Source organism: Hippichthys cyanospilos, chromosome 8, assembly GCF_059441005.1.
Source record: "Hippichthys cyanospilos isolate Australia breed blue-spotted pipefish chromosome 8, RoL_Hcya_1.0, whole genome shotgun sequence".
NCBI lineage: Eukaryota > Metazoa > Chordata > Actinopteri > Syngnathiformes > Syngnathidae > Hippichthys > Hippichthys cyanospilos.
Window position 1 is genome coordinate 1,774,462 of NC_142376.1, and position 125,539 is coordinate 1,900,000.

At 43.6% G+C, this 125,539-nt stretch overlaps 8 protein-coding genes and 1 long non-coding RNA gene across 20 annotated transcripts in view; 5 read left to right on the top strand and 4 right to left on the bottom strand.

Moving 5' to 3' along the window:
- Positions 1-9,854, top strand: part of LOC148419797 (equilibrative nucleoside transporter 1-like) — a 19,931-nt gene extending 10,077 nt beyond the window's left edge. For 3 of the 6 annotated variants that reach the window (XM_088421863.1, XM_088421860.1, XM_088421861.1), the window contains exons 2-12: positions 2,309-2,411; positions 2,922-3,003; positions 3,561-3,742; positions 4,354-4,493; positions 5,939-6,073; positions 6,666-6,763; positions 6,855-7,082; positions 7,150-7,258; positions 7,944-8,029; positions 8,159-8,358; positions 9,279-9,854. In XM_088421863.1, coding sequence (XP_088277989.1) covers positions 2,383-2,411; positions 2,922-3,003; positions 3,561-3,742; positions 4,354-4,493; positions 5,939-6,073; positions 6,666-6,763; positions 6,855-7,082; positions 7,150-7,258; positions 7,944-8,029; positions 8,159-8,358; positions 9,279-9,390 — 1,401 coding nt within the window. In that variant the 5' untranslated portion in view covers positions 2,309-2,382 and the 3' untranslated portion in view covers positions 9,391-9,854. Of the gene's footprint in view, positions 1-1,948; positions 2,105-2,308; positions 2,412-2,921; positions 3,004-3,459; positions 3,743-4,353; positions 4,494-5,938; positions 6,074-6,665; positions 6,764-6,854; positions 7,083-7,149; positions 7,259-7,943; positions 8,030-8,158; positions 8,359-9,278 lie in introns of those variants that run through there. The other 3 variants (XM_088421864.1, XM_088421859.1, XM_088421865.1) reach the window with 3 other exon arrangements.
- A 1,076-nt stretch (positions 9,855-10,930) lies between these two features.
- On the bottom strand, positions 10,931-23,860 carry LOC148419798 (atlastin-2-like). Of its 2 annotated transcripts, none has more exons than XM_088421856.1 (14): positions 23,628-23,852; positions 19,364-19,506; positions 19,090-19,299; positions 17,856-17,990; positions 17,676-17,780; positions 17,553-17,603; positions 17,431-17,487; positions 17,239-17,331; positions 16,838-16,976; positions 16,644-16,771; positions 16,504-16,560; positions 16,336-16,407; positions 15,382-15,813; positions 10,931-13,130 (listed from the first exon to the last, which is right to left on the bottom strand). In XM_088421856.1, the coding sequence occupies exons 1-14, from the start codon at positions 23,698-23,700 to the stop codon at positions 12,948-12,950; spliced, it is 1,878 nt and encodes a 625-aa protein (XP_088277982.1). In that variant the 5' UTR covers positions 23,701-23,852; the 3' UTR covers positions 10,931-12,947. The 2 variants fall into 2 exon arrangements, with proteins under 2 accessions (XP_088277982.1, XP_088277983.1); XM_088421857.1 differs by lacking the exon at positions 10,931-13,130 and adding an exon at positions 13,795-14,489 and having other exon boundaries at positions 23,628-23,860.
- LOC148419799 (uncharacterized) lies at positions 18,813-54,652 on the top strand. The gene is made up of 4 exons (XR_015866430.1): positions 18,813-19,304; positions 19,398-19,528; positions 37,275-37,455; positions 54,026-54,652. It is a non-coding gene; the product is annotated as an uncharacterized LOC148419799 (long non-coding RNA).
- A 7,166-nt stretch (positions 54,653-61,818) lies between these two features.
- olig3 (oligodendrocyte transcription factor 3) lies at positions 61,819-63,119 on the bottom strand. The gene has a single exon (XM_088421794.1). It carries the CDS (start codon positions 63,047-63,049, stop codon positions 62,189-62,191), a length of 861 nt encoding a protein of 286 aa, XP_088277920.1. The 5' UTR covers positions 63,050-63,119; the 3' UTR covers positions 61,819-62,188.
- Positions 63,120-80,847: 17,728 nt separating this feature from the next.
- Positions 80,848-86,719, bottom strand: LOC148419801 (uncharacterized). Its single transcript, XM_088421645.1, has 2 exons — positions 86,596-86,719; positions 80,848-82,207 (listed from the first exon to the last, which is right to left on the bottom strand). The coding sequence occupies exon 2, from the start codon at positions 82,159-82,161 to the stop codon at positions 81,409-81,411; it is 753 nt and encodes a 250-aa protein (XP_088277771.1). The 5' UTR covers positions 82,162-82,207; positions 86,596-86,719; the 3' UTR covers positions 80,848-81,408.
- Positions 86,720-87,960: 1,241 nt separating this feature from the next.
- Positions 87,961-94,467, top strand: LOC148419802 (uncharacterized). Its single transcript, XM_088420978.1, has 7 exons — positions 87,961-88,174; positions 90,858-90,987; positions 91,110-91,291; positions 91,368-91,555; positions 92,346-92,505; positions 92,577-92,692; positions 92,762-94,467. The coding sequence occupies exons 1-7, from the start codon at positions 88,108-88,110 to the stop codon at positions 93,101-93,103; spliced, it is 1,185 nt and encodes a 394-aa protein (XP_088277104.1). The 5' UTR covers positions 87,961-88,107; the 3' UTR covers positions 93,104-94,467.
- Positions 94,468-94,910: 443 nt separating this feature from the next.
- On the top strand, positions 94,911-98,494 carry LOC148419803 (interleukin-22 receptor subunit alpha-2-like). Of its 3 annotated transcripts, none has more exons than XM_088420980.1 (6): positions 94,911-95,492; positions 95,929-96,019; positions 96,099-96,213; positions 96,551-96,732; positions 96,800-96,957; positions 97,598-98,494. In XM_088420980.1, the coding sequence occupies exons 1-6, from the start codon at positions 95,490-95,492 to the stop codon at positions 97,745-97,747; spliced, it is 699 nt and encodes a 232-aa protein (XP_088277106.1). In that variant the 5' UTR covers positions 94,911-95,489; the 3' UTR covers positions 97,748-98,494. The 3 variants fall into 3 exon arrangements, with proteins under 3 accessions (XP_088277106.1, XP_088277107.1, XP_088277108.1); XM_088420982.1 differs by having other exon boundaries at positions 95,425-95,432; XM_088420981.1 differs by having other exon boundaries at positions 94,911-96,019; positions 96,078-96,213.
- Positions 98,386-105,538, bottom strand: cog2 (component of oligomeric golgi complex 2). Of its 3 annotated transcripts, XM_088420964.1 has the most exons (18): positions 104,618-105,536; positions 104,311-104,472; positions 103,990-104,055; positions 103,850-103,930; positions 103,675-103,778; positions 102,961-103,069; positions 102,705-102,884; positions 102,502-102,626; positions 101,734-101,860; positions 101,521-101,660; positions 100,638-100,699; positions 100,003-100,154; positions 99,752-99,937; positions 99,610-99,682; positions 99,406-99,548; positions 99,102-99,241; positions 98,838-99,024; positions 98,501-98,761 (listed from the first exon to the last, which is right to left on the bottom strand). In XM_088420964.1, exons 1-18 carry the CDS (start codon positions 104,672-104,674, stop codon positions 98,663-98,665), a joined length of 2,193 nt encoding a protein of 730 aa, XP_088277090.1. In that variant the 5' UTR covers positions 104,675-105,536; the 3' UTR covers positions 98,501-98,662. The 3 variants fall into 3 exon arrangements, with proteins under 3 accessions (XP_088277087.1, XP_088277089.1, XP_088277090.1); XM_088420961.1 differs by having other exon boundaries at positions 98,386-99,024; positions 104,618-105,538; XM_088420963.1 differs by having other exon boundaries at positions 98,388-98,761; positions 99,406-99,682; positions 104,618-105,537.
- A 46-nt stretch (positions 105,539-105,584) lies between these two features.
- Positions 105,585-117,948, top strand: pgbd5 (piggyBac transposable element derived 5). Of its 2 annotated transcripts, XM_088420970.1 has the most exons (8): positions 105,585-106,183; positions 110,184-110,614; positions 111,883-112,017; positions 113,315-113,495; positions 114,153-114,350; positions 114,708-114,813; positions 115,176-115,367; positions 116,274-117,948. In XM_088420970.1, the coding sequence occupies exons 1-8, from the start codon at positions 105,796-105,798 to the stop codon at positions 116,359-116,361; spliced, it is 1,719 nt and encodes a 572-aa protein (XP_088277096.1). In that variant the 5' UTR covers positions 105,585-105,795; the 3' UTR covers positions 116,362-117,948. The 2 variants fall into 2 exon arrangements, with proteins under 2 accessions (XP_088277096.1, XP_088277097.1); XM_088420971.1 differs by having other exon boundaries at positions 105,586-106,183; positions 115,176-117,948.
- The last annotated feature ends 7,591 nt before the right edge of the window (positions 117,949-125,539 follow it).

A 125,539-nucleotide genomic window follows, 5' to 3' on the forward strand; every position in this document is an offset into this window, starting at 1 on the left:
AACAGAATGAGTACTTCATGCGCTTCTATAATCACCTGGAAGATCGAGAAGAGGAACAAAACATGTTGAAGCTAAACAAATGAACACTCAAAGTAAAGAGTGGACTTTTCTACAAAAATGGAAGTTATGTCAATGGTCGAATTATGAAAAGATGACGGCGATGCTTCGTGCAAGTTCTTTCTATTATTTTAATACATTTTACTGTGATATTTGTCAATATCAGTTGTGTTTTTGCTCTCATCTTGCAAATGCAGTTAGAACCTTAACTTACTTAGTACTTTTTACTGCGTAAATTTTGGGATTCCAAACATTTCTGTTGGGACCCATAACTCTTTAGATTCGCGAGTACCAGGGATCCAACACTTTCCAGAGGTAAATTGAGCACTGATGTAGGCAGCGAATGGTGTCAAAAGTAGGATGTTTTCGTGTTAACTGTGACGCACAAATGAATCAATCTCTTTGCGTGATGGATTGACTGTCCTTTTAGCTAGGTCATTATAAATGTCAATACCATTAAACCTGCACGCACTTTATAAAAAGGACTGACCTTTTGTCCAACAGTTGTTGGACACCGGACTTTCAAAGAATACGCAACGCTATCACTGTTCTTCGCATGCACTTGGCGCTATTTTTCAAACTGGAACGTTGTCCGATTTTGGACGTTAGCGATTGTGATTTCGCATGCCCGCTCCGCAGACTCCCAAGCGTGTGTGCTGCATTTCAACAGCGAGGCGACCGATGCCAGCTGGCCGCCATTTAATGACACGTTGGCCTAAAAGAGGGACGCTTAGCGGGGTTCTAGGCCGCGCTGTGAAGTTATGTCGCTTAAAAGAAGAGATATGTTGTTGTACCCGCCGGATCTCGGTTCGGGCTAACCCGCAATGTCGCGGAAGCGCGGCTCGCATGCTAGTGGGACTCCTCTCAAGCGACAGAATCATGTTGCTAAATATTTCTCACTGTTTTGTGTGTGTGTGGAATTCACACTGAAGTTTGTTGGCGTTAGATGCATTTCAGCACATACAAATTCATTGTTATTGTTCAACATATTATATGCACTCAATACAACAGTTTGATTAAGGCAGCATTTCCACTTTAAATACTTTCACTGCCGATCCGGTTAAAGTGGACGTCTGCAGCCGTCAATGGCAGTCACTGAGTCAAAACAATTAAACTGTTAAATGCTAAGTGTCGCAGCAGACGAGCCGGAAATAAAACAGCTGATACATGATCTAACTTTGGGAGTTGTTGAATAAAATACGATTATTCAAATAGATGCAGATTTTATAATTACTAGTCGATTCTTTTATCAATTTTGACAACTCTAGCTTCATCAATTACTAAAAATAACCGGGCGAGCTCTCGATTAATTATTGAACTTACAATATTTGGTGATTGATATTTTGTGATCTGTTAATAAATAATTCCACATGATAACCCGATTATTTTACTAATTTTGACAGATTACTAGATTTTTTTTTTAAATAGATGTCAAATAATTTGATAAACACTTGTCAATTATTCTATTAGTTGTGACAGCTCTAGGTTCATCGGTTAGCAAAAATAACGACGCAACTTGATAGCGGGTTAGCTGTCGATTAATTGTTGCACGCAATATTCGGTTATTGGCCGGCCATCTTTTTGATCTTTGTGTCATTGCAGGCGTTCTCCATTGACTGGAATTCTCTGGCATGAAGGGTATTTTATTGAGGAGATACTGAGAAAATTGTGTGTGTGTGGAGGGGGGCTTGAAGGTGACACACCCGCTTGAAATGTGCTGCTTAATGGAGGGAGAAATTGAAAAGAGACGGCGTGGAAAATGGCCGCCAATCTGATGTTGGTGGCTGGTCTCCTGCCAGGCAGGAACATCAAAATGAGGATGAGGAAAAGGAGGTGTCTGGATCTCTTTAGTGGAGGTGGGAGGGGAAAGAAGAAGGGCGTGTTGGAAAAAATAAAAAAGCCAACAGTAGTGCGTCCACCCTTTGACAATAAAGCATCGCGACCCTTTGCTCTAAAAGTGAGAACTCTTTGTTTTTTTTTGTTGTTGTTTTTTTTGGAGTGGGATTTACAGCAAGCCTTTATTTGTGAATCTGCATGCAGTGGTTGGGTAAGTCTGCCATATTGCGGCATTTCTTTGACCGGTTCATCAAATCACCGCATTGTGTTTGTTCCCTCTTTGACCAATTTGAACTTTGGCCGCTTGTTCAAATATTTAGTAGTTTTGAGCAAGAGCACATCTCTGGCCGCTGATGATAAAACACAAACGTTTACTGTTTACTGCCGCGCATTTACCGTTATCTTTGCTTTTCAGAGCCGCTGCACCTTCTTGATCACAACCCCTGACTAGTCCGGTATTGTGGCACAAAAAAACAAAAAAAAACAACTATGACCGCCATGAATTCACCCAGAGACAAGTAAGTCAAAAGCTGTTTTTTTTTTAACGATAGTTTTTGCTTCTCAATGTGTGCTGAAATAGTTAGCACAAATGATTGACCATTTTTTATTGTGTAACTCTTATGAGTCCAGTGTCAAACTAGATGATGAACTTGCAATCAAAGGCATCAAACAGATTGGCACTGTACTCCAGTTTAGTGTCAAAAGATCAATCTTCCTCGAATGGTGTGGAATTAAAAAAAAAAAAAAAAAATCATCTTTAAGTTACAGTTTATAGGGCGCACCCATACTTTTGGCCTGCATTTTGGGGGGGGGGAAATGTGTCTTAAATTTGAGGAATGAAGGTAATTCGATGAATTTGTCATCTTAGAAATAAAAGATTCGAAAATGAGCTAAATTGCGTAATCAGTGTTTTGCAAAAGTGGCAAAAATGCTGGAGAAGTGCCTGAAATTTGTTTTATTTTAAGTATACATACTTTGGGATTTACATGTTGCTCAATACTAATCAATATGACTTATTTGTTTATCAGATACAATGCAGTATGGCTCATCTTTTTCATCCTGGGCTTGGGAACCCTTCTGCCGTGGAACTTCTTCATGACGGCCACAATGGTATGGCAAAAGTCACGGACTGATGACACACACACACACACATACGGTGACTCGTTGGTGTGTTCATCTTGAGGTGGCGGATTCATTTGTACATATATAAATGATGGTTATATTGTTTTAAAAAAAGCAACTCGGCGACTATAATTCATTTAGCGCAGCGCCATCTAGTGGATGCATGGTGCAAGCCCAGCCACGGCTGTAACTTCTATTCTATGTGCCTTATACTGCGGTGCGCCCTATATGTGAAAATAGTTTTAAGATTTAAGCCAATTCTTTGAAGGGTCGCCTTGTAATCCGATGCGCCTTAGTTTGTGAATACATGAATAAACGTTGAAAACAAAGTGCCCGTAACAAGTTTAGTAGTGTTGACTTTTTTTTGCAGCTGTTGCATGTCAGATTACATTCTCCTGCTGTACTAACATGCGTTTCTAATTTCCTTTCCCGCGCTGCCATTAGCCTGCTTTTCCAGTCACATCTTACGCAATCGTTGGCCGCGTCACTAATTAGAGGAACCACCTGTGATCGTCTGAAGCGAGCAATGTGTCTTTCCTCGCCAGTACTTCACCAGCAGATTAAAGGACCCGCCCAGCGAGCTCCTCACCAATCAGACGGTCAACGGCACGCTGGACGGCGGCGACAACCGCAACGTCCTGGAGTCCAAGTTCAACAACGTGATGACATTGTGCGCCATGGTCCCGTTGCTCATCTTCACCTGCCTCAACTCCTTCATCCACCAGAGGTGACCCACATCTTGGCGAGGCGGACAAAAGTCTTGGGTCACCACCGGCACCCGTTTTGTAAAAGGAAACATTTTTGCGCCATTAGTGAAGTGACTTGCGTATGGAATGTTTGCTTTAATTTTGGTCGGAGTCCTAGGAATGTTGTTTGTGTTCACACCGACCCCTCTTCCATGCTGTGGTCTAGCCGAATGTAGAAATCTGTGGTTTTCAACCACTTTGTTGAAGCGCCGTAAATGTTCCGCGAGATTTAGACTGGTGTGCCTTTTTGGAAACAATGTGCTGTTGCTCGTGTGTTGAAACCTAATCGTGTCATAATTACTCTTCGTCAATAGGAGGCAGCACAGTACTTTGAGAGATCTTAAAGCAGCTAGTTCTGACCCGCAAATGGGTTTAATCTGCCGATTTTGAAGAAAAATGAGCAGAATTTTCTTAATAAATGAAAAAATGTTTTATGATTAATTGTAATGTTAATGTTTTAGGGTTAGTCGTGATGTTGTGCTGGTTTTATTTTGGGCTGGTGGTTTGCCTTGAGATTCTTCAAAAAAAAAAAGTGTGCCTTGGATCAAAACAGGTTGAAGAACACTGATATAAATGTTGACTTTTGTTGCAGGATCCCTCAGAAGCTGCGCATCTCGGGCAGCCTGGCGGTCATCCTTGTGGTCTTCCTGCTGACCGCCTTGCTGGTCAAGGTGGACGTGGCCCCTCTGCCCTTCTTCAGCCTCACCATGATCAAGATCATCTTCATCAACTGTGAGTCACTAGACAAGACGAGTGTGAAGTCTTGTGTGAGTTTAGGGGCATTACGGTAAATGCAGCGCCTCCTGCTGTCTGGAGCTATAGCAGACATGGCGACATCTGGATGAGTGCCACCCTCATGTAATATTTAATGTTATCTAGACCTATCATTATGTTTAAAATATACTGCAGTCCCCGCGGGTTGGTATCCTGCACGTTTTCAAACCCTCTCTCTCAACAACACCTGATTCAAATGATTGGGATCGTTTTCGAGCTCCCGCAAAGCTTGCCAAAAGCTAATCATGACGGTGAATGCTGTCAATAGTCAGAATTCTGTAATAAACCAGTCAACGCTCTCACTCCTAAGTTAATTCAACTAAATAGTCCGAATTCGCACTTCAGCGACCTTAACCCCAATTCTCACTTGAGTGAGAATTCTAAGTTGTGTTCAAGTTGTGCAACTGCTAGCGATCTGGCGCTGTGTTTTGTACTCTTGTTTCCCAGTAATTCTTCGAATAAGCTCATTAAAATCAAATCAATCATTCACATTTGTTATTACAAGATGTTCAAATAAAAGCCATCGCTCCAGTAGCAAATGAGTACATTTAGACTTCGACAATCTTTTCAACATAATAAGAGTTGTTTGTAAAAGTGCATTTTCACTTTATTTATCCACAGATAGCCTTTCCACTTCCTCGTTTCCATGCCGCAAATAATGATTTCCACATGGTCTGAGGCCGTGTGAAAACAACCAGTTCAGCATCACTGGGTTCCTTGCACAGTATGCGATCTCACGCCGAGTGTTTGTTTTTAAGGAGCAGCAGGAGGAAAGCAAGCTGCGGCTCCGCTATGTTTGATTTTCGAGGAAACTGTGGCCTTAGGCTTTCATATCAACGTTTGTGCATTTTTAACCATCTTGGGATTTACCGTCTTTTCCGCAGTAACGGATTTTAAGGCGCACCTTCAGTGAATGGCCTATTTTAAAATGGTCTTCGTATATAGGCCGCACCGCACTATAAGGCGCATATAATAGATTAGATGGATAGAATAGGTTGTACCACATTATTTTTACGAAAAGAAGCGAGCAGACCGAACCAACGTCTGAATCCATCTGTGTTCACAAACAGGGGCATTAAAATGAGATTTATTCTGTGTTAAGAATCCTTCGAGCGCTCCAGTTTGTATTGTTTACGCTGTATTTCCCGTTTACGTTCTCCGTTCGTTATATAGCTCTTAGCAGTGTTCGTGTTAACAATGGTTGTAACCATCTTGGTTTCCAGAAAAGAACTAGCTGACTGACCCTATATTTGAGTCTAGTTTTCCTCACACTCAGAGGGAATTCATACAACATTGTGTAAAGAATTTCAATTGTTTTGGAGTGGATTTCGATCGCCATCGGCTATGAAGTGTTTTGACGACCCCGGATGGTAACATCACATTCTCTTGACGTCTGCCCCCAGCTTTCGGGGCCATTCTGCAAGGCAGCCTGTTCGGACTGGCGGGGATCCTTCCCGCTTCCTACACCACGCCCATCATGAGCGGCCAGGGTCTGGCTGGGACCTTCGCCGCCTTCGCCATGATCTGCGCCCTGGCCTGTACGACGCAGCTAAACACTACACGACCACGCCGTTTAACCAAACGCAGCAGAGATACCGCTAAGCTAACTGATTAGGCCGTGTCGTTTTGTGAACAAATTTGTGATATTGGTGCTGTGTTTTTGTTTGTTTTGTTCTTTAACTCATCCGGCATGCTCCTCAAAAACATTTTTCACGTCTTCACGCTGTCACTCGTACTCTTGGAAGTACTTTCTTGCGTGACTGCTTGACAACACTTAGGCGCTGCAGCAGCATGGACTTCATGTTTGTCATCCGTACGTCAGCACAAAGCGCTTTCGGTCGATAGTCCAAACAGGCAAAAACATCCTTTATTTGGCACACGTTTTTTTTTTTAAGGCCTTAACAGGCATGGATTTTCTGAATTTTACAGAAATTTAGGAGGACGTTAGAATTTAAGCATGGGCTGTTACGGACGCTTTCGGCCATTTTGTCTGTTTAGACTCGGCCGAAAGTAACTGCTGTACCCAGTAAAGAGTTAAGTCATTTGCCATACAGATGACATACAGGAAGTGTATGATAGTGGTTCCAAAATGTGTCAAAGTGGATTGTGACGGAGATTTTTTTTTTCCAGCCGGCTCAGCCCTGCGGGACAGCGCCTTTGGCTACTTTATCACGGCCTGCTTCGTTATTCTCATTGCCATCGTCTCCTACCTCACTCTGCCCAGGATGGTAAGGCCTCATACTCGTATCCCCCCCCACCCCCCCACCCCCCGCTCCTTGAAGTATGTACCATTATATCTGCTGTTATTGTCGTCATCAGGAGTTTTTCCGGTACCACATGGAGAGCAGCAGGTCCAAGTTGTCAGCCGATGACGAGAACAGGCTGGACCTTCTCAAAAAAGGTACTGTCCTCTTAATTCACAAGGCCATGCGTATTCATGAGAGCGAGGCGTTCACTTGTTCCACAGAGAAGGCAGAGAATTCTCCGGCGGTTGTGACGGATGACGACGACAAAGCGGGAGTGTCTGTTATGAAAATATTCCGCAAGGTACAAAAAACAAAAACCCTTTTATTATTTGATATGCTATAATAATGAATGATTTTTGTGGCCGAAGATCTGGGTGATGGCTCTGTCCGTGTGCTTCATCTTCACCGTCACCATCGGGACCTTTCCGGCCGTCACCGTGGAGGTCAAGTCCACGGTGGCCGACGGGGGCAACTGGGGTGAGTCCACGTCGTCTGCTTTCAAAAGTGGCGCCCTCGCGAACGTGTTCGACTGACTGCGCCGCCACCTGAATAGAATACATTGTTGTCATTGTACAGCTGGAAATTGGGAGTGGTACATTTTGAATACCATAATTCCCCAAATAAAGGGGTCCTGTGTATAGGACGCACCCTTAATTTTAGGGGTCAAATTCTGCTATTTTCTATGATATTCGTGTATAAGTCGCAACACTTTGGCAACTATGTAAAAAGTATAGCAAAACAGAATAAATCTCGTCATATTTTCTTGTGTTCATATCCGTAATTTATATATTTGTCGCACGTTAAGTGTGTTTCAGATTTCCCACATTGTGAGCGGTCAGCGAACGCCTCGCCAGTGTCAACTTGAATGCGCTGGGAGCAATAGTTTTTTCCGTTTGACTTTTGTCAACAAGCGATAGTGGCTGCTGAACTAATCACCCTGGCAGCAACGTTAGCGGTTAGCGTTAGCTCCGGGCAATTAGTTAAATGAATTTGATTACCAAATTGAACTGAAAATTTTGGTCAGGTATGGGCCACAGGTTGTAACATCAGATATCTACGCAGAAAGGCGGTACATGTACATTTTTTGTTGTGTTTGTTTTGTTTACAAACTGAGAGGTTACATGTTAAGGGGATTTTTTTTTTCTTTCTTCCCCCACACCAGAAACATACTTCATCCCCGTGTCGTGTTTCCTCCTCTTCAACCTGATGGACTGGGCCGGCCGCAGTCTGACGGCCGTCTGCATGTGGGTCGGTATTCAACTTTTATTAAATTGACTATGCACACTCAAAATATATATTATTTTTTTTGGGGGGGGGCAACTCCATCCCGGATTATTCAAGACTTAGAGAAAAGAATAAATGTATGTTTTTTTGCAGCCCGGCAAGGACAGCCGATGGCTGCCGGCCCTGGTGGTCGCGCGGCTGGTGTTCGTGCCGCTCTTCATGCTGTGCAACGTGCAGCCGCGCCACTACCTGCCCGTGCTCTTCTCCCACGACGCCTGGTACATCGTCTTCATGGTGCTCTTCGCCTTCTCCAACGGCTACCTGGCCAGTCTCTGCATGTGCTTCGGACCCAAGTGAGTTGCCGCCGTCCGTGTAAGAGGGCAGCAGAGTAAATCATCGTCTCTGCGTGCCCTGTGATTGGCTGGCAACCATTCTAGGGTGTCGCTCGCCTAGTGCCTGAAGTCAACTGGGATAGGCACCAGCAAGCCTGTGACCCTTCTGAGGATAAGCGGCTAGAAAAAAATGGATGGATGGATGAATAGTATTATTTACTTGGGCGTGGTTAATGGTTACAAATTACATTTATTTGGGGGGAATTTTTGTCTATTATTATTGTCTATTAGGGACAGGATGCACAGTGGGATGCATTGTAAATAAAATGAGTCAATTTCATACATTAAAACAGGATTTTAAGAAAATATTACTTAAATCATATAGCAAATTTTTAATGTTATTAATTTGGGGGGGATGTTTTTTCAGTTTTGTTATCAAAGGGATAATACACTTATTTGACCATTTTGAGCAGTAATCTGATGTTATGCTTAATTAATTTGATCACTAAGGTATTATTCATGTCCAATACCTTGACAAGCGGATTAAATATGATATCGTATGTGTGGACGAGAATGCACATTGAGCTGTATACAGGATTAAAAAAAAGTATTAACATATATGGTGCATTTTCACAAAAGCACTTATGTCACGGAGATTAGTTCCAAGTGGATGAAAATAAGAGATTACTTGAAGATGTGCACCATTTAAAAACAAATATGCCAAAATTCTCCAGTCGGATTTCAACTCGGCAACATTCAAGTTGCTGTTTCCATTTCGTAACAACCTCCATCTATTATGTATCATTTCAAAGGGAATTAAGTGACTTTGAAAACAGCAATAACTCAGTTTTCATTTTTCAGACGTAAATTAGATTTTTGTGAAAAAGCATCACATGTATTGCAGCGTTTTGATGTGCTTCTAAAAGGAACGTTGTGCGCAGGAAAGTGTCGCAGCACGAGGCGGAGACGGCGGGCGCCGTCATGGCCTTCTTCCTGTCCCTGGGCTTGGCGCTGGGGGCCGCCATCTCCTTCGCCTTTCGCGCCATCATCTAAAAATGGCCGCCGCCATGTACACAAAGCAAAACACACGTCGGCGTGTGACGCCTCGATGAAGCGGACGAGACTGCTTGCTTGTTGCTGGTAACCCTCAACATGGACATTGAAGTTTTTTTCCTGTTGAGACTGAGTTTTTGCATGAGAAGAGCCTCTTTTACAACTTAATGATTTGATGTGTTTTTATCAGGGAGCCTCTTTTCATGCCGTCGTCGTTTTCCTTATTTTTAGGCCTGTTATATATATATATTCCTTTGCACCAAAAAGTCTTGTACAAAGATGTAAATTAAGGCCAATGCAGTCAAAAAAATATTTTTGTAGGCCTAAAAAAATTAAAAAGAAGTGATGCCATGAGAATGAAGTAGTAATACAGTATTTCAAGTCATGAGAATAAGCTGGTAGTATTGGAAGAAGGAAGCTGTGCTTTAAAGCAGTGTTTTTAATTCTGATTTTTTTTTTTTTTTTTACAAGAAAACATTTTTTTTATACGATGACATTCTTAATTTGCTGTAAAAATAGGGTACCAAGTTAAGACGTTAGAGCTTTTTTTCTCATCTGATATGACCACAAAACAAAAATTGGATCAAGTATATTGCTTTATCATAAGTATTCATTCTCAATATTTTAGAGTTGTTAAAAGCACTAACGAAAGTTGGAATTTTTTTACTTTTCATGAAAAATTTCTTTAGCATTTATTGCAATAGTTCAAGTTTAACTGCTTTTTGTCATTAATTATTCCTCATATTCATTTTAAACACATTTTTTTAATATGTAGGAAATGTTTGAACTGTTTGGAAAAAAAAAAAATTCCGCCATATTTTTTTTCTCATGAGATTATAAAGTCAAAATTGTGGACCATTATGGGAAAAGTATGAATTTAACGTGCATTTTTTTTACATTATAACTATTATTTGAAGTGTTTACGATTTTTTCTCAGATGTTACTAGAAAAAATAGCTAGTACAAATATTTTACGGCGTTAGGCTTGTAAAATAACTTGCCAAATAAAGCTTGTAAAATGTTGACTTTTTGTAACATTGGTCACTTCCATATTCTAACTTTTCTTCTCATGACTTAAATCATTTTTTTGTTATAAGAACGTAAAACTTTTGATTATGTAGTGTTTTTTTTATTTTTCATCTCCACGCTCTCGAGATTGTCCGTTAAGTTCTTTTCAGGTGGCCTTGTTACTCATGTGCAAAATGCCCAACCAAGTATTAAAAAAAAGAAGTCTGACTCCGTTCTAATTATCCTGCTGCCATTTTCTTTTTGTACATTTTTACAAACTCGTCGAGTTTATTTTTCTATCGTTGTAAATGGTATAGATCGTTATTTTTATTGGCGTGCCTTTCTGCTTTTTTGTACTCCATTCTAGTACATTTGATCTGAAAGCACAGGCTGTGTATAAGTGAACAAAGTACAATTAAAAAAACAAAACAAAACCTTTGGCTCCCTCCTGTGGTCATTTTTGGTTCAGCAACTAAGCATGCCTAAGCCGGGCGCCTCCTAAAGAAAAAAAAAAAAAAGACCAGAGTCGAAAATGGTTCTTATGATTTATTGTCAAGATAAAACACTTTATTCAAAAATAAATTAGCATAAATGTGTTTTTAAAAAGGTGGACAGGCATCACACTTCCGCCTCACTCAGCCAATCACACGATGTGGCGTCCTCGTCTGAACACCTGCTTCAACTTCTACAGCAGCAACACGACACGACGACGGACAGGTAAACTAAAGTTGGAGTCAAAACGAAAACAAGCTCGATTCGCTAGAAAACTTATTCAAAGTTTATTTAAATATCCAACATGCAGGCTCGATGTGTAACAAAGAAAAAAAAACTGGCGCTTGAGGTGATTCAACGAGGCTGCTACTAGCTTATTGGCTCCTGAGAATCGAACGAGTGCGACCGTTAAAGGGCAAATCACATTTCGAGTCTTGACAATTCTAACCAAAAAAAAGTGTGGATTTGTCCAGTAAAAAACAGCGCGAGCTTTACCGAGTAGCAAGATTTAAAATGTTAATTGCTAACAACCTGCTTGAACATTCTCAGTTAAGACCCGATTAAAAAAAAAAATGCCAAAGCTTCACGTCTTGTTAGCTAGCTGCTAATTTACCGCTTCTTAATGGCAAAGTAGCAGCTTGAGAAATAGTCTCAAAACCGTCAGCCTAGAGGTGTCCAAACTGCGGCCCGGGGGGCATTTGCGGCATAAACTAAAGAATGTTTGATGGTAGACCGCCTCATTACCTTTAACAGAAAGCATTGTACCAGTTATGTAATTACACTTTACCAAGTCCAAGTTAAAAAAAATATATATTGTTTAACTCGCTTGCTAATTAGCTTCAACATGTCAAAAATGTCAAAAAGAACGTTATGTGGTTTCCATTGAATAGATGTAAGCCAAAGCTGCAAATGTTTTTAACGGGCGGATGCGAGCAGCTAACTTGCACTATTTACGCTAATGTCCAGTTTCTAAATTGTATACAAATGGCTACTCTGCATGAACCGTATTTTTGAACATAAACAGTCTTAAAACCTTTAACCTGTTGTTTTGAGAACGTTAAAACCTGAAATGAGCTGCAACATGTCTTAAATGTCAACCGGTGCAAAATACGTTAGTTCTATTGTGAAATACGATAGCTATAAGCCAAAGCCTTAAATGGTTTTATCGCACGTGGAAATTAGCAGCTAATCAGAACAAATTACGCTAATTTTAAGTTTGTCATTGCAAATAGCTTACATACATTTGACTACTGTGGCTGAACTGCATTTTTGAATAGAAAATTGTCAAAACTCTTCATTTTGACCGGGGGAGAAAAATAAGCTTGAAAAGTTTTAAAACTTACTTGATAATAAGCTTTAACATTTCAACCAGGCTGTTTCTGCAGTGAAATATATGAGTAAAAGCAAAGTCATGCCTTTTAGTCAGCAAGCTAAGCCAAAGTATTTAACATGCGGTCGTTAAATAATTAAAAAAAGGCCCAAATTTGCAAGAAAAAACAAGGGGCGGAGCCTATTTAGCCTGGAAGCTAAAAGGTAGCTATAGCATTAAACTTACTAGTCACTTACAATGGGCATCAAATCAAAAATGTCAAGTCAGGAAGCAAATTAAGCATTTCTACTTGTCCAATTTGTTGCATCACGTGCCAAGTCGCCGAGGGCAGAATTGAAATTGCTTCTACAGCTAGCTTAGCTCCTCCCAGCGCCATGCAGGATGGGACAACAAACCACCTAATTTGGCTGCCGACTCCAAAACATAGCTAGCTGGCCCTTACGTTTTTTTTTTCCTTTATAGATGCCACAAGGTTACAAACGCGAAACGGTGCGACGCCGTCGTTTTCCTTAACGCTTGCCCTCCGTGTTGATTCCTGAAGAACTCGTCGGGAGTAGTTGTGCTTTCAAGGCAACGCGTTTGCGTCCACGGTCGAGAGGATGATGATGATGATGATGATGGAAAAACGGTTTTGTTTTTGGCAAAAGGCCACCGCAAGCTTTGGTGTTGATCTACTCGTCACAGTTTTGAAGCACACGAGGAAGAGTGATGACGGTGAGGGAAGTGCATCAGTGCGTCTTTAACTTGGCGTTCTGCTGCTGCTGCTGCGAAGGGTGGGACGAGGACGACGAAGAGGAGGAGGAGGAGGAGGAGCCGGCGCCGCCGGGTTCCGTCAGGCTGGCTTTGAGCGAGTTGACCACAGTCTGCCGCACGTTGTCTTCCATGTAGTGTTCGCTGAGCGGCTTGAGAACCTGCAACACGGTAAAAACACACGTGGTCCAAAAACGCCGCAATCACAAAGTAAAAAGTGCCCGCAGCAAAAGAAAATGTCCACTTCATAATGGCTTCTAAATACATTTTTTAGATTTACATTTATTTTTATTGGACTAACAATTGCATTTTTTTAGTTTGCGCCTAGATACAAAACTATTTTTTAAAACCCAAACAGATTCTGTAGAATTTCTTTTTCTATGAAAAGTACATACATTTTGAGACATTTTTATTATTTTAAAATGCTAATATACTTGAAAACTAAACTGGATATAGGTTTAAGTTTAAAACCAATTTCAAAAGATAATTGTGAAGATGTTGAAAATGATAAGTATATAGTACTTTAAAATATTAAGACTATTCTTTAGGAAGTTAACATTTTTAAAGTCACCTATTTCTTACAAAAACACCAGTACTTTTTTTTTTTTTATATATACAAGTATCCAAAGTAATTTTATGTAAACACAGTATATTTGAGACATGAGATTTCCGATTTTTATCTATAAACAATACTTATATTTACACTTTGGGCAATTTCTTGCTGTTTTTATGATTTATACATTTGTTTTTTAATAAACATGCTGCATTTAAAACAAATTTCGATAAAATAAGTGAAGAAATAAGGGCAAATAAAGAAAGTAAAAATATTGACAGACTACTTTTATTTTCAACTAGATTTCAAATACTTAGTAACCTCTTGCATTAAAAAAATACCAACTTGTACCTCCATACATCACTAAAAACTACATTTTAAACAAAATACTTACATTATTTCAAACTTTGATTTCACCTATGTATGTTTTTAAATACAATACGATTATAAAAAAAAATCAATACACTGATTTTTTTGTAAATATCAATTTGCCTACATCAATTTCAAAATATTTTGTATACATTTTTTTTCTGCTAAAATAGTATAAATGTGGACATGGGCTTTGGGAAACTGGGAGGGAAAAAAAATGAAGTCAAACGTAAAATTAGAGAAAACCAAAATAGAAGAATCATTGGGCATGCATCACATCAAAACACTTTCAAAAGTATAAAACTGAATCCAACTGATAAGCCGTTGAAAACACAAGACAGTGTAGGAAGAAAACCAATAGGAACCGTGAGATCCTGCCGTGGGCGTGGCCACACAATCCAACGTGAACAAAGTGCTAAAAGCGTGCACGCGACAACGTGCGGTCTTAGCGGCTCTTCCTTTGGCGGTAGTTGTTGTTGGGGGGCGCGAGCGCCGACGCCGAGCCCGGCGCCGGCGCTCCCAGCGCCAGGAGGGCGGCGGGCCACGTCGCCGGCCACCCCACGCCCCTCATCGCGCGTTTGCAAAGTTTGGAAAACACCTGAGGAGCACAGCGGGGAGGAAGAGGAGCAGTTACCCAACAGACCCACTCCAAAGATCCAAAAGGAATGTTAGAGGGGGAGAAAAAAAACAGGAAGTGAAGGCCCGATGAGGAAGAGAAAAGTCGCGGGCAGTCTAACATTTGCTTCTCTAAGGGCCGATATTTAATTCGCATTCATATTTTTTCCCCTAGTAAACTATATCGTGTCGTAGTATGTAGACGTAGTTCTTTGAAAGTTTTGAATTTCCGTCACGCTAGTTCCTCTGAGCTCATGTATGGGTTTTTCATTAATATGTTAGCATTAAGCTAGCTGACTTTGTGGACCAAAGTCCACAAACTTTGGACCAGGATAGGGGTAATTGGAACAGAGGCTGGTATCATTATCTGTCACCTTCCTGTGGGGCCGCAAAGACTCGAGAAGCGTTAACTGCCGATCGGCGCACTGCATGTTGTAAAAACAAAAACGTTTGTGCTCAAAAAGAGACACACACCTGTTGAGACTCCATACTAGTTATGAGATCATTGGGCTTAGGGAAGAAAGGAACCATTTTCATATACTTTATGTACAAAATCCAGCAGGGGGCCAATCCTATGCAGAATTCACCCATAGCGGATGTATTCCTGTGCCAATTAATCGCATAAAAAAGGTGTAAAGTTAATCAAATCGGACACACACGGCACGGCGTTTCAAATCCGCTTTTATAATTCAGAAACGCCTTACAATGCTTAGGGGCTACTTTATGGCGAAATTATTTCACACGTCGAAGGAAGGTCGAGAGCATCTCGCCGCAGGAACGGAAACGAAACGGCAATAGGCTTTTTCCTCACATGCGCGATGGGACGTCAAGGAAAACCGAAGCGGCGGCTAAGGCGGGCGCGTTCGGAAACTGACCTGTTCCCACAGCGTCTCGGCCAGCAGGTCGATCATGGTCCCCACCTCGCGGTACTCGCCCGAGTACTTGACGTAGGCCCAGACGCACAGCGCCAGGAGCGCCATTCCCATCAGCATGTTGGCCAGCGCCGCCAGCGCGCTCAGGCCCACGAAACCGGTCACGCCCGACACCACGTAGGCCACGAACATGACGGCGAAGAGCGTGGCGGGCGTGCGCGCCGCGTAGAAGATGTTCTTGCCGTCGTTGTGCTTGCAGAAGTTGGCGAAGGACTCGTCCAGCTCCGCCTCCAGCTGGCTCTGGTAGCGCTGGCAGAACTCGTCGCCGCCCATCTTCTTGACCGAGCGGAAGTAGCGCACCGAGTGCTCGCGGAATTCGTCGTGGCAGCGCTCCAGGTCGGCGGGGGCGATGTAGGGCTTGTCGCCGCCGCATACCTGAAATTCCCCACACGTCTCGGGTCACTCTTTGCTACTCGGGCCCGACGTTCTGCAAATTCCGGTTTGGGACGTGGAATGCGATTTTCAAAAACATTTACTTCAGTCTGATTGGTAGATAAGTCACCAGTCGCTAAGGTGATTATACTTCATTTAGCTAAAATAATTCATCTTAAAATCATTAATTACTTTAATATTCAAGTTTCTAAAGTAATCAGTCACAATGGCACTTAATTATAGTGAAGGGAAAATCGATGCGATACTAAAGTAATCACTAAGGTAATTGACTACTCGAGTAGTTAATTACCGAAAGTAATGCATTACTTAAATGATGAATTATTGAATACCAGCCTTTTTAGACCGTCCTTCCGCCAAACACTTCAAAAGAATGTAAAAAGCAACTGGGATCGAATGTCTAGAATCCAAAACGTTCCAAATGTGTCTTTGGGATTGAATGAGTTATATTGTTGCTAAGCAAGTCGAGTTATCATTTGCATGGAATTCCTCTGCTGCGAGGCCCACCTGCTCCATGTTCTTGCTGTACAAGTCTTTGGCTCCTGCAACTGCTGTCAGGTTATTGGCTTCTGCTGTCGCCTGGGAAACGGTAAACAAACAAAAAAATCTTATTGCGATTGGCAATCTTTATGGGGCGGCGCAACAATTGAGGGTAAAAAAAAGTGCTGGGCGAACCTGCAGCATGGACTTTGGGTGAGGCAGCTCTTCACCTTGGTAGATCTTGATGTACGCCTTAAGAATGTCACAGGGTTCATGTAAGCCACGGGAGACCGAAAAGTTGGGATGTTCGCGTATAAAATATTTTAAAAAGCTACCTTGAAGTACTCCACCAGGTCTCGACACGTGACCTTGTTGCCGCCGATCTCCTTCACCACCAGTCGTTCGGGGGCCAGCAGCAGCGGCACCAGCCGCGACAGCTCCCGCTTGAAATCCCCGTCGATGTCTGAAACGCACAAAACGCTCTCTGGTGTACCGGCACACGACAGGATGTCTATTCTCCCGGCTTTACCTCTTAGCCGGCCATCGAAGTTGGGGTTGGTGGACACCTTGAGGCCCGGGTGAGGCAACAGGAAGCAGCTGATGTTGGAGAAGCACGAGTGGATGTGCTTGCGGACATTCTGCAGCTCCTCGTGCTGGTTCTGTTTCACCTGTGGGAGAGGAAGGCGTCACCCAAATGCCATATTTAAGCGGGGCAAACGCATGGCAAAAATCAGGCAAAAGTGTAATAGTAAAAAAAAGAAAAAGCAACTGCTTTTTTAGCGAAGATTTTGGCACTTGGATATCCTACTGAAAACTCGAATTAAAAAAAAAAAACAGTACTGTATTTTTGCCTTGCATATTACCAATGAAAAATGTTCTTTGACAGAAGCGATCAAATCTTTGCTCCCTGAACTTAAATGCACCTCTCACCTGAAGTCGCTTCTCCAGGAAAGCGTTGCCTCCCTGCAGGCCGTAGTCGTGCTCATAGGGGAAACTCCAATCCCGGATGAGGAACATGAGGGACTAAACAAGAAGGTCAACATCAGTTGAACAACAGCAGCTTTGCAAAGGTTTGGAGACACCTGGAATGAGGCGTATACAAAACGTGTTTGTGACCAGCACCTGAAAAGGTTTCAAGTAGATCTCTTCCAAGGCGAGGCGGCCGTATTCTGTGAAGAGCTGCACGAGCGGAAAAACAAATGAAAATAAACTGTAGAATGAAAAGATTGAGGCAAAACACCAACCTGAAGATGCTGCAGATCATCTTCCTGAATGTTTTGTGAGAGATTGTACACCTGAGTAGAAATACAACATGTTGATGAGGTTCCTTTTTTTTTTTGGTATGTTTTTTTTAGGACAAACCAAACCTGCACAGAGCTGGTCATTGTGCTGAGTGCAAACACGGTGGCGCAGTCCTTGATGGTGGATTGGCTGTCGAAGGCTCCCTGCGTGTCCACCAGGAGGACGGCGACCTAAAATAGCCACAAAGTCAACACCGCCCTCCCAGCAAAGGCGAGCGTACGTCCGTCTCCGGACTTCCGGACTACCTGACTGCCGTCCGGCCTGTCCACCACGAAAACCTCGCTCCAGACTTGAATCCCCGTGGTCTCCCTCTCGCAACCCCCTCTCCAGGTGAAGCCGGTCAGAGGATCGTTTTCCCCGCCGATCCATTGCGTATTTTGCTGTAGGTGCGAGGGAGTGAGGACGGGGGCGAACAAAAACTTTGCGCACGCGATGAGGCCGGGAGCTAGTGTGTTTAAACAAGCCGCCAGAGCAAATAAGTCATTTGCAAGGCAAATGGCGTGTGAACATCGATTCACACGCGCGATCTCGTGATTGGGACAAACTCTTTTTGCGGCTTAATTTGACATCAGTAATTCCACTTGAACGTTGTTGAAGTTGAGATTTGAACCCAGAAACTCAGAGCTAAAGATTAGGGCCAGTGAAGGGAAAAACAAAAAAAACCTTGTCAGGATTCAGCAAGAATTTTAACAAATCATAATTCTGGCTTTAAACTGAGCATAACATCGGTACTCTCGCTTTAAATTCATAACTTACTTTTGACAATTCTGACTTCTTTCAAAGCTGAATTCTCCAACTAGTCAGATTTCTGACAAGATGAGAGTTCTCGCTTTAGTCAGAATTCTCAGTTTAAAGTCATAATTTTTACAAGTCTTTGCAGTAAAATTCAAACTAGTCCGAATCCTGATAAGCGTTTTCTCACAATTGTGACACTTAAAGTGTTGAGGGGGAAAAAAGGCAAAATTCTGACTTCAACTTGAGAATTCTGTGAAGTCAGAGTTCTGATTATAAATTCAGATTTCTGACTTTAAAGTGAGTTTTGGTCTGACGTTTGTAAGCTGATCCATGTGACATCCCTGTGATGTCATTTTCAGTAGACAGCGAGAAAAATTCCCACCCGTTGCGATGGATTTGGCTGCTTCATTCATGTTCTACATATGCAATATTAATCCGAAAACTATGCTTAGTGGATCGGAGCAAATTTTTGACTTGACTTCCTCTTCCAGGCCGTATTTTCAAGTGACTAAAAATTGTAAACTCTTCCCATGACAAATCTGGAAGAACTTGTTACACTCCATGACTCGTCCTCACATAGCTGAGAGAATCTCACATTCCAAATCACGCGTTTGTTACGATGTGTGTGGACCACCGCGTGGCCGAAAGGCGATCCTGCTGGCCGCGCTCGTAACGTATCGCGTTCCGTTATTCGTGTCAACAAACATCACCAAAGCGCTTGGCCGAAGCCGTGACACGTCTCACCTGATTGTACATGTAGCGCAGCATGAAGTCCAGCAGGAAGGACTTGCCCTTGCGGAAAGCACCGGCCACGGACACCACCACCACGTCCAGGTCCCGCACGTGCTCCTGCAGCAGGATCCTCTCCAGCGCGGCGGCGTCCAGCTCGAAGCTGTGCTCGTCGTCGTTGGCCAGCAGGATCTGCACGGGACGGGCCTTCGCCTCCCGTTTCTCCTGAAGTGAGCAAATATCAAATATGACATCCTGAAGGTCCGGTTCGCGCACGCTGACGCCTAACCCGTAATTCGTCGTCTTCCTCGGCCGACGCCCAGTCCGAGTTCATGTTCTCCGGAAGCAAGTCGTCATCCAGGGCCTCGGGTCTGGCCGGAACAGGTCTATTACTGCGTCGAACGATGGGGACATCTTGGACTCTGCTTGAGCCTTTACCGCAAGGAAAAAAAAAGTAAGGCTATCAGCCCAATGGCTACATTTTATTCTTTTATTTCACAATGGTGCAAGGTTCTAGGTCTGTGGTTTTCAAATAGGCGTACGCGAAGGCAGTTCAGGGAGTAGTGAGATGTTAGCGAGGTTCTCGCAGGTAGCGGCGGATTTGATTTCATGCTTTTTCATGCAGTGGCAGCAACTGGAGTTATCAATAAGAGGCTGGAGAAAGGGCAAGACTGAGTCAAAACCATCTTTTGCAAAAGAGGGGGAGGCCAACAAGGTCTTGAGGCGATCTCGGGCTCTCCTCTTCGTTTTATCACAAAGATTACAAAGAAGGCGGATACAAGATCCGCAATAATACCAATTGTTTATATCTGTGTGTGTGAGCACACGTGCCAATAGGTGTGCAAGCAATGTGTTTTTATATAACATATACCAATATATACAATTATTCCATCAAAATACATCCCTCATAACCTCACAGTTCATCATAATCAATTATGGCATAAATCAGCTATACGCTATAAGCAATAATAATATAACACATGGTATAAAATTGCAAAATTACAGTACTTTGCATTCCTTCATCGTATATCGAATAATACTGTTGTTGTTATGAGGGGAGGGGAGGGAGCGAGACAAGGTTGCGAGGCAATGTACTTGTTCACGTAAACGCCTCTGCTCTTGGAATTTTGGCTCCAATGGACAAGTCAAGCCTTCTTGTCCTTTTCATAATGCGTCAAATACCGCTGAAATAATGAACCGTGCAGCCTCGTTGACAGCAAAGGGGTGGCGCTTGACTAAAGTACATTTTTGCGATGTTCTGTGCACTCTGAAAACTGATGCATACTATATTGAATTAGACTTTGTAAGCCTTTGTAAATTACATATTACTTATTTCACATTTGAATTCATATTATTCAAGAAAAAAAAAACCGTCTGTTTACATTTATGCGGTTATAAGTCGACCCCTCCCCAATATGGGCGTTGAAAATAAGGGGAAATACGACACTTTTTTTTGTTTTACAAAGAAAACGGAAAAAATAGTTCACACTGTCGAAAAACGTTTGAGAAGGTTGAGAAGCACTGATCTAGGTCAAGCTCAAAAATAGCCTCGCACTCCACCTCACACAGGACACAAGAGCAAAAATTACAAGGAGGTTTTCTGCAAACCCATTCCGATGATTAGCCATTCAAATGCGCGCTCTCACAGCACGGCGCTCATACGGATTAACGTTGAGTGGCCCATCCACTCACCGCCGCTCATCCCGACTTTTGAATAATTGAAATCCTTCAGAGAACGACTGAGTCCCAAAGCGTAAAGCTTCCATCTCTCCGCTTGTAATTCTTCATTATTGAAGAGTCGCCCGAGCCCGCGTTTATGCTACGCTAATTCCACGATAACGCTAGCTCGCGCGCATTCATCTCGGGAGGGCAGGTTAAAATTAGCCACCTTGCTCCTTATCGTTTGCTGAGCAGATGTTAACTGGGCCGCTTTTCCAAGCGTGCGCACGCTAAAAAAGGTCAGCGCGCCGGGATGGGTACGCCGGTCACGCATCACTTTCTTTAACCATAGCGGGCGCGAAGCGAGCATCTTCTTAATCCCTCGCTGCGCCGGGCTCCCAATATGGGAAGTCGCTCACTCCAAAGACGAGAAACGATCGCTCAGCAGGCATTTGGGATCTCTCATGTGGAAAAAAAAAGGGCAAAAGTTGCTTGCGTAAAGATCGCTTGCAACATTTGAGGCTGTCTGCCAACCCACTTCGGATGGATTGTCAATTGCACTCTTCGCTTTAAAAGCTACTGCAAAGTTAACAAAGTGCCATTAAAGATCACTTTTCCAATGCTCGGAAAAGAATTTTCTTGCACTTTTCTTTGACCAAAGTTTAGGCACAGTGAGAAACATTTTTGACGGGATGATCATTTCTCAGACTTCCGAATGTATTCACTTTAAAGTAGAATCTGTCTTTAAAGTCAGGAATCTCACTTTTAACCCTTTACTGGGCACGGCGGCCGCTTTCCGCCAATAGTCCAAAAAGCCAAAAAGTCCGTAAGCGTCCACACGCAGGGGCAAAAAGATATTTTTTTTTGAGTCAAGAATACTTCAAGCACTTTAGTTTTAATGTTCAGTGATATCTTACTCTGAAAATGTGTGCTTTTAATCTGAAAAGCCACGCTTTAGTTCAGTTCCTGTTTTTACCTTCCCGATCTGAACTAAGCATGATTTATTTTCCCGAACCATGGAGAACGGCAACATATGGACGAAGGAGCCACAGGTTGCCGACCCCTGGTTCAGGACAAATCCAAAACAAACGAAAAACATGCCTATTTGCCCTGCGTTCGGAGCGTTGTAGAGTGAGGATCCCCTGGATGTGATTACGGGACAGTTTGAACTTCCTGTCCTGAGCGACACTAATGACAAAGCCTTATTTCCGACAAGTGCTTAGGAAACAGAGGCCCTGTGTGCTCAGTTAAAGAGCAACATTCCACATTTTTAATCCCGCTTTGCGCTCAAACCTGTTGAAGCATATAGCTTGGTTATGAATGTCTACCGCTTGTCACGAGGCCGCGGAAGGCAGCTCGGCCCTTTAATGTCGCCGGACTGCACAAAACCGTCTTCCTGTTTACATCCCGATGCCCACCACTGACCAAAGAAGCAAAGATAGCACAGGCACGCGGTTCATCGACCACCCGTGACCCATTTAGCTTCGCTCGGCTTTGCGCGACAAACTCGACTGGCGTGGAGCGCGCGACGTCGATTCGCGTCAAAGGAATGTGAAAGCATCCTCAAAACAACGATTCAGCCTTTTTGGGGCGAACGCACCGCCAACTCTCCAACTAAACCGCAACCCGTCCCAGCCGGGGGCCCCTGTGGACGCCAGCGGGGCAAATGTCCAATCGTTGACAGATCAAGAGGGTAAAGTGCACAATAAGAGCAGCGCAGTTGTATAAAAGTGCATGCGTGATAAGGGATTAGGAAAGCAGATTGCATTCTCTTGGGGGGGGGTTCTTTTTTCGTTTTTATCATCTGTCTTTGAAGAAAAAATATTCAGGACGAACAAACTTTCCAATAAAAAGAGAAAACATGTTCTTCTTTAGGGTTTTTTCTTTAAGTTTTAATATTTCTTGTTTTTTTTAAATAATTTGGTTTCTGTCAATTATGTATTTTGCATTGTATTTAATAAAAACTACATATGCATGGATAGAGCTTATGCCACTTAACATTGAGTGGTTCAAAGACAAAAAATAATAATTAAAAACGTTAGTTATCCCGCCCTCAAAAGCAGGTACCACGCTGGTACAAAAAAACGCCAGCGTAGTCTTTTTAAAATGAATGCACAAAGGTTAAACCCGTTTGTGGGCCACCCCTAAAAATCCATGGACAAATAAAAGACACTAATCTACGGAAAGGGGTTCAAGCCACCACGACAGAGGCTTTGCTCCCAAAATAAGATTCGTTTCGTTCTAAAGTAACGTCCAGCGGCTGTGTGAAATTCCATGAACCCCATTCATGGTTTGGTTCTAATTGACCGTATGAATGAATGAAATTTTCTTTGATTGTGTGCATTTTGGGAAGCAAACGATTGGCGACGTTTGATTCCGTTTCCCCCCACGATGCACAACAGCGAGCGGCACGACTAGCCTCGTTACATGCTAAGAATAGGCCGTGTAAAAATATCCCGGTTATTAGTGGATGATCGGCGGGCTTTACCGTGCGCCCGTGTTGTTTTCATCGCTACTGTACCGCGATCGGCGCTAGTGGAGCTTGGCGCTTCAGTGACCAGGTGAAGGTGGCAGAGAAGCGGCGGGAGGGGGAAGGGGGGGGTGGACAGGTGTCCCGCAGCGGGACTTTCGCTGAGACTCGTCTTACACAACTTTCGCGAAGGCGGGATAATATAACGCGGTGGCGGTTCGTCGCGTGATCGTGCACCGCCGCGAAGACGATCGTCGTGTTTTCAAGCGGCGAACGTGGACGCGCGCGAGGCTAACAAGCGAGCGGGTTAAGGACAAAAGACAAAAGCCAGCGAGGCTCCGTTCGCCTTTCCGAAACACTCGTCGGGCTTGGCGCTCAGCCCGCACGCCCCCGCGGCGTCCGGGTACAAAGAGAAGCCGCTTACCTTGCTCGATTCGCGTGCTTTTACTCTTGGGCTCGAAGTGAGCTCTGCTCCTCAGCCCGCTCACCTCCGCCATCTTGGGTCTGAGCGAGCTGCCTCGCTGACGTCACAGCACAGTGGCGGCGGCCGCCGCTTCCCATGCTTAAATGGACAGCGTCGGCCCACTAGCGGACACTTTTTCGCCTTCCGATGATGGCCCGCCGACCCCAACCAGAGCGTTCATTTTAAAGGCTACGAAAGGTGACGCGAGTCATTTTGGAGACGTTCGTGGTTCTTTGATGCGTGGCGTTCACGTGAGCTCGGAATTCATTGCGATTAAACGCGCTGGATACTTCTACCAACCTAAATTTATACAGTCAAATTTAATAAAATCGTTTAAAAATGATCCAATTAGAATTACACAGTGTTACCTCGCTGCATAGCTATCGCGGATTTTCATTTTTGACCGTAACGCTTTTGCTATTTTTCTGTCTGACAGGTAAAACATTATCGATGTATTTATTTTTTTAACAAAAGAAAAAACATGGAAACATTTTTTTTTAATTCACTCTTTAGGGTGGAAGTTCATTTATGACCAAACCTTTATTGTGGGTTTACCTTGCAATATTTTTGTCATTCAACCCGCGTACTATTGGTGAGCATACCTGCCTTGCAGTTCTGAGGTTACGGGTCGAAAAACATCTGTTTCAAAGTGAATTTTTGTTCACTTCTAATTTTGTATGGAAGTTGCCAAAAAGGGTTTGTCTAGCATTTTTGTCTCTAAAGATAAAAAAATTGAAATGAACCACTTTACATCCACTCGGTTTTCACAAACAGACAGGCCCGCTGTAAAGATAAGACCTACGGTATCTCTTGTTTGAACACACGTTTTGATTTTATGGCATTTCACCCGCTTTGAGCGAAGCTAAACGCTGATGCAAAGCGAGCCATAAAACTCCCGCCGCAGCTCAATTGATAACATGCCCCGGAGTGTTTGCCCAGCTGTCGACGGAAAGGCCAGAAAGACAATCTGCTCGGAGCAGAAATAGGAAGGCGGCGTGTCTTGGGGGGGCTTGTAATCCTTCGACAAGTTCCTTTCGGTTACAGAGGGCCGACCCCCCCGACGTGCCGTAGCTCCACAATCTTGTGTCTAGACCTCTGCTCCGCGGAAGAAGTGTTCGATACTACTTTTTCCCCAGACCGATACTACTCAAGCTCTTGTGAGTAGTCACGGATACCAAGTACCAATACCACGAATACTGTTTATACACACAAGAAACAATGACATAATTTTAAAGCAGGGGTGCCCGATATACGGTCCGCGGGCCCATTCTGGACCGCAAACGGGTTTAATCTGCCCCGCCATATTATTTTGGAAAAAATAGAAATGACTGCATCTTGGTGGCGCAGTAGTCAGCACGTCCGACCTGAGATGAAATCCACCTAGCTCCAGCCTTTCTTGAGTTTGCATGTTCTCCCCAAGCCCACGTGGATTCTCCCCGGGCACTCCGGCTTCCTTCCGCACTCCAAAAACATGTTTGAGGCGCGTATTGGAAATACTAAATTGTCCTTAGGTGTGATCGGATGCGTGAATGGTTGTTTATTTCTGTGTGCCCTGCGATTGGCTGGCAACCAGTTCAAGGTGTCTGAAGTCAGCTGTGATAGGCACCAGCAAGCCTGCGACCCTTGTGAGGATAAGCAGCTCTAGAAAACGGATGGATGGATAAAATGTCTTAATTACTTTAATTACCCTAATACTACTACTAATAATAATACATTCAAAGCAGGGGTGCCAAACGTGCGGCCCATGGGCTGACTCTGGCCCGCAAATGGCTTTAGTCCGGCTCGGGAGATGATTTTGTATGTAAAAAAGTAGAAAAGTGAGCGGAATTTTTTTTCAATAAATGAAATTAATGTGAGTGTTTCACGATTAATAGTGATATCGCGCTTGTGCTATTTTGGACAGTATTTTAAAAGGACAATCAATCTGAAGTTGTCGTTTTAAAGTTACAGTCATTTTATTGGTTTGGCCCACTTGGGAATAGATTTTCCTAACAAGTTTAGACTATGACTATGACCGCGTCCCTTTACTCCTCCGCAGAGTTGTGTTTCAGATGCTTTTATATATTCTGGTAGCAGGGGGGTGTCAACGCCAAATTTACTTACGCCCAGTTTGGCCTCACTTCTCAAACTCCACTTTCATTTGACAAACGTAACACACACACACACACACACACACAGAGATAAACATGGTGTATTGACACAGCGGAGAGGCGGAAGACAAGGACAAGTGGTGGACAAACACAGATAAAGAGTTTCAAAGCCCGAAATAACCTCACGCTCACGCCGCTCCTTCTGGGACTCGATAATGTCGGACCAGGTGACCGGGACATCCCCCGCATAGCGACCTCCATCCGGGGGATTACGCTTGACATTTAGAAATCCATCTGCAAAGAAATGAGCGCGGCACCATCTTGTGTCACTTCGCATGTAAAACGCATCTTATTTCCTTCCATTCGCTTTGACTTGGAATTCAATCCGTATGCGCGATCGCTCCACAGTGTTGCGCTTGTCCGCGTTGCCAGCTGGGATAGGCTCCAGCACCCTGAACCCTCGTGAGGATAAGCGCTTAGGGTAATGGAAGGGTGGATAAGAATAAACTAAAACATACTGTAAATGCAAAAGCATAAAGGATAATGATGAAATAAAATACGCATAGTGGAAAAAAAACGTTTAAACAAAAACAAAAAAAAAGCATTTATCCTCTATTTTTGTACGCGTCGTTGCCCTTAATGTAAAACTGGCTTATTTTGTCGAAAAAAAAATCTGCATCGCCTTGTTTTGCGTTCAGTGGTTGGAGGTTGCCCTCTAGTGGCCAACAACTCAAATGCATTTAAATTCGCGTTGGGCAATTATTTTTCAAAGCTACCACATGGTGACAGCACTAAACTAGAGCACAAACCTCTTCAGCCACAAACCCAATAATCAACTCCTTCTGTGCGTCACTAACAGTCAGCATCTTTGCGTCCATTTGTGCCAATTTAGAAGCTTTTTTTCTCAAATTCGTCCAAAGTAAAAAGTTGGACGTATTTTTATTGGCATAACCTTGTGATTCACAACCTTAATTTTCAGATTTTTTTTTCAGGTAAGTAAATCCTAACGACCATAAAACGTTTTTTGTATTGAAAACAATAAAACGTTTTGTTGCACGGAAACGACAGTTACGTATGTAACAGCGGTTCTATGAGCCCCTCCAGACCGCCAGAGGCGGTGCTAAAAGCACGGAATGACGAATAACAGCCAAGTCACGAGGAGACCATGGTACTCACCTCAACCTCACATAGACGCCCCTGAGGATCCCAGGACCACAGACAGAGAGTGGGGGACTGTAATATCCATACGGTAGAACCTGGCAAAAGTCCCAGGTGACGACCAGGAAGCAGCAGCACAAACATCCTCCAAGGGAACCCCTTTCAGCACAGCCCAACAAGTTGCGACCCTCCTAGTAGAATGGGCGCGGATTCCCGAAGGCAGGGGGAGTTCCAATTCCCCCGTAAGCATGCATGATAACGTCTACGATCCAGTGAGAGCTGTGAGCCTAAGGAAGGACTCCCGTACGAAACGAAAAGCTGAGTCGACTTACGAAGCCATGCCGTAGTCTCCGCATAACAACGCGGTGCCCTTACAGGGCATAAGAGGTCGGCAGAGACCCCAACATCCCCAGACGGGGGCACAAAACGATTGATGAGCAGAGGCTTGTCGACGTAGGAAGATGATCGCTCCTTCGGAACGAAAGTGGCATTCGGCCACAGAGTGACTGCGCCTCCATCAGGGTGCCACCAGATGCAGGAAGGGCTGACAGACAGGGCATGCAATTCCCCAACTCGTTTGGCCGAGACGATCGCAAGCAAAAATGCAGTCTTTAGAGAGACCCACTGGAGAGGCGCCTCACACAGGGGTTCATAAGGAGGCCGGCACAAGGAGTCAAGCACCACGTGCAGGTCCCAGGTAGGCGTGCGCGGCGCACAGTAGGGTCGGATACGGCGGGCCCCTTTCATGAATGAAGAAACAAGCGGGTGGCGTCCTAACGAGTCGCCATCAACCGACGTGTGACGGGCCGCAATAGCAGCTACATAAACCTTCAACGTGGAAGGTGAGCGACCCTTATCCAAGAAAGACTGCAGAAATTCCAAGACAACAGGAACAGGGCAAGTCACTGGGTCCGTGGCGCGCAGATCAGCCAGTGGTCCAGGTATGGGAGAACTTTCATGCCCCTTGCCTGCAGAGGAGCAAGGGCCGCCTTCACGAAGCGAGTGAACACTCTTGGTGAGAGTGAAAGGCCGAACGGAAGCACCCGGAACTGCCAGTGGGCGCCCCTGTAAGCAAAGCGCAGAAAACGTCTGTGATGAGGCGCGATGGGGACATGAAAGTAAGCGTCTGTCAGATCGACTGATGTGAACCATTCGCCAAGACTGACCGACCGCAATACGTCGGAGGTTTGACCAGAAGAGTAGTAAGCTCCTGATCGAGGGCCAAGGCCTTCGCCGGGTCGGCGATATAAGTCTCCCTGACCCGCCTTTGTATGGGGGGCCGACGCCGGAACTGCAACCTGTACCCCTGGGACAGGGTGGAAAGCACCCAGGGGTCTGACCCCAGAGCAGACCACAGCCTGAGCTGCTGAGGGGAAAAATACCCGACGGCCGGCCCCAACACCTCAGTCCCGCGACCCACGGAGTCGCGGGGCCTTGGGGGGGCGAGGCGGAGGGGCAACTGCCCGTGGTCTACCGTCAGGCAGCCGGAGACCAGAGCGAAAACCACCAGTGGGACGAACGCCACCCGCAGCAGGCACACGTGCCGAAGAGCGAGCGTCCGCAGCAGCATACCGTCTGGGAAGACGTGGAGAACTGGCGCCCCCATACATTTGGCTACGAGACGGAACACGGAAACGAGGCACAGAGGCGGGAAAACGAAGAGGCCCAGAAACGGCTGAAGCTCTATCACGATCCGAGAGCTGCACACGGCCTTCACGGACCCTTAATGATCGTTCTAGTGTCTCCACCGCACCAGAACCGAAAAACGTCCCAGGGACAACAGGAAAGTCCCTCAGAGTACGCTCGGAGGACTCAGTCAAAAAGGACTGAGACAACCACAAAAGGCGGCGCGAACGCACCAAGTAGGACATCGCTCGCCCGTGGTCTCTTGTCATAAGGGCAAATGCATGTAGGCATGCCTCGCCAAAAAAGGGATTAGTTCGGGGAGACTGGGGACAAGGAATGTCCACCTGTAGCTCCCGCAAGGCAGCGCACAAAAGCGACATAAGCGAGTCTGCATCACCCAATACAGTGAGGGACAAACCTCTATCAGAAGGAGGGGAACCAACAGTAGAGTCCCTAGAATCGAACTCAGACCCACGGAAGCATGAGTCTGAAGCAGAGATTTCTATCTATGGCATCAACATCCTTGTAAAAGTCCGGTGCAACAGCGCCTTGGAAAGAAGACGGCTCGCCGGAAGCTAGGGCACTCGGCTGGAGGCGCTCCTGCAACTGTGCAGACATCCCTTCCAATTGAGAACGCAAATATGCAACCTCCTCCTCTAATCCGGAGGCCCATTGCTGACCTGAAGCGTGATCACGCTTAGAGGGAGCAGGTGGAGCTACATTGGCAGAGCACGTCTACGAACGGGCGGCAAGGAGACTGCCAACGCGATAGGAGGAGCCACGGACTTAGTCTCGTTGGACTCCAAAGGACCGGTCACCTCATCCCCGGCCACGCTCACCCCTGTGTCAACGTGCGCCGAGTCACGGCAACGCAAACAGCGTCCATCCCGTGAGTCCGCCAGCACAACGCGACAGCCACAACCGGAGGACAGCACAGGACCCTCCATAAGACCGAGAAATGACAACAAAGGTTTTTAAGGCGAGAGCTGGTGCGGAACGCAACCGCTGCGAGCCGGAGACACTGGGCCGAGAGCGTAGGCGAGACGCCGGCGATCGGCGAAAGGAACACGGCGTAAAAACCAGCAACGGGTGCGTAACGCAGCCGGTACAGCGGGAGCCCGGCAATAGCCACCAGCTAAGTTCGGCCCAGGCTGAAAAGGGGTGAAGACGGTTAACCGATGCAGTTGCAGGCGGGTAACTAGGCACACAAACGGCCGAGGAAACTTCACAGACAGGCAAAAACAAAGCGCGACTTTATGGCGAGCACGCACACGTCAGGTCGTGAACACCATAAAAGTCACCCGCCACCAAGTGTGAGCGCTCTAAGTATCAACAACAAGGAAACGGCTTCGAAATTCACCGAAAGAACACCGAAGACAACGCAACTCACCCCGCGCAGCAAGTTCCGGCAAACGTTGCGCCAACCGGACAAGGATAAAACCAACACAAGTATCGCAGCCACCGGAGGGCGGACAGTAAACCGGAGCCCCGACCGACAGGGTCAACGGGCTACAAGCGACGAAAGGAAATAAACTAGGAAAGCGCAAAAAACGCGCTGCTCGTATGGCGTGCAAACCAACGCGCGAGAAGGTTCTGAGGGACAGACTGCCGGGTGACGATGCCTTTTATATGTCCCCATGACGTTTTTGTTGGTATGCGTTCTCGTCTTGCGCTTGCGCAATTCCGTGCTTTTAGCGCCGCCTCTGGCGGTCCGGAGGGGCAAAATAGCGATCTCCTGTGGCCTATTCTGAAATTAAAAGATTAAAAAAAAAAATCTATATTTTGAATAAAAATTTGTGCCTATAAAACTGTAAAGTGCCATCCTTTGGGATTATGCTAAAAATGTATTCCAAAAACAACAACGATAACAGCACAATTATCTTAATTCGTTTTTTTAACACGTTCATTGTGATATGGGGGAGACAGGATTTTTGGATGAATATAGAGACACTTTTCCAATGAATTCATAGTATATTTTCATTTAATATAATAGATATTTTAAAACTACCATATAAATACAGACTAAAATCCCACATAGCCCCAGAGTGATTTCACTTACCCCCATTCGAGAACCACCCTTTAATAATTGGTTATTTATAGCAAATGTTAAAATGATCAATAAACCATTTTATTTTTACATTCAACACATTTTATTAAATAATTATTGAATAACTATGAAATTATTATAATAACAAGGGACTTCAAATAAGCTTTTCCGCCTAAAAGTAACAATACGCTTCACATGCTCTTTGTTTAATGATAATTAAAAAAAAAAAAAAAACAAGAACTCTGCTTTTTGTTTCACTCAGGCGTCCATTTTTCTCCACCTTAAGTTCATCATCCATCCGTTGGTCGCCTTGTCCAAACCCCGGACTGCTTCCCCGTCAATCATCACGCTTGTAATCACCCTAAAACAATAGCTGAAAGGAGACCGACTCGGCGGGGGGAAAGGGGGAAGGGGGGGGGCGGGGTCTCGTCATCGCTCTCCCCACACTTCTGCCGTCAGCGCTTTTTGTCCGCCGTCGCATAGCCCGGTGGCATGGCGCGCTTTCCCAGGTAACTGCCTTGCACGCCCACTAGCTGGCGCGCCGCCAAAATCGCGTCAAACGATTTGCGCAGGGCTCTCGTACCTCATTATCGCCCGCAGGTAAATAGATAGCTAGGTTGCTAACCAAAACGGCAGTATCTACTCAAGGACTTGTACTGTCTTGCGCGATGAGTTCCCCTGCGCGAAGGTGTGTCATGTTCCGATTCATTTGCTTTTAATTTGAAAAGAAAAACGCACTCTTCCCCTCATGACATGAAAAACAAATTGTAAGTTTTATAACTTGTTGATTTGCTAAAGCAAGTTTCAGGTTCCTACAATTTAGTATGTAATATACATATCAGTGACTTTAGGTTCTAAATTACAAAACTAATCAATCACTATAGGTAATGTATTAAAAATACTATCGTTTTTTCAAAATACTCTTGTTTTTTGTACTGGATATAATTAGATTGCGCAGGTGTTTCTTCAATGTTTTTTTTGTTTGTTTGTTTTCTAAGTTAGTGTTCATTTTTCTTGGTTTCACGGCAATTTGCCGCCGGCGCCCTGCTGAGATTTTGAAATCTTGTTTTGGTCTTTCACTCGGTAATTAGCCACACTGTTTTTTTTTGTTTGTTTTTTTGTTCCCCATTTCACCACAACATTTTGAATCACTTTGCTGGGACGCACCTCCCGTTTTATGGAAACTCAGCTCTTAGCAAGGCGGCCACCTTCTGTTGGGTTTAGTGCCGTTGCCGCGGCGACGGCCGTCCATCAATTTCGGGGTGCGCGGCCAAACTCAAGAGGCGTGTTTGTTTGCAAGTGGAGGTCAAAGATGAAAAATCATTCCAAGCTCTCGAAGAGCTGACACCTCCTTTTCCAGAAAGTCCTTAGACAAGTCACTATAAATTTGATTCATGTTATTGAAAGGCGCAAACTTGAAATTTGGAGGGACATGCGTTTCATTGGATAGAAACAAGTGTTATATTGGTTTCCTTCTGGTAAAAATTCAAGTGCAAATTAAACTTTTAGATGTTTATTATAAATATTAAATGATATTAAAGTTACTCCAAACGTGATGACTTGAACCGTCCAGTTTTGCATGGATTTAAGTTCATTTCAAATGATTTCACCTTCACTTTATCAAATGTGTATTTTTTCGTATTCGTTTTTTTGGGAGTATCGATTGCAAGTATCTATATCAGGCGATACCTGGTCATATGTTGGTACTCGTGATGGCAGCCGACTAGAAATGAGAAGGTCATAAAATGGACCTTTTCTTGTATTAAGAAAAGTTCTATATTGGGATATAAATATCTGTCAGGAAATGTCATGTAGAAAAAGTGTCAGTAGTATCGGTACTTGGTATCGGCGACTACTGGAATGGAGTTCTCGTACCGGTCTGAAAAAAAAGCGGGATGGAACATCACTAATTAATTTTAGCGTCATATTTGCGGTCCTGAGAAAGAATATATTTGGTGTCACTTTGACGCTTCATGGCGGCGGAGGTTAAAGGTGACAATATGATTCGCATATCCAGAAAAATGCCCATGGTGGCTAATATCAATATTTCTTCACAGTTGGCGTTTCTTTTGGCTTCCCTTTTGTGTGCGCCATCAAAGGGGCCTGAGCAAAGAGACATGAGCCTTAATTGTTAGCCTTTATCAAGGGGATAAAGGCGGGACGGGCATCAATTGAGCACGCCTTTTATTGTGCCACAAAGTGTGACAGACTGACGGGGAGGTAATTGGCGGGGGGCGGGGGACGGGGGGAGGCGGCGGGACACAAACCAAAGCTAGCTAAACGCTAACACGCCAAGTGGAACAATAATAGATGAACGTAGGGAGCCGAACCCCGTCAGCTCAAAATGGACGCCAGCCGTACGGTCGCTTCGTTTTTCCTCAAACGTCTGGGTTTGGTCATGTGACGTTCCAAGCCGAGCCGTGGTTGGCCGCTACCCGGTCCTCGAGCCCATATTTTTGCACACGAAAAAAGTTTTTGCTGATGATGGGATCAGATTTTTTATTTTTTTTTTCACTTGCTCCAAAATTGCGATGAAATCCATGGGGCGAATGCGCTGCCTCTCGGTCTACTCCGTTATGGTAAAACAGACAAATATTATCAGGCCAGTCAGTGATTCAAAATATACTGTACCAAGTCATGTAGGATTTTTTTTCAAATATTAGGTAGAGTCCCTGAAAACAGCTGGTATATTCAACCCCAAAGTTCATAGTCAATTCCATGTACTTGTGTACAGTATCAAAAAAAAAATAGTGTCTGAAAATCACTGTCACATAAAATTCCAAAAACGTAATTATAAATAATTATGAGTACAGATATCCAGTGCTCTATGCATACTTATTTACAGTATTGTTCTTTTTTCAAATATTAGTGTAAAGAAGTGTCTTAAAATAGTTGGAACATTCAATCCCAACGACGTAATTATACGTCTATAAAGAGTCCAGACATTCAATCCCATGTTACTTGTTTACAGTCGGGTTGTCCGGATCCTGATCACGATTGGAAATGGGGCCCAATCACATCATTTTCAGCTGAACAAATGTGGAGTAAAATCTGTCATTTTGTATTTTAATTTTTTTTCATATCCATATATGTATATATACTGTATATGTATATATGTATATATATATATATATATATATATATATATATATATATATATATATATATATATATATATATATATATATATATATATACACTAATGAGTTAACGTTTCGTAGACTTGAGCAAAAGCAAGAATTTGACATGTAATTGCGCCTCAATTATTGCACATTTGTTGTTTTGTCGTCTAATGGGCCTTTTTATATTTTTGAACCCCCACATTCACTTGACATAAACTGTAATATACCGGCACTATTGTTTATTATTATTCCAAAAATGGACCAAGCACCTCCCCCCATCTGCAGTTGAGTAAATAAACGAGTACAATTTGCGGAAATATGCTTGGCGAACTTTTCTTTAGTGTCGGCAAATACGGCAATTAGCATTTTAAGAGTTGTGTAGGATTTAAATGTTTGCCGAGTTGGATGGCGGCGGCGGCGCGGCGCGGCCCGGCGCAGCTTGCTAATGTCGCCGGCTAATGTTGGCCGCCGTCCATTACCTCTGAACTGATGGCTCGCCGTCTGATTATGCCGCAGCCATGCGACGGCCGTTAGAGCGTCATTTCCAATCTGTGCTCGACACAGCACTTTTAATTAGCGCGTTTAGCTTTGATCAAGACTGAAAGCGCCGGGGCGGCGGGAAAGGGGGGGGGTTGCCTTGCACTAAACTGACTGGATAGCCATTTGTTTGCTCGCTTCCAGAGGTGCCGGCAAATCTCCCGCCACGTACGGGGTGGGGATGTCACCACCAATATAATAAATGACCTTATAACAATGGTAGGTAATAATAGCTCCTCTTTTGCAGTGATGTTGCTAAACGAAGAGCTAAACGACCCAGGCGGGATAGCCATGTTTACCGGGAAGTACCTAATAGTGATGGGATGGGATTTTTTTTTTTTTTCAACTCATTGGTCCATAAGTGCAATGAAATCCACGAGGAGAATGCGCTGCTTGTCAGTCTACTCCATTATAGTAAAACAGATAAATGTAGTGAGGCCTATCAGTCATACAAGTCATGTACACACAAACATTTTTATTTTATGATCGTTAGTTGAAGCGAGTGAATGTAAATACTCAGTTAATATCTTCTACATTAGATACAGACAAAATTTGCCTATGCCTAAACGATTAGCAGTTGCGCTTAGCATTAGCATGCCAACCGAAGCCCTTTAAGGTCAACAAACACTGTCGAGTTGGAGTTAGTATTTTTTTCAATTATTTTTTAAAATAACTCAATAAGGATGAACATTAGTCGGAGTGGACGTAAATACCCATTGTTCATGATCTTCTACACATACGAATTATCCGCTAAACTTGCCTATGCTTAAAGGATTAGCAATCGCAATTAGCACGCCAGCCGTTGCCATTTAAGGTCAACAAACACCATCTACCATTTTGTTCACACCTACATATTGTTTTATGTGCGCCACACAACTAAGTCGGAGTTAGTATGATTTCTTTATTTCTTCATTCGTTCGTTTTTTAACCGAAATAAATACGGGTTCCAAATTTGGGATGATGCGAAGTATACTGTAGATACACGAAAAAGGGACGGAAAGGGTCCATTTTGAGGGCGGGGATTTCCCAGCGCGGCCATTCCCATCGCTAAGCGCGCGGGCTGACGTGAATATATGAGCGTTTTTATGTTTGCGGTCAAAAGGCGGAGTGAAGCGGGCCTGCCGGCGTGAGGACCGAGGCGGGGACGCCCCCGCCCTCCCGCGTCGCACCGTGCCTAATCGGGCCTTTCTCGCCAGGGTCAAGACTTTCTGTCTGGGTCCGCGGCGCTCCCTGCCACCGAGGCTCCGGCCCATTCAGGCGCACAATGTCCCTGTCAGTCCCGACAACACTTCCTGCCTCCGCTGGCTCCAGCCCTCGCAGGGATACACAATATTTCACCGCCCCCGACAATGGCCCGTCTGCCCGCACCCACCATATGCTTACTGCGGGCCCGCAATATTGACACACATCACTAATTATTCAAAGCGCCGAGTCGGGGACTTTCTCTCCCCCGCGGCTCGGATGCGCCAGTGTGGGATTTCGCTCCCGTTACTCCGGAAAGAAAAAAAAAAGACAGATATCATCCATATTGAAGGCTCTTTGTGTAGACGCGGGCAGCCGTCCGTCGGCGTCCAGCGCACCTCTGTGTCACATATGTCGCGCCCGAGTCCCACTGGAATCCCCCCGCGGCCCCGGGAATTGCAATTACTACTTGTTGCGCAATTTCAATAACGCCGCCGCTCATAAGCGCCATGTAGAGGTCAAAGATCCATTTTTCAATTTCAAAAATCCATTACAACCGATGAGTTCATTCAACATTTTTTTTTTTCCGTGTAACAATGTGAAAGCTGTGAATTCTGGCAGAAACAGTCAAAACGTTAGAATTAGAGTGTGTATTCTTGTGTATGATTTGTTATTATCCATATTCAGTTATTTAGCAACTACTCCGCATTGTGCAGGAGCACAAAATGCAAAGATGGCTAATTAGCCTTTGTTTGTTCTACTGTGGAATTGCGCTCCGATTGTCTCATTGACTTGCAGCTCCTGTGTGTGATTATGTTTTTTTTTTTTTTTTTTAATACCACCAAGAGAAATTGCTGCCGTACCCAAAAACATTTTTCTATCTCAGTCTTAGCAGGAGCGAGACGCAAAATGATTCCAACATAATCATTGTTTTTTTTTTTAACCGCTGAATGATGTCGTTTCTTTATATCGTGACTTTAAAACCTTACAGAAGAATGTAAAAGATGTATTCAAGCATTTATTCTATTAGTTTCTAAAAAAAAACAAACAAAAAAACAATACAAGTCTTATTTTATCTGCCACTTTTCTTTTCTTGATGTCAATTTCAAAGAATGTCATTACAAAAAAACAAACAAACAAATATTATAACTGAGCATTCAGACATAATGCTCACAAGTTATAATTCAGACAACAACAAAATTTACCATGATATAACAATCAAATATGATGAGCAAATTTATAAAATACAACATAATCCATTTATTGGCATTGTTTTATTGTCATTGTTTTGTACACAACGAAACATGAACAATAAAAACAATAAAAAAAGGAACAATAAAAAAATACCGTAATTCCCCAAATAAAAGACATACTTTTTTTTCTAAAAATGAAGGCCTATAAACAGTAACTTAAAGATTAGATTTGTTTTTATTTGACACTATTCGAAGAAGATTGATCCGTCAGTAGGATCATAAGCCGAGTTTTGACGCACAGATTTGCATTTTTTTATATGGGCCGCATTTTTACTTAGAAAAATGATCATAACGGGACAAGAAAGAGGACGGACGTCATTTGGCAGCCTGTGCTCGATAAAAGAAGCCAGCGGACTGAACCAATGTCCGAGTCCATCCCTGTTCAATCACAGGAATAACAATTTTGGTTCTGAGACTTTTTTTTTTAATTAATTAAAGAACTCTTTCACTTTTTTTTTTAAAGAATTCTCTCTCATAAACTACCAGCACTTTTAGAGGCAGTTTTATTTGTTAGTTTTATCATTGCAACCTTTAATATTTTGAGGCGAGCCTGCTGTTTTTTCAGCGTCCCTTTTTGCATTTTCTCACGGCAGGTCCAGTCTGTCCCCGAGCGGGAGCCGGTGGGAACGTTCCCCTGTGCAGCCGGCCATGACAGGCCCATGTCGGGTCGGGCCTCGGATCCTCCACTCCGCGGAGCAAGTGATTGGCAGCTCTCACCGGGGGAGGTGGGACTCCTTATCCGTCAATCAGGACGGCGCCGAGCCAGCAGAAGAGGTAGTCCACTTATTTATTTTCCGCCGTATTCCAACTGCAAATTTCATGCTACAAACGTTTTTAGCGCTATAATAAGATTTATGTTAAATGGAACTCGGATTTCAAAGAGAAAGCAAAGGCAACTCCACAGAACCTAGACGCAACATTATGGAGTCAGAGTCTAGTAGAATCTTGTCATTATTTTCTCATTCAGTGCCAATGGCGTCTTTTGACGTTGTAGATTCCGTTTAATTGGGCTTCGCCGCATCATAGAATTCGTTTGAATTTTGTTGCAGTAATCAATCGAGCAATCGATGAAACTAAAGTGCTGTACACGAGTTGAAAAAAAACATACTTGAAGGAGTTCATACAGTGGAATACCTTCCGAAAAATAAGATGGCCCCGGGTGGTTTTCAAATGGGGTTACGTGCACGCCCGGGTATGATGCTACGCCACTGTATTATTTCAATATCAGAAACAACTTGACTCAAGATTGGATTTTTAATCTCGGAAACAACTTTGCTGACGCGGAATCACCAGTAGATGGCACCGATGCCACATTTTAGCCGGAGTAACCTAGAAGCATCCCTTCCAAGCTTCCAGAAGCCGCAGTCAAACCCCGTTTTTCTAGAGTGCCTCATTAAAAAGTTAATTTTCCATAACGTGTCCCCTTTAACGCCTCGGTCCAAAGCAAAGAAGCAGATAACAAGCGTGAGCGCGGCCCTTTAAAGTCAGCTAACGGCGAAGGTTGCCGCCGCGTCCAGATGTTGCCGAGCGTCCCCCGTCCTCTCCCGGCTCGTGTTATGCGCTGTGCCACATCTGTCCCGGCGTAGGTGCGCCATATTGCGTCCCATCTGCCACACGCGCGCTCGCGCGCGGCGACGGCCAGAAAGCGCTCGTTTGAAGCACGGCCGTAAAGGCTGGAATTCGTGGGCGTGGAACGGCGGCTTTTCCGAGAGCGCTCCCGGGACCCGGGCCCGGCCCCAAAGCTTTTGGCGGCCGACGGACAGATTTCGCCTTCCCGCTCGCCGCGCGAAACTCTCTGTGAAGCGCGCGCCGTCCGCGCCGCGACCCGAGAAGAAAGGCGGCGCCCGACGGGCTTCCGTTTCCCGTCGTCTCGCCATCTGCCCCATCTCGCGGCGCGGCGTCTCCGCCGGGCCGAGGGGGCGGTACGGAAGCGAATGTCACCCCCGTCACAATGTTGCTTGAGGGAAATGGACTCTTTAGCCTCGGCGCTGTCGGCGGCCATATGCTGATGTTTTCATATTCGGCGGATCGGCGCGCGGGGAGCCGTAAGGGTCCGCTCCAGTCAGAATTACAGGCCGTCGCGCCCGGTCTGTCGCTCCGCCCAACTCCCAATCCCAGCGCCCCGTTAATGGCGTCCCTGCGCCGGCAATTTTGCGCCCCCGTTGGCAGGATTCCGTCTTCGCTTTCGCCCGTTTAGCGCCGCGTTCTTATAAAACATTCACGGGCAAGAGGCCGCGCGGAGCGACTCGCGCGGCGCCGGGCGCCGGGCAGCTTATTCATATTTCATGCGGCGGTCTGTTCCCGCCCCTTTAATTAGGCCGCTAGCTCGTCGTTAAAGTCCGCCGGGAGCAAACTTTGCTCTCGTTACAAAACTTCTTGCGCTGACGTGGAGCTTTTTTCCGAGCGGCTCTAGATGACTGCTGAGCAAATGAAGACCCGCGGGCCGTGCCGAATCGGTATCGTATAGATGCCCGGGTTAATATTGATGCTTGACATTTATTGATTTTGCTGTCCCACAACTCCCTTTTTAGCTCACACGCATAGCTTGCTATAGCTACAATCGTTTGTATTTTCATCTTCAAGTTAAACCTATAAAATGTGTTTGTTTACTGGTATTATTTGTTTCCTCCATAAAATAACAAAATGGTGTACGCTCTAAAATCAGTTGTGTTAAAAAAATACTAAAAACAATTCCATTTCTTGGCCTAACTTTTTGAGCTTTTTGAGCCATAAATGAGTTTGGTTTTTCTCGATTTCTTCTTTTGTACAAAAAAATTGTAGCGGTCAGTCCCATTTTGATCTATAATTAGGTTATTTTTGATCCAATTTTTTGCTTTGTATAGAAAATGGTTTCCAACTGACCCAAGTGGCAGTCGCTCCCATTTTGAACCATAATTTGGTTGTTTTCGACCCACCTTTTTCTTTTGTATGAACCAAAAAATGGGCCCAAAATGAGCCAAGTATTGACCTGTCCCTTTTTGAGCCATAATTGGGGTACTTCTGACCCAACGTTTCCTTTTGTACCAAAAATTGGACTTAAATCGTGTCGATTTAAGTCACGTTTTGACCCAAAAATTGGGTTGCATTCGATCTGACTGTTTTACGTACGGTGAGGTGGAAGTTTTGGTGGCAAATTTCAGACCCCCAACAAAGTTGACAAGAATTGAAATTGTAAGTTACCCGACTCAAAATCAGGCAGGAAACGCGATTGATTGGCGCCTGGTAAGTCCAGCTAAGGTTCGGGCGTAGGCGGGCTGCCGTCGACCCCCCCGTACGGCACCTCAGGTCCCGGACCGTCACGTTACGTAAGCCGACGGCGTTTTTTCGCGTTGGGCTCAGGTCGGCCTTGTTGCTTGTAATCCTGGGCGCGGCGCGGCGCGGCGCGGCGCGGCACGGCGCGGCGTGCGGCTGACAGATGCCCGCTCCAGCTGGTACAGAAGGGGGGGTGGAGTTTTATCGGCCAGTTGGAACGGGGGTCCTCGCGCCCCTCCACGGCGCTGGCCGCCGTCGCCGCATTTAATGAGTCACGAATTGCCTGTTTGTCTTCTGCTCCCTGCTGTTTCCGCACTCCCCCTTCCAGAACAATCCCTCAAACACATGCTGCCGCGCTCCGCCGAGCAGCCGGACCCGGCGGCCCGGCCAAACCGTTAGCAAGAACAAAGTTGTCATCTTTGTTTTATTATTCCGACCGCCCTCCCTCCTCCTCTTTTTTTTTCCGCACGTGTCACTTCCTCTCCTCGTCCGAGCGAGGGCCCGGGCCCCGGTGCCGTAAAAACGCCGGCCCGTCAGATGCCGCGGCCGACCTCGCCAATATGGCCGCCCCGAGTAAGCGGCGGCCATTTGAAGCCCCCGACAAACACGTTAAATGGCTCTATAATTGGGCCGCCGCCGTGGACTTGCCGCTTCGCATGACAACTAGGAGAGACGAACAGGTGGCGATTCCAGCGAGTGGGAAAAAAGGGAAAAAAGTTTGCAACGAGATTACAAATTCGTCTTGGCGACGAAAGCGAAAGGGCCGATCAGGGAAGACACGCTGAGACGCTTGGATAATTATCACATGTACCAGAGACGACATACTCGCTTGGCGTGTTTTGCATCTTTGCCAAAATACCTTCCTGTTTGGATCTGTGTGTGTGTGTGTGTGTTTGCTAGATCTCGGAAGTCCTTTTTTGGTGGTACGGGTCTGCCGCACCGTGCCAGGCAGAACCCAGCTCTATTGGGTCTCACATAGTGTAATGATCTCAATGTATCGAAGAAAATAGAATAGAATGTCTTTTTTGTTGGGAGCGCTGCACAGATTGATGCCTATGTTAAAGTGGCAGTTTGTTGTTTGAAATTTCATAGCATAAAAATCAATGCATTTTCCATATGTAGTTTAGCATTAAGCTAAACTACAAGCATTAAGTCTGGTTGGACTTTGCTTATTCTCGGGCCGGCCCAGTACCAATCGCTGTAAATAGCGGGGTCAACAGTAAATGTAGTGTTTAAAAAAAATCATTTCCCAGAATGCATTGCGTGGCACAAATGAATGAAATCATAAGGTTATGAATTCTTCTTTATATGCGTTTACTAGTTGAGAAAAGATGTTTGTAAATGACACATTTTCAGGTCAGGTCGGCACAATGAGCTTTTCAACAAATTTCATGATGCATATTTAAGATTATGATAATGATTTTTGTCTAATAAGTCTCACCATTGGGGAGAGTACAAAACGACTCAAATAATGGGCCCTCGTTCGGAAGGGGCGGGTCCGAAACTTTTGTCATAGGCAAGTTTTGACTCGGGTTTTGTTCTTCTTCTCCGGTTTCCCGTTGATAACTTTGACAACTGACTGAATACATTTTTGAGAAAAATAACCGATATGTGCCTTGAGCTTTTTGGCCCACGGCGACGTGTTCGTTTTGCAGTCAAGGATTTTTTCCCGAACGAATACTCATTCGATACGCGGTTTGATGATGGGCCGAAACATGTACTGTATGTCAGGATATAAAAAAAAAAAGCTAATACGCGTGACCGACAACATTTGTCGTCTGCAAGCGGACATGTAAACAAGGCGGAGGCCGGGGACTCCCGGAGCGTCCGGTCCCATCCCCGGAATCTTGGCAGCGTCTGGCTTCGTCCCCGCGGCGTACGGGGGTCGGCCCCTTTGAGCGCGTCTCCCGCCATTCTTCTCATTGTACGCGTCAGCGCGACGGAGTGAAAAGCTCCTCGGCGGGGGGAGACAATGTCTCCGGGGACGCCCATAAATGTCTGCCGTTCAGTTCGGGGGCCCATTGACGCTTGGCCTCCCCGCCAAGCGGGACCCTGTCAGACCAGCCCCTCTCCCTAACAGCTTAATTAGCAGAAAGGACAACAATGTCCCAGCCTGTTTTGGAAACAAGAAAGGGCCTGAAAAAAAGGCCGCTCTCCCCGCCTCTCATTGTCCCGCCGCAACGCCGGGTCCGACTCGTCTCTTCGGGCCAGGACAAATAAAACAACATTCCCGCACCGTTGCGCGAGGGGCATGACGACCGGCCCGACCGACGGGACGCTCGTCTGTTCCGGGGCGGAAAGGGGAGGAGGAGGACTTGTGCCGAGTTGGACCATTCGGACTTCAACTGGCAAAACTGCAACGGAATGACCGCACTTGAAAATGGGGAACGGGGGGGACACACACCTTAAATCCGTGTTGTTCAACTTCAGGATGAAAAATCAGGCGCTAAAATCCCAGGAGTGCATGTACCATTTTAAAAAAAAAACAAAACATGGCAGTTCTTATTTTAGTGCAATTACACTTTGCATGGTAAAAATTTTGACAAGAATTTTGACTGGGTCATCGGTGTCCCCCCTGGCATGGCCTCGTGCCCCACTACTATTTGAGAAGGACTGACGTTAAGACATATTTTGATGGACTGACCATGCCTACAAAGTCAATTCAAATTTTGCACATTAATCGGTTAGCTCAGCAGTTCGCAAATGGCGAAAAAAATACGTAAAGATACCCTTATGCAATATTGCGTCCATTCTTTTGGACAAATTATCCCACAATCTACTCCTGGAAGTGTATTAACTCAGTAGTTGTGCCATGTTGAACTTTGACATGTTATCACCATATGGGTGAAATTTCAGCTCCCTCTCTCATGATCACAGCATTGGATAAAATACTTTGATCTTTTGATCCCCAGTAATATGATTTTCATTTTTCACAATAATGGTGACGGAGGACGATGATAATGCAGTTTGTTTTGTGATGCTAATATGACAATTTCCTGGTGCTTCGTCTTCTTGTGTCCCTCAACAGCACACAGTTTGACCGATGGATGCGTCCTTTTATTTTCATATTTCATTATTGTTTTGTTTTTTTTTCCCCCCCTCTCAAAATCTTCACTTGACAGCTAGCGGCAGGACCAGATTGATTTTCACGTGAACAAGGCCGCCAGCGGGGGGTGTGCGACCTTTGACCCCGCATTCCTGACTTGGGAGCATCTTCCCATCATCTTCTCTCCCCCAATTCTCAAATAGATGAAAGTTAGCCTTGTTAGCCAACCTAGCTTGAGGTTGTTTATCAAATTCAAAATGGCATCCAGAATTTGCGACCTTCACCAGGGTCAGACATAACGTCTGATATTAGGGAAAAAAAAAAACAATTACGAGCTTCTTAAACTTTGTTTGTTTATAGTTTATACAGGTTAGTCTAAAACTGAAAAAAATAGCCATTAGTATCCAAGTGCTACCTGAGTTCTCCCCACTTTTTGACAAGGACTGCTTCTTTGAAGTATCGATTACCTCACTCACCACATTTTAATGATTAGTTTTTATTTGTTTCTCTGCGGTTGATTAAAACATGACTTTATGCCAAACCATACCAAAAAAAAAAAAAAAAAAAAAAGGAACCCTGTCCCCATGTCCCCACACGGGACCCCCGCCCCACCCCGACGTGTGTGAAGTGAGCTGGGAAAAAGCCATCTTCCTTCCTGGGAAGTTGCGGATGAGGACGTTCTCTACATAAAAGCTGGCGGCACCTCCGAGAGGAGCTAATTTATGACCCAGACGAAATCGCCCGTAGATCATATTCGCGCGAGCGAGCCGCGGGTGGCCTGACGCGCAAAGGTTGAATATGGTTCAAGCGCTCAATGCGCGGCGCAAACTCCCGCGCGCCGTACGTCTCCAATAGACGGGGCGACCCGATCCGGCGCTCCGGCTGGCCCGGGCCTGAACTTCACACTCACAACAGCGACTGGATTTATTGACGGCCCATCAAAAAGGTGTCAAATCCACACAATGAACACATTTAACGCCGACGCTCACTGGCTTTTCTTCCTCTGGCGGGAGGTGATAAACTTGAACTCGAAAAAATAGACATCAACAAAAATAATAAAAGTCTTAAATCTCGCCGGGCGTTTAAGTGCTGGGAGCATAAAGAGGAAAAAGTCAAGTTGAGCATGGCGCGCACAATGTGCTACTTGTGTTCTCCATTCATCGCCGCTTGAGTCAAAATGCGCCGTCGATTGGAACGGGGGCAATATTGACCCTCGACGGCTTCTGCTCATTCATATATTGTAAATGAAGACATACCGTAATCCCCAAATATAAGACGCACCTGTGCCACTCTTAATTTGGGGGTCAAATTCTGGTATTTTTCTCTGTTATGCACCTACTTTTTGGCAACAACGTCAAAACTATAGCAAATGTGTAAACTGATATTTTCATGTGTTCATATCTGTAAGTTTTATATTTGTTGCGGGTTGAGTTAAGTGTGTTTCAGATTTCCCACATTGGGAGCGGTCAGTGAACTCGGACGTTGGTTCAGTCCGCTCGCTTCTTTTATTGAAAATAAGGCCAGAACAACCTCAGATAACACAACCTGCCGTTAGCGCCAAAAGGCACTTGCGACATTCGCCATCTAGCTTGTCCCGTTACGGTAATTATTCTAAGTAAGAATACGGCGGATATGAAAATGCGTCAACACTCGGCTCGTGTGGCTGACGGATCAATCTCCCTCAGATGGTGTTGAATATAAAAAAAATTGCTAAACTTTAAGTTACTATTTATAGGACACGCTCATACTTTTGGCCTTCAATTTCTCATGTTTGGGAATGACGGAGGTTCCATGAGATTAGTTGTAAATCCTAATTATTCAAATATCTTACTGAAAATTCTATTGAATCATCAGATAAAAATGAGAAAATATATCTAAACAAGAACAATTTTATCCACAAAGACAGTCAAAAACATTTTAACTTACATTAATAATGAATAACATTTAAGAAGTTCTAAACTGTACATAGCAGCGGAAATTAAGTGCTGTTAGCTGCTAATGTTGCTAGCCGCTATATACAGTAAATACAAAGCGAGTGCATTCATTATTTTTGAACCTACTTTAAGGATCTCAATTTAGCAATTAAACTTGATTCGAGGACGACATAGTGTTTTTTGACGTCGGTGATAAATAAAAATGCTATGAGGTAAGAACCAAAACCAAAGTAGTGATTTGCCAAATGTTCAAAAATGATCAGTAGGAATGGCAACAACGTCTTTGAAGGGGTTCACGTCTATTAAACTGCCTTTGAAAAGCGATACGACGACTGAGGCCAGTCTTTACCAGGCGCTCGTGCCATGCTAGGTGCTAACGTTACTAGCATCTCAAGCGGCTTGCTGTTGCTAGCGCTGCTAATCGCTAACATTGAAGCCGGTGTAATTACGTCATTTTAAGCATCCTAAAACGACTACTCAAATTACTCAAGGACTCCTTGTTCTCCTCGTTAGCGTGCTAGCGTACCTTCCCGCCAGCGAAACTAGCGTCGTCGGCGGTGGAAAGACATTTCCCAGCGAGCGCGGCGCTCGCTGACCTCTGCCGAGCGACGCCCGAAGCGTCGGACAATCGCTGGGAGTTAATCATTAGTGGCGGAGCGGCGTGAAGGCGGCCTGACCTCTCAAAGCGACGCACAGCAAGGTACGGGCCAGCGAGCCCGCGCGGGGCCTGATAAATGACCGCGCACCTTCAAAGTAAGCTCGTACAAAGAGCTAGCGGGAGCGAGCGGGAATCCAAAAAGCTTTTTCTTTCTTTCTTGGTTCTTTCACAGGTGCCCGGCGGCACCGCACGTACGACACACGGAAATAGTAAATACTATAAAAAAAACTTGTGTTTTTTCCACGGCGTCCCCTCGGTTATCGAGCGGGTAGCTTCCCCAAAATGTCCGCGATCATTCTACTTTTATCATTATTATTTTCGGCTTTTGTTCACAGTTTTTTAGCTTGTTTCTTTTGTTGCTAAAATAAACACATAACTTTTTTTTTTTTTTTTGGGGGGGGGGGTATTTCTTTATGGATAAAATAAACACTTGAAATCGTTTAGTTTTTTTGTCTGGTCCGACTTGAAAGGAGGTTAAATATCAAGAAAATAGTGGGAGAAACGGGCAATAACATTATGGTCCGAAATGAAAGATTTAAAATGGTTTTGTTTTACCTTCGATCATTTTTCGGTTTGTTTCTTTAAAAAAAAAAAAAAAAAAGGTAAATTGATTTTTTTTTTGACTAATCCAACTAAAAAGAAGGATAATTAGCAAGCTATAATAGTAATAATAATAATAATAGCAAACAGTAATAGCAAGGTAAGCTTGCAATAAAATTATATTTATTTATTAATTATTATTATTTGCTTAGTTTTTTTTAGTTTGCTTGGGTTAGCTTTGTTTTTAGAAATAAATACATAAAATCAATATTTTTTGTTTTGTCTGGCTTACCAAAAAAATAGCTAGCTAAATCGGCAATAAAATTACGGGCATGAGTTCAGATCATAAAAGAGATTTTGAATTTTTTGGTTTTGTCCTTGTTCCCGTTTTTAATTTGTTTCTTTTGTTAAAAAATATACATGAACAATATGAAAATAAGAAAATAGTGAGGTAAATCTGCAATAAAGTTATGGTCATGAATGAAATGAAAATCTGAGAAAAAAACAAGTTGAAATGATTTTGTTTTAAGTTTAGTTTGTCAAAAATAAATACCATAAAATTGATTTTGTCTGATCTTACTTGAAAGGAAACAAAATAGCAAGAAAAATAACGTTTTTCACGTCATCAGCCCCCAAAATGAATCATTAAAAAAAACGTTTTTCATGAGATACACTAGTGTCACAAATGTTTTTATTTTTTTGTTTGTTAGTGTTTTTTAAGCTAGCCTGGGAAGTGGCATCAAGACAGGAGATGTCCAGCCAGGGTTAAAATGACAAAGTGACAGAGATGAACATTAATAATGGCGGCCGCTACAAAAGATCAGAGAGATGATCTCCATTGTGGTGCGCCCCCCCCCCCCCCCCCCGTGACACCCAGCCCACCCGTGTTCCAAGAAGAAGAATGGCGGCGCTTAACCTGATGACACCGTTGGCCTTTTGCCGGCGCGTCACGTTGATCGAGACCATCGTGACGCCAAGATTTATGCTTACGCACATTCATTAGGATTCCGATTTGGGGGCTATTAAGCTCTATTCATTGCACCTTGATGTTCTTTTAGTCAGGCCGGCTGACGTCTTTGAATGCCTCGTTATGTAGTTGCCTTTTTTCGGTTTTTTTTGGCGTCGAGGGGGCAAATTATGAATAGCGCTCAGATGTGATGCGGAATTTTCGGGTTTTCGCTAGAAGGCAGAAAAAGCCTACTTGAACATCCGAACTTTACTTGGGGTTAATCTGACTTATGGAGCGACATGATTTAGTTTATTCCGAACATTACTGAATCGTGCAGCCTGTGAAATATGTTTTTTTTTCCATTTAAGTACCCGCTAACCAGCTATAACATTTCTGAAAGGAAAAAAAAAAATGACTGGCATCTCTAGTAGCATCATCTGTTTTTTTTCTCACGCATCAATCAAAAATGTTGCGTCGCTATTGATGATTTGCATCCATAAAAAGAGCCGACACTATAACACAATTTAGCAATAAGTTATTTCATGTTCCAATTCATTTGCTCTTAATTTGAAAAGAGACCACTCAAGTGCTTTTTTTTTTCAACATCACAAAACTCACTAAGTACAGTCAAAGAAAGAATATAGGAAAAATAACATATGAATTATATGAAAATGTAAAGAAATACTGTATGTATAAAAAAATATTTTAAAATATATAAAAAGACAACCATTTTTGTGTGTTTCTTTTGTTACAAAGTAGATTAAATCAATATTTTTTGTCTAGTTTGATTTAAAGGTAAGAAAAATAGCAAGGGAAAATAGAGAGATAAACTCGCAATAAACTGGTCATCAATGAGAATATATATATATATATATATATATATATATATATATATATATATATATATATATATATATATATATATATATATATATACTGTATATATATAAGGGTGACAAGAGTGAAGCTTTTGATATTGATGTCGGTCAGAAGAGCCTCAGGTGCTACATTGAGGTGGAGCTAGCGTGACCCCGCCGGTCATTAATCATCGGCGCGGACAGCAGACAGAAGAGCCGCCGCCCGTCCTTCACCTCCATATTGGCTCACATCCAGTGGCGCAATCTTTATTGATAACGCCAGTGGGCTAATTGATTGATTGGCTGCTACTAATTCAATTAGGCCTTCTATTATTATCACTTATTTACTTATTTCTTACAAATTTTTTTTAAAATGCCTTTTGATCTTTTTTCCGCCAAGAAACAGCCCCCCCCCCCCAAAAAAAACAACTGCCTTACTAAACATGGGCATTTTTTTCCCCAAAATTGCGTTAATATACTCGATAATAAAAAAAAAATAGACAGTAATGAATTAAAATACTATACTATACATGGACCAAAACGATATATCAAAATGTTCTCACTTTTCATAATATGGAATGACGATGACGGAAGGTGTGTTTCTTTCCTCTGCGACACACACACATATGCGCTCAAAAAGGCGCACGCGCCCCTCCGCAAGATAAGGAAGACCAATGTGGCAAAATCCGAAAGCAAACATGCCAGATTGTCAAGGCGAGCGCGAGTGACGGCTTTGCTTAAGCGTCTGACGGATGACTCCCCCCCGCCCGCGCTTGTGGCACCCCCTCCCGTGGGATGGCGCGTTTGTCGGCGGCCATTTTTCAGCCAATTTATTTCTTGATGCGCTCTAACCTGGGGCATCTCCCGCCGGGGGGGCTTTGTACGGTGATTAATGACGGCTGTTTAGCCGCCGTACCTGGGGGAGCCCCGGCCCATCTGCGCTCGCCTGACAGGTACGAGCGCAGAGCGGGACGGGCCCGGGGATGACCGCCGCACAGGCGTCGTACGCTCACGCCCATCGGATCTCAGATTTTCACCTCAATTCTAAGCCCAACCGCACAATGCGAAGCCTTCGCCGGTCGCGCGTTTGGCCCAAATTTATTTGCAGTTCTGTTTACTAGCCACTAGGGGGCAATCTCCACAGTAAGCAAAGGGAAACGTATAAAAAAAGTGCACGTATTGATTTTACTGGGGGCATTTTCCACACAATCAGGTGTGCTACTGTTGCATTGGTGCAGTATTCTAACAATCGTAATGTTATGTTAATATTATGTTGGCGCCGCTCTTATTTTTAAATGTACATTCATGCTCGGTCTGTATTGAAGGCATGATGTCGATATCCCCAGGAAGTTTGAAAAAATTTGGATGAATACAAAAAGAAAGAACAAGGGAGCTGAAATTTCACTCAGGTGGTAGTACAACATGGCTCTTGGCTAACATGCATTTAAATCGATGTGGCCCAAAATGAGCAAAAATGGTCACAATACAAGGGTTAAAAAAAAACAAAAAATATGTCTGTCATTGTCTTTTTTTTCTTCGGCGGAGGACACTCCATGTTTTTGGGTTCCTCGGCCTGGCGCCCCCCCTCCCACCCGCACTTGTGGCAACCGCCTCGCGGGCCACCGCCTCGCGGGCCACCGCCGCGCTTTGCGGTGCCAGAGGCGGCCCCAGCCTGAAGCGCGTGACCAATGGGCGTGATTAATATTTCTAATCATTGGCAAACGTGCCAGCTGCTCTGTGGCAACGGGCACGTCTGATTTATGGTTGTGTAAATGCAAACAGTCATTGTCCATATTCACAGAAGGAAGGAGGGGGGTCCGCGCCAGGGGGGGCTTTGGACGCATGCCCCGCAAATATGATTCCATCCTCGGAAACCATTGTCCCGCCTCCCTCGCGGCCATTTGTCTGCGCTCGGGTCAGGCGGCGCTCACCTAGTCGCGTTTTGATCTCAGCGGGCTTCAGAGCAGCCTGGGGCCACGAGTGAGGTGGGGGGGGGGGGGCAAGAGTGCGTTCACATAGCTGCAGCAGAAGTGTCTTTCAGGAATAAAAAAGACTGGAGGAAAAGATCACAGTCCGAGTCCAAACAAACGATCTTCCGCAGAAGAGAGAAAAGGTCGGCAGCTCAGGCTAACGCGGGGGTGTCAAACATATGGCCGGCGGGCCAAATCCGGCCCAAATGGAGTTTAATCCCGGCTGCGAGATGAGTTTTTATAGCTTTAAAAAAAAAAAGCGAATAGTACTGAACCCATTAGTCCACTCTATATAAACAGTATACAAACATGCTTCCTTTTAACACAAAGCCCGGTTGAGTACTTACTGGAATTTCCCAAATACAAGATGCACTTTTTTCCAAAAATGAAGGCCAAAAGTATGGGTGCATCATATAAATGATAACTTATTCGAGGAAGATAAATCTGTCAGCCACATAAGATGATATTTGAGGCACAGATTTGCATTTTAATATCGGCCATATTCCCTACTTACTGTATAATAATTACCGTAACAGTTGGCTGTTAGCAGCCCGTGTAAATTGCGCTTGTTACGGCATCATCGTCAATAAAAGAAGCGAGCGGACCGAACCGATGTCCGAGTTCACACACAGGAATGTTTCAAAATCGGATAGATTAAGGAAAAGGATGCTTTGATCGCATTTACCGTTACACTGGAACTGCGTTCATTGTGCACACTTACGGCATTATTTTCAATAAAAGAAACTAGCGGACTGAACCGACGCCCGAGCCCTTGTTCATACACAGGTTAGGATGTCTCTAGCTGAGTTAGAGAACACGGAAATGCTCCATGCTCCACTCGAGCCGATTGTTGATTTTTTTTTGAGGGGGGGGGGGGATCGCCACATGCCACCGCCTTGCGCATTTTCGCGCGCGCTCCCGCCGCCATTCCGCGAGACGATTTAGACATCCATTATACGCTTGAACGCCTTGTCTGCGGCACGCCAGGAGGAGCGTAATGAGATTAGGCCGCGGACAGGTTGGCGGCCAGTAGCTGTCACAACCACTCTGCTCGCCGTTCCGCGGAGGAGCCCCAACCCCGACACTTGATGGTGATTAATGAGCCGGCTAATGTGTCAGCGACGGACGCATCTGCGCGGCGGATGAGGCGGACGCGACCGACTTGAGCCCTTTAGCTAGCGACGGGCAGCTGGTGGCGTTCCAGCTCGCTAATGGCTTCCAATCACGTGGCTAATTGACGGCCTCTGATGGGGAAATATGCGAGTTACATTGCAGTCGCTCTTTTGTTTTCCGATTGTCTCGTGTTCACGTCCCTAAGTTATACATTTGTCGCGGGTTAAGCGCGTCTCAGATTTCCCGCATTGTGAGCAGTCGGTGAACGCCTCGCCAGTGTAACGTAGAGTGCGCTCCGAGCGGGTGTTTTTCCTTTTGCTCAAATTGTTTTTGCCATAAATACGCAAAGTCGCGACAGGTTTATGATTGTGTGTGTATGACTTAAGACCGCAATTAATAAACGAGTCAAATGGGGTACCTTTCCGTGTTCTATGACTGGAACTCTCTTAACTGAATCAGACGGAGACGTCATCATTTCTCAATTTTCGTCATATTGAACAAGTACGGACTCGAACGCTGGTTAAGTCTGCTCGCTTCTTTTATTGAAAATAATGCCGTAACAAGCTAACACAAGCTGCTGTTAGCTGCAACAGACACCGGTTGCTAACAGCCAATCGATGTCCGCTCGTTACGGTAATTATTGTAAGTAAGTATGTACGTATATGATATATAAATACGTGAAAACTCGCCTTAAGCTGCTAATGGATCAATCTTCTCGAATGGTATCGAATACAATAAAAATCTAATTGTTTTAGTTGTAGGACGCACCCATACTTTCATTTTTAGAAAAAATGGTGTCTTATGTTCGGGGAATTACAATAAGTTGACAAAAAATATTTATACTTAACGTGGCTGTTATGTCAGAATTTTCTGGGGAAAAAGTGCGGCCAGCCGACTAAACAATAATTCACACTCACATTCACAGCGATGGACAATTTCCAGTTGTCAGGCAAGAAACGGGAAAACTATTCTTACGCTCAGGTGTGACTTATTCCAAGTGGAAATCCCCCCGACGCTCGTTTTCGCCCGCGCGACCCTCAACTCGCCGGCCGCCCGCCAGAACTCGGGCCGACTCCCACTGTAAATACCTGGCGGCCGTATAATGAGGCGCCTGGCCAAAACGGCCCGACAGATGGCGGGAGACGCCCGGGCCGCTTTTGCAACAAATAGCGGGAGACGCGCGAGGTCCGAGGCGGGTCAAAAGTCGGCGCTTGGCACAACGTCGGCGCCCGGGACAGATGTGTCGCTCGGACCAATAACGGCTCACGCTCGCGACATGGTGGACCGCTAATAGGCAACGGGGGACCCTTTGATTTAACAGTCTTGCCAGTAGAATTAAAGCTGTCGACAGGTTTTTTTTTTTTTTTTTTTTTTTTACATTTTTTCATGTCCCAATTACGTGTATGGCGACACCAACGTTCAGAAGCGTGTCAAGGGCAGATGCTGCTGTTTTCATTTCGCTTCATTTTGGCGTGTTTAAGATCCACAAATTCTGCTGAAAGAAATAAACGTGTGAATTATTGTACTTATTTTGATCATAGCTGGATTCTGCAGCTTATTGTTTTTTCCCCTTTCTTTCTAATAAGTATTTACACTGTAGTTTTTGGATTTATACACCACAAAAACAAAGATTTTTACGGAAAATATGTTTTCTGCATTCATAAACCGCACAGGACTACAAAATGCAGTTTGTAAAATCAGAAATTTACGCAGAAAAATCGAATTTTTATTGCTTTGTTTTTATTTTCACTTTTTGTAGTATTTTGACCATTTTGGCTCATTTTCCTCCCCGTCATTTTTGCAGTATTTTAGCCAAGGGATTTTCATACTCTTGACTAAGGGGTTATGCCGTGTAGTACTCTGACATGTTGTCGCCATCTGGGTGAAATTTCAGCTCCCTCGTGTCTTTCCACGCACTTTGACGTGAAATGCCTTTGACGTCGAATCAAAAGACCGCTCAAGGTTTGAACTTTCCACAAGGCTTTCAAAAAGTCGCTTTGTGATTCCTTTTTTCGGCTCCCCTCGCGGACGCGTCTCCCGGCGGGAGGTGGGAAAATTGACAGGCGCTTTGACGGACGACCTCCGGTCAACCCTCCATCCTTCCTTCCTTCCCTCCGCTATGCCTCTCCATAGCCCGGACGGCGCATAACACAGCAACGCAGCGTCCCCCGGGCAGGCCCGCGCAGGAGGCCCCGTCCGGGAGACAAAAGCCCCCTCCGCCATTGAAATAAGCCCCCCCCCCAACCCCCCCCGCCCGCCATCCTTCCACCACCTCGCGTCCTCCGGGGAGAGTGCTCTCTGCTGGGCAGCGGCTGTTAATAAGCTGCTAATGAGGAAACAGACCTCAATTCTCTGCTTAACATCAAGACAGATGGAGGCGGCTGACGTGTTTGTTTTGCGCTTCCCGCGGAGATGACAGATAACAAGGCCGCCGTTTCCTCACAAACTTACAGTCAAAGCGAGAGCCGGCAGATTTATTGATTTATTCATTTACGTATATAATCCTGTGTGAAAGCGGATGACCATTTGGGGAATCAAGTTTGCAAACATCTGATCTTACTTTTATCGCCAATTGTGTGTAATTTTATGTGCCCATGCGCAACAAACCAGCAAGAGAAATCGCCAAGAAAATAGTTTTTGCTCCGTCACAAAAAAATAGAAATTCAAACTTGGTCATTTCATCCAATTCATCGATTAAATGACAAAAATTATTGGCAGACTAAACAGTGAGATGAATCACTTTTTAACGTCATAATTAGTTGCATCTTTATTGCATTGTGCCTTATTGACATGGTTTTCATTGCTTTTTATATTTTCCATATGTTATTTTTGCATGCTCTCAAGTATTGCAAAAATGTATATAATTGATACAATTTTACTCTGCTAATTCTGTGAACTCTTATTGATCATTTTGTGTTGTTTGCTATGGAAAAAGGAAACCCTGTCCAACATCATGTCATCTATTTACATTGTAAAAAAAAAAAAAGCGGCCACGTTGTAAACGGCATGCGGGGCTCTCTTCCAGATGTGCGGCAGAGGGGCCGAGGAAGTGTGCCTTTTCAAACACGGCTTTGTCCACGTGCGACAGGAGCTCCGCGGCCCGCCGGGCCGTTGGCCGGGTCCACGGCACGCAGGTATTGATAGGGATGACGCCCCGCCCCGCCCCTCGGCAGGAGCCTTAATAGGCCTCTAACGGGATGAGCGGCCCCCGCCGACCCCCCGGCACGCAAGCGAGGGGCCGCACCATAACAGATGGAGCCCGAAGTTGGGGGTTTGACGGACAGACGGGGAAATTTGGAGAGGAGCCGGGAGGGTGCCGAGCGGGTGAGTGACGGATCTTGCTGGGGCGTCGGAAAGTGACAGTAGCCGTCGTGGTGACCGGTGAAAGTCTTTGCTTGCATCTCTTTTTTAACTGCAATTTGTCCCTAACTTGCGGCGCTCCTTCATTCACATTCAAAGCCGTTATTTCCCCGCAAATTGGCAAAACCCATATAAAGTAGAATTCTTACACAGATAGATAGATAGATAGATAGATAGATAGATAGATAGATAGATAGATAGATAGATAGATAGATAGATAGATAGATAGATAGATAGATAGATAGATAGATAGATAGATAGATAGATAGATAGATAGATAGATAGATAGATAGATAGATACCTGCTTAAGTAGCTACTTAGCTAATGAGTTACTTAGCTAAATGTCAGCTAGCAATCTACTTAGCTAGCTACATAGCTATCTTCTTGGTTATCAACCTAATTAGCTACATAGCTATCTTCTCAGTTATCTAGCTACGTAGCTAGTTAGCTAGCTAGCTAGCTAGCAATAGATAGATAGATAGATAGATAGATAGATAGATAGATAGATAGATAGATAGATAGATAGATAGATAGATAGATAGATAGATAGATAGATAGATAGATAGATAGATAGATAGATAGATAGATAGATAGATAGATAGATAGATAGATAGATAGATAGATAGGTAGCTTTTAGCTCGCTAGCCAGGTGTCAACCTGGCAAGCTAGCTAAACAATAGATAGATTGTTGTTGTTATATCAATGAATTTTAGTTCTTTTCTTGTGTGGTAAAAACATGTTTTTTAGATCATTAATAAATAAAAGCATGCTGTATAGTTTATTAGATAAGTGGATTTTAGTTGTTTTCTTGTGTGGCAAAAATATATCGGTCTTCAGATAATGGATCATTTGAATTTAAATTCAAACAAAAGTAAGCCGAATCTTTGGGTCAATGTGGGGCCTGACCTAGGAAGTGCACTAAAGGAACAGGAAGAGGCGGGAGGAACATACAAGGTGTGCAAAACAAACAACTAAACTAATGGAAGTTCTTGTTTAAAATTTTGAAAAATATGATAGGTAATATTGAGGACAAACATGGATTATTGAATTTTAGGTGCATCGATCATGGACTATCTCAGGTTATGTCATTGGATCGCAAAGACTCAAAAAATGGGTAAGAGCTATGTGTGTTATGCTATATGTACATGCTATGCTAGGCTAATTGAAGCAGCATCACCTGTGATTGACTTCTTGTTTAAAATATCCCAAAAAATGCCAGATCCATAAATTGTTGCTATTTGGATCTAATTTGAAATATTTCTATTGCAATGACTCAAGAAAGGTTCAGAGCTATGGTATGCTATGCTAATGCTACTTGTCTCCTGGCTTACCATAGCTTTTTTTTTCCATCACGCCAGCGAACATATAATCTAAAAATTATACGTCTCGGGGGACCTTGCAGTAGTTTTAGCATCATTTCAAAATAGAGGTCAAAGTGGTTATGTCTTCTATCATAAACACACACACACGCGCATGTCCATCATATGGGTGTCCAGTGTGATTGGATAGGCGTCCTCAGGGAGACATTAAGCACAAAGCGCTAACATCTGCCACGCATTACTGAGCCGGCCCGCTTTTGATTGGCCCAGATCAGCACACGCACGCGCACTTTATTGCAATATTTATTTTGCTAGCTAGCTGGTTTATTATGCTTTTGTTTATGTTTTTTTTTTTACATTTCTTGTAAATGTTCAAATCCGCATAATTCAAAACATTTCACAAGGAAAGAACGAGTACCAATACCAGGAAATTATATCAGTAGTACCAATAGTGTTTCAAAGTATCGCCTCTCGAGACAGCGGTCGACAGCGGTATCGGACGTTTTATGTTGCCAGTTCATAATCAGTAACTCGAAATTAGAAATCTGACAAAATAGAAAATGGACGCTATCTTGCACTTTCAAGGAAAATTGTTTTACGATCACAAAGTAGAAAGTGCAAATTTGATATCGGTACAGTATCGAGCAATCGTTTAGGCTGCCCTGTTGATATTGTATCGGGAGTGAAAAAGATTTTGACACTCCCTATTTATTTTTGAGTAGGGCAGGTATCAATAACAAGTATCATTACATGGCATTATTTCAAGGTATCGTTACTTGTGATGGCAGATGATAACTGGTATCTTTTGCTCTCTTGGAGCAATTTTATGATCGCAAAGTAGAGCTGAAAAATTGCCATTAATTCCATAAAATTTTGATGGAAAATTCTATTTCAAATACGTGAGTTGTTTTTTTTTTAATTGATGTCTTTTGGGGTCGGTATCAAAAGCATTAGTGGTATCAGTACGAGCTTTCGGTGACCACTCAAGAGTTGCATACTCATACTGAGAAAAAAAATGGTATCAAACATCCATTTTGTTGGTTTACTTTCCCGCGTCTGCCGAATAGCCAGATTTTAATTTCAATGATTGTTGTTTATGATATTGGTTGCAAATATGAATTTTCGAAAGGCACATCAAGAGAGACTAATGTTGTTTTCTTGGGACAGAGCCCACCTAATTAGTTTGATCCCATTTAGCATAAATCGTGGGCCTCTGAAAATGTTGATGTCAATGAGATGTCCCCAGTAAGATAGAAAAAAAAAGGCTTGTGTGTGTGTGTGTGTGTTTGTGTGTGGGACTTGGCGTGCCAGCTCCAAGGCTGGCAGAGTTGTTGGTGACAGTCTTTCCCAGCAGGAGGCGTGTTGTGACAAAGCGAAACACGGTCGCCAGGAGGCGGCCCGCTGCCTTCCCCGGCCAAGAGCGCAAAAAAAAAAAAAAAACAACAACAACCCGTGGCCTCTTGCTCAAAACGACATTCGTACACAATTCTTGCGCAATCAAATCAGCCTGAGCTGTGGCTTCAGTTTTCAAAAGCCTGACAGGGACGGTGCATTTTCCTTTCAAAGTAAGAGCAAATGAATTGATCCGATCCTCATAAATAGCTTTGACTTCACTGTTCTGTATGAACTCATTCAATGCCAAGGACGTATTTTCATGTTTTTTTAAGGGTCTGGACATTAAATTCCAGATACTTGATATTAAGTCGATTGCTCCGTCACATCGATACTTGAGTACATTCATTTCCAGATACTTAAGTATGAAATCGATCGAATGTCTGGACTCTTAAAAAAAAACAACGTGAAAATACGTCCCTGGCATTGAATGAGTTAACTAAAGCGGCACCTTCCTCCTTGTCGGATGACAGAGTTTCCCCATTTTGATCCTTGCCTGTTTTTCCCGCGGGGCCCGTTTGCTTCGACATATTTGGAACATGCGGCGACCAGAGGTCCGCCGCTTTGCCATTGGTGGACAATGGCGGCCAGTCGCTTTGGAAGGCTTTCGGGGGGCGGTCGGACCCTCCCACCACGGCCTGGCACCGCCACGGCACACGCCGCCTTTACGACCAAACGCCCGCCGCCGTCTGTCACCCGCTGTCCGACGATACCGTTCATCGTGATGCACGCGCGCACACACACACAAACACACACACGTCCTGTCTGTCTCGATCCATCAGCGCGAGGTGGGACCAATCAAAGCCTGAGGCGGATTTATAACAATTGATTTCATAATCGATTAATCTGTCGATCATATTGTTGACCCAGCAATGAATCCAATGAAAAATACAGTATTTTATATATATATATATATATATATATATATATATATATATATATATATATATATATATATATATATATATATATATATATATATATATATATATATATGAATGATGTCAGGGAGCCAAAATTTCCAAAAAGGCCAAAAATGATTTTAAATGATTTTAAAGCTAGTTATAACAATTTTGTACTTTAAATTGTGTGTCTTGATGTCCGAATTCTGAGAATTAAGTCAAAACGCTGAGGTAAAAGTCAAAATTCTGCCAACATGTTTTTCTTCTTCTGGCCTTTATCCTCTTCCATAATGTCATAATATCCGTCAATAAATAATAGGGCAAGAAAGCATAACATAACATGTACAAAAATGTTCGGTCATCATCGCTATGCAATAACAAAAAGTTTGCCCCGTTCCCGTTAATGACACTTTTTGTCACCTTTATTGTCCAAGTGATTGATGCTCGCGCCAACATCTCGCAAGCGTTAAAATGTTGCAGATGGTGTCTTTAAGGAGCATCCTGCTCTTTAACGGCACGCCGCTTATTCTATTCTATAAATAAAAACACATTGCTGATTATTCGCTGAGCTCCTCACTTGTTGACATTTTAATTCCGTTTTTTCATGACTTTTCACATCCAGGAAGCTTGTGAATAAACGTGACACTAATATATATATATATATATATATATATATATATATATATATATATATATATATATATATATATATATATATATATATAAAAAGGCTTGATGTTGGCGCAACGACAGCGGGTGCGACCCCGCCCCGGACAAAGTGTCAACAGCCCCTCGCTATGGTGGCAATTAACATGCAAATGAGCGCTTGCGGCTAATGGCCGTGGCGGCGCGCTCTTATGATGGAAATATGCTTCCCGTTTTGGCACATGCGGCTTCCACATGAGTCAGGCCAGCGCGCCGGGGGGACCCCCGGGCCTCCCCCAAGGCGCGGGCAGGTGCACTGTCATCCCGCTCAATAACTTACGGGCTCAACTGCTTTTGTTGTAAGTCAAAAACGTTGTTGAGCCAATTTAGGTTATTTTTAACCCTACTGTTAAAATGTGGATGTAATTGACCCGAAACGTCAGACCTTTTTTGACCTTATGTTATTTTTGACTATTGTTTTTAGAGGGGATTTTTCTTTTTGGAGTGTGGCTGAGGTCAATCATCCAAAAACTTGGTTCACTCTCTTTTTGACCCAATTTGGGTTATTTTTGACGATTGTTTTTGGAGGTGGTTTCTGTGAAGAACTCGAAAAACCGGGGTCAATCCTTTTTTACTCAGTTTGGGTTATTTTCAAGCCAACTCTTATACAATTTGGGTTATTCAAATAACCCAAAAAGTTGTCAGTCCTTTTTTGAACCGATTTAGATTATTTTTCACCCTGCTGTTCTTAATGTGTGGTTTACATAACCAAGCCAAAACTTCAAACTTTTTTTCCACGCATTTTAGGTTATTTTTAACCCTACGGTTTTTATTGTGTATTTTATGTAATTAACTCAAAATCTCATACCTGTTTTGACCCATTTTGGGTTATTTTTTTAAGCCTACTGGTTTTAAAATGTGGGTGATGTGACTTTTTTGACCCAATTGGGTTATTTTTGACCAGTGTTTTAGAAATGGTTTTTGTGCAAAACCTTACAAATTTGGATCAATCCACTTTTGACCCAGTTTGGGTTATCTCTGACCCAACCTATAGAGTTTTGGTTATGTGACTAACCCAAAAAGTTGTGAGTCCTTTTTTGACCCAATTTGGGTTATTTTTGACCAATGTTTTAGAGGTGGTTTCTGTGCAAAAACTTATAAACTTGGATCAATCCACTTTTGACCCAGTTTGGGTTATCTCTGACCCAACTTATAGAGTTTGGGTTATGTGAATAACCCAAAAAGTTGTCAGTCCTTTTTTGAACCAGTTTAGGTTGTTTTCCCCCTAGTGTGTGGTTTACATCATTAACCCAAAACATCAGCCCTTTTTTGACCCATTTTGTGCTATTTTGAAGCGGCTATTTTTTTAGAACCTTGACGTGACTAACCCAAGAGATTGGGTCCGCCCTCTCCCCGACCCAATCCGTGTTGTTTCCGAGCCAACTGTTTTCCGTGTCCACTGTTCCTCGGCCCGGTGGCCTCCGCCCTTGTCGACTGTAACACGGGCGGCCTTGGCAGTTGTTGGCCTCCTAATTAGACCGAATGAAGAAGTATTGAGGAGTCCATTTGCTTTGAAAGGCCAGCATAATAAACTTCAAGTCATTACTAAGCAGCTTCCCTTGACAACATCCTCCTCGGTGTAGCAGCGCTTAAAAGGCCCGCCTATTTACATCCCATCTGCCAGCTCACACACACACGCGCGCGCGCGCGCACACACACGCTGGCAACTCATTCCTAAAGACAAAAACGGCATCAGAAAACGAACCCTTTCACTCTTTCTCAAGTCACAGAAGGCCTCCTCTCCCTTCTTCTGTTTCCCTCTATTATTCCCCTTAATCTTCATTTGCATGAGCCCCCCTCCCTAGAAAAAAAAAAAAAAAAGTGTATAATCCTCTGCTTTTTAGCATCGTGTAATCCCAGCACCTCTCTGTGATGTCATTCTCTCCTTTTGGGTCCCACGTGAACAATTAGCTTGTAATCTGCACAAACATACATTCTGTCATTGCAGAGATGAGACATGGGGGGCAGCTTGGGGGGTTTAGGGGGGTGCACCCAAGGGACCTTGCGGACAAACCGCTCAGCGCTCCCCAGTGTGGATTAACAAACCGACTGGGCCGCGTTCGTGGAACCTTCTTTGCCTCATTTTGCATTCCTGCTTGGAAAAAAAATAAAATAAATATTCACATAAATAAACTGCGCAAATTAAAGGGAACGTTTTCATTATGATTTGTGTTTGCGTTGATTTGTTTCTCTTCCCTCGTATATTCATTCATGTGCAGAATTACAAAAGGGTTCGTGGTAATTTGTTTATGTCCTGTTATTTTTTTATTATTATTATGGCATGTAGATTTTGCTTACAGTGCTTTTCATTTTAAAATGCTTAAAATGAAATATTCTCTCGCCGTCAAATAAGAAAGTTTAAAAACATAAGCTATATGTGTATTGGTTCGTCAAATTTCGTTTAATACGGACATCTTATAGATGAAAATACATTAATTAGATTTTATTCATCGCTACACTAAAAGATTTTGGTCAAAGTTTGTATGTCAAAGAATGATCGACCTGATATTTACAAAACGACCCAAAGCAACCGAGAGTATTGGGTTCAATTGTCCCCAAAATTGGGTTGGTCCTTTTCCGAAATTGGGTAATATTTAACCCAACTGTTTTTAGGGGGGGGGAAAAAGAAAGAACGAAACTTGTTTTGGCTTTTTCCAAGAGCAAATTTCAATCTATAGGTCCCCTTTATTTTGCAGTAATTTATTTTGAATTTATTTCTAAAAACCAAACATATAGAACTCGTTTTTTACGGCTGATTATGGTGATATTTATTTACCAAAACTCAAGCCTTAAATCTTTAGCAAGATAATATAATTGCAGGCCCAAATTCTCGAGGAGTTTGAAAAAAATACAAGTTCTCTTGAAAGATGTCGGGGTGAACGTAAATTCGATAGACATAATGTATTTTTTCATGTTTAAAAAATAAAAAATGATGTCGTTGAATGGTCGTCAATGTTCTCACGTAAAAGAGTCAGTAAAGACAGTAAACGGCATCCGTCGTTTTCGTTTTATTGAAATGTCTTCCAGGTCGTCTGGGCGATTCATAATAAATATTTCATCAACAATGTAAAAAAATAAGGACACACATTCTCTGGGCGTCACAAATTCGAACGATCATGTCGAGCAACATGCACAAAAAGTAACAAGAAATCAGATCATGACAAAACAATAAAGCCAGTGTTTGCTACATTTTTGGAAGAGGAAAAAAAAAAGCTTTTTTTTCAATATGTGGAACTCGCTTCTTTTTTTTTTCTTTCCTCAGTTTAAATCCTTGGTACAAGGCACAAAGCGCAATCTTCATTTTTCACAAAATAAAGAAAACTAAAATGTTCATGCACGACGAGGCTTTTTTTTCTTCTTCGTAGTTTTACCTTCAAGTTTGAAAGCATCAATAAGCACAAGTCCTTGGTACAAGGAGGCAAATGACATTCTCGGACGGAGCCAGCAATCAAGAAACAAAACATGCACCGATCGTCCCAAAAAAAAAAAAAAAAAAAAAAAAAGGACCCATCATTTCATGCCGTCCTTGGCCTCGCCGGTCAGTCTCGTCAGGCCGGAGGAGGCGATGGGCATGTGGGGGGGCGGGGGAGGGGGCGGGGGGGGAGGCGGGGGCGGCACCTGGCAGATGGCGCACGGGCACGGCAGACCGGCCCAGTGCTGGAAGCCCGAGCCCAGCTGCAGGCCGGCCGGCGAGCCCTTCATGACGGCGTGCGGGGCTCGAACGGGGATCCCGGACGAGGAGGCGGCGGCGGCCGCGGCGGCGGCGGCGGCCGCGGACGAGGAGAGCTGCAGCGGGTGCACGGCCGCCGCGGCCGCCGCCGCCGCCCCGCAGTGGAAGGCCGAGTGCTGCCCGCCGTAGATCTCGCCCAGCAGCCGCTTCATCTCGTCCAGGGAGCTGTTGAGCATGAGGATGTAGTTCCGGGCCAGCAGCAGCGTGGCGATCTTGGACAGCTTGCGCACGGAGGGCCCGTGCGCGTAGGGCATGACCTCGCGGAGGCCGTCCATGGCCAGGTTCAGGTCGTGCATGCGCTTGCGCTCGCGCCCGTTGATCTTGAGCCGCAGCTGGTACATCTCCTCCTCGGTCACCTGCTTCTTCAGCTTGAACTTGTTGCCGCCGGCGCCGGCGCCGCCTCCGACGCCGCTGCTCTCCACGGAAGACGAGGCCGATTTGTCGCAAGTCTTGCCCGCCTGTGTGGACGACGACACCGGGTGGTGCTGGTTCTGGTTCTGATGCTGGTGCTGGTTCTGGTGCAGGTGGTTGAGGTGCGGGTGCAGGTGGTGGAAGTGGTGGCCCGGGAGGTGCTCTCGCAGGAACATGGCGTCCATGTCCGGGGATGAGGCTCTGCTGCTCGGGCTGGAGTCCGAATTCATTTTATGGCTCGGAAACGGCCTCCTCCCCCCCCACCTCCTCCTCTCTCGATCTCCCCCCTCTCTCTCTCTCTTTTCTTTTTCCGGAATCCACCTGCGCGCTTTTACGCGTGCGCCTCTCAACAGTTCGCGGCCGTGTGCTGCCTCTGCGAGGTGTCGCACGCTTTTTATACGGACGGACACACAAAAGCCGCTCGGCTACTTGTGGAGGATGACGCGCCTCTTTTTTTTTTTTTTTTTTTTGTTCAGAGGAGGCGGAGGCGTGCTTTGACTGTCCAGCCGACCGCGGTGCGCATCCATTCAGCGCCTCGGAAAAAAGGAGGGCTCGCCTCTAGCGCCTCAAATTTCTCTCAAGCGTTCTCATTTTTTTTGCCCTTTTGCGGGGTGGACTAAAAGGCACACTGCCAATTTTGACGCATCCAAATGATTCCTTTAAGCGCTTAAGGTAAATTAAATTATACAGAGTTCTCGCAATACGCGATTCGCATTTTGCGGCCTCACCGTCTCACGGATTTTTTTTTTTCCCTTTTAGAACTGTGATTAAGCAGAGAACGTGGTAAAACTTCCATTAAGCTCACTGGAAATTGATTTTACCCAATTTTATTTCCTGAAAGCGCTTGCATGAAATACAAACGTTGATTCTAGATGATTTTTAAGTTGGCTTCCCGAAATAATTCTGAATGTTTCTCTCAAGCACTTGCCGAAATAAAATTGAGTAATTTCAACAAGCATTTTCAGTGAAAATACTTTTTAAGTATAGAAGACATAAAAAATGTACCATGCACGTCACCTTGCACACTTATAATACACTTTTCTCATGCACTGTCTAAAATGTTGTATTGAATTTATTTTGTTAATTCGATTCACACGGTAAGATCAGCGGAATCTAGAAGATTTGATTATTAGTCTTAGTTCAATAAACCATTTTTTCAGAGCGTCAGAAAAAATATTAAAACTGTACATGGGTACGGGGTTCACGGCCTTCAAACGAAATAAAACACTTTATATCGCAGTATTATAAGTAACTAATCATAAAAAGCACAGAATAATAAAAAATAGCATGTAGCCTATAAAACACTGCATATAATTAACAAATAAAATACCAAATGGGAAAAAAAAACAATTTATACTACTGGAAGTATTTCACTGATTTCGTGTATATTTTGGAAAGTAACAGCGATAAACGAGGGAACGCTCTACACTGAAAGTCAAGTCACAATAATATCAGACTGTGCAAGCACCAAAATAAAAATTTGATTGTAAATGAGCACACAGGTTCAATTCCTCTGAAGGTTGACTTGCCCTTAAGCAATGCATCCTACTCCCAGCTCCTCTAAAATGCCCCCCCCCCCCCCCCCCCCCCAAAAAAAAAAAAAGACCGTGCAAGAGGGTTGGCACAAGGCAAGCAAGTGGTGAGGATGGAAAAGCAGAAAAAAAGCTGAATCCGTATTTTATTTTTCTTCCATACAAAATCAACATCATTCAAAACACACCATTTTTTTGGACCTTTGTGAATTTTTGATGACTGTAATTTTATGGTTGTCTACCGGGCAGTGCTGCAAATTGGGGCATTTTGTGATCAGTAGAAAACCTGCAGTAGCAAAAAAAAAACAAAAAAAAAACACATTCCAAGTTGAGTCGGGGTGTTTTGCAAGGCAGGCAAGCTGCATGAAGCAGGACTTGAAAATTCACAGACCTGATTGATGGGACCCGAACGATCATTAAATGATATTGATGACCGTTTGTGATGAACAAGCTTTTTCCCCATTTACAGTTAAGCAAGTCGGTGCTTGCAAGGAAGGCAAGCGGTGACAAGTGAATCACAGATATTCATCCAGCCATTTTTTTAAAACATAAATGAATTTGGTGCGTATTTTGAATGATCTTTTTCCTCACTGACGTGTGAGCAAATTGCTGTTTGCAAGACCGGCAAGTCGGTGTTTGAGTCAGTAAAACTGTGAGGTGAGATAAAAATTCACTGTTTTCAAAAAAACAACCAGCCAATTTTTTTCTAAAAGAAACAAATACATTCGCACCCATTTCAAATGGTCTTTTTCCTCTCTGACGAAGGAGAAAATTGGTGTTTGCAAGGCGGGCAAGTCGGTTTTTTGCAAGGCAGATATGCGGTGAAAAGCGAGACACAAAAATTCACCCAGACATTTTAAAAAATAATAATTTGGCGGCCATTTCCAATCGTCTTTTTCTTGCCTGACAAATGAGCGGATTGCTGTTTGCAAATCGGGCAAGTCGGTGTTTTGCAAGACGGGCAAGTCGGTATTTTGCAAGGCAGACATGCAGTGAAAAGTGAGACGCAGAAATTCACTCGGACATCAAAAAGTCAAAGAATTTGACGCCCATTTCAAATCGTTTTTTTTTCCTCTCTGACAAATGAAGAAAAACAGTTTGCAAGCCGGGCAAGTCGCTGTTTTGCGAGGCGGGCAAGTTGGCGTTTTGCGGGGTAGATATGAAAAGTGAGACATAATTCACCAAAAGTCCAAATTTCTAAAACGTCCACGCTGACGAATGAGCAAGTCGGTGTTTGAAAGGCGAGCAAGCGGCATCATCTGGACCGATGATTCCATCGTTTTTTTTCAGAGCTTTTTGTGATTGCGGCAGCGACGCTGTGCGTTCTGCCGGCCATATGTCAGCATGTGGGCGGCCGTGCCCCCCCCCCCCCCCCTTTTTTTTTTCTTTCGTCTGGACCCTCCTCCAATAAAGCTGATTATTTGGCCCCAGTCTCACTTGAATGGCACACCAGGGCCACAAAGTCCAACAATGACTAATCGGCGCTTGCTTATATAGCACACAACGCTAGCAAGCCATGACACCAAAACATGCTCATAATAGAGAAAACTGCATGCAAAATTCGCTATTGAAGCAAAATTTTAGCTTCAAGGTAAAACTAATAATCGTTGTATTTTGCGTTTGTTGGGTGTGTGTGTTTGAGTGAGTGGTTATAACACATTCTTGAATATTAATCATTAATTCCCATGGTGATTTTCAACTACGGTTTCATAATTAGGCGATTTACGGTTTTTGTGTTCTGAAAATGAGTGAAATGTTAGCAAAACGGAAAAAAAAGTGCATTTTCCGCCACACTTGGAATAGTGCTGTCACAGGGAAAATGTGGAGAGTGTGTGTGTGTGTTATATATACTCGTCATTAATTCCCATGCTGCTTTTCAACTCAGGTTTCATATTCAGGCTGGTGTTTATGTTCTGAAAATGATGGAAAATTACTGAAATGTTAGTAAAACGGCAACATTTTGCATTTCATGGCACACCTAAAAAAGTCATAGGTAAAATTTACTAGAGTGTGTGTGTGTGTTTGTGTTTGTATTAGCCATTAGCATGCGTGAACATTTACATTTATAATTAGCAGATAATTGATTTACGGGGGAGGATCAGGGCCAGTGAAGGAAGAAAAGTAGATTGGAGAAATTTGAATGGCGAATATAAAAAGTACAAAATGACATTGATTAAATCAATCATATAAATGAATTACAAATGCAATTTGTTTCAATGCAAAACGGTCATTAGCTGCGAATGAGTACTTTTCAATGCAAAACCTTTACATATGCTAACATATGGGAAACAGACAAAAATGCTAACGAGCGAAACGCATACAAGGCAGCACTATAAAACGTTGACTAGCATTTTATCCGCAGTCACAAGTCGTTGGGTCAACAAACAAACTATTATCATAAATGACAACATTCTTAGACACTCGTGGGCCACATTTCCCTGACGGTGACCGCTCTCAATGGAAGCCGCGCCCTCCTTCCTCACTACAAAATTTAATATCGACAGTGGCCAGAGGTGGCGCCGAAAAACAAAGATCAAGTCAAATAAAGCACAAATGAATCAACTAAATCAGTTCCAAAACTTCATTATTTCGTGTGCGGGTCTTCCAGTAGATCCACGGATCGGTACCGGGACCTCTGCGTTACGTGATTCCTATTTTTCTGCGGTCATCAAAAGCTTTAAGTGTAAGCAAAACTCAATGTGGATTTTAGGCGCGTTTTCGCATGTTTTCGCAATTTGAGGTGAAATACGGTTGCAAATCTTTTGTCAAGTGCTTCCATCCACTTGGTCCTCCGGCTTGTCCGTCGTTCTTTGGGTCCGCCCGCCACCCACGGCACTTGAGATAATCATCAAGTCCGTCCCCGACTCTCCTCCCGCGTGCTGCGCCATGAGATCGCCCCGCTTCAACAGTTAAAAGAAAGAAGAAGAAGAAAAAAGCGAGAACGGCGCATTGACAGGGCCCTCATTGTTGGGCCAAAGAAGGGAGTGTTTGGGGGGGGGACGGGAGGGGTTCTTTGCTCATAAAGGTGCGAGAGCAAAGCGGCGGTCCGGCCTTTGCTCTCGCCTGGTGGCATTTCAAAGTGTCAAGCTTTGAATACCAATTGCTTGAACTGGACATATGTGGATCCGCTGTAAGCCTGCTAATCCCGTCCCCAAGTGTTCCTTTGTGTGTGTGTCCCCCCCCCCCCCCCCCCCCCCGCCCCCCCACCCGACAGAAAGTGTTCCTAATCCGTTCACTGTGTGTCCATGTGTGCGTAAATTGAGAGCTTTTCGCTTCACGTCGCGACTGGCTAAAAGTTGGCCGTTTTGGAAATTTGACGTTAAATTGAAAATATGCTCCAACTGGTCTGGTCGGCCTTCTTTGGTCTTCCTTGTTCTTCCTTGTTCTTTGGAAATGTTGCGGATTTTGTTTTCGAACAGCGAATTGAGCAAATGTTCAACAGTTTCACCTGCTTCGAAAAACTCAAATGAATGTTGTAGGCAACACTGTTGAGAACCAAAACAGGAGCACCTACAGAAGCATCAGTCAAAATTGACAAAACAATGGCTGTCCCTCACCATCAGAAAAAAAATGGTAGTGATCAATTTTGTCTATTATAAGATATATTATTGTATATATGTCATGTATATGTTGACTGTATTTATTATGATAGTAACTAATAATGAATATTTGGAGCAGAAAATGGGAAAATGTTTGGTGTTAAAGATTAAATTTGAAGTATTTCTCAAGTAGTAAACAAAATTTAACATTGATTTATCATTGGCCGGTAAATTTGTGCCTCATTCAGGAAAATTGGATCATCGACGTCTATAACCGTCCACGGCAGTGAATGAGCAAAACATTCTTCCACGAAATAAAAGCTCAATTATTGCCTAAAAGTCATGCATTTTCATTTTTCGATCCGTGCCAAGTACATTAATGACGTTATTCACTGCCAGCTCAGCAAAAATAAATCTATGACGTCCGTAGCCGTCATTGGCAGTGAATAAGTTGGAAAAAAAAAAGCTGATGCCGATATCCGTCAAAATGCATGATCTCGATGCCGATAATCGGTCTATATCTAATAACGACGAGCGGTCTACCAACCACACGCCGGCTGAGCCAATTTTAACGGTTGCTAACCAAAACAGCAGCACCGATGTGACTTTTGAATGGCTAGCTCGATAGGTGCTGCTGTTTTGGTTGGCGACAGAGTTGAACATGGCTTTTCATCAAGTGGATTCCTCCCAATTGGAAAACAAGCGCAGTCAACTTGCACATTTAACGAGCTAATGAGCGGCATGGGTGGGCCTTGTAGCCCCCCCCCCCCCCCCCCAGCTACCAACTCCGCCCACCCTCTCTAACAAGGAGTGCGGGGCCGTAAAAGGTGAAAGGAAAAGGACAGTAATTGCTGGGCAAATGTTATCGGCGCAACATTTTCCAACGTCATGCCTCATTAGCGGTATTAGGAGGTCAAGGCCACGCTGGAGATCAGGTCAAGAGTCCAAACATACACATTGGCAGAGTTTGGATTTTTTTTTTCTCTCAATATTAAATCAGAGTACTATTTGCCGTTTTCATTAGAAGTAAATCCTGCAAAAATCAAGTAAACCTTAATTAAAACGTGCTGGAATCATTTTAAATCTGTGCTCTTTTTTTTTTAATTGCATTTATATGGAAGTGAAAAGAAAAAAAGGCAGGTAGGATTCTCCCTTTTCTCAGAATTCAGACTATTCTCACAATTCTCATTTTAAAGGCAGACCTCTCTGAAAGGTCAAAAGGTCAGTATTTTAACTTTCAACAAAGATTTCTGATAGAAGTGAGAATTCTAAGAAGTTTGAGGATTGAGAATTTTCAGACTTCTCACTTTAAGGTCAGAATGGTGTTTTTAAAGATTTCTTAAAGAAACCCTACTTTAAGCCACAATTCTGACTTTAAAGCCACAGTTTTTCATATTATAAAATCACCTTGCGGGTCCAACTAAACCAGTTTGCGGGCCAGAAATGGCCCGCGGGCCTTATGTTTGACACCACTGCCGTATCTTTGCATTGTTTTCGTTATAAATAAGAGAAAATCATACTGAACCATTATGCGGTGCGCAATATTTATGTCTTAAAATTATGGAAATACATTTTTGGTTGCTTTAGGTAACCCTACTTTTGGAACACCTCATAAAGAGTTACGTAAATAAATTTAAAGTTAAAATGTGATCGTTATTCATGAAGTTGTTGTTTTGGGGGGGGTGTACTTTTGCAAATAGGCTTTTGTTTCATATTGCAGTCAAAGAAGAAGTTTCCCCACTGACGTGAATTGAAGTTTAAAGCGCAAATATCAATAAGGGCTTTTTTGTGCCCGTCCGCCTTTTAATTACCGATGATCAAACCGCGGGGGGCTCGTTAACGGCGCGCCTCACAATTCGCCATTGAAGTCCTAATTGATATTTGCGGCGCTCGCCTGTTAATTAGGCCGCAAACAAGTCGACGGCGGCGCCGAACTTTTGATGGCCGCCGAGAGAGAAAAGCAAAAGTGGCGCGGTGCGGTGCGGAATGGAGTTTGGGGTGGTCGGCGCGGCAGATTGGCCGAGCTTTCACGCGCTCATGCGTTCGCGAGCTGGCCTCAGCCCCTTTCGCCCGTCCTAAATCTTACATGTTAATCTCCCCTTGCCCCCTTCTCTCGGGTACACAAACATGCTGTCCTTTCACCGAGCCCCCCCCTTGCCCCCCGCCCTCATTTTCTGCTCATGTGCACCCATTGCCAAGGGTCCGAGCGGACACAAAGTGATGCCAAGCGAGCGGCGGGAGGATGGGCGGAGTCGGATTGTGCTCCCCATAAAAGGGGAACCCTGTTACAAATATGCCGCCTGCCTGCCTAAGTGTGTGTGAGTGCGTGCGAGAGTTTAGGTGTTTATGTGAGAGACTAAGTGCGTGAGTTTTGTAGGTGTGACTGACTGCCTTGTGAGAGGGAGCGTGAGCAACTGCGCTTGTGTGTGTGAGATTGAAATTCCGCATGTAAAATGTACAAATTCTATTGAAATGTGAGTTTGCGTGTGTGTGAGAGTGTACCTTGAATGTTTTTCGCGTGAATGTGAGAGAGATATGAGCGTGCAAGAGTGACAGTGTGAGTGAATGTGATTTGAGGAAATATTAGAGTGTGAGTGTTGGATATGTGAGAGAAACAGAGTGTGAGAGTGAGTGAGAGACTGTCAGTATGTGTGAGAAATAAGTGAGCGAAACGTGCATATGACAGAGTATGCCTACATGTGTGTGTGTATGCAAGGTAAGGTCTGTGTGTGTGTGTATGTTTGCGTGCAAGAGAGTGCATGCATGTGGTGGGCGGCCAAATAGCAAATGTGTGAGAGTGTAAGAGTGAAAATGTGTCAATGTATGTTTGTGAGTGAATGTAAGTGACAATTGGGTGTATATGTGAGAGAGAAATGAGAGAGAGAGGGTGCAAATGATAGAATGTGAGTGTATGTATGTTTTGACTGTCCGGTGAAAGTGAATGAGACTATGAGAAGAGGGAGTGTGTGAGAGATATGTGAGATATTAAAAGTATGGTTGTAAGATTGAAAAATTTCCTGCAAACGTGTGTAAGTGTACCTGTAAAACACTCAGGGTGTGTGTACATTTGCGTGAATGTGAGAGAGCAAACGAGCGCGTGGGTTTTTGTGGCGTTTGTGAGACGATGATGGGGGTGCGCAATTTCGAAAGTGTGCCTACTGAGTTTTGACGCTCCCTATGTTGAGTTTGCCCGCGCCGTGATTGGCCGGTCCACTTTAAGGGAGGGGCGGCGCCCCCGGGACCAGCGAGAATCGACTTTCGCGGCTAGCACTTGAATATTTATGCGTGCGCGATCTCGCGTCGGCCTGTCCGTAGCCACGCGTGGCGCGCACGTCCGACAGTAAAAGGACGGCGGGCGCCGGCGACATTTTTCAAGTTTGTTTGACACATTTAAAATGCTAATAAGCCCTTTATTATGTGCTACATCAAATGCAAATGCTGCGTTTTACTGCCGCCGAGTTGGCTCCACGTCGCCATTTGCATATCTTCTGTGCGTCTCCTTTGCATGCGTCCAGGAAGCGCGGAGAGGGGCGGCGGGGGATGGGCGGGCCTAATAAATAACCTTAACAAGGCGCCTCCCGATAAACAAGCCCCGATAAGGCCGCCCCATTAACGAATGCTAGGCCGCGGCCCGTTTGGCGCCGGCGGCATATGGTGTGCAAATCCGCCCCGGACCGTCGCAATTGTCACGGCCGAGCAGACGGATTGAAAAAACGTGGCTTTAGTGGCCCACGCTTTATGATGTGGGGAATTTGCCCCTTTAGGAACTGGCGTATTACTGCAAGGGCACGTTTGTGTGAGAGTGAGAGTTTGCGTGTATGTGTGAGAAAGAAAAGTGAGAGAAACGCACTTTTAGCGTATGCAAGGTGAGGTGTGTCTGTGCAAAAGAATGCATGAGGTTGGGAGGTCCAGAGAGAGCAAATGTGTGAGAGTGTAAGCGTGAACGTGCATCAATGTACGTGTGTGTGTGTGGTTGTGGGAGAGTGAATAAGGGTCTAAGAGTGAGCATTTGTGTGAATGTGTGTGAGTGACTACAAGAGAGAATTAGCATGTGACTCAGAGTATGTGTGTGTGAGAATATGGGGGAATATGGTGTGTCACATTTTCTGAGAGCAGGTTTGCATGAGAGCAATTTTTGTGGCAACATGCGAGAACATGTGAGTGTACACGTGAATAGCAACAAGAAAGATCATAAGAATAGGTCGGTAGATAAATGCGATTAATGTGAAAATTTGATCATGTGTACCTATGTGTGAGAGTCTGTGATCAAGCGAGAGAGATCTGAACTAGTGGAGGAAATTGTGACTGCGTGCCTGTGTGTGTAGACGAGTGTAGATCCGAATGCGAGAGGGTGAATGTGTGAGAGTAGCTTATCCGTGTGTGCGTGCGCTGCGTAGTGTAAGACAGCAGTTGTGAGTGTTCAGTGTGTAACTAAACATTTTAATCAGCTGCCTTGCGAGGCCCATTAAGCCACGCCGGCGTAAACATTCCATAAAGAGTGTCATCATATTTCGCCCGTAACGAGGTCGCCGGGGCCATACGTTAGCGATGCCACGCTTCTTGCGCGCGCACACTTTGCCCCGTTATGTCTTCTCAGGTGACTCGTGCGACTAATAGCAAGCGCCCGTCCTCATCTGTCATGCGGGTTCTTTCATTTTGGCTCGTTGAAAATTCACACATCCGCTGCCATTGACGACTATGGACGTCAAAGGTCCGCTAGCAGGTAGCGATATGAAGCAAGAAAATTGTTCCAAAACTTCATTAACCTCTCAAAAAAAATAGTGTTGTGTATTATGAGTTTGTGGTTTGAGTGACCTTTGACCTGTGTTGCCATAGCTCCCCTGAAAAAGGACCTTAGTTACTTACATTTAAAAGTAACTTTTTAGTTAGCATTTAGCACATGCTAACAACAGATTTTCCAAGACTATTGGACCTACATTTTATTTATTTCCCTTTTTATTTTTATTTTATTTCCAGTGATGTTCCAAAATGTACATATTTTTTTAAATAATAACAAATTTGGACTTGAAAAAAGAGACAATTTTGTCTTCTGTCTTGTTGTGAACTAAAAATGACATCACCTGCCCAAGGCTCGGGTAACAGCCAATCACCAATCAGTGTTCTGAGTTTGATCATGTGATGTCATTCTCAGTCGACAGCAAGTGTTTAGTTACTTCATTTAAAAAAGTTTAAATATTATAAGCTACGTTTTTGTTAGCATTTAGCACACGCCAACAGCTGATTTAACAATACTTAATCCGAAGCGCGTTTTTACCAGTGATGGTATGGAATAAAGTTATTAAAATCAAATGATCAAATTATTATTATTAATGATCAAATTATTAATGGATAAAATACTCCCTTTTTTCTGCGGGAAATGACTATCCCTTGGCGAGAATTTTGGAATTGACTTCCCTTTGAAGTGGTTGCGTGGGGTTTCTTCCCGCCTCGGCCACCAGGGGGCAGTATTAGCGTAGACAATAGGAAGACTTTGATGTGGACGCAGGGTGAAACGCGTGTTTTGAAGCGGCTGGCGGCTCGCGGATGCTAATGGCGTCTTTTGTGCCGGCGTCCTTAAGCCGTCCGCTCCGTCGTCTCGCTTTCGCCGTCTAATCCGCTCCACAGCCGTGAAAACTCTCCATGAGGGACACCTGACCCGTTCTAATGGGACCGCCGCACCATGAGAACACACGCACACACACTCTCACACTCGTGCCGTCTCCCCGTTTCTCTCGCTCTCTCACATGATTGCACAGCCTTACACAATACTGGCTCACTCTCACGTTTTTACAAGCACACATGCTCGCATACATTCTCACACTCGTCCACTCTCACACAAACTCGCACGCCCTATCACCCATTCTTTTTTGATCTCTCATAAACTCTCACACACTAACACGCTTTTTTTCTGTCACAAACACACTCACAGGCACTCTCATTTATACGTTTTTCTACACTTCCAGTGCTTTTGCTCTCTCACTGTTTTTCTTTCTCTCTTTCTCGCACTTGCTCTCACGTTTTTTTTCTTTCTCTTGATCTCTGTGTCGCTCTTTCTTTTTCTGTCTCAGGCCTTCTGTTTTCTTCTGTCTGTCACTCGCTCTCTCTCATTTGCTCACTTTCTCTGTTTTCTATCTCTCAGTTTTTTCTATTGCTATGTCCTCCCTCTCTCGTGATCTTTCTGCCTGCTTTCTCTCTTTCTCTCACTCATGTTCTCTTCTGTTGTCTCACTTTCAATTTTGTCTCTTTCTTTCTGCCTCACCATCTCTCGTTTTTCTTTTTATCTCACTTTGTCTCATTCTCATTTTCTCCGTTTTTCTCTCTCTACTCTTTCTGTCTTTCATTTTCTGTCTCTCACTCGCCCTCATTCTCACGTTCTCTCTTTTCCTCTCATTCTCAACTCATTCTGTCTCTATTTTCTTACACTCACTTTCTTTCTGTCTCTCTGTCTCTTTTTCTCTGACTCTCATTGTCTCCTTTTCACTCCTTTCTCAACTTCTTCTGTCTTTCAGTTTTCTGTCCCTCACTCCTTTTCTGTCTCTCTGTCAGTTTCTTTTCTCTCCTCTTCCCACTTTCTCTCCTTTTCTCTCTTTCTCTTTCAACTTATCCTGTCCCTCTTTCAGTTTTCTGTCCGTCACTCTTTCTTCCTACTGCTCTGTCGCTTTGTCTCTTCTTTTTCCGTGTGTGTCTCACTCATTTTCTCTCTCATTCACTGTTTTTCTCTTTCTGTCTCTCGTCTCTGTCCCTATTTAGTTTTCTCTCTTTCTCCCGCTATCTTCGGTTCTCGAATTTACGCTATTGCTTTCTTTCTGTCTCCGTCTTATTCTCTTGCTCTTTTTTCTGTCTCACTCTTTCTTTCTCTCTCATTCTCTTTTTTCATCCGTCTGTCTCTCTTGCTCTATTTCTCTCTTCCTGTCTCTGTTTAACTCACTTGCGCTTTCCTTTTCTTTTCTCTCTTTTTCTCCCCTCTTTTTCTTCTGTCTATCTCTCACGCTATTGCTCGCTGTCTTTTGTTCTTTCTGCCCCTCTCTCACTCTTTCGCTCTTCCCGTCTCTCTTTTCTGCCTTCTCTCTCACTTTCTTGGGGGATTGCGACAGGGACTCACATTCTATATGGGTCGCGGGCTCGGTCCTTCTCGCGACTCGGGCCGCGAAGCTTTCAGCCGTGGTTTGGCGTCGACAGATGGTCCGACGGCTCGCCGGACAGAAAGCGGCAAGCGCTCAAAAGAAGGGGAGCCGCCTCGGGGGGGGGGGGGGGGGGGGGGGGGGGGGGGGGGGGGGGGGGGGGGATGGATGAGGAGACCCGGGGTCCAGCCGAGGATTGTGCCGATGAGCTCTGTTTACGCGCCAGATTACTTGGATAAACACGAGAGACGTGCGCGATACGGAAGGGACTGAAACATTTGCCCCCAAGCTCCAAATACTATCCACAATGTTACTATAGATGACACTGATTACTACGTATTGTAGTTTGCGTGTATTGATCGTTTTCACTTCTCTGGCACATGTATATTATTATTAAGTTTTAAAGTTTTACATTTTCACAGAATACTTTTGACAAACTCTCAGCAAGCCATGTCCGAAACCACACAGAAAGTTTGGTCAGGTATTTACAGGAGTCGGTTAACTCATTCGGTGCCAGTGACGTATTTTAACTTTTTTTTTTTTTAAAGGGACAGTGTGTAAGATTTAGACCGTTTTTCATTAAAAAAGGAATAAGTTAAATGATTGTAAATTTCAAAAACTTGCAAATGAATGTGTTCTTAACGACCCACAGTATGTTTGCAATATACTCATAGGTTTACTTATCACTGAATCGTATTACATGGGGGTGGCACTTTTCCGGAGGCGGCCATGTTTGTTATAGCTCCGGACAATGGTAAATGCAGCAACCGCAGCACCTCCCGCTGTCCGTAGTGAAAAACGCTCTAAATCTTACACACTATCCCTTTGAGGGTCCATACATTCAACCCCAGTTACTTAAGTATCGATTTAATACTTAAGTAGCTTGAAATTAATGTCCTGAATGTACTAAGTATTGAGTTCATACTGACGGATCTGGAATTCAATGTCCAGACTCTTAAAAAACGTGAAAATACGTCCCCGGCATTGAATGGGACATTGGACTCTGGGATATTTTGTCCAATCGCTACCACCAAATTTAATTCCCAAACTAGCTCAATCAGATCGCCTACTACATTGTAGCAAAGGTGAATTTTGGTCTGTATGTGTCAGTGGAGCAAAAATTTTGTGGACGCGCCATAAAAGGGCCCCAAAGGACCCCAAGAGACACAAGTTGCAGCAGCAGTAGGTCCTTCTCCATCTGCACCCTAAAGACCTCGACAATGAGGCAAACATGAGCCCAAACAGAGGGATGGAGAGAGGATTGGGGGGGGGGGGGGGGGTGACGGGGGTTGGGGGGGGGGGGGGGGGCTAAGCGGGGAGGGACACATTAACAAGCTATAATCTCAACTGCCTTATCCATAATGCATTGTGTGGGCCAATTTACATGGTGCTGTTCCCTCTGGGGGAAAGGAGATCATCCATCACGCTACTTTATTAGCTCCCTCGCACTCTCTCACTTACTCACACACACACGCACACACACGCACACACACACAGTGCGGCTTATTTATCTCTCCCCGTCCCTCTGTTTTGCCACCGCCGATGCTTCAAACCGCTGCTGCCTCGATAAAACATCTCCGAGGCCAGTCGGGCAGACGGAAACTGGCAGGGTGGTGGCGGCATTTTTTTTTTCTTTTTTTCGGGGGGGTCTTAAACGATGGCAGCGTTGTCAAATGTGCTGCACGTCCGCGGCCAGTTTGAGTCGCCGCACACTCGCGGGCTCCTCTTACGCTCGTTTCGTCCGGCCTTGACGGTGATCCTTTGAGCAAATTCCATGCTGTTTGCTTTTTAATTCATAATTGAATTACATTTAGATTTTTTTTAGAGATTTCTAATTTATCTGCACATCATTTGTTGGGAATTATCATTGCACAATCTAATGCATGTAATGCAATGTTCGGTTAAAGATGATATAATGTAGGTTAAATTAAATTAATTATTGTATTCAATAGAATCAGATTACCTAAAAATTAAACATTTAAAATTAGTTCATTTGAATTGTTAACTTATACATATATGTACTTTTTTAGTCATCATTATAAATATTAATTTTTATATGGGTGTTAATTTTTATATGCTAGTAATTTTTATGTTGAACAAAGAATGAGTTGGTCAAAATATATTAATAATATTTTGTCTCATATTTTTTTAAATTTTATGTTTCACATCACATAATTCTCACTATTTTCAATATTTGTCTATTGAGGTCATTTCTCTTAGTTTCTTCAACTTGTCTCTTTTGTTCTTTTTTTTTAATTAAATTAAATTAAAGCTGACGTAATATAGATTTAATATGATTAAATATCATATCGAGTAAAATTGGGTGACCTAAAATGAAACTTTTAACATGAGTAAATTTGCATTATGGTCTAAATGAACATGCGTATATGTATTTTTATTCATTTGTATTAATATAGGATCAAAATTAGCATGTTTTTATATATACTTGTCACAACATATGCTGGTCAATTTTATTTGCAAGTTATTTTCACATTTAACAAATGAGTTGGGCAAAAAACTAAACATCTAATTTTGTCTCATGTCTTTTATTTCCTGTTTTATATCACACGCTTTTCATTGTTTTCATTGTTTCCACTGCTCTAACGTTTTTTTTAGTCTTTAGTGAACACTTGTAGTATATTACAGTCATGCCTTTTTATTTTCTTATAAAATTCCTCCTCCTTGTTTGTGCGGTTTTTAGTTTAAATACGGGCGATATTTCAGGGCGGCTTTAATTCCAAACATGGCGTATATTAAATCGGCGCCTGACGAGCGCCCCATAAAAAATGCTTGTTTACTATTTGGAAGTCATTTCATTTGGCAGAGTTTACGGCGCCGAGGCGAAGTCTAGTTAAATTTGATTGTGCCACACTTTTTGAATAATTGATACTCAGACAGCTGGAGCCGAGATTACCGCGAAAAAATCCCGCTCCTTCAGAAATGTTTAAATTTTTGATGGTTTATCCTGACGCAAGCTGTTGTCGTCGAGCGTAATGATGCTAATTTAGTGGCCCGTCATTTGTTTTCTTTCCTAATGAGTTCTTGACGTCAATTAAAGTTTGCGGCGAAAAGACCACAATTTGTTGTCTGGGAAGAAAGAAAAAAAAAGCATAAATGACAGATGACATCCTTTTTGGAAGACAGAAGCAGTTTATGTGCAATGTTTGTTTGTCCCCCATGAATATACGCTTAAGTCCACCGTGTGTTGCACAAATTCGTTGTCGAAATGCTAAATGAGCTCATGTTGCCACTTTTTTTCTTCTTTCTCTCCTGCTGGCCAGCATGGGGTCAAGGGTTACGTCCCCAAATGCAAAACTACAATTACACACACACACACACACACACACACACACACGTACATGCAGACATATGGAAGATAAAAGGGGAATTAGCTAATGCTAACACGCTAATATCTCAATCAGCCAAAATGTCAGTGTAAATAAAATAAAATTTAAAAAAATAATAGGCTAACTCTCAAGCTCTCTCTCACACACATACACAAACAGAATTCCTCACACAAACACACACTCACACACACGAAGAGTGGCTATTAGGGAAATTAGCTAATGCTAACATGCTACTATATCAGCCCAAATGCTCGTGCAAGTAAAAATCAACATATGACAAATGTAGGATGACTATCTCTCTCTCTCACGGACATTGTACACACACATGTACAGAGCTAATAGGAAAAATTAGCTAAAGCTAACATGCTAATGTTTTAACCAGTGCAAATAAAAATCTTCATGCAGCAAACTTAGGCTGAATCTCTCACTCTCTCTCTCTGTCTCCCGCTCTCTCTCTCTCTCGCTCTCCCACACACACATACAGAGGCTAATAGGCAAGTTAGCTCATGCTAAAAGGCTAATATTAAACCACCCAAAATGTCAGCGGAAATAAAAATTGTCATAACAAACCTAGTTGATTCTCTATCTCACTCTCATACATACGTTAGCTCATGCTAATAAGCTAGGAATTTACCGAGTGAAATTTCGCCACTGCGTCATTTAAATTTTTTTTGCCTACATAGATTAAAAAAAACAGCAACACGTTTTTCATATGTAGTCCAGACGAAAATGTATTGGCAAGAACGAATATAACCAATTTGCTTGCCAAAAATCCCCAAACATGGGCTGTAAAACGTTTTGCCCACAAATGCCAAAGAAACCTCAAAACACACACACACACACACACACACACACACACACTCGACCGTATAGCCTACAATTAAATGAGATCATCTGCATTTTTTTCTTGTGTTGGCCCGTTTGAAAAAAGTCATCTGAAATGTCTCACTGCAATAGTGACCTGTCACATGTTGTGCGTATTTTAACGGGAAGACAAGCAGTCACACGCACACACGCATATGCACACACACGCGCATACAAATGGAGTGACAGAGGTTGTCAGTGAGTAAAAATCATCGTAATTGCAACGGCTCGGTCTCGGCGCAGCGTTTAGTATCGCAAATAAGTAATAATTTGCTAATGGTAACATTATGTTGAGTCGGTTTCGGGGCAATTAAATTGAGTGATATTTACATATGCCTAATGAATCACCGTCCGCGGCAGTTGAGGCCCTCGTGAATATTCATGCAGGCATTTCTCTGCGCGCTCGGCGCCCCCTCCCCGCTCGCGCCGCCGCCGTTTATAAACTGAATTATGGCTGATTTGCCCTTTTCAAAAGAGCAACATGGCGGCGCCGGCGCCCGCGAGGAGGCGGCCCAACAATAACGTCTGATGATAAACATGTTTTAGTGGGGCGCGAGACGGCCAAATCCGGGCCCGTTTACAGCTGGGCCCGTAATGAGCGTTAATAAAGTCGAGGCCAACGCGCCTGCCTTTCACCTGTCAGGTGTCGGATCAACAGGCGGCATTAGCCGCCATTCAACGTTTAGCGCGACGTTTGTCATGCTAATGTCGGCTTAGTCTTGAAAACTACACGTGCCGGGGGGGGGGGGGTCAATCATAGGTTACATCAAAGCTCGGAATAAACGCTTTTACGTGGCTGTATGTGAGGCGAAATGAGCAATTCGCACCTCATAACACAAAAGTGAAAAATGCTAAGATATCCGACTGAAAAATGTATACTCTTAGATAGATGCTTGTATATTTGCAGATTAGGGTCATTTGTCGGAACTGATGGACTGTGACGCACGGAGACATCGAAAACATTTCAAATACTAAGAGATTTTTGTGTTATTTTGCTTTTTAAATAGGCTTTGAATGAATAAATCGCTTGCACGTAATTGAGAAAAGCATTCTGGGATGCCTAGGAGGTGAAGGCAATCAAGTAACCAATGAGAATATCGCAAAGTGGCTTTAATTAGAATTCTCACTTTAAGTGTGATAATCAAGAATTATTGCAAAATTGTCACTCAAAAGTGAGAATTCCCAGAAGAATTCTGAGAACAATCAGAATTCTCACTTTAAATTGATCATTTTAATCCACACTTGTAAGTTGCTGTATATGAGGTGAACTGAGCATTTTGCACTTCATCAAAGCGCTAAAGTAAGGAGCAAATGCTAAGACTTTTGCTATGGCGATTTGCGGCTATCCTACTGAAAATTCCACACTCAATAGTAACTATACTCACATATTTTCGTAGCGGGCAGTTGGTCGGTACCGGCGTTTTGTTGATGGACTGCCAAATGACTGAAACACTTTAAGTATTAAAAGATTTATGTGTTATTTTGCTTTATTAAATATGATTTGTATGAATAAATCGCTTGCCTGTAGTTGAGCAAAGCATTTTGGGATGCTTTGAATTGCAAACTTGAGCATCATATTTGAAAAAAAAAAAGTATTAAATACATCAACAAGGAGGAGTGGACTATGACATTTACAATTTTTAATGTAGTATAAAATATTTACGACATTAGTCATGTTCTTTGGGTGTTTGCACAACAATCTTGATCTTTAGTGTTGACTTGTCTGCACAAGACATGTTTTCAAAATTACATGATACCAGATGTGATCTTTTTTTTTTTATAAACTCTTGAAAAGTTGATTATATCAATTATTTAATTGTTGCATTGTCCCATTTTCTAGTAAAAACCCTTCAAGCCACGAAAGCTGCTCCTCAAATGAAGTCATTGATTGGCAAAATCGCTCCGCAAAAGAAAAAATAAAAAAAAATCATCATGTATTAATGATGCATTCACGGGCTGCTTGAACCTTCACGTGTATCTGCCTCCCCCTAGTGCTTTTTTTTGGTTACTGCCGCGTTGCACGATTACTCGCTCCGAAGGCAATTTACTGAGGAAAAAAAAGAAAAATAAATTACAGCGGACTTTTGCCCAGTCGTATGTTTGTTTTGGGATAATTATAATAATGCACTTAAAGTACCAAACATACAAAAAAAAATATATATATATATAAAATCAGTGAGTCTGGGTTAATGCGATTCCTCGTCTGGCCCCTCCCTCCTGTACACGAAGCTGACGTAGATGACGGAAGTTTCCGGCAGTTTGGGCAGCCGAAGGTCGGGGAAGGGCATGGTTCCGTCGCCGTCGATATGCGTCTGCACCGTGTAGACCTTGACGGCGGCGGCGCCGCCTCGCAGCACCGAGCCGTGGATGACGCCCAGCCGGGCCTGCTCGTGAAACTCCGCCCCCAGTTCCCGACCCAGGAAGATATCCTGCACCTGCGCCGCCGGCCGCCACCTCCACCCGCCGGCGTGGAAATGGAGGTCGTTGTCGCTCTCCGACTCCGTCTTCGTCCCGGACTTTGGCGGGAAGTCGACGACGCTCAGTCGCTCCAGGTGCTGCACCGCAAAGTGTTCCTCCGAAGGGGCGGAGCCTTCCCCGCCCCCGCCGCAGTCCGTCAGAGTGAGGTGCAGCACCTCCGAGTTGTTGAGCAAGCGGGCGGCGTTGCGGGCCGACGTGTACCACACGGTCAGGCGCCGCATGTGAAAAACGGGCGAGGGGTAGGGAGCCAGCAGGGGGCGGCGTAGGCTCGGCGGCGTGATGTCCCGGCAGCAGCAGGCGACCAGCGACGCCCGGCTGCACGCCGCCGGCTCCTGGCCGCACGAGTAGTAGAAGAAGCTGTCGTGCGTCACGTACGCCAGGTGGCGCTCCGAGCGCTGGGGCGCCACCGACGCCCACAGCAGGACGCACAGCAGGGGCGCCCGGGGGCCCAGGGAGCCCATGGCTAACGGGGGCGGGGCTCGGTCACCATCTCCACCAGCGTTGAGACTGAAACAACACGAAGAAACCAAACGTCGCCCCGAAGAAGAACGTTACCGACGAATTTGGAAAAGATCTGGAAAATCGGATGCTAATTTGGGTGCTAAAGTTTGATTTTGTTTGGTTTCACGAATTAAGTCACAATTTTGACTACAAATGGGGAAAAAACTTTTACTACCGTAAATTTTGGACTATGAAACTTTTTTCTCATGGTTTGAGCCCTGCGGTTTACAGTCCAGATTGGCAAATTTACAGTCTTTTTTTCTACCAGACCCCGGGGGACAATCCACTAACTACGTCATCGTCATCGTAGTCAACGTCGTCGTCATCATCATCATAAAAATATTTATGCGTTGGATACGTTCTTATAAAAGTTTATGATGTGTAAACTTGATATACAATTTGAAAAACCTTCCATCTCGATTTGCTTCGGTGCAACGAAATGTTTTCGCTCCTCCCGATTCATTTTTTAGCGCAAAACTAATAAACCAGATGAGCCTTTTATCGAAAATAGATTGTGATGCATTTTAATCCATATAAAAATTCGCAAATTGTTCTTAATATTGGAAGGAGGCTTGCATTTTTTTTTTTTACTTTCACCACGCAAAAATCTCCAGCGACATCATACCTGTATGTGACCCCACTCCCCCTTCTTTGGATAATAAAAATAACGTCCGATCACGTGACGTGACTTGTGCAAACTACATTTGAAACTTTATTTGAAAGCAAGATTTTCTCGCACGTCTCAAACGAGTGACAACAGATGGCACAAGAAGTTGGAAAAAAAGTCCCGGCGTAGGACGGAGCTTTGAATTGTGTTGGCACGCGCTGAAAATGAACAGCTGCAAGTAAATGCGGCGAACATGAAAAGACGTCGGTGCGGAAATAATCAAGCGCGCTAAATTCAGGACGGATCACTTGCACCGTTACGCGGTACAGTAAAATGATGAGGGTTGCGTTGGCGGAATGACAATTAGCTAGACACGTCCACACCTTTTCACTCATCTTGGTGGGGACTGGGCGGCCGCCATTTTGTCCGTGCTGCCCTCTGCGGTCAACTGAAATTGTCAAATTGCCACGCGTAAGTAACGAGAATTGCAAATGCGCAATAAATCGTTTTAAATAACGATCATACAATCGTTCTTTTTAAGTTACGCGTTGTAACTCATTTTATTTTTAACCCACTTTTTTTACCTTTTTTTTTTCAATTGAATAGCTCATAAGCTAACTCGGCAGGAGCTAGCGCCGCTTCCTAGCGCTTGAGCGCGTCCTCCACCGGATAAAAGACTGGCCCGCCAACAAGTGAGACATCTGGACTCCATCAGGTCCTTCAGTTTCCACGACGCGGCAGACGTTAACGTCTACCGCAGCACGGACACCTGCTGACCTCGTCAACCCGTTGTAAAAAAAAAATCCAGTACATATTTGATCGGATATGCCGACAGTGCGTTTTTTCCGGCCTCAGACCAAAAAATGGTGGTGTTGTTACTGGATAAGTGCTGACATTCCATTCCGTATGCTGCTTTTTATCAAATATTTCATGTTGGGGGAGTATGCATGTTTTTTCTAATATAAAAAATATGTGGAAGATCTTTATGTTTGAAGTAAAGCAAATGGAATATTTTGCTGTTTAGATTTTGCTCGTTTGACCCTCTGTCAGCCACATAAGACGTGTTTTGACGCACAGATGTGAATTATATCAACTGTATTTATACTTCAAATAATTACCCTTACAACAACTTTACTCGGCTGTTAGCCAGTGCCTGTTGCAGCTAACGGCAGCTGGGGTTACCTGAGCTTGTTGCCGCATTATTTTCAATAAAAGAAGTGAGCAGACTGAACCGACGTCCGAGCACAGGAATATTACTAAAATCCAGAAGAAAAAATTACGACTTCTATGACCGATTCAATAAAGAATGCACCGGTTACAGAATACGGAAATGTATTTCATTTGACTCGTTTATTATTTGTGGTCTTTTGGCATATACCCGCAATCATAAACTTGATGAAACACGGATGCTGTTCAATTTTGGGTATTTATGGTAAAATGAACTTAAAAAAAACTACAGCTCGGAGCGCATTCAACAATACAGTGGTGAGGCGTTCACTGACCGCTCATAATGTGGTAAATCTTAAAAACGCTCAACTTCACGCACATGTAAATAACTTACGGGTATGAACACAACAAAATATTAGGAGTTTACAGAAATTGAGGTTTGTTTTATTTTGCTATAGTTTTTCCATTGTCGCTAAAGTGTCTGTGCGTCTTATACACGGTAAAATAGAAAATACCAGAATTGGACCCCAGAGAGTATTTGTATTATTTACAAGAGAAATATGGAGCTATTGTTCCATGAAAAAAAGGACTTTGAAATGTAAAGCGTTCTTTTATTTTGTTGGGCGTGCAGTGTGGTAGCAAGGTTCTCTTGCACTTGTCACCCCGCATTGAACCACACATGACTTGAAGGATGATTACAGCTGGCTGCAGACTGTTTTTTTTTTTTTTTTTCAAGTTTTTGCGAGAAGATTACATTTCCTGGTTTGGCAAAGCGTCCTTTCTGGCAAAGGCACGCAGGCTCACTTAACCGCCGCATTCCTGCTCTGGCCTTGAACGAACCCTGAGCGGAACAAAGCGGCGTCTTCCCGAAAAGCTTCCCCCTTGCGTCCTCTTCCCGACTTGGCATTCTAACGTCCGCGCAACGTGTCTCCAAGTTGTTTACGTCGCCCGTAGCCATTTTTCACGACGACAAAAAAAAAATTACAGCCTGCGCCGTGTCGCAGGCCCATCAGCGATTCTAAATACAGTTTGTGCGGTTTGAAATGAAAACCGGCGGTTGGCTGCTGTCTTTTGTTTCCTTCCATTTACAAATGTACAATCCCTTCAAAAGTATCGGAACAGCAAAGGAGTTGTGTTTGGCAATATCGTGAACGAGTTCTTAAAAAGTCTAAAAAAAACGTCTTAAATCCTTTAATAGAGGGTTGTCCAAGAATGCCTCCCTTTTTAGACTTTTTCAAATTCAATTCCTCATTCATGAAGGCACATATGCGAGTATGTTTTTGAAGGTATGTGCGAATCTAATTTCATATTTTCATTGCCGTGACCTAAACAGTATAGTTTTCAAAATAAGATCAAATTATTTGGAACTTGAAGCAACTATGCGTCGAGTCATGTTTTTCCATTATTTTGGCAAGTTTTATACACAAATGCACATTATGATCCCTGCAGTTGATCCAGAAATAAAAGATAAGATTTTACATGAGCTATTATCCAAAGCAATTTTGGATACATTTTGTGTAAATTCATCAGTTTATTTTTTTTCCTCCTGGTTTATCTGCAGGAAAATCGTATCACTAATGTCAAATATGCATATGTGCAAAGCTTGACAAAATACGATAATGAGTTCATTCAGACACAGTACAGCATAAGTGTGGAACTCCAGTCCTGGAGGGCCGGCATCCTGCATGTTTTCCGGTTTTCTTTCCCCAACACACCTGATTCAAATGATTAGCTCATTAGCAAGCTCTGCAGGAGCTTCCAAACGATCCCAATCATTTGAATCGGGTGTTTTTGAGGGAAAAGGTTTGAAAACATTTAGGATACCGGCCCTCGAGGACTGGAGTTCCACACCTGTGCAGTACAGCATTCTGCTTTAGTTCTTTTTTTTTTCCTATGCAAAAATGCTTTGCACTGGTAAGGGGGTACTTGGCTGAAAAAACATTTCCACAGGGAGTACATTCTTGCAAAAAGTTGAGGACTTACGCATGCCCGTTTTTGACTTGCCATATTGGGTTTTTTTTTCTAATTGAAAAACAAGCGGTTAAGGTTTAACACATGGGAAATAAAAGCCGAAATGATCTCTCGGCTCCTTTGCGTTTTCACCGTCAAGCCCGCATATGTTCAGCCTAGAGCAGGAATTTGAAAACGAATGCTAATAATGAAATGGAATATTCCTGTGAGGTTTATAGAATTGCATGGCGGGTCGTCCACAGGCATGAGCTCACGCACACGCCAGATGAATCTTCAGATTTGTCAGCAAGAACCCACAAGCGGAACATGTTTACTGTTTTTTTTTTCCTTCGCAAGACCAACGACTCGAATATGTATTTTAAGCGTGCGTAGCCTTTTAAGGGGTCAGAGCGGGTTCTCCTATGTACGTCTGCCGGAATAAAAACATCTCAATTCAAGTCAGCATCCACAGCAGCTGAATTGTTTCAATGCGAGCAGTCTATCGGCATAAATATATTACGTAACACGCTCACAGGAATGTATTGACGAGCGGACACAGTATAACAGTTGCTTCTCCTTCCACACACACACACACACACACACACACACACACACTTAAAGCAACGTTATTGCTATGTAGTAGTAGTAAGTATGGAAGTTTGTAACTCACCGCCCAAGAGCTGCCGTGCGACTGCGTCGGCGTGCGAGGCACTACGGGAAGAAAAAGATCACATTTTGGCTTGACGTCAGGATGTGGGAAGTTTCCCGCAAAAGGAAGCTGGAGTATGCGCTGCTCCCATCCAAATCATTAGGCACACCCAAGCCCCACTTTGTGCACTTTTCAGTCTGCGCAAGTAAGTGTCCAAACTTTTTCCTGTTTGGAAAAATCCAAGCAATCAAGGCCCACCTTTGAATTGGTTTTGTCAACGTTCATTTGTCAAGCACGCTGAAATCAATTCATCAATCAATCATTTCATGTGCATATTGTTTTTTTTTTTTTTTTCTGTACTGGATATCATTGTGCTTTTAGGAAAACTTTTACCTAAATATATATAATATATATAAATAATATAAAATTAAAAGAAATCATTTAATATATATAAAAAAAATATTATATATACAGAGATATGTCTACATTTTATATATATATATATATATATATATATATATATATATATATATATATATATATATATATATATATATATATATATATATATATATATATATATATATATATATATATATATAGCTATACAAATACCTAAATATAATATAAATTATATAAAATAAATAACATTATGATATATTTTATAATATAGTAATATTAATATACATCAAGGATGTAAATTCTGTCAAATAAAAAATATACATATAAATAAATATAAATATATAAATAAAAATATACAATATATAGCTAGTGCATCGAACAGCATCTAAATTTCATCCCCACATTTTGAACTGAAGTACCACCTCATAATCATGGTCATATTATAAGAGTGTGTACAATGTTAATGTATGGTTTTGTTTCATTTTTTTCCGTGTTTTTGTACAACACCAATACTGTAATTGAATTGCACTGTTTGAAATGTATTCATAAATATGGAAGCTATTCAAACATATACATATATACATACATACACATTATTATTATTTTGTTTTTTATTGACATCCAGTATAATATTTTAACATTTCACACTAACAATTTCTTTATCAGTAACAAACCAAAGAACAATATAACACAAATATATGCAATTTATATCAGGCATTGCAGATATATATAACATCAATACAATTAATATATACAAATGACAGATTTTACTGAAACAAATTAGAATGCGGTGCATGTCATGTTTTCTTTCTTATCGTTCACAAACTTAAGAGACCCAAAAAAAATATTACATACCAATTTTGAACACTTTAAAACATGGAGTGAAATTAAACAGTTTGGCTTCGTGAAATTGAAAAAGTAAATATTATTTTTCTTAAAGTGATTGCCGTACAGATGACGTAACTACCGGAAGTCATGCAACAAGCGGAAGTCGTATCCTTAAGAACTCCTGAGCGGATCCGATCTCAACGCAGCAGTGGTTGTGTTAGCGTTAGCTTCGTTAGCACAAATATCGACACACGCAGGCGGATCTCAGACGGTCGGTGCTGGCCAAAACATTTCAAAAGGCACATGTGGTGGACGTGTATGAATCCTCTTCCCGTCCTTTTCTTCGTCTTGGGAATCGCAACTGCTTACGGTAAATCGTTTAGCGAACACATCGGGACGCGACTAATTCTCGCAATTTTACCTGTAAACTGACAGTTACAATTTAGGGGAATTCTGAGCCGCGAATAATTCCTGGCAAAACTGTAAAAGACCTTTGTGTTTACAGTACTAAAGTTCATTTTATTGTCACGCCGTGTTAGTGAATAAATGAGTGGGCGAAAATACTCTTTTCCTTCCTGAAAATGGTAATTAGCATGGTCCCATTTTGATCATTATTGCTACAGTGCAGAAGATAGTGAGAAACGCAATTTCGATTCCTTTGTATGTTAAGCACATGTGAAGAAATTGACAATAAACTTGACTTTGACGGTTAAAATCCTTTTGTCGACAGATTATAACATTAACGTGCCCATTTAAACATATCGCATTATAATGGTAATTAGTCATGTTGTATAATTACGCAACATTATAAGCACCTACTTTTATAATGGTAATTTGTCATGTTTTGTTGTTGTTGACGTTGGCGGTTGACTTGCAGCACTTCCCCAATTTGGTTTTCAGTTTTACTCAAGACTTGAAATTCACAATCCAGGCAGGCGCAATCAGCCCTGTTGAAAAATCATACAAATCGACCAAATCGGTCGCCATTCAAACGAATGCAATGCAAACACAAAAAATAATTGTGTGATGACAACCATGAAGAGGCTGTGGAAGGTAATGTGCCAAAGCTGCATAAGTTCTTCTTTATTGACTGCTGAGCACAATATCACTTTTTTTAAAGTTTGTTAACCTTGTTTTTGTCCTTGAACAAATCCTGACTATGTCAAAATAGCTGCTACTTCATAGTTTACCCCTCAGTGGGACAAAAAATATAAATGTGCCAAATGACTCCTACCATGCAAGATGTGCATTGTTACAAGCTGTTTTTTGTTTAGTTTTTTTGGTTGTTTGTTGTTGTTGTTGTTTGTTGAACAGTGGGTCAAAAAGGGAGCTTTATTAGGTACACGTTTTTTTCTATTTTTAAGTCTTAAACACGCAATCATTTTCAGGATTTTAGGGAAATTTCTGGGGTAAATTATATTCTGTGTTAATTTCAATTTACGATAAATTGTGAACGTATTCATGACTCCTCAGTGATTAATTCAACCAGTTTATTTGTTTGATAATGTAATCAATTTTCAATTTGTCATTAATCCACATCATCAAAGTGCTTGATTTTTTTTTTAATCACTAGTTATTTGGCAGCAACCTGTTTCGTGGAAATTGATCCACTTTGTTATGAGGAGGTGTGCAATTTTCATTTTTTAAACTTAAGCATAACTGAAAAATACCTGTCACTTGGTGAATAAAAAGTTCACTTATGTTTGTCTTAATATTTTGTTGTTTTTGTCTTGTTTACGCAAGCATTTGCAATGGGGTCTTTGGAAAATTTGCTTTCCTAAAAGTGGCCCCTGACTCCAAAAGTTTTGCGAACCACTGACATATAGCACACATTTATGCAAATAGATGAGTTTTTCATCAAATATTTTTAGTAATGTTCTACAGGAACAAAAGGGCAAGCTTGTGAGTTTGTGAATGGGGATTCTGAATGTGCAGCCTGGGTTCACTACTGCTGTATTGCATAATGCAAAAGCCAAAATGTCAACAGTTGAAATGGTGGTGTATTCCCGTAAAGTCCATAAACCGCGTGTCTTCGTAAACGTGCGTCAGGGCTTTCCTGAGTAAATTGGCGTTTACTTTCTTTTTCACTGTGCATTGTGAGGTGTAACCTTGCCGCCTTAGATGCCCGCACTGATCCTCAGCCTTGAACGCGTTTCTCTTTCTGTTCGAAAAGCAGATGCCTTCTCAGCGTGTTTTGGGGGCGTCTGTGCCGAGCTCCCCTCGTCTGGTCCTAAAACATACACGTACAATACAGTATAAGCCACATCACTGATATGTAAACCTTCCCACGGCGGTTTGATAGGAAGCGAAAGGAAGCGCTGTGGTTGCACAGTGCAACTTTTTGCCGCGCTAACCTCACCGCTGCGGTTGTATTTCGCCTCATCATGTTTTGACTTGCTTATCTCGGGGCGACAAAATAGAAGAATCACATGTGTGAAATGCGACAAAATGGAAGCAATCACGTGTGAAATGATCCATTTTGCATGCTTTTAAATTACAGTGACACGGATGAAAATCCTCATCTTTTGAGTATAAATAATAAAATTCTCAAACGTTATATATGGAGGATAGCTGACGCCCTTGACTCGTGCTTATCTAATATTAAAGGGACACTGTGTAAAATGTAAACCGTTTTTCATTAAAAGGGAATACATGAAGTGATTACAAATTTCAAAAACTTGCAAATAAATGTGTTCTTAATGACCAACAGTATGTTTTAAAGATAATCCTCGGTCTAGTTATCATTAAATTACTGTATATTACATGGAGGCTGCCATGTTTGTTATGGACACAGACAATTATAAATTCAGCACAATTATAAATTTCGCTGGTTTCAAAAGTAGGTGAATGTGTGACAATCAACTTTAAAATTGACAGTCATAACAGCCCTCCGACAGAAACTACAAGTACAATTTGGCCCACGATTACCACACTTGAATCAATTAAATACAAAAGAAATGTAAGCACCTTGAGTAATATCGGATTAAGACACCCCTAAAACTCAACTCTTAACCACATCGAAAGTAATATGTCCAAAATGTTTCTCTCCTCAGTGGCGCCCCCAAGTGATGTGGTCCTGCACTGCGGCAATCTGGTCAACACGGTGATGTGGCGATACGATCTTCCGCCGCCTCAGGGACTGCGATTCCGGGTGGACGTCGGCAAGGTGTTCAACTCTCAGGGGTTTGTGTCTTCTTTTTTGGACACTTGAAATGCGATTTGCCTTTTTCCCCGGTGCCGTCAAAATGAAGGCGAGAGCAAAAATACAAGAGGAAAAATGATGTGTTGCATTGTCTTCCCTGTAGTGATGTGGGTCCCCTGTGGGTGGACCCGCCCGACCTCCAGGCGGACGTGTCCTTCCTGTCGGACCAGAGGGAGGACTACTTCTTGGCGGTGACCGCCGTCCTCGGGGAGGAGGAGTCTGAGGCGGCTCCCGCCGACGGCATCTCCTTCAGCTACTACATGGACTCTCCCGCCAATCAAAAATGTCAGAAAAGACCAACCCTCTCGCCGTCTTTCGGCGTCCTCCCAACAAGCTGACTGCTTCCCGTTTGTCCTTCCAGGCTCTTTGGATCTCCCGCCCGTGACCGTGTTGGACCAGCGGGACAACTCGATCCTGCTCAGCTTCCAGCACCCGTGGCTCGCTTACCAGCACGCGCTTGCTCCCAGCGCGCTTTCAAAGAGGAAGAGGAGACACGAGCGGCCGGACGAGCCTCTGCCCCTCTTCAAATACGACGTCATCCTGAACAAGGTACCTGAACAAGGAAATCAGCTATGTGAACCACTATACTGGCTTTTGTTTTGCATGTGTTTTCTTTGAGGGTTTTGGGAATTCGGCACCCGATTTAAGAACCATTGGAGAATAGTCAAACCCAGCAATTCACGGTTCAGGATTTGCAGATTTTTTTGGGAGGGGCTGTCTGTCTCCTTTCTTTTCTGATAACCACATGTAGAAACCTTTTTTGTCCCAGGTTTAAAATAAAGAAAGTTTTACTTTGGTGTCTGTAGCCAGGAAGAGTTGTTGTTGAGCAGGTTAACGAGTCCTTTTTCGCCACCTTGTGGATACTTGGCGGAATTACAGCAACAAGACTTGAGGGTGCTTATGTTCATTTTCTGAAATTAGTGGTTATCTTTTTTTTCTAAGGTAAAATTATTGTAATGTTCAAATTCGCCATGGGCATCATGTTGCACGCTGCATGGAAATCAGCTACGTGAAGATTTTGTTATGCTCAGGTTAAGATAAAAAAAAAATGGTCTGTAGGAAGGAAGTTACTCAGTTGAGTAGGTTAAATAGTCATCCTTCGCCATCTTCTGGGTACTTGGTGGAATTACAGTAACACTTTTTTTTTATTGGAGTGGTAACATGAACATTTTCTGAGATTAGTGGCTATTTTTTATTTTTTTTTTACTAGCGCGCCTGTCTAGTCATTTTTTGCAATCTTGTGGATACATAGTGGAATTACAGCAGGAGTAAGCATCGTCTCCATCCGGCTCCTCCCAGTGGCTTTGTCCATTTTACATGCTGCTTTCTTCAATGGCAGAAGCATCATAACCACCTTCGCTGCACGGAGGAAGTGTGTGAACACAGGCTGCCCGTGGATGGCAAGCAGCAGGAGCACTGCGCCGCCATCGCGGGCGAGCTGGAGCGGATCAGCGTTCTGGGCACGCGCGACTACTGCGCCCGGCCCGTGCGCGATAACAGTTGAGTGCCTTCGCTCGCGGCCCTCCGCTCCCCCCGTGACATCCTTTGATTTCTTTTTCTTTTTTGGCAGGACACGTCATCCTCCCCGTGACGGTGTCGCTGTTGGTCCTGGCCGCCGTCGCCGCCGTCCTCCTCATGATCTGCCGGAAAAAAACCAAAGCCTCGTCCAGTCTGCCACGCTCCCTGGTGCGCTCTTACTTGTTTTGATTTCTTTTCCTGACCTTTGACCCTGACCCTTTTCTGTGCGCCTGGCAGCAATTTGCCGTAACCCCAGAGGAGGCGCCCGCGGCGTCCGTCCCGGCTTCCGACTCGTCCGCGCCGCTGATGGTGGAAGAGCTGATGGAGGAGGAGCCGCCGGTGACGACCGACCAATCGGAACCGGGCGGAGAACCGCAATCGCGGCGAATGGAAGAGCCTCAAGCGTCGGGCGAGGGTAACGCGGGCGGGGGTGATGAGGAAGACCGGCGGCCGTACGCGGAGAACGACGGGACGATGGAAGACGAGGACGCGGAGGACACGGACATTAACCCCTACGAAAAACGCCAGGTTGTGGTCAAGATGGCGCCCGACGAGGAAGCTGAGGGCTATCGTGGCTAAAGGTTTGACTTTTTCTTCAAATGACCCTTGTTAACATTAGCACCTTAACTTCGCCGCTATTATTTAGCATTAATCGGACAACGCTAGGGCTGCACAATTCATCGAATTAAAATATTGGCTGCCACGATTATTTACGCTGGTCTTTGACGATATTAACGTTTCAAAAGCAGACACTACACGTCAAATCAAGCGCTTTGTCATCCTACCATCAGGGGGCAGTGTTTCCCACAAGTCTTGAGTTTTCTCACCCTAATCTATTATTTACCAGTGTGAAAGGGCACCGAGTTTCCCACTTGCTTCCTAATATATATCGTGCTAGCTGTTAATTGAGACCCATTTTGAAAAACTGGAATACATTCTGTTTGAAAGGACCGAACATGACATTTTGTCAATTTGCTTCAAAGTAAACAACGTGCTTGCTTCTAAGTAGGCTTAGGTTTCTTTTTTTTTTTTCCCATTGGTTTGCACTCAGCACGTAAGTTAATTATTTACTTTGGTTATTTTAGTTCATTCATTATTTGTAAGTATAAAGCCTTGAAGCCTTGTTTATATATACTGCTTGTGGTTATTATTTTGGCCATAATTGTGCAGCCCTGGTCAACACTGCTCCGATTCACTTAAAAAAAAAAAAAATATATATATATATAAATATTGTACTACTGGTGGGGGCTCGGCTCCAAGATGGACGTCAAAGGGGAATATTTGCATTTAGCCCAACCGACATTTAGCCAATCCGTTTTGCCAACTCAATTCTTCTCAAACTTTATACGTGGCAGCACTACTAACGGTGACTAATTTGTTCCGGAAATCATTTCCTTACGTACATTTTTCTTAAGTAGAGCCGCTTTTGACAGGTAACATAACATAATCCTTTCCAAGCTCCAAAAATGCTCCTAAACCCTTTTCAAGGAATGAATAAATGTAATCAATGCATCCAAAACCGCAACAAATACATATCATAATTACATTAGTGCATAATAATCATAGAGGATAATAGCCAAGAGGAACACACATAACATATGCACACTTCCCCTGTTCCATGATTTCATTATGACTTTTGCACTTCAACAGAATGACTCTAAAACGTGAAATCCCTTCCTTTTTTTTTTTTTATTGGGGGTAAAGGGACGTCCCCGTTGGGAAGTGCCAGTGGCAGAACGCTGTTGCGAGCGAGCCTGTCAAATGTCTTCTTACTAATGCACTGTTTTTTGGTTTTGTTTTTTGCTGCTCAACTTGTCTCTAAAATATGCAAATTTGTGGCTTTGGTTGTTCTCCGCATGCTGTCAGATTGTATGGAGAGCATTAGTATACGACACGTAATCGTCATTTCAGAACAATCTACGCAAGAAATCAGTAGTATCGATTTACAGTCTCTGTGCCTTTCTTGTCTCGTATAGTCTTGATGTTTAACGAATTCCTGAAAACATTTTCATGTCCTTGTAAGACTGAACGTGTGATATTTCGGCTTGACGAAACGATGATGATGGATTGATTGTAGCTGTTGCAAAAAAAAAATCGACAAAATAAATGCATGGTTTCTACAAAGAAGTCATAAATTAATTGGAAAATATGCGCATTCGATTTGCTGCGCCCCGTGCCTTCACATCCCCCCAAATTTTCTAGTCCTTGCTATAAAAAAAAAAGGCAATTTGTTCCAATTCATTTGCTCTCAATTTGAAAAGATTGGCGTATTGGATTTTCTGCACCCCGTTAAAGGCTCATGTTCCCCCTGAAGTGCCTTTACATGCCGCGAGATGTACTTGCATGGTCACACATATTTGGAAAGCCAATCTACCATAAATGATTCTCATCTCATAAAATATTAGGTTGACATTTGTTAGTGATATCTCTTGGTGGATTTTATCGAGGAGCTCTACAAGATCGATTGGGTGTGTAACTATATAGGACTTAACAAAATAAAAGCATATTTTTTTTTTATAAAAAGTCACTAAAATGCACCTTGGCAATATGTTCTATTTCATTTGCTCTTAATTTGAAAAAAATGAGCATTATATTAAATTTGCTGAATCTCTCGTCTTCATGTACCCCCAACATGTACTTAAATGGTCACAAATATTGGTAAAGCCAATGATGTCAGTTGTGAAGGATGCAAATGAGGCCGTGCGTGCGTGCGTGCGTGCGTGCGTGCGGCGCGTTAAGCCGGCGGCTGAAGAAGTTTGCTGACGGCTGACATTTGCCGTCTTCCCCCCGGAACCAAACGTGCCACCCAAAGCGCCGCCTTGTCACGCGCACGCGTTTGCTCGGATGTTCGCGGGCGGGTCGGCCTTCCTCTTTCGCGCGGGGTGGAAGTGGATGGCGCACGCTTCCAGTAAGAGGCCTCGTCGGCAATCCGCCATTGGCTTTGCAAAATCACACTTTTCCACAAATGGTGAATTATTCAACTTTTTGCGTATGCGTTGACTATGTTTGTTGCGCATTCCGTCGTAAAATGACAGAATCAATGTTTGGAATGTGTACTATGAATGTGAATGAATCGTAGATACAGTATATCTTTTTTATAATATTTTTCATTTATAAATCAAATTATTTCTTTGTATGTGTGTACATATCTATCTATCTATCTATCTATCTATCTATCTATCTATCTATCTATCTATCTATCTATCTATCTATCTATCTATCTATCTATCTATCTATCTATCTATCTATCTATCTATCTATCTATCTATCTATCTATCTAAAAAAAAAGCGCTTTGACATTTTTCACACACGGGCGTCTGTAGAAGGTTGTGGCGTATAAGTTAAAAAAAGAAAGAGGAAGAGCGCGCACGTTAAAAGGTAGGAGGCTCCTACCTTCCGCACAGTCGCCGGGTCGCACAGCGGGCGAAATGAGGAGCACGGCGATCGGATCCGTCCTGCTGCTCAACTTGTGGGCCTGCGTGGCGGCGGCGCCAGGTAAACACAATTCAAAGCCTCTCCAATTTTACGCTCGACGGTCTCATGTCCCGATCAGTTTTTCGGGGGATCTCCACAGTGTCTCCGGCTCCCCCCGCGCACGTTGAGTTTGACTCTGTGGATTTTAAGAACGTCCTTCGCTGGACGGCGCCCCCCAACAGCAGCGACGTGCGTTACCACGTCCAGTGGAAGATGTGAGCGCACGCGCACCAAATCCCATTTGGATTCATTTTTCCTGCTATTTATTTATTATTCTACATCTATGCTAAGTGAGTTTCATGCGGAGTTCCTCAAGTGTCCTTTCGAGGACCCTTGTGGAGTTGAGAATCTGAATCAAATTTCCAACAGTTGATCGATACAGTAGTTACTTAAGAGCAATTTTTGTATGAATTTACTCAATCAATGCCAAATGATCTTAACTTAAATGGTATCCCAAAAATATTTGTTTTAAAAAGTTAATAAAAAGTTGTTGTATATAAATGTATATATATAACGTCGCGTGGTATGATGTCACTGTCGGCCCGCGATCAGCTACGGAGACGGCCGATGGCGGGACGCCGACGGCTGCCGGGACATCGTCCGGCTCCGCTGCGACCTGAGCGCGGCGACCCCCGACCCTCGGGAGTGGTACTGCGCCCGACTGCGGGCCCGCTTCCCGTCGGGCGAGCGGTCGGCGTGGATCCCCTCGCCCAGATTCAACCCCCGCTGGCACAGTGAGCGCAAACGCGCCGCGTACCGAAACCCTCGGCGCCCGTCGAAACGCCCGCCTGGTTTTTCCAGCAAAAATCAGCGCCCCGCTGCTGAGGCTGAACGCCAGCGAGCGAGGCATCGCGGTCCGCGTGAGGACCCCCCAGGCCCTGGCCGCCAAGCTCCAAAGCGCTCTCCTGCACGGCGCGCTCGTCTACAACGTCTACCTGGTCCGACGGGGGGCCGAGGAGGTACGCCGCCGGGCCGCTCGCAAGCTTCCGCTTTGTTTGTTCTCAATTTGAAAAGATGCACTCAAATAAGTTAGCGGAAGGTTGCTTTTTTTTCACAAAATGGCCATAATGTATATAAGGCATTCCCCCCCCCAAGAAAACGCCCACCTATAGTAAGTTTTTATTTTTTTCGAAACATAAGCAACCATAAGGCTATATTTCTTTGAAACAAAAAAGAACGACCCTGTAAAGTAAGGCGTTTAAAAAAAAAAAGGAAACGGCCATGCAAAGTGAGGAATGATCGTGTAAAGAAAAAAAACGACCATGTAAAATAAAGCTTTTTTTTTTTCGACAAAAAAACTACCAATTATAGTCCCGCCTTTTTTTTCGCAAAAAAATGACTTAATATGAATAGTAAGGCTTTTTTTTTTTGTCAAAAAAAACACCACATATTTTAATTTTTTTTTTTACAAAAAATAAATGAACATAAGGCTTTTTTTTCTTAAAAAACATGTAGTAAAGCATGCAAAGTAATGTGATTTTTTTAATGACCACGTATCAGTATTTTCTTAAAAAATTACCACATATAGTAAGACATCTTTTCTTAAAAAAAAGACTAATAAGGACCCGGGAATGAATGTCGGCTGTTTAACCCCCCCAGGAGGTATTTGAAGTGCCTTGCTGCTCAGGGAAGTTGGAGGTGAACAAAGTGAAGCGCAAGACGGAATATTGCTTCCAGGCGCAAAGCGTGGCTGGGCTGCAGGGACGCAGGAGCGCTCGCGGAGCCGCAAAGTGCATCACCACGCCATGAGCATGGCAAGACGCGCGCACGCGCGCAAGCTTTTTCTATCGTAGTGGGGACATCCCGTCGACATCTTGAATTCAAAATCCAATTCAGACCCGCGCGACAAAAGCAAGGTCCCAACATGTTGGCTCCACAAAAATGCGGCCCCCACAAAGACTGTAAAAGACGGGTTTCGTCCCCACGTGGAAAGAGTAAGGCTTTTTTTTTTTGCAAAAAATTACCACATATAGTAAGGCTTTTTTTTTAATTGACCATGTATAGTAAGGCCTTTGCTTTTTTTTTTCTTTCAAAAATTGACCATGTATATTGACTTTATATTGAGGCTTTTTTGTTAAATAAAAAAACGAACAGTAAGGCTTTTACTATTTTTGCAAAAAAAAAAAAAAAAAGTATAGTAAGGCTTAAAAAAAACAACCATGGTAAGGTCATTTTGCGTATGTAAGGCTTTATTTTTGCCAAAAGAAAAAGCTACGGCATAGTAGATGTAAGTAGGGAAGGACTAGTAAGGCATTTTTTAACAAAAAAGAAAAAAAAGGAGCATGTAGAGTAAGGCTTTTTTTTTTTTGAATAGACAACCATGTACCGTAAGGTTTTTTTTTTTCAAGCTTGTGTTATGGTTTCAAAGAAAGGTGTTACACTAGGATTTGGGGTTCAAATGAAGGTTTTGAATTTGTGTTTGAAAGTGTGGCTGTAAACTAGGGTTCGGCTTTTAAATTTGGGGTTTGGAAATAAAGTTGGGGGTTCCAAAAACGAGACATGTTTTGGCAAGTTGATTTTTATTAAGCGGCCGAAATTCTGCCATTTTTGCAAGCTTCCGAGAGAGCGTTTGCGCGGATCCCCCACGCGCAGCAAATCGCTTGCGGTCCCTTTGGGCTCCATGAGCATTGCTGGATCCCTCCCAAAGTTTTCCCGCGGACGGTTTCACGCGCTGTGTTGCGCCAGCTCCCGGGCTTCCTTCACCAGCTCCGTCAGGCCGGACCACATGGCCACGTCGGCCGGCGCCACGCCCATCTTCTCCATCTGACCAAACAAAATAAACAAGGCGGAAAATCGGCCGGCGGGCGAGCGGGCGGGACCGGGCGCCGCGGCCGCCCACCTGTTCCCTCAAGTACTCCACGTCCAGAGCCAGCTGAAGTCGGATTTTGGCGTCGTCCGAGGGGCCGCCGTTGGCGGCGGCGGCGGGGTTGGAGGAGGCGGCGCCCTTCCTGGCTTGCTTGAGTCGCTTCAGGCTCTCTTCCATCTTCCGCACCGAGCTCAGGACTTCGAAAATGGTCTCGTAGTACCTGGTGCCGAAGGTCAAATCGGTAGCCGTTCGGCAGCGATTTGAGGAGCGAGAAAAAAGCGCAGGCGGCCGTCTCACCTCCGCGTGCATTCGGAGAGCGCCAGCGTAAGCCAGCGCCGCACCGTGTCCGCGTCCAGGAGGCCCGTCGCGTCGCTCAGCAGCTGATGGAACGGCCGCAAGGCGTTCTCCATGTACGCCGACGCTCGCGCCGGCGCCTCCTGCCCACGCCGTGTGAAAGAAGGTGGGGGAGGAAAAAAGATGAGGGCAGAGGAACAGGAAGTTAGACGAAGAAAGGAAAAAGAAGATGAAGAAAGAGGGAGAAGATGAAGGCAGAGGAACAGGAAGAAGGAACAAGGCGGGGCTTGCCTGCGTCTCGACCCACCTTGTTGGTCCTGCGGTAGAGGCGCGGCACCTCGGCGGCGCTCTTGAGGAAGCGGCAGCTGCGCTCGCTCAGGTGGCGGGTGAGGCGCGCGCCCACGGCGGGCTGGCAGTCCCCGAGGCCCGCCTCCGACTCCCGCAGCGCCTCTGACGGGACAAAAAGCGCCAGCGTCCACCGCCCGCCCCCCTTCCCCTCGTCCGCTTTTACCTTCCACGGCGGCCACGTTGGTGAAGCCAATGTCTTCTAGTCGCCGCCTGACCATCTCCAACACTTCCGGCACCTCAAAAGGTTAGAAAAATGAAGCTCCTTCACTCACTTTGACACAGTTCCCATAGTTTGCGGGTCTTACCTGCCGGAGCAGTAGGTCTACGTCGGCGGCCATGTGGACCAGCCGCCGGGCGGAGAGGGAGGCGGGGCCTCCGCCCTCGCCGCCCGCCTCCTCCAGCGAGGTCCTGCTGGAGGCGGACGAGGCCGAGCTGGGCGGGGGCTTGCCGGGGTCTTTGCCCGCCTCGGGCGGGGCGGTCCCGCTCAGCGCCTGCGCGGCGGGCAACGGCTGAGTCTCCCGAGCGGCGGCGGCGGGGGGGCGGGGCAAAGGCCGACCTCCTTGAGGAATGTGACGTATCGCGAGTAGAGCTGCAGCGTCAGCTTCCAGAAGCGGTGGGCCAGCGGCGCCAGGTAGACTTTGTCGGACCAGCAGCGCGTCAGGCAAGACCGCAGCGACGCCGACGCCCGGAGGTGGTACCCGCTGTCGGCTGCAAAATCGTTCGCGACGCGCTCCGGTTCAAAATGAGAAGAAGCAAAAGTAGCTTTTGCCAAACTATATCCTCACATTTATACTTATTTGTTTGTATTATTGAATTCATTCTTAAACACAAAAGGCACTTATTTATATTTGTGTGTTTTTTTTAAATTCTTTTCTGAGCGTTTGGGTCTAAGAATTGCTGATACTAAATGAAAGACGCGGTAATCTATTCCTTTAGTACTTGAAGTAATCAATTACAATATCACTGATATGCATCAAGTAGTTGATTAAAATCCATATAGTGCTTGTTGCTTGACGAGTGGCTTTCAAATGAAGAGCAAATGTATTGGAAGATGATGTCACTCCTTGTTAAATTGAGTTCTAGTTTATGATGTGACCAAGCATGGTGATGAGCGACACCATTTTTGATGTTAGGCAAGGGGCCAACGGCGCGGTGGAAGAGAAAACCAAATATGGAACGGACGATACGCACCCGGTGCCGCCTCTAAGCCCTCGCTGATGGCGTTTTCTAGGCTTCCTGCTATTTCCTTGTACCTGCGAGGGCAGAAAGCGACTCATTTCCATTTTCTTCATTAAATCGTAGCAGACGAAATGAGCTATTTTAAAACACAGAATATTGCTAAACTCACCAGTATAAAATAAAAAAATAATAAATTAATTAAACGGTTAAAATATGTATTGATACCGGTGATTTTACATAGTATGTTTTTTATTCGTAAAACAAGAGTATCGATACATTTTTTCAACCTAAATGTCGAAAACGCGTCTCTGAAATTTAACACATATTCGACATTTGCGGTAAAAAAAAAAAAAAGATATTGCCAATGCTCATTTTACTCAGTACATTCTGTCATTGTAAAATCTAACAGTATCCCAGCAATTTTTGGACTGTAATTGTAGAAACATTCTAGCAACCGAGTGGCGGCTATTTTACCGTAAAACGGATTTTTTTTCTTATTTCCAGTGATTTTACACTGTACATTTTGTAAAATCAACAGTATCCATTTAATTTTTTGACATAACGGTCCAAAACGTGTTAAATTACAGTCACACATTTTGATCATATACGGTCAAAATTGCCATAGATACTGTTGACTTTATACAGTACATTTTGTATGTGTAATATCACCAGTACCAATTTTTTTTTTACCGTAATTGTAGAAAATTTCCGGCAACCAAGTTAGAGGTATTTTACCGTTACAAACACGCTTTGTTTTTTTTGAAACAATAATTTTACACATTTCGTAACTGTAAAATCAACAGTACGGATACAATTTTCTTTACCCTAAATGTGGAAAAGGCGTGACGGTAATTTAAGGGCGCGGCATTCTGCGACACGCCCCGGTCCATTTTACCTGAGCTGAAAGTAGACGGGCAGGTTCCATTTATGGCGGAAGGCGGCGTACGCCGGGTGCGCTCGGAGTCGCCGCACGCTGGCCTGCGAGCCGCACTGCCGCTCCAGGCCGCGCACGAAGGCGGCGCCGGCGCCGTAACGCTGCCGAGGGCGAGGGCCGAGGTGAAGCGAGGAAACGGCGGGCGTGCGGGCCGGGCCGCGCCCTCGCCCCCACCTGGTAGAAAACGTCGGGGTTCCCGGGGTTGAAGAGGAAGGGCAGCCTCTCCTCCATGGCTTTGGCCATCTCGGGCCACACCGAGTTGACCAGGAAGTCGTAGCCGGGAACGATGTCGCCTTTGTCGCTAGGGGGGGGGGAGAAAAGCTAAATTTCAACCCCGACGTTTGCTGGTTTCGGTGCCGCGGACGGGAATTTTCGTCGCGTAAAATACGAAGAATTCTTAGCGCCCGTATTTTCGTTTTTGAAACGGATGGACAGGTGGCGCTCGTGGCCGGCGCTCCCCTTCGCCCTCGCGGCATTGGAATGACCATCATTTCTCTGATTTTTTTTCACCATCTCCATGGGGAACACCACGAGGGAGCTGAAGTTTCCAGCAGATTGATAGAACGTCTCAAATTTCAAAGCATTTTCTACGTGATTGCAGCTAGATTTTGCGTACAAACGTAATCAATGTCCACATTTTGGACCATATGGTACCTTTATAAAGACAATTTTTGAGAAGCATTTAAATAGAATTTATGGCACTAATTTGACTGCGATTTTCGCTACATTGCGTTGAGCCAGTAGGTGGCGATAGAGGGCGGTTAACGGCTATGTCTTGAAGTGTCACCGTCACGTCACAGACTACACAGACGCTCCATGCTTTTTTTTTCACCGTGGTTCGAGCGCCGTATAATGGGATTATAAGACGCACGGTCATCTTTGGAGGAACCTTACAGTCGGAAAAGGCGGTAAGAATCTTTGTTCTTTTTCGTCCTTACGAACCCGGACATGGCTCCTCCGGTTACTTCCCTCAGGAGCCTGCAGTGATGAGGAACAAACTCCAGCAGCCTGGAGTACATCAGCTGAAGACCGTCGGGACCGGACTTGACCGCGTCCTCCACAATCACCTACCGGGAGAAGGGCAAAGGGGGGTGACGTCTCGCGCGGCAACGGTGGACTCCGCTTCCGAGTCCGGGCGCATTTACCCGATCGGTGAAGGGCTTGACCAGCACTTGTCCCACCAGCGCCTCGGCGTCTCTCGTCTTGTCGATGGTGGCGTACGTCCTGAGGCAGTGGCGCACCATGTCCACGTTGGACGTCTGAAGGCCCTCGATGAGCAGGCCCTCCAAAGACTGCTGCAGCATGGAGGTGATGCCGGCGATGCGCTGGAGACAGGGGTCCGCGCCAACGTTTGGGTGGGTTCCCCGAGGCGAAAGCCGGACCGGCCGCACCGAGACTCACGGGTCGGACTTTGTCCAACAGCGGCATGCCTTTGCTCTGCACGGCGTGGAACTGAAGCTGGTTGAACTCGGTGGCGATGCGCTCCAAGATCTGGCCTGCTAGCAAGGGGCTGGACGCCGACAGAAAGACAGATGATGTCATCCATTTAGGACACGATTTACACATATCTGCAGGTTGAAGGAAGTCGTCGGATCTCCTACGTTAACTGCCATTGAGGACGAGAGACACCAAAAGACGACAATTTCATTATTGGCTCTTAGTACCGTAACAGGAACAGTATGTTTCTCTTGTCAAATTAAGAGCAAATTAACTTGAACATGAAACAACTCTTGTAGTCCAGAGAATTTTGTTTACGGTGACTCTTTTGCACAAGGTATCTTATGACATTTTGTCAAGTTTTACACGGATGGGCAACGCGATCGAGGATGCGGTTTTAGAGCGTACGAGCCGAAAGGAAAACACGCTTCTCGATCTATATTATTTTTTAAATTTACCGAGAAACCGCTACAAAGGTAAATAGGAAATTGAACAACGGATGGTGCAGCAGCACTCTTTTGACTTTTGACTTTGTTTTTATTTAAAATTCAGGTGGTACTTGGCTAAACAGTATTTCACGGCATTTGCGTCCCAGAACAAAGGTTGAGAATCACTGACGTGCCGCAGACCCAAAAGGGGACGAGCATCGAAGGAAAAGAAACGCAAGACATTGGACACCTGTTGTTTTCCAATGAGTTGGACTCTTTAGGATTCTGCGAGTTGAGAATTTTCTCAATCTTCTCCACCGAGCGCACTACCTGGATCAGGCGCTGGACGCAAATCTGAAGGACGCAAGAAAATGCGGTGAAATCAAAAGGGATCTAAAATCAATATCTTTCTTTATGATTGCCACCTTTTTCTTCTGCAGGTCTTCCTGTTTGGACAGCTGCGCGTCAATGGCTTGGATCACCTCGCTGACGCACGACCGGAGGCTCTGCGTGGAAAAGTTCCATCAGCGCTACACTAACTGGCGTATGGAACGCAAACACATACCGTGACCTCTTCTCGAAGCTGCCCCAGCGGCACGGAGAGCTGATTGAGGGCTTTGTCCATTCCCACCTGAGACAAGACCACCAAAGACGTGTTAGAAGCAGATGCAGCGGTGATAATCCCGTCCGGTTTCATTTCACAGAATCAAGTCACCACACGCGTTATTTCAAGCCACTTCACATATGAATAACTTATGCAAACGTTGTCCTCGTGCATGAAGGGACCACTGAGCCAAGTGTGTTCTTTTTCAAGCGAGGACTCGCTGGATTTGTCCGTAATCATCTCCCTCATATAAAAAGCACAAAGACTGCAAGAAGCACTAACCAGATTGGTGGAGAGGTTGACAAAGTCAGCATAATCTTTGTTGATAAGCTCCACCATGGCTGTTTTGAGAAGCTTGTAGTAGAGTTCCAAGTCCTCCCTCATCTCCTCCAGCTGCACCTGCTTCCGACACTCGGCCACGAACTGATCCACGTCAAAGTCATCCTAAGGACGCGTTAGAAACAAACATTGAGCCTCTCGCGATGATGTAGTTCAAAGAAAATCCTTATCGCCTTTCGTATCGTTGTAATCGGTGACTGTAATCGGTATCTTAATTAAGATCGATAACGTGAATAAAAACACGCGTTACCTTCATAAAAACGTCCTTGTCGAAGCACAGAGAGTCCGGGCCCTTCGGTAAATTCATAATGAAGATTACAAAGCAGCTACAACATAATAAGCAAGAAAAAAAAGGGAGCTGCTATTATTTGGAGTCACTTCCGCAAACATGGCACATGACCAACGAAGAAGAGATTGTATTTTGGAGGACCACAGCGCGTCTTAGCGGGCGCCAGTAGTAAACTGCAGCGCGGTACTGCAATAACATCGTAAACCTTAAAAAAAATGTCTAGATTACCAAACAATAGGCTTTGTGTAAAAAAACTAATATAAATACTTATTTTAAAAGAACAAAGCTTTAATTCTGTTTTAGTCTTGTAGACTAGATATAACTGCTGTAAATATACATGCGACAAATGAATGAGTGTTCGTAAATCTTGGGCTTCGGTCCCTTTTTTTGTATGTATGTTCGAGGTAATAAATCTGACGGCAGTAAAATTGTCGGGCAATGCAGCAAGAGAAGCCCAACAGGATACGGGCTTGTAAAAGACGCGTTCAGGAAACACATGGACGTCGGACAAGCCAATCTCGGAGGAGAAAGTGGATTTGAAGCCTTTTGCACAACATTTTTTTCTTCCAATATCATATTCTGTATTTTAGCCAAGGGATGGAACACTCCTGGTAGTGTGATAAATAATTGGTAGCATTCTGGGTAAAATTTCAGCTCTTCTTTCAATACTTTCCAATTGATACAAATTGCCTGTGATATAAAGATCAAATTAATGGAAAATTATCGTACGATGATGTTCTGTGTGTGTCATGGTTTCTTTTTGTTTTCCTGTCAATTGCATGGCGTTTGCCCTTGTCGGCCACCGTACTAGAACAAAGAAACAAGCAGGCTCTTTTCAACGTGCCAGCTATATTAGTGTGTCACGTTCCCTGGTTTACATGAACGCACCATCAGTTTAAGCTCGCCAGGGGGCGTAACCGTTCCAGAATCTTTGAGGCGGAGCAGCCCCGGATCTTCAAGACAGGTGCTCCGGATCCCGATCCATCCCCGTAGAGAGGAAATCGTGACGATTTCCGCGTAGGAGGGGGCGAGAGAGGGAAGGAAGGAAAGAAGGAAGGAAGGAAGGGAGGAAGGAAGGAAGGAGGGAGGGAGCGAGCCTGTGATCGGAGCAGCACCAGCATCGCCGCAGACGGAGCGAGATGGCGGAGTGCGGCCGGAAGGCGCTGTCCCTCCTCGAGGCGGCCCGCTCCCGCTACGAGAGCCTGCAGATATCCGACGACGTGTTCGGCGAGTCCGGGGACGACAGCAGCGACAACCCGTTCTACAGCACCTCCGGAGATTCCGACTCGGACACCTATCGAGGAGAGGATGAGGAACACCAACACCACCACCACCATCACCACCACCATCACCATCATCATCATCCTCACCACTACCAGCAGCAGCATCAGCAGAGACGGGAGCGAGAGGGAGCGGGGGGAAGCAGCCCCGGTCCGCCCGGTGCTCTGTCCCGGAGCCAAGCCGAGGAGGAGGGCTGGACCGAGACCCTGCAGGATGTCACCGTGCCGCCCTATAAAGGATCTTACGGTGAGGCGTCACGAGGAAGGTCGCGTGTCGCGCTACCACCTTTTATGACGGCCCATTCAAGCATCGCGATGGCGACTCTCGCTCGTTTTAGATTACTTGTGTGTGTGTGTCAAGTGAGGTGTGTGTGTTGGGGGGGGGGGGGGGGCAGGATGACACTGCATCATTAATCGCTCTTTTGATGCTCCCCATGCATTGTCACATTGCATTAAATTGAAAAAATGAACGGCGTATGTACAGCGCTGCAAAATAGTGACGGGCGTTTTGATCATTTTGACATCTGTTGAAAAGCTACACCATTCGATGATGCACATTATTATTTTTCATCTTCATCTGATTCATGTTTTGTCATTGTGCGGGCACCACAGCGTGCAAGGTTCTCAAGCGTTCTATTTATTTGTTTTTCAGCCAAATACCCTCTGGCCTAGCCATAGGCAAACTACGGCCCGGGGGCCATATGTGTGTGGCCCTTTAAGTTTCTTAACCTGGTCTCCCGAACTTGAAGAAGTTATCAATCAGGAGGAGAGTGATGTTAAGAGCGTATTTCAATGTTAATATACTTTTAAAATAGTAACTAAAATTATATATATATATATATATATATATATATATATATATATATATATATATATATATATATATATATATATAGTACGACTCTCAAAGTGGTAAGTTAGTCTCCAGCAGGATATTCAAAGCTTCCCAGGATGCTTTGCATCCTGCTCATGTTTGCTTGTTGGAGATGCAGCAGGTGTGCGTTGTTTGTGCAGCATTGTGGCCTTATTTGCACAAACGACGCGGGCGAGGTCATCCGCCATTCACCACGGTCCATACTCGCCAAAAACTTCAAATGTGCGCCGAGCGTTCTTCAGAGTGACCTTTCTGCTTCCTGCGTTTTGTTTTTCGCCAGCTGACGGGCAGCGATGTGACAGGCCGGCGCCACGGCGTACATAAATCATCAGCCGCAGTCAGAAAGCCGCAAATCACTTTAAATGTCCATCTGGCTCCTGCTTGGCGGGCAAATGACACTTTGAAAGCATTTTTTCCCCTAATTACACAAGGTCAAATTTTTCTTATCTTTTTTGGGTGGTCGTGCGAGTGTGGAGGAGGGCCAAGATTCGAAAGTGAGGCAAGCGCTTAATGGCGGCGATGCGGGGGATTTAAAGCAGCCATGATTCATTTGCGCTTAAGAGATTACGGCTGGGCTCCCTTCGTATGTCGTCTGTTATGCAATGTTGGAAATCCACGCGGCCGCAAAGATGTCACAGAAAAGAAATCATACAGGAGTCGCAGAAAACAAAAGAATAGGGCTGGCCAATGACTTGGAATTAATCCGATTCATTTGTCAGTTTAAAAATCAGTCATCTGAAAACGAGCTACGTGGTGAAATTGACGTTTCGCATGAATTGTTTGCTCGATCTGTTTACAAACCTTACTAACTACTGTTAACTACTTCATTTTCCAGCACTCCTTTATCCTGGGCTTAACACTTGAAAAGAAATAAATGAATACATACCTAGGCTTGAATAAAAGATGCGGAAAAATACATCTTTCCTATTGAATAATTGAATTGTGACTGATTTAAGCGACTGTGGCTGAAAGAAAGTCATATTGAACATCCCTACCGGAAACTAAATTATATTTCAATTGAATTAATGGCAAGTTTTTAGCAAAAGAATCATTTTCAGCAAATTTTAGAAAGACTTTATAAAGCTTCCTGCTAAACTGCTATTAAAAATAGACAGTGGGGCTGAAAGCTTTGGCTAAGTTTTGTGTGGGGTTCAGGTATCCATGAGATTGTGGGAAAAGATCAAATGAACTTCATTCATACCTTTTGTTATGAATACTGGGTTCCCACAGGAACGAATTTGAGAATGTTTTGGCACTTTTTTGCGTTTTAATGTCAGAAAACAGCTGTTTTTGCCCACTTCGTTCACCCCGAGAAGATAAGCGGTCACGATAATGGCTGGACGGATGTTTGGTGGCCTGCGGTATTGAGTGATATCATAAAAGGGGCGTGGCAGCCCAACGTGAGAGGTGCGGCTTCAGTAAACAAGACGTTTCACTCATAGAAATGTCAATACCGTAAAACTCATATTTAAAGCGAAATTAAATCGTGTAATTAATTTAAAAATCGATAGTATTTAACTGAGGAAAATGTCAAATCTCATGATCTAGGTCCTTTCATTTACAATCGGAAGTACTTTCAGTTCATCGGCAGCCATGCAGTGGAGTTCTAAAGTGCTGCGTCTGAACGGTAGAGGAAAAATGACATATATTTGCTGAGCTCCGCATCAAATCATTTCATTATCTTCCTCCGCTTCTGCTGCTCTCGCCGGTGAGTCGCGTCCCGAGGAATGGTCCCTTTTGGCCCAGTCCTACTTCCGCCTTTCAAATCTAATGGAATGCAAAGGCACAAGAAGCCTTTTGCACGTTAATGGCGGTCTGCTGCTCGCCCACGTTTTACGTGGGACCGCCCCGCTTGCTTTCTTGACTCCGCGGACACTTGCTAGTTTGCCGCTGAAGGATAATCGATGATGTGCGCGTCAACGGAGATGCTGCTCGGCGCATCCTCAATACGGGGCCAGAAGGAATGCAGGAAGTGATGTCATTGGATGCTTGCCGTTAGGGTTTTTTCCGACGCTAAGCCACAACTTTTTTCTCATGATTCGAGCCCTGCGGCTTATAGTCCAGTGTGACCTATCTGCCGTTTTTTGGGGGGGTTTTTTACGAGCCACCGGGGGGCAATGTAAATGTGTGTATCTGCTCAAAGTGTCAATTTATGGAATAACTATGAAATAGAATTGAAAAGATGTGAATCAATGACTGTGATCAAAAAAGTTTTAAAAATATAGTAATACAAATACATAAAAAATGTAGAAATTGATTAAAATCTTGTACAAACATTTGTGACATCAAAATTTTAAATATATATATATATATATATATATATATATATATATATATATATATATATATATATATATATATATATATATATATATATATATATGTGATTATATCCACAAATTAAGAGCAATGTGTTATTATATTGTTTTGTTTTATTATTGAAAATATCCATCCATTTTTTATGAATATGTTGGTGCTAAGCAGACAAAAAAAGTTTCAAAAATTAATAAATGAAAACAGCAAAATAATTCCATATACCATCTTTTGCCTAAATATGTGATGTTATGACTTGCGGCCTGTCAGTGCGGCTTATAAAATAAGGTACTGACTACTACCTACTTTGACTTTTGCCTAGCGGTTAGCTCGACTCCTTCCTGTGCACCAAATCAACGGGTACTCGAAAAAAGTACTCAAGAACCCGTTTCACCCCAAATTTGGAGCGCTCCCAAATTCCCCTCAGCTGAATATTTAGAGTGACTAAATATTTCAAGCCTTTCATAAGCCGAGTTGTCATTCCAGCAAAGTGAGGCGACACCGAGCCGTCTGCAAGTGCAGAAGCGGCGCACTGTGACATGATGGCGGCTGTCATGTTGAATAAATCGCCGTCACGCCCTCGAGCTGCCGTGTCAGCGCGCTGCGTTAATGTCGGGCTTGTCGCCGAGACGTTACGCTTCAGAGTTCTCCGGGTTCCCGTTCACTTATTCAATTTCACTTTTTCAATATCAGTGCGATGCTTTGATAGTTAGATCAAAGGCATTTACATGAAAGGAAAAATGTTGAAAGAAGACACCAGGGAGCTGAATTTTCACCCAAATGGTGACAACATGTCAAATTTCAACATGGCAGGAGCACTTTGTTATCAAGCTACCAAGAGTGTGCAGTTTGTTGAATCCTTTGAGCATTACTTCAAAGGCCTTTCGCATTAAAGAAAAAGCATTGAAAGAAGACACCAGGGAGCTGAAATTTCATCCAGATGGCGACATGTCAAATTTCAAGTCATGGTCTCAGTTGGTGCGATCTCGACAGCAAGAGAGTCCAGGAACGTTGCCGCCTCCCCCTCCGAGATACATTTCTCACCCGTGTTTGGTTCCAGGTCCCGCTCAGAAGATGCCGGCAAGCGCCAGCGCCCTGGATTTCTTCCAGCTCTTCGTCCCGGACAACTGCATCCAAAACATGGTGACGCAGACCAACATGTACGCCAAGAAGTTCCAGGAGCGCTTCGGCTCCGACGAGGGCTGGCGCCCGGTCACGGCCCAGGAGATGAAGGCCTTCCTGGGCTTCGTCACGTCCACCGGCGTGCACCACTGCGAGTCGGTGCTGAGCATCTGGAGCTCGGGCTTCTTCGGCAACCGCAGCATCGCGCTCAAGATGAGCCAGGCGCGCTTCGAGAAGATCCTCAAGTACTTCCACATCGTGGCCTTCAGGCCCTCGCAGGGGAGCAACCAGGGCCTGTACAAGATCCAGCCCTTCCTGGACTCGCTGCAGCAGGCTTTCGGCTGCACCTTCAAGCCTTCGCAGACACAGGTGGGGGCGCGTCGCTCGAACCGACCTCGACGGGGATTACCGTAGCTCCCCGAATAGAGGATCCGCCCTTAACTCGTTCACTGCCAAAGACGAATTTTCACGTTTTTTTGTGTTTTTGTTTTTTTTTGATTGAAGGGACTGGGGAATGCTTGGTACCAGGTAATCGATTACTTTGGATAGTTAAGTGCTAGGGTGAGATAGATAAATTTAAGTGTTGGTGTAACTATTTAGGTCAGGGCTCAACTTTTTACTTAAAAATCAGGGCCCCTTTTGTTTCGTTTTGACTTAAAACTATTAAACAGTAAAAATCAATATAGCAAGTAGTTACAAATTGTCTATAGTATAGATTAGAATGCCTAAAGTTCATACATTTATAGTAATCAAGTACTTTTCTTGATTAGTTGATCGATTAGCATCGATCGACGCTTGAAAATTTAAAAAGGACTAAAAAAAAAACAAAAAAAAACAATATATAGCTGGAAGTGAATGTGCGGAGTCCTGACCCCAGGTGACAAGTTTAAAAAACTGGCCTAAAAGCCGCTGGGCTCAAATCATGAGAAAAAAGATGCGGTTTATAGTACGTAATTTCCGCTAGTATGTTTCCAGCAGCACAGTACTGCATCATTCTGAGAGCTGTTTCTCATTTTGTGTTGGAGCTCATTAAGTTAAGTAGCTGTACCTAATCTCATGGCCGGCTAATGTCATTTTGCGGTACCGAGCGCCATCCATCACTCGCGCGCAGGGAAATGTCAAAGCCACAAAGCAAGGACAAACCGCATGCAAATAACGTTGCGCTACCAAAAACGTTTTTTTTTTTTTTTTTTTTCTAAAGCGTTACATACTGATTATTACCCGCAAAGCAACACTGGCACTTTGGTTGGGATCAAAGCAAGCAGTTGCCACGGTAACAGCCACGACAGAGCCGTCAGGACAAACATGCAGGACAAGGAGGGATTGCGTAACGGTCCATGTTTAGACTTTCAAAATCCATCTTTTGGATGCAGAAGAATAAGTGAGGGTGAGAGCAGAAATCCTTCGCTTTCCAAAACATTTATGGCTTTGAAAGACAAAAGACAAATTTTGTCCAAAAGAAGACCTGGACAGCCCTGAAAGAAATGATATAACACAATTAGCAAATGGAGACACCCCCCCCCCCCTTTTTTTTAGATCTCAGTGTCAATTGTTGAAAACTCGGCTATGTGGACTTCGGATATGCATCGTTAGCGTTTGGTTGTTGGATCGGTACAAGCGTGATTTTTGCTTTGCAGGTTCTTCACGAGCCCCTAATAGACGAAGACCCGGTTTTCATCAGCACCTGCACAGAACGCGAGCAGCGCAAGAGGAAGAAGAGGAAGTTCAGCCTTTGGGTTCGCCAGTGCACCTCCACCGGATTCATCTGTCAGGTGTGCGGATACCACCTAATTTGAGTCCAAAATCTGCTTTCAATAGGATGTGAGATTTTGTTTTGATCTAGTCACATTTTAGTCGACTAATCGACTGAGCATTTTTGTCATATTTTAGTTAGGGCCCGTAGTTAGTGTCAACTATTGCCACCATCTAGTGGCCGACAGTGGAATTAGAGCAAGAATAAACTAGTCAGAACAAAATGGTTCTTTCAGTGTCAACGAGTGCCGCCATCTGGTGGTCGACAGGGGAATTTTATCAAGCATAAACGAGACAATAAAAGCTTTCCTTCATAGTGTCGACTAGTGCCATCATCTAGTGGTCAACTGTGGAATTACACTAAGAATAAACAAGTCAGAACAAAAATCTTTCTTTTAGATTTGAATAGCGCCACCATCTAGTGGTTGACAGAATATCTCTGAGCATAATCAAGCCAGAACAAAATATTTTATAGGTACAAGTCGGAACAAAATTGTTCTTTCAGTGTCAATTAGTGCCACCATCTAGTGGTTGAAAGTGGAATCACCACAAGAATGAACAAGTCTGAACAAATTCATTCTTTCGGGGTCAACTAGTGCTGCCATCTAATGGTCGATAATGGAATTACACCAAGAATAAACAAGTCAACAAATTCATTCTTTCGGGGTCAACTAGTGCTGCCATCTATTGGTTGAAAGTGGAATTACCTCAAGACTAAACAAGTCAGAATAAAGTGGTTCTTTCAGTGTAAACTACTATATTGGTCAGCAGTGGAATTCCGCCAAGACTAAGCAAGTCAGAAAAAAATTGTTCTTTGATAGTATCAACTAGTGCCACCATCTAATGGTCGACAGTGAAACTACACTAAAAATAAGTCAGAACAAAATCGGTTTCATTGTGCCGCCATCTAGTGGCTGACAGTGGGATTACACAGAGAATAAACAAGTCAGAACAAAATCGTTTTTAAAGCGTCGACCGGCGCTGCCGTCTAGTGGTCTACAGTGGAATTACACTAAAAATAAACTGACCAAAACAAAACGTAGCTTTCCAAAGAATTAGGCAATTATAACAGTACCGCAAATATGCGATGGGACGTCTTGCAAATCTCATCGCGTTAATTCAGCAAACACATTAAAATTCTGACTTCCGATTACCAGTCAGCCGATGCGCGCGCTCCGACTCGCGCTGCCGACCAGACGCTAAAATGAGTTAGTGGAGCGAATCGATCCGATTCCATTAGCGCCGGCCACTCAGCGGCGCGGCCGCAAGCGCGCCACACGTTGGCTAATCGGCCTAATGCGGCGCGAGTCTGCGCAGATCTCGGTGCATCTGAAAGAGGGCCAAGGCGCCGACGGGCTGGGCGCCCTCAAGAACAAGCCTCAGCTGCACAGTCTGGTGGCCAAGCAGCTGTGCCAGAACATCTCCGGCAAGAACACCATCGTCTTCACGGGACCGTCCATCACCAGTCTGGGACTCTTCGCCGAGTTCAGCAAGCAAGGTCGGCTTAATAAAAATGTGCCGTAGTTTCATCAAATCATTAAAAGTACTTATTATTCTACCACTTATTTTATGGATTAACCAAATACAATCTCATTTTGAATTCCTCGGTTACCGATTACTAAACAATTTCTTTTTACTTAGTAATGTTAAGCAGAAACAAAAATAGTATAGTGTACATTTTTGTTTGAAAACTTTGACTTTGACGTTGATTACTTAAACCTGAAATACTTTAATATCTTATTACCAAAATGAATCAATTAATAATTTTATGTACAAAACTACATATCGATTACTAGTTAATAAGTACTGATCATCAATTACATTGGTGCTACTTAATTAGCTAAAGCAATCGATGACTTAAGTAATTACCTGGGTACTACTGAATTACATAAGTAATTGATTCTTTTCATATCAGCCATTTTAACCCTTCGTTAGTCAAACGTTTTAAAAATATTATAAAAAGTATCTGGACATGAATGTAAATATAAAACAAAAGTTTTGAAAGATACGATGAATATTTTTTGGAGTTCTCCTGCAACTCAGTCAGGCTGGACAAATGAGATGAGCCCTTAAAAATAAAGGAAGGGTAAAAAAAACAGAAGCACGGCTCGGAAAAAGCAAGCCAAGCCCTTTTGCGTCTTGTGTCCCTGTGCAGACATTTACTGCTGCGGTCTGCTGAGCACCAGGAAGAGCGACTGCACGGGTCTGCCGCAAAGCATGCTGGTCTGCAGCTCCACGCCGGCGCAACGCGGCCAGTGGCGGGTGATGATGCAAGGCAACATGTCGCTCATCAGCTGGTACAACAAGGGACACTTCAGGTTCCTCACCAATGCCTACTCGCCCACTAAACAAGGTGCTAAAATGAAACTCATGTCATTACGATATCATTTTTTTGGCCCCTGATACTGATTCCGATACAGTCACTAATTGGATTTTTTTTTTTTTTTTTTAATAATAAAGAACGACACTTTTCACCCCTGAGGCACAATAGATTGGAAAGTGATTTGTTAGTACTCGCCGATACCGATACATTCATTTTAATGCAGTATCGGTACACATCACGATACCGATGTCAATATCGGAGCAGCGCTAGCTAAAATGTTAGCATGCAAAAAGAAAGCAACATATCAGCAACAGTAAGAAGCACCGCCTGCTTTTCGCGGAGAAGCGCCCTGTGGTCTGATGAGTCCATTACATGTGTTTTTGTCAGGTTTGATCATCAAGAGAAAAAGCGGCGAGGTTCCGTGTCCCCTCGCCGTGGAGGCCTTCGCGGCGCATCTCAGCTACATCTGCAAATACGACGACAAGTTCAGCAAGTACGCGCGCCCGAATGATGTTACCTCGCGCGGCCGTTTCGCTCATCCTTCATGTGCGGGAAATAATTCGGAATCAATATAGATATTTGACGCGACTCGTTTCCTGTCAGCTCTTGTAAAGGTAAACTTTGACGGCTCTAGGCGTCCGTGGCAGCGAATGTGGAGGACGGGACGCATTTGCGTGTCTAAACCCATAAAATACGCTCATTTGTGATGATGTCTCTTGGCTAAAATAAGGCCAGAATCATGTGGAAGAAAACGACCCAAAATGGTCAAAACATTGCATAAGGGGTCAAAGGGGTCATTGTGTTCAATGACAAAAAAAAATGAAGCTTCTAGTGAGTTGGCGTCCATGTTTTCAGGTACTTTATCTTCCACAAGCCCAACAAGACGTGGCAGCAGGTGTTCTGGCTCAGCATCAGCATCGCCATCAACAACGCCTACGTCCTCTACAAGATGTCGGACGCCTACGCCGCCAAGCGCTACAGCCGGGCGCAGTTCGGCGAGAGACTGGTCAAGGAGCTGCTGGACGTGGACGACGACTCGCCCGTCCCGTGAGGAGACCCGTCACACGCCGCCATCGCATACGCATTCACGCACACGCACGTCTCCGTGAAGCGGCGCCAAGTCCGTTTCGCTTTGTACTGGAAATAATGTCGCTAGCGCGGGGATCGCCAAGATTTGGAAAAACCGCAAGGTCGCGTGAGACGTTGCCGCCCTGTAATGCAAGCTTAAGAATTCCACGCCAAAATGTATTTATTTTCACTCCCAGCACTTTTTGGACACTCTACACCTTATTCAGAAAAATGAGGGCATCCTGGCAACCATTTTTTTTTCACTTCAAAAATTTCCACTCTACCCATAATCCGATTTTACAAATGACAAAAACAGACATTCAAGTGAATGAGTTTGAATCGACTAAATTCTTATCTCACTTCAAGTAAGAATTCTGAAAATAGGCAGAATTTTGACTTCAAGAGTTCCCAGAATTTAAGATCAGAATTTTTACTTTGATGTGAGAATTCTGTCTTTATTCTCAATTGTGACACTCCTCAGAATTCTGAGGTTGAGCTGAGAGGCAGAATCCTGACCTGAAAGTAAGAATTCTGACCTTTAAAAAGTGATGATTCTGAGCATTCAGAATTCTCACTTTGATGAGAATTCTCACCTGACAGACTCAGAATTCTGAAGTTGAACTGAAGGCAGAATCCTGACCTGAAAGTAAGAATTCTGACCTTTAAAAAGCGATGATTCTGAGCAGTCAGAATTCTCACTTTGATGAGAATTCTCACCTCAGTGCTCAGAATTCTGAAGTGGAGCTTAAAAGCAGAATTCTGACCTGAAAGCAATAATTCACACTTAAAGCGAATTCTCATTTGTGAGAATTGTGAAAATAGTCCAGAACTCCAATTCCAATCTGTACATACAACAAAAGTCATTGCAGCTCCGCTTACCTTTAGGCTTGCGCACGACGGCCAGGACGCGACACACTCGAGGGCGTCGTCGTCGTTTCCGCACGATAGCGTCGACGGCGTGGCCATTGCTTGAAAGCGGCTCCGCATCTTCAGCCGGCGTGGATGATCAGGTCGCGGGCTGGAGAACGTCTCGAACGAATGTTCACAAATCTCCAAAACGTTTTGCCCTTCGAAAGCTCACACTTCCAAATCCAACTGTGACTTATTCAAAGTTGAACAATGGAGTAAATATGGAAAACGACAATGAAAAATTGTGTACATATAGATGTATGAAATTAAGCTGTAATCGAGTCATCACCGTACTTTTCAGTGTCTTTCTATATTGTTTACAAATGGCATACATCACAGACTCAAGATTGTCATTTTTTAAATTATTAATCCAAAGCGATGTTGTTGTCACTTAAGCGTGTGTGAGCGCGCGCGTGTGTGTGAGAACTACTAAATGTCCCGTGCTCACTTTCAGTTCACTTCAGTGTTCCATAAAAGCCACGTGCACAAAATTGTGATGAAAGAAACACTATGTAACAACGTGTCTGTTGTTGAGGCCCCGCCCTCTGGTCACACGTAATACTCATAGGTGCGTTAGCATTAGCATTAGCACTAACAACATACTTCGCCACCGGATATTTAGCGTATTTCAAGATGCGTCATTTAGCGTGTGTATGTTGTCGTCTCAGAATTCCCATTTCATTCTCAGAATTGGTCAGAATTCTCCTTTTAAAATCAGAAGTCAGAATCTTCTCCTTAAATTCAAAATTTCACACTTCACGGAAATTGAGATCAGATCAGGTCAGAGAATAGCCAGAACTGAATTCTCAGAACTGTCATTTAAAGGTGAAAATTCTGAGAATAAAGTCAGAATTCTCACTCAATAATTCTGATGATAAAATATGAGAATTCTCACTTTAAAGTCAGAATTCCAACTTCAAATAAAGTCACAATTCTCATTTCAAATAATTCTGATAATAAAGTAAAATGAGAAAAAAATCTGAATTCTGACTTCAAAGGAATCTGAAGTTGAGATCAGATCAGAATTGGGGTATATAGCCTTTACTGACTTTTAACATGAGACTCCTGAGAGTAGTCAGAATTTTCATTTGAAGGTGAAGAATTATGAGAATAACGTGAAAATTCTCATTTTAAGCGACCCTTATAATAAAGTAAAACCACAATTCTGAAAATGAAGTCAGAATTTGGAGATAAAACGTGAGAAAACGTCTTCCTCTCAATTCTGACACTTCTCAGAATTTTCAAATTGAGATCGAAGTCTGAATGATGAGAACGGTGGACCAAAGGAAACTCGCTGGAGGGAGGAGGCGGAGTCCAAGCCAGCACGGCTAACTAACCACGAAGCCACTCCCGCGCCACCTCATTCATTACGGACTAACGCGCATTCATTACACTTGGTGGAATTTATTCATCTCGTAAGCAGGCGCTATGGGAAACAAGTAGACTTCCATGTTAGGACGTCGTAGAAGCCACGTAGAGGAAGGCGGAGGAACACATGGTTGAAAAACAACAACAACAAAAATTCTGATGAGCCCGCCAGAGCTTTGAGTGCGCGCGTGTGTGTGTGTGTGTGTGTGTGTGTGCATGTATTGTTGACACTGGGTTGAAATGTGTACAATAACTGGACCAAATAAATTTCTGAAACCTGTAACCGTGTGTCATTTTTCAAAATATGAACATACCAACTTTTTTTTCTCATGATTTGATCCCAGCTTATCTGCACTTTTGTTACTAGCCACGAGGCGGCGCTGGTAAAGCAAACGTTTGTGTCCAAGGTGTCAACTTTGAGAACTTGGAAACAGAACTGAAAAGATCTGAATCAATGGCTGTGCTCAAAAAAAAGTTTGAAAAATATAGTATTCTAAATATAAAAATAAAAGAATCTGATCTTGTACAGAATTTGTCACTCTTAAAAATAAATACATACCTTAAGTGAACTTACATGTTCAAAATGATGCCAAGATAAATATTGCACTTGAACGTGTAAAAGATGCCCAGATCGCTGGAAATGTAAAATAAAAACGTATAGCAACGACCTAAACAAAGCGTAAACAATCAGCCCCCCTCAAAAAATAAAAATACTTTATTGCTAAGTTACTACTGTAGTTAGTTCTGCTGGTCGTTTTACAAATGACCAGCAGATGGCGGCAAATCACAGTTTATATTATTAGTTACATTAGTTGTATACGCTGTAATGCGAGAATTCAGTGAGAATTCTCTGTAATGCGCCCCAACACATCAAGATGCTTAAAGGCACAATAGTTAAGCAAAGTAAACGAGTAAAATAATAATAAGAAACAAGATAAAGTAAGTAATTAGGTAAACAAAGTAAGGTAAATAAGTAAAATAAAGAAACAAAATAAAGTATGTCAAGCAAGTACGTAAGAAAACAGAAAGAAACTAAGTAAAAGAGAAAGACTGGAAGAAACAAAGACAAATTTCCCACGACAAGTTACGCCTTTTTAAATTCAAATACTATACAGCGTTGAACTTCTACTGCCACTTCTAATGACAGCGGTTATCTTGCATTTACATCAAATATTCTCGAAACTTTATCAAGGCGCATAAATCATTCAACTTTCTTCGCGCTGTCACGACTCCCAAACACGCTCACGTGAAAGACAACCGCTTCCTGTGTGCGCACCCACAAAAACAAGAATGTCAGGCCCACCGATGACTCCAGATGATCAGTAGGCGTGGATGCTCAAATAATGCAAGAGACTTAACCTTGAGTTGAATCCGCTACGGAAACATTTGCATGTCATCTTTTACAACTTTGTTTTTTTAAATGAACACTCGGGGCTATTATGCAACTTGATATAAATAATTCAAGTGGGAGTGTCCCAATACTTTTGCCTGCATGGTGTGCATTAAGACAAAAAAAAAAAAAAAAACCAAGACATTAGTCATGACAGGTCTCCTCTTTTCCAAAAGAATTCAGCCAGATCACCTATAAAGGCTGGCGGCAAAACTAACTGGGCGTTTCCTTTCTCCTTTTTTTTTTTTCCTTCCTATTTTTGTTCTTTTTTGAACGATATCATAAAAGGTTAGTCATTCGGCTCAATGAAAAGCGCGCCGGTGTTTTCATGAGACTTTCCCAACTTTACAACCGCCGTCTCCACCGTGTCTGGGGTTCTCCACCCAGCGCCGCCTACACCAGGTTAATGCGAGGTTAGCTCTCAAACTATATCAAATCTAAACCAGGAAAAAAAAAAAAAAACACTGTGTTATACTATATATGTATATATGTTATATATGAAATCTAAAATTATAATATAATGCAATAAATCGAATTAATTTAATTAATTTTTTAAAAATAATTTTTCATCACCAGGAAATATAATGTAATAAAATAAAATAATAGGGCTGGACGAAAAAAATCGAATTAATTCAATTAATTCGTTTTTTTTTAAGAAATTTTCAACACAAAAAATATAATATAACATAATATAATATAAAATAACATAATATAATACAATGTAACATAACATAACAAGGCTGGGCAATAAATTGAATGAATTCAATTGAGTTTTTTTTTAAATCAACCATTTGAAAATGAGCTAAATTATGAAAACAACAACAAGCAAGTTATGCAAAAGCTATGAATAGCTTTCTTGTAATATCAGTAATATAGTTTATTGGGTAAATTATATTTTTTCATTGGTTGAAAAACTTAAATAGCAAACGTAATTAAAAAAAGTATATAAAAACATATTAAAATATATGTAAAAATGTAACACGTCCCACCTAAAAAAAAAAACAGCCCTCCAAGTACTATGCCATGCGATAATCAGGTTAGCTTAATGCTAACGAACAGTGCAAAACGTCTTGGCTGAGCTAATGAAAGGCATCTACGAGATGACATCATGACAATTCAAGCAGCAGATATCTGAACAAAAAGGGCGCCTCAGCACATGTAGACCGAAAATTTCACAAGTCTCACACGCGCATAAAAACAAAATATCACTGCACTTTACGGACTTACTTCTGATAGTTGTCAACCTCTTCTTCATTTTTCTGCATGACTGCCCCCAGTGGCCAAAACCTGCATAACACAAGGAGCAACAACAAATTAATCATGATGCTCGATTTAAATATAATAAACTCCTTTTATTATTTTCTGAACACGCCGATTACACAAACGAAGGTAAGAATTTGTTGTTTTTTTTCACCGCGATGCTACGATCCCGGACGACAAAGTCGGATATTGTTTGTCCTTTTTTGGCCCCGCGTCGTCCAAGATGGCAGCCGATTGTTGATGACGTTCAATGATTAACCTCAATGGACGTCTCGGTGTTTACCCTCCCTCTTGCGACACGGGCGCACGTGGCCGCCGCGCCATTCTTTTTCAAATGTCCGTCGCCCCTTTTGACATGAAATATGACTTTTGATAAGATATTTTTTTCCAACTTAAGAGATAAGGCTTGCTCGGACCTTTGGCACCGGCAAGGATGCTTGTTAGGCCTCGGGAGCACTCTGAAAAGGGCTTCGAAATGCGATCGATTATTAACCCTCCCGTTATGTTGCGGGTCAAACTGACCCATTTGAAGGTTGTATTCAAAGTTGAACGTAGTTTTTCAGCTGCTTAAGTGTAATCATCGATTATAAATGACAATTCTGTGCATTGCTTTTTGAATTATTTTTTTAATTCATAAATCTGCAAAATCTGGGTCCAAATGACCCAAGAATCTTATCGTTGACTAAAAGCGTCCCGGGTCAAAGTGACCCATTATTGCTGTTCCACGCAAACTGCTGTTAGCGAGGACGGTTAAAGTATACGTTAGCTGACTTGGTGAGACCGAGGCTAGCAACGCGCGGGGAGGATACGGTGCGCGCGCGTATCGCTTGCAGATGGAGCGCCTCATCTCCCACTCAGGTCGCGTCCCCACTCGGGGAGCGGGGTCACCGGCGTAGCCATTAGCCTGTTAGCATGATGATGTTAGAGCGACTCGGGGGTGGAATGAGCACCATACTTCCAATTGCATGCAGCTGGGAGAGAGAAGGTGGAAGTGGGGGGGGGGGTCATTATAGCCCCCCCCCTTCACATGCATGTGTGTGTGTGCGCCATGTGTGGAGCAAGTGTGTAGGTGTGAAGGGATCAGGCATCGGGGGATTGGGGCATGACATCGTCATATAATAGAATAATGTTTTATGTCATCGGAAGGAGGGGGCGGCTTTTGAGGGGGGGCGAATATTTTCATAAAGCGTACACACATTATACAAGGCCCGCTTAAGCATTTCTTCAATATCCTTCATGTTGAACTTTAGGTCCACGTACGCTCGAAGTTGTCCTACTTGTAAGACACAGTAACTTGTGAGCGACATTTTTCGGAGATTTGAACAGCATTTAGGCAAGTATAAACACATCTAATCCAATGTTTGCTTAATCCTGCGATAGGAACAAGTTTCTTTGTAAATTAAGAGCAAATGAATTGGAACATGAAGCAAGTTACTGCTAAATCGTGTTATAGTGACTTCTTTAAAAAAGTTTGTTGTTTTTGTTATAAGGAAGCATAAGTTAGAGATGGGAAGGTGAAGCCTCATGAATCACTCGAAATATTTTTTGGGCTAGATGGCACTCTGATTAAAGAGTGGGAAATTTAATACGTTTTCATTGCATTAGCCTTGAGTTTTAACTCAAAAGCACCGTCTCGACGAGTCTTATAGATTTTCCCATCGCTAGTTTTAGCCAGAATGTTCCATTAACAGGTTTCATGCAGGTATATTCAAATCTAATTGAATGTTTCTTAATGTTGTGGCCGGGACAGGTTTGTTTCAAATTAAGAGCAAATTAATTGGAACATGAAGCATGGGATTGCAAAGTTGCATTTTAGTGGCTCCTTGTTAGACTGTATGCATTTTTTTGTTAAAGGCCGGTAGTGATGGGAAAACGAAGACTTATGAAGCACTTGTGATTTTTGAGTTTTTTTTTGATTCGATAAAGAGGGTGTTTAAACAGGGTCAAATATGAGCTTCCTCAGAAAATAATTAAATGGAAAACGCATGTAGAAAATGTAGAATTATTCATTAAAACGCATGTTTATGCATTTAATTATTTATTAAAATGCATATTTATGCGCGTGCTAGTCAAACAAACTTGCTTCTGTACAATTTTTATGGTTTTAAGTGATAACATTCAAAACAATATCATTTCTAGTAGATATTTTAGTGCAGGACAAAATAGGACGTGATACGGTATCACCGGTGCTTGCAGAGTTGACTCAACAATTTTTATAGACCATCTTGGCATCCATGGAGTATAAGGAGGACGTCTTTGTCTTCATAATCGCTTAAGAGTGACGGGGCAATGTGACTTGCGAAAAACAATTTCAAAACATTAAAAACGTGTATATATTTATTGATGGATTCATTCACTTGGTGCATATATAACGGGAAAAAAAATGTACCAAGAGATAAAAAAAATGCGCGTGCATGCCATGCACAACATATGCACGCAGAAGACAGATGAGGACAAGCAGGAAGACAAGAGTCCGCATGCCTGGGCGGGTGCTTGTGCGTGCATGCCGCGCCATCATGGTTTTTTCGACGCTCGCTCCGATCATCTGGGAATCGGCGGCGCATTCAAAACTCCCCGTCAAAAAACTTGATGAAAAGGCTTACGAAATCGTGGGGGTCGCGTTCGAGATTCACCCCGGGAAATCTGACAATCGCAAATACATTTATTCAAGCCTCATAGGCTCAAATGAAGTTTGAATACTTTGATTTTTACCTCTGAGTAAATAAAATAAAAATATTAACTCATTCAATCACAAAGATGTATTTTTAATTTTTAAAGACATTCTTACATTTTTTTTAAAATTGTTTGGCAAAAGAAAGTTCCTAAAATAAAAGAAAAAAAATCAAATTAAAAAAAGTTTACCGTATTGTACTTTTGTTTTTAGCTCTGAGTTAAAAAAAAAAAGCTCATAAAAGTCCACCCAAGGGCAAACGGCCATTCCGTTTTGAGGCCAATGGCTAAATTTTCCTCATTTTGCTTTTAAAAGTCATTTATGAATATTTGTTTTCCTTCAACCATTCAAGTTGTCAGTGGCATCAGTTCTATCATAGGTTAAGTTTATTAACGCCTGCAAAAAAATGGAAAAATGCTGTTTTTGTAGTCTGTGATGTGATGATGACACTTTTAATACGAAACCATGAATTGGTCTCTACCGCCACCTACTGTCTTGAGGCGAAACACAAGTCAACAAACAATTTTCTGTTTGCTGACATAGTTTGTCCGCCGTTCAACGGAATGTTGCAAAAATCGCAGGAAATTCAACATATTGAATCCTATTAAAATGCATCTCAAAATTTGGAATTATAATTCTTTTATATGGTCCAAAATTTGGACAAGGGTTATTTTAGTACACGGAATCTCGCACGTCTAGCTGCGCTCACATCGAAATGTCAGAATCGTTGCATTTTGAAAGTTTACGTGTTTTAATCAGATGCTGGAAATTTCCCACATGTAGCATGCTAGCAAGAGGCCGCAGGCGCAGACGTTCGGCTTAGCCGCTCGGCAAAAAAAAACGCCGCAAACGTTAGACTTTTCACACGAACGCCTCGGCGCAATTAATGCACTAATCCGCATGGATTGCATGTTTGGACCGGCGCTGGCAGGGAGTGGAGCGAACCCACGCGACGCGGGCGTCTCGGCGTCTGGCTTCCGACCAGATGCGCTTCAGGTCCGTCGTAAAACAGAAACGGCGCGCGGGTTCAAGCCCCGAGCTTGACATTCCTGCCTTCTCCCCAAAATGACTTTTCCCGTCTCAATGGTCAACCTTTGCGAACCGTTCCTGATAACGGAGAAAGAAAAAAAAATAGTCCGGCTGGAACAGGACGCTTTTAAGTGCGCCGAATCAAACCGTGGACGTCGGACGGTTTCGAAAGCGTCTCGCGGGGACTCTAAAATCCGGAATCTCTTCTGCCTTCCAAAACAAGCAATAAGTCCGAACCAAAGAAACACAACAATGACATGATTGTTTCCTTTGTTTTCGCAAGGCCTCCACTTGCTCCTGAGAGACGTGTCGCGTTTAAGCTAATTGATTCCTTCAACGCAGCAATTTGGAGTTCAACCAACTATTTTTTGCCCAAGGGGGCCTCAAAAGTCAAACAATGTGGAGTTCGACCTAAATTGATTTGGAGGAATACATAAGTATGAGAGTAGCTTGTTTTATGTCGTCAAAAGTTAAACAAATTTTAAAAATTGTGCACTGCCGTTTGATGACACGCTATCACTAGTGCTTGCAGAGTTGAGTTTTTTACTGTAACATGCTAAAATAAATCTAATATCTAATAAAGTCCAACTTGCTTACACTAAGCTGGATTTGCTCTAGTAAAAAAAAGAAAATGTAAGTGGAGATTCATTATTAAAGTTCATAAATGATTCACTTCTGTGGAGATTATTGTGTCACATTTGCGAATGGTCATTTGTTGCTAGGCAGAGTTCGTAGGGCTAGCTAAAGTCATGCTGAACACTTAAAAAAAGAATATATATTTATTTGAACTAAACATGGCATGCATTTTTTAATGTTCCAAATCTTGAATATTTAATTTAAAAACAAAATGCGTTCAATAGAAAACCAGAGAGCTGTAATTTTAATACAGAGAAACCGCGATCATATTCTCAAAATCTACTATCAGTCCACACTTATGATTTTTTCTTAATTTTTTGGGGGGAAATGGGTAAAATAATGTAATCTAGATTCTCTAAATAAGGACAATATGGATTTGGAACCTTGCGTTTCATCGTAATTAGCGTTAAACAAAAATGTAAGATGCTAATCCCGAGACGACTGGATTACGAGGGCATTAGCGTTATCTTTTCCCGATCTTGAAAGCCATAAAAACATATTTCTTGACGAGTGTTTGGCGAGGGCGGCGGTCAGCGCGTCAACAGCCACCAATGGCGTGTTTGTACAGTCCGACTCTTTCTACAAGTACGAGTAAGATGACGGCGTAAGATATTTTTCGTCAAAAGGGGAAAAAAAGTCTGGCTTTCGCGGCACCATGGAAGTCATTGAAGCATGGTTTATTTTTAATAAGCACTAATGGCTTTGTCCTTTTGAAGCGAGGTGGGAACCTGCCCAACAATGTCAACAGCTGACTTTTCTAACTGAGCGCTTCACTTCAGTCCAACTTGCTTACACTAAACTGGATTTGCTCTAGTAAAAAAAAAATTTAAGTGGAGATTCATTATAAAAGTTCAGAAATTATTCACTTCTGTGGAGATTATTGTGTCA

Coding starts and splice junctions, on each gene's coding strand:
- LOC148419798 (XM_088421856.1), bottom strand. CDS start 23,700: ATGGCGGAGGTGAGCGGGCTGAGGAGCAGAGCTCACTTCGAGCCCAAG. Junction 17,991..19,089: donor TGCGCTACATGTACAATCAG/GTGAGACGTGTC, acceptor TCGCACCTACAG/CAAAATACGCAATGGATCGG. Junction 17,604..17,675: donor CAATGACCAGCTCTGTGCAG/GTTTGGTTTGTC, acceptor ATTTCTACTCAG/GTGTACAATCTCTCACAAAA.
- olig3 (XM_088421794.1), bottom strand. CDS start 63,049: ATGAATTCGGACTCCAGCCCGAGCAGCAGAGCCTCATCCCCGGACATG.
- LOC148419801 (XM_088421645.1), bottom strand. CDS start 82,161: ATGGGCTCCCTGGGCCCCCGGGCGCCCCTGCTGTGCGTCCTGCTGTGG.
- LOC148419802 (XM_088420978.1), top strand. CDS start 88,108: ATGTGGTGGACGTGTATGAATCCTCTTCCCGTCCTTTTCTTCGTCTTG. Junction 90,988..91,109: donor AAGGTGTTCAACTCTCAGGG/GTTTGTGTCTTC, acceptor TCTTCCCTGTAG/TGATGTGGGTCCCCTGTGGG. Junction 91,292..91,367: donor CTCTCCCGCCAATCAAAAAT/GTCAGAAAAGAC, acceptor TTGTCCTTCCAG/GCTCTTTGGATCTCCCGCCC.
- LOC148419803 (XM_088420980.1), top strand. Junction 96,214..96,550: donor TACCACGTCCAGTGGAAGAT/GTGAGCGCACGC, acceptor GCCCGCGATCAG/CTACGGAGACGGCCGATGGC. Junction 96,733..96,799: donor ATTCAACCCCCGCTGGCACA/GTGAGCGCAAAC, acceptor TGGTTTTTCCAG/CAAAAATCAGCGCCCCGCTG.
- cog2 (XM_088420961.1), bottom strand. CDS start 104,674: ATGAATTTACCGAAGGGCCCGGACTCTCTGTGCTTCGACAAGGACGTT. Junction 103,931..103,989: donor AGCTTCGAGAAGAGGTCACG/GTATGTGTTTGC, acceptor TTTTCCACGCAG/AGCCTCCGGTCGTGCGTCAG. Junction 100,155..100,637: donor GGGCTTAGAGGCGGCACCGG/GTGCGTATCGTC, acceptor ACGATTTTGCAG/CCGACAGCGGGTACCACCTC.
- pgbd5 (XM_088420970.1), top strand. CDS start 105,796: ATGGCGGAGTGCGGCCGGAAGGCGCTGTCCCTCCTCGAGGCGGCCCGC. Junction 106,184..110,183: donor GCCCTATAAAGGATCTTACG/GTGAGGCGTCAC, acceptor GTTTGGTTCCAG/GTCCCGCTCAGAAGATGCCG. Junction 114,351..114,707: donor CTACTCGCCCACTAAACAAG/GTGCTAAAATGA, acceptor TGTTTTTGTCAG/GTTTGATCATCAAGAGAAAA.